Source organism: Manihot esculenta, chromosome 1 (assembly GCF_001659605.2).
Source record: "Manihot esculenta cultivar AM560-2 chromosome 1, M.esculenta_v8, whole genome shotgun sequence".
NCBI lineage: Eukaryota > Viridiplantae > Streptophyta > Magnoliopsida > Malpighiales > Euphorbiaceae > Manihot > Manihot esculenta.
The window spans coordinates 23398436-23542614 of record NC_035161.2 but is presented as its reverse complement, the minus strand read 5'-3'; the positions used below and the strand labels follow the sequence as shown (position 1 = coordinate 23542614).

Here is a 144179-nt window from a genome sequence, read left to right as displayed (position 1 = left end):
GTGTTAGTCCAAGTAGATGAATCTAATACCCGGCTAGACTCCGGTATCGAAATTTCTACCGTCCGGCGAAATCTCAGATGTCGAAGACTTCTAGAAGGGTAAAAAAAAATAATAATAATAATAAAAAACCATGTTTTCATAAAAGGTTTTAATGTGTTTTGATGATTTTAAGTAAAGAGGAAATGAGTTTTGAATGAAAACAACCTTGGAGGAAAACTCAGGTTCGGCCGCCGAAACTCAAAGTTCGGCTGCCGAACATGCATGCTTTTCGACTAAGCCTTAGGCCCCCGAAGGCATAAGTGAGGGAAGCCCAGGTTCGGCCGCCGAACCTCAAGTTCGGCCGCCGAACATGGCATGCATGCGGAGGCACGTTCGGCCCCCGAACGTGGCCTGGCCAGTCACTATAAAAGGGTCCCTTAGCCGAAAACGGGCGAGCTTTTCACTCCATTGTCGGCCAAGGTGAGCTCTCCGCCGTTCCTCACCAATCTTTGAGCGTTTCCTTCAAATCTTTCACGATTTTCACAAGTTTTCATCTTGTTTTGAAGATTTTCAAGTTTTGAGCAAGTTTTGGAGCTTTGAGGTTCAAGAACTCAAATCTCTCCTATCTCCGAGTTTAGGTCATCTCTCTCTCGATCTTCAAGAGGTAAGAGCCGATCTTAAGCTCGATGCATGTTTTAAGTAAGTTTTATGTAAGATCTATGAGGTAGAATGCATGTTTAGCTTATGGTTAGGTTTATGAGCTTATGTGGTGTTTTTGAGCAATGTGTTGTTGTTGTGTGTTGTAGTTGGGGTTTATGATAGTTTGAAGCCCCTAGGATCCAATGTATGTATATTTGCATGATTTGAATGAGTTATATGCATGTTGGAATGAGAAGGAGAGGTTTTTGTGCAAAGGGAACCAAGTTTCTGCCCTTTGGCAGAAACCAGGTTCGGCAGCCGAAGGACTTTCGGCCCCCGAACCTGCCTGGGAGGCAGCCTTTCGGCTGCCGAAGTTGCCCCGGAAAAGAGACTTTCGTCTCTGTCTGGGACTTTCGACCGCCGAAGGTGCAGCCGAACCTGCATGGGTTTCGGCTCTGGAGGGACTTTCGGCCGCCGAAGGTGCAGCCGAACCTGCCCTGTTCAGCCTTCCTTTGCATGTTTTGCATGATTGTTTTAAGATGTTTTAAGGGGTTTTTGGGGGATGTTTTCAGAGTCATGTTATAGTATGTTGGTCCCTCATCTGAGTCCACCTGTGTAGGTTCGGACCCGAGGAACCGAGGACCCTAGCAATGAGTCAGCTGCTTCTGTCAGTGTCAGAGCTAGCCAGAGGTGAGTAGAACTAAATTAAACCTTTTATCTTACGAAATCAAATGCTTAAAGCATATTCATGCATCATGTTTATATGTAATAGGTTGATTGCATTAGTTACACGAATATGTTGCATTGCATAAAATGTTGTTGATGCGGATGAATGTTGAATGATCCATTAGCCCTCATATGTTATGACGTGATGATATGATATGGAAGTCCAGGTGTGGCCTGCACTACGCCCCTGGCACTATGTAAGAGAAAGACCGGACATAGCCTGCACTACGCCCTCAGCACCATGGATTATGTATGTTATGTTATGTATAAGAGAAAGACCAGGTGTGGCCTGCACTACGCCCCTGGCATGATTGGAATATGTAGAGGGCTAAATGGTGACAAGTTCATCCTTGATATGATTAGTTGTGATGTGATGCATTTCATGTTATCATATGTTTAAATGTTTTATTATTTTGCTCACTGGGCTTTATAGCTCACCCCTTTCCCCTTAACCCCAGGTATGCAGGTACAGGGTAGACCAGGAGGTCCGCAAAAGTATTGAAGTTGTCTGTATGTAATAGATAGAATGTGGATATGATGAAATTGTAAAATTATGAATAGTTATGTAATGTAATGATAATGAGGATTAGAGGTTATGCTTGACCTATGTGTAAGGTATCCCTTTATATGCATGATCCTAAATCTTTTTATGATGTTTATGTAAACCAACTCAACATATATTGTTTCGCCCATTGGGGCATTGATGGGATCCCAAAGAGGGATCATGTTTATGATTATGTTCAGTGCATGCACAGGTTGAGTTTGGTGTATGAATGAAAGAAAAGTTTTAATTTTTACGTATGTCCTTGATCATGTATGGGATTGCACAGGTTTACAGGTTGCATGTTAGGCTTGCTACGGGTCCCGGCGGCCTTAAGCCGACCTGGATCCTAGCGCCGATAGCGGTCTGATTTTCGGGTCGTTACAGAATGGTATCAGAGCCCTAGGTTCATATGGTTGGACCTAGAGTGTCGGGCTCATAGATGTTATAGAAGGTCAAGCACAATAGGAAGATCATGTCCACTAGGATAGGATGTGGAGTCCTGTCTTACATGATGATGTGAAATGCCATGATTATATGCATGTGCATTAATGCTATGATGTGAACGATATGTATGAGATGCGGGTTCATGTGTGCCCACATGAACCATATGATGCTAATGTTTATGTGATGTGTACTGTTTTTCAGAAAACAGGATGAGAGGAACTCGTCGATCCGCAAGATTGACTGGAGTACCACCTGAGGATGAGGGCACGAGCGCCCGTCCTCCAGCATTGCCTAGGGCAATGTCAAGCAAGTCTAGCAGGGAAAGAGCAGTAAGAGACCCTAGAAGGTCTTTGGATCTGGGTAGAAGTAGATCAGTAAGAGGAACAGTTCAGGGAGGAGTGTCAGAGGACATGGGGGATGATATGGATGTAGAGCAGAGGAGGGATGGCAGTTTGGGAGTTAGCATGTCAGAAGAAGGAATGGGAGAATCCCAAGGAGGCACCCAGGCCTCGGGATTTGTTCAGCCACCTTACTACCCACCCTTCTCACAAAACCCTGGGTATTCGATGGGAGGCACATCGGATTACCATAGCTTTAGCCCTTATCCCACACAGATGCCATACCCACCTTATTATCCACCATACCCACAGTATCCAATGTATCCACCTCCACCTTGCTATCCAAATCCAGCAAACCCTACCCCAGGGGATGCTGCACCTCCTCCTCCTCCAGCAAAACCAGCAACCCCTGCTACTCAACCTTCTAGACCTAGCTCAGCCAGTGGGAGCAAGGTCAAGATGACCGACTACATGAAGTTGGGTGCTCCTCAGTATGAAAAAGGGGATGACCCGTTTGTGTATCTTGAGAGGGTCAAGGTGATCACAGATGAGATTGGGGCTGATGATTGTAGAGCCATTCAGATGGCAGGGTTCACACTTAAGTGCAAGAAGGCACGAGAGTGGTTCAAGAATTATGTGAACCCGAGGGTGGACAGCATGTCTTGGGAAGAGTTTGCGAACGAGTTTGCAGGATGGGCTTTCCCTGACAGCTCAAGGGAATTAAAGATAATAGAGTTTGAACAGTTGAGGCAGACTGATGATATGAGTATTGATGAGTTCACGGACAGATTTTTGGAGCTGTTGCCATTTGCAGGGAAAAATCTTGACTCAGACCAGAAAAGGTCAAGGAGGTATATCATGAAACTCCACTCCAGATATTCCTCTTTGATCCAGTCAGCAGATAGGGAGAGCTTCCATGCCATTGTGGACATGGCCCAGAAAATGGAGGCCAGTGCCATCATTCAGGGGACAGTTAAGCAGTCAGTGGCACAGCCTTCTGGTTCTAAGACCCCAGGCTCTTCTTCAATGAGTGCAGCAGCTTCAGGTAGCAAAAAGTGGGACAAAGGTCCCAGGAAGTCTAAGAAGAACAAGTTCTGGAACAAGGTTAAGTCCAGTCTGGGACTAGGGAGTGGCTCAAGCTCTGGCGCAGATAATGCAGTTTGTGCAAGGTGTGGAAAGCCACACAAGGGAGTATGTCGGTTCGGGACGATAGCCTGTTTCAGATGTGGTCAGGAGGGGCATATGGCTCGAGAATGTCCAAGAGCAGTCTCGATGGCTCAGTCTCAGCAGACAGCTTCTGGCAGTGTGGCTCAGCCAGCGGCTCCAGCTGTGACTCAGGCCAGTGGTAGAGGTAAAGGGAGAGGGGCAGCCTCTTCTTCAGCGGGTTTCAGAGGTGAATGTCCATCAGCTCCAGCACGGATCTTCACGATGACTCAACAGGAGGCAGATGCATCTAACACCGTGGTGGCAGGTAACTTAGTCATTGGTTGTTCAGATGTGTATGCCTTGATGGACCCTGGTGCATCTCATTCTTTTATTGCTCCGAGAGCCGTAGAGAGGTTGGGTCTGATGATCTCTGGGTTAGAGTGTCCTCTCTGGGTCAGTGGACCCAAGTGTGATCCATCAGTGGCAGAGTCAGTCTGCCAGTGCAGTCCAGTTTTGTTGAGGGGAGATGCCTTTCCGCCGACCTTGTGGTTCTAGACTTGACAGATTTTGATGTCATTCTAGGGATGGACTGGTTATCTACCCATGGTGCTACCTTGGACTGCAGGGACAAGGTAGTCAGGTTCAAAGGTCAGGATGGGTCAGAGGTTGTCTTCAGGGGAGACAGGAGGGGTACACCTAGAGGTTTGATATCAGCTCTTCAGGCTCGTAGGTTGCTTAGGAAGGGATGTCAGGGGTATTTGGCTCATGTGAGGGAGCTTAGCAGTCAGGTTAGAGAGCCCGCCTCGGTGCCAGTGGTTAGAGAGTTTCTAGACGTCTTCCCAGACGAGCTGCCAGGTTTACCACCTGCTAAGGAGATAGAGTTCGAGATAGAACTGATGCCTGGAACCCGACCGATCTCTATCCCTCCCTACAGGATGGCTCCAGCCGAGTTGAAAGAATTGAAGGAACAGTTGCAAGAACTGGTAGAAAAGGGCTTCATACGACCGAGCACCTCACCTTGGGGTGCACCAGTTTTGTTTGTGAGAAAGAAGGATGGATCCCTTAGGCTTTGTATCTACTACAGGCAGTTGAACAAAGTCACTACCAAGAATAAGTACCCATTGCCAAGGATCGACGATCTATTCGACCAGCTATCAGGAGCAGGTTGTTTCTCCAAAATAGATCTGAGATCAGGGTACCATCAGCTGAGGATCCGAGAAGATGATGTGCCAAAGATAGCTTTTAGGACCAGATATGGACATTTTGAGTTCCTTGTAATGCCGTTCGGGTTAACCAACGCCCCTGCAGCATTTATGGATCTCATGAACAGAGTGTTTAACCAATACCTGGATCACTTTGTTATTGTCTTCATAGATGATATCTTAGTGTATTCCAGGAATGCAGAGGAGCATGCCCATCATCTGAGGTTGGTTCTGCAAACCTTGAGGGAGCATGGCTTGTATGCCAAGTTCTCCAAGTGTGAGTTCTGGCTGAGGAGCATTTCATTCTAGGGGCATGTTGTGTTAGAAAATGGAATAGAGGTGGACCCCAAGAAGGTAGAAGCTGTGGCTAACTGGCCTAGACCCACTTCAGTGACAGAAATCAGGAGTTTCTTGGGTTTGGCAGGTTACTACAGGAGGTTCGTTCAGGACTTCTCGAAAATTGCAGCTCCTCTGACCAGGTTAACCAGGAAGAATCAGAAGTTTGGGTGGACCGACCAGTGCAAAGAGAGTTTTGAAGAGCTTAAGAATAGGTTGACTTCAGCACCAGTGTTAGCTTTGCCAGCTAGCAGTGAGGACTTCACGGTCTTTTGTGATGCATCCCGAGTAGGTTTGGGTTGTGTGTTAATGCAGAACGAAAGGGTAATTGCTTATGCTTCTAGACAGCTGAAGAAGCATGAGTTGAATTACCCCACACATGACCTGGAGATGGCAGCAGTAATCTTTGCACTCAAGATGTGGAGGCACTACCTCTATGGGGTTAAATGTGAGATCTTTACAGATCATAAGAGCCTGCAGTACATCCTGAGTCAAAGAGATTTGAACTTGAGACAGAGAAGATGGGTGGAGCTGCTGAGTGATTATGATTGCAAGATTCAGTACCATCTGGGTAAGGCGAATGTTGTGGCAGACGCCCTAAGCCGGAAGTCACTAGGCAGCCTATCCCACATCATGGCAGAGAGGAGACCAGTGGTGAAGGAGTTTTACAAGCTCATTGAGGAAGGTCTACAGTTGGAGTTGTCTGGTACAGATGCATTGATTGCTCAGATGAGAATGGCACCCGTGTTTCTGGAGCAGGTGGCTCAGAAACAGCACGAGGACCCAGAGTTAGTGAAGATTGCCAGGACTGTTCAGTCAGGCAAGGACAGTGAGTTCAGATTTGACAGCAAAGGGATCCTCCGCTATGGGAGCCGATTGTGTGTACCAGATGATGTAGGGCTGAAAGGAGACATTATGAGAGAGGCTCATAATGCAAGATACAGCGTTCACCCCGGGGCCACCAAGATGTATCAAGATCTGAACAAAGTTTATTGGTGGCCAGCTATGAAGAGAGAAGTGGCACAGTTTGTATCAGCCTGCGAAATATGTCAGAAGGTGAAGCTGGAACATCAGAAGCCGGCTGGAATGCTTAACCCGCTACCTATTCCAGAGTGGAAATGGGAGAATATAGCTATGGACTTCGTAGTGGGGTTACCGGCGGCGTCCAACAGATTGGACTCCATATGGGTGATTGTAGACAGACTCACCAAATCTGCTCACTTCATCCCTGTCAGGAGTGGCTATTCTGTGGACAAGTTGGCGCAGGTGTATGTTGATGAGATCGTCAAGCTGCATGGGGTTCCTGTTTCTATAGTGTCCGATAGAGGACCCCAGTTCACCTCCAGATTTTGGCGGAGTCTGCAGAATGCCATGGGTACCAGGTTGGATTTCAGTACTGCCTTCCATCCACAGACAGACGGACAATCAGAAAGGACCATCCAGACGATAGAGGATATGCTTAGAATGTGTGTGCTGGATTTTGGCGGTTCTTGGAGGTAGCATCTACCCTTGGTGGAGTTTGCCTACAATAATAGCCATCATGCTAGCATCGGGATGGCTCCATACGAGGCTTTATATGGAAGGAAGTGCAGATCACCCGTTTGCTGGGAGGAAGTTGGAGAGAAGGCCTTGGCAGGGCCTGAGTTAGTAGAAATCACCAGCAGGGTGGTACCCATAATCAGAGAGAGAATCAAGACTGCTACAAGCAGACAGAAGAGTTATGCAGACATCCGTAGAAGGCAGGTAGAGTTTCAGGAGGGGGATCTGGTATTGCTTAAGGTGTCTCCAATGAAAGGAGTGGTTCGCTTTGGGAAGAAAGGTAAACTAGCCCCACGATATATCGGACCCTTTGAAGTCTTGCAAAAGATTGGGAATGTGTCGTACAAGCTGGATTTACCTGCTTCGATGGAAAGAATCCATCTAGTTTTCCATGTTTCCATGTTGAGAAAGTTCGTGTCAGATCCGGGCAAGGTTCTTAGTGAGCCTGATGTGGAGATCCAAGAGGATCTCACCTATGTTGAGCAGCCAGTGCGGATCATAGACACCCAGATCAGGAAGCTAAGAAATAAGGAAATCCCGATGGTGAAAGTCTTGTGGAACCACCACAATATGGAAGAATACACTTGGGAGACACGGGAGTCCATGCTCCAGCAGTACCCTTATCTTTTCTGAGGTTTGTCCCTTGTGAGTTCTATGCGTTTTGTATGTATGTTATGTGTATGCCATGCTATGTGCTAGTTGAGGAACATTCGGGGACGAATGTTCTTAAGGGGGGGAGAATGTAATACCCGGCTAGACTCCGGTATCGGAATTCCTACTGTCCGGCGGAATCTCGGATGTCGGAGACTTCTAGAAGGGTAAAAAAAAAAAATAATAATAATAATAAAAAAACCATGTTTTCATAAAAGGTTTTAATGTGTTTTGATGATTTTAAGTAAAGAGGAAATGAGTTTTGAATGAAAACAACCTTAGAGGAAAACTCAGGTTTGGCCGCCGAAACTCAAAGTTCGGCCGCCGAACATGCATGCTTTTCGGCTGAGCCTTAGGCCCCCGAAGGCATAAGTGAGGGAAGCCCAGGTTCGGCCGCCGAACATGGCATGCATGAGGAGGCACGTTCGGCCCCCGAACGTGGCCTGGCCAGTCACTATAAAAGGGTCCCTTAGCCGAAAACGGGCGAGCTTTTCTCCCCATTGTCGGCCAAGGTGAGCTCTCCGCCATTCCTCACCAATCTTTGAGCTTTTCCTTCAAATCTTTCACGATTTTCACAAGTTTTCATCTTGTTTTGAAGATTTTCAAGTTTTGAGCAAGTTTTGGAGCTTTGAGGTTCAAGAACTCAAATCTCTCCCATCTCCGAGTTTAGGTCGTCTCTCTCTCGATCTTCAAGAGGTAAGAGCCGATCTTAAGCTCGATGCATGTTTTAAGTAAGTTTTATGTAAGATCTATGAGGTAGAATGCATGTTTAGCTTATGGTTAGGTTTATGAGCTTATGTGGTGTTTTTGAGCAATGTGTTGTTGTTGTGTGTTGTAGTTGGGGTTTAAGATAGTTTGAAGCCCCTAGGAGCCAATGTATGTATATTTGCATGATTTGAATGAGTTATATGCATGTTGGAATGAGAAGGAGAGGTTTTTGTGCAAAGGGAACCAAGTTTTTGCCCTTTGGCAGAAACCAGGTTCGGCAGCCGAAGGACTTTCGGCCGCCGAACCTGCCTGGGAGGCAGGCCTTTCGGCTGCCGAAGTTGCCCCCGAAAAGAGACTTTCGTCTCTGTCTGGGACTTTCGGCCACCGAAGGTGCCGCCGAACCTGCCTGGGTTTCGGCTCTGGAGGGACTTTTGGCCGCCGAAGGTGCCGCCGAACCTGCCCTGTTCAGCCTTCCTTTGCATGTTTTGCATGATTGTTTTAAGGTGTTTTAAGGGGTTTTTGGGGGATGTTTTCAGAGTCATGTTATAGTATGTTGGTCCCTCATCTGAGTCCACCTGTGTAGGTTCGGACCCGAGGAACCGAGGACCCTAGCAGTGAGTCAGCTGCTTCTGTCAGTGTTAGAGCTAGCCAGAGGTGAGTAGAACTAAATTAAACCTTTTATCTTACGAAATCAAATGCTTAAAGCATATTCATGCATCATGTTTATATGTAATAGGTTGATTGCATTAGTTACACGAATATGTTGCATTGTATAAAATGTTGTTGATGCGGATGAATGTTGAATGATCCATTAGCCCTCATATGTTATGACGTGATGAGATGATATGGAAGTCCAGGTGTGGCCTGCACTACGCCCCTGGCACTATGTAAGAGAAAGACCGGACGTAGCCTGCACTACGCCCCCGGCACCATGGATTATGTATGTTATGTTATGTATAAGAGAAAGACCAGGTGTGGCCTGCACTACGCCCCTGGCATGATTGGAATATGTAGAGGGCTAAATGGTGACAAGTTCATCCTTGATATGATTAGTTGTGATGTGATGCATTTCATGTTATCATATGTTTAAATGTTTTATTATTCTGCTCACTGGGCTTTATAGCTCACCCCTTTCCCCTTAACCCCAGGTATGCAGGTACAGGGTAGACCAGGAGGTCCGCAAAAGTATTGAAGTTGTCTGTATGTAATAGATAGAATGTGGACATGATGAAATTGTAAAATTATGAATAGTTATGTAATGTAATGATAATGAGGATTAGAGGTTGTGCTTGACCTATGTGTAAGGTATCCCTTTATATGCATGATCCTAAATCTTTTTATGATGTTTATGTAAACCAACTCAACATATATTGTATCGCCCATTCGGGCATTGATGGGATCCCAAAGAGGGATCATGTTTATGATTATGTTCAGTGCATGCACAGGTTGAGTTTGGTGTATGAATGAAAGAAAAGTTTTAATTTTTACGTATGTCCTTGATCATGTATGGGATTGCACAGGTTTACAGGTTGCATGTTAGGCTTGCTACGAGTCCCGGCGGCCTTAAGCCGACCTGGATCCTAGCGCCGGTAGCAGTCTGATTTTCGGGTCGTTACAATGAACTTGTCTTTTCTGCTGATTTTTATATGATTGATACTAAGGAAGATAGTTGCAATGCTAGTTCTGATATCCTTCTTGGACGTCCTTTCTTGAGTACTGCTAGAACAAAAATTGATGTGCATGATGGCACTTTAACCATGGAGTTTGAAGGAGAAGTGATTAAATACAATGTCTATGATGCCATGAAATATCCACATGATATGTCCCCTGTTTATGGTCTTGATATTGTTGACTGTTTGAGCCATGAAATTTTTGATGAAAATCAAGACGATATTCTTAACAATGATTTCTGCCAAGAAACTGATCAGGTACAAATTGAGAGGCAGAAAGAGACTGTCTGTAGCATCCAGCAAATTGATGTTGCGCAAGCTGAAGCCAACTTTCAGCGGCCGAATCCAGTCCACTTTTGGCCGCCGAATCCTACCGACTTGCAAACACCAAATTTTGCTTCGCAAACTAAGACCGATGCACTGACTAAAGACACTTTTCGACTGCCGAACAAGGCAATCTTCGGCCACTGAATCCGACTACCTTTCAGACGCCGAATTTTTCCTCTCCACCTGCAGCGCAGATTGAAGCCATGAGTTCTCGGCATCCGAACTCAACTGACCTTCGGCCGCTGAATACAGACATTCTTCGGCCGCCGAAACTTGTTCCACAGCTTCCCGATCAGATCTGAAACCCCTCTCAGACCATCTAAAATACATGTACTTGGGAGCTGACAAAACACTACCAGTAATAGTGTCCAATCAGTTAAGCCAACATGAAGAAGCAAGCCTCTTGAAAGAGCTACAGAAGCATAAAGGAGCCATAGGGTGGACCATAGATGACATCAAAGGTATTTCTCCTTCCACATGCATGCATAGAATACACATGGAAGATGAATGCAAGCCAGTCAGAGACGCTCAAAGAAGACAAAATCCACCCATGATGGAAGTAGTAAAGAAAGAAATAGTCAAGCTCCTTGATGCCGGTATCATATACCCAATCTCTGATAGCAAATGGGTGAGTACTGTGCATGTAGTCCCAAAGAAAACTGGGATTACCATTGTGCCAAATGCTGAAGGAGAACTTGTTCCCACAAGAGTGTAGAATGGATGGAGAGTTTGCATGGACCATAGGAAACTCAACGCTGCCACAAGGAAGGACCACTTCCCACTACCTTTCATTGATCAGATGCTAGAAAGACTCGCAAGTAAGTCTCACTACTGTTGTCTTGATGGTTATTCAGGTTTTTATCAAATTCCAGTTGCTCCAGAAGACCAAGAGAAGACTACCTTCACTTGTCCTTTTGGCACTTTTGCCTTTAGGAGAATGCTATTTGGACTATGCAATGCGCCTGCCACCTTTCAGCGATGCATGATGAGCATATTCTCTGACTATGTGGGTAAGACAATTGAAGTGTTCATGGATGATTTCACAGTGCATGGCAACTCTTTTAAGGAATGCCTTGCCAACTTGGAAAAGATCTTACAAAGATGCATTGAGTCTAACCTTGTGCTTAATTATGAAAAATGTCATTTTATGGTTAATCAAGGTATGGTCTTAGGTCATGTTGTTTCAGCAAAGGGCATTGAAGTGGACAAAGCTAAGGTGGATACCATCAAAAATCTACCTTACCCCACAAATGTTAGAGATATCCAGTCATTCCTTGGCCATGCAGGATTCTATAGAAGATTCATCAAAGATTTCTCAAAAATTACTTTGCCATTATGCAGATTGCTCCAACAGGATGTAACATTTGAATTTGATGCAGATTGCAAAAAGGCATTTGATTTGATTAAAGAATTGCTTGTGACCGCCCCAATTATTCAAGGACCTGACTGGAACTTGCCATTTGAAATCATGTGTGATGTAAGCAATTATGCAGTAGGAGCAGTCTTGGGGCAACGTGTGGGAAACTCACCCCATGTCATTCACTATGCCTCTCGCACACTGGATGCTACACAAAGCAACTACACAACAACTAAAAAAGAGCTCTTGGCAGTTGTGTTTGCTTTGGAGAAATTCAGACCTTACCTCTTGGGAACTAAAGTCATTGTCTATTCTGACCACGCAGCTTTGCGATATCTGATCAAGAAAAAGGAAGCAAAACCAAGACTCATTAGATGGATTCTTCTCCTACAAGAATTTGATCTAGAAATAAGAGACAAAAAGGGCAAAGAAAATCTTGTAGCCGACCATCTCAGCCGGCTTCCATCTAGCTCTACGCCCTGTCCAGTCAAGGAAGACTTTCCAGACGAACATCTGTTCATCACTCACTCTGCCTAAGTAATCATGCCATGCACGCCACACCCCAGGGGAGTATTCAGATTCCTTTGTTCTCTTCTTTTCTTTTACATTGAGGACAATGCATGATTTAAGTGTGGGGGTGCATACTTCTTCTTCTTCTCCTCTTCTCTTCTTCTTCTTCTCCCTTCTTCCTTTCAGATTTCTACGAATGCTTTCAGATGCAAAAATTTTTTTTTTCTTTTCCCTCTCAGTTCTGCGTTTTGCTTAGTTCTGAATAGCAACAGTTTAATTTCTTTTCAATTTCATTCTTTTTTCATTTATGCTTTCAATAATACACACACAACCACAACCTTCTTCTTCTTTTTGTTTTGCTCTACTCAAACTAATAAACTATGTTAGATGAGTTTTTCTTTCCATGACCCCATTGATGTGATAACTCTTTAAACTTATGTTGAATCAATTGCAGTGAGTTGTATTCATGTTTGAGAATTGCCTTTTGAATTGAATCTTTGAGCTTGCCATGGTGAAAAATATATTGATGACTGACAGGAGCGGTTGTCGAAGCCGGTCAAAAATAACCTTCTTGGTTACCTACAATTTACAACTGCAGATAGTGGTGAAGGATCGTATCCACAGAGAATTGATTACCTATTTATTTATCTCAATCAAGACCAATAGAACTAATTGAAAGCACAAGTGAAAGCAAGTTATTGAAAGCAGAACAAAGATAAAGTGCAAGAAAAGTAAAAAGGGGGGTTTTCAGATGATTTGATTAACAACTATGGAAAGCAATTAAAACAGCAAGTAATTAAAATAAAAAGGGGGAAATTAATATGAGAAAAGGTCTAGTTGAAGATATGGATCCACTTTGGTTGTTTGGGTTGATCATTGAAACATGGTTATCTTGATTGATTCAATAGGTTGGTTATGGGGGTGGAAGACGCTTCTCACCACCATGTCTTTCCTTATGAACAAATTGATTAGGGAACGTCCTCTAACCAATTACTAATCAACAAATTGCCAAGGAACGTCCTTGGGCCATAGGCATCAAAACAATTGCCAATTGCATGAAGAACAAGAAAGATCCAAACCCTAACTACTCAAACGCATGAGATGATGTTAGATCATACAATTCCTTGGGTTTTTACACCAAGTGTTCTATGGACAGAATATTCCAGCAATTACGGACTAACAAATATCCTATTCCAACAATCAATTAACTTTGCAATCAAGAATCAAGTGGCCAATTTAATCAAAACAACAAAGCAATCTTGGAATCAAAGCACAATTGCATGAATATTGAAAAAAATCAAAGACAAAAGTTTATGTTCAGATCTCACAACCCTTTAAACAACTTTAGTTTCAACCAAACTTCAACTAGAAAGAAGGGTTTCAGCCACTCATGGCTGAACCAAAACAGAAAATAAAAGAAAAGAAGAAGAAAAGATGAAGAACTAAAGTGTGGAGAGAGGCCTTGGAGCCTTGCCGAATTTGTGGAGAAGTGGTGGAACCAAATCTGTCTTCTTGTCTTCTTGAAGCCTTTAAATAGATCTTGAAAGGCTCCTTAGGGTTTGGTGGCAGTCCATGAGTCTTTTAGAGGCTGTCCAAAGTGCCCTTGGTCCCATATGTGCCTTCTTTGTGCATGGTAGAAGGCAAAAACGAGATGCATGTGAATGGAGGCAAGTGGAGGCTCTTTGGTCTTTTCAATTGCTGCCCAAGGTCTTCAAGATGTTGCCTAAAGAGTTAAGAGGCTGCCCATGCACTAATAAGGAAGGTGGAGCCTCCTTTTGAATTTTGAATGTGCATGATACTAAGTGGGAAACATGTGATCTTTGGATTTGGCTTCCTGAATAAGCTTGATCTTGAAATCCAATATTTGAATGTGAATCTTGAAGATTTGGATCTCAAAATACTTCCCTTGTTTGGCTCCTCAAATATGGCAACTTGAGATATGGCTTCTTGAATAAGGAAAGTGTGCATTGGAGTGCATTTTCGGCTGCCTAAAGTGAGTTTCGGAGGCTGGACTTTCGGCTCTGGACACAAGGTTCGATGGCCGAAGGTGCCGCCGAAGGTGGTCGACTTTCGTCTCTGGAGTCCTCTTTCGGCCGCCGAAGGTGACTGATTTTTGGCTTCCGAAAGTTGCCTCCGAAGGTTGCTTCTCTAGTTTTGGCTTCTTTTGGCATTTTTAAGAACATTTTCTCCAAATTGTTTCTTCACACCTAATACTCGCAAAACATGATTAAAACCACAATATTAGGTAGAATAGGTGCAAATAAACATCAATAAGATCATGAAAATATGGGCTAAAATATGCTCTATCAAGTACCCCCACACTTAAGCTTTTGCTTGTCCTCAAGCAAACAAACATAGTCAAATAAGTTCTCTTTAGCTAGATCCTTATTACCACTTAAGCTCATACTCTAGACACTTATTTTGAAGCATTGCAGTGAAGAATATATGCATGAAGATTACTTACCCCCTTTCCTTGTTTCCCTTTGCTTACCATGGCTAGGATTTGTTTTCCTCAAGAGAGACATGCACATTAATTTGTTAAGACTTTTTCTAGCTTTTGGATTGACTTGCCCTTACCTTGAAGTACTTTTATTCAGGCTTTTGCACTTTAGATCTTTCTTGGAAAGGTCACCAACCTATTTTTGATGTCATGGTTTATATTTTTCAGTTGGTCACCTATCCAAGTGGCTAGTAGCTCTTATTTTTGTGCTTTTGAGGTCTATGCCTTTGCTGAATTTTCTTTCTCTCAATGATTTGGGCAAATCAACACCAATTGCTAAATCAAGTCATGTTAAGTTCATTCATACAACTTTAATTTTTTCTCAATCAATTGAGGGTCATCAATACATTTTTCACCATGGCAAACTCAAAGATTCAATTCAAGAGGCAATTCTCAAACATGAATATAACCCACTGCAAGTGATTCAACACAAGTTTAAAGAGTTTTCACATCAATGGGGTCATGGAAAGAAAAACTCATTCAACATAGTTCATCAGTTTGAGTAGAGCAAAACAAAAAGAAGAAGAAGGTTGTGGTTGTGTGTGTTTTATTGAAAGCATAAACAAATTAAAATTTAACTGTGGCTAATTAACTTGAAAGAAATGCAAAACTAAAAGGAAAAAGAAAAAATTTTGCAATCTGAAAGCATGAAGATTTCGTAGAAGAAGAGAAGGGGAGAAGAAGAAGGGAGGAAGAAGAAGAGAAATATGAAAGCACGAAGATTTCATAGAAGAAGAGAAGGGGAGAAGAAGAAGGGAGGAAGAAGAAGAGAAATATGCACCCTCACACTTAAATTATGCATTGTCCTCAATGTAAAAGAAGAGAGAAGAGGAGAAGAGAAGAGAACAAAAGAAACTGAGTACTTCCCTGGGGTGTGGTGTGCTTGGCATGATCACTTTAGGCAGAAGGATGTTGTAGTGGAATTTCTTCCACCACTTGTACTGCGAACCCTTCAAAGTATGGTTTCAGACGATGTCCATTCACCTTGAAGGTTTTTCTAGTTTCTATGCTTCGGATGTCTACAGCTCCATGTGGGTATGCATGTTCTACAATGAATGGTCCAATCCACCTAGACCGTAGCTTTCCTGGGAACAGTTTCAGACGAGAGTCAAAGAGTAAGACTTTATCACCAACCTCAAATTGTTTTCTTGAAAGATGATTGTCATGGGAGGCTTTGGTCTTTGTTTTATAGTTCTAAGAGTTCTCATATGCATCTCGTCTTATTTCCTCAAGCTCTTGCAGTTGTAACTTGCGATGGTATCCGGCTTCTTTGAGGTCCATGTTGCAATTCTTTACGGCCCAATATGCCTTGTGCTCAAGCTCAACTGGGAGGTGACAAGCTTTCCCATAGACAAGTCTATAAGGAGACATACCTATGGGAGTCTTGTAGGCTGTTCTGTAGGCCCATAAGGCATCCTCTAATCTTAAGCTCCAATCCTTTCGGTTGGGAGAAACTGTCTTTTCAAGGATGGCTTTGATTTCTCTGTTGGATACTTCAGCTTGTCCATTCGTCTGAGGGTGGTAGGCTGTGGATGTTCTGTGGATGACATTGTGTTTTCTGAGAAGGCTTTCCACTATCCTATTGCAAAAATGGGTCCCTCTATCACTGATGATTGCTTTTGGTACTCCATGTCTGGCAAAGATGTTGGTCTTCACAAAGTCTACCACTGCCTTGGCATCATCAGTTTTAGTTGCTCTAGCCTCCACCCATTTGGATACATAATCCACTACAAGAATGATATAAGTGTATCCAAAGGAGGGTGGAAATGGTCCCATGAAGTCTATGCCCTAAACATCAAATACCTCACAGACCATGATAGGGTTCTGTGCCATTTGATTTCTTTTGCTCAGATTTTCGGTCTGTTGACACCTGGCACATGTCCTGCAAAACAGAAAGCATATCGAAACATGGTGGGCCAAAACAGGCCACTTTCAAGTATCTTATGAGCAGTTTTCCTTGGACCAAAGTGTCCTCCACAGCTATATGAATGACAAAAAGTAAGTACAGAGGCTATTTCTTGATCAGGAATGCATCTCCTTATCATTTGGTCAGCACAATATTTCCACAAATAAGGTTCATCCCAAACATAGTATTTGGCATCTTTTTTTATTTTATCTTTAGTGTGCTTAGGCATGTCAGAAGGTAAGTTACCTGTGGCCAAGTAGTTTACCATATCGGCGTACCATGGCTCGTCAGACTGAGCAAGGAAGATTTGTTCAAGGAGGTCTTCCTTGGATTCTTCAGATTTAGGAAGGTAATGTTCTGAGCTTGACTGCAGAGAAGCTGGCATGGAAGAGCTTGCTTGTGTTGGATTCTGCTGGGAGAGGTTCGGCGGCCAAAAAGTGTCTGAGTTCGGCGGCCAAAAATTGTCTGAGTTCAGCGGCCGAATTTCTTCAGTTTGCGGAATGAGCTTTGGCGATGGATTCGGCTTCCGCAAGTCAGTGGGGTTCGGCGGCCGGAGGGTGTTCGGCGGCCGAAGGATTTCTTTTTTTTGCGCAATGTGTTGCAAAAGCGGTGCAACAGAAGGTGGTGTTTGAACGGCAGTGGGATTCGGCGGCCGAAGGTGGGCTATGTTCGGTGGCCGAATGTCTTCTGTCTATGCTACCTCAACTTGCTGAATGCTGCAGATTGTTTCTTTCAGTTTTAGGTTTTCAATCCTGCAAAGATCATCATCTAAAACAGAATCTTGATTTTCATTAAACACATCTTGGCTCAAACAATCAATAATATCAAGACCATAAACAGGGGACATATCATGAGGATATTTCATGGCATCATAGACATTGTACTTAATTACTTCCCCTTCAAATTCCATGGTAAGAGTACCATCATGCACATCAATTTTAGTTCTAGCAGTACTCAAGAAAGGACGTCCAAGAAGAATGTCAGAACTAGCATTGCAACTATCTTCCTTAGTATCAATCACATAAAAATCAGCAGGAAAGACAAGTTCATCTACTTGGACTAAGACATCTTCAAGAACACCTATGGGGTATACCACAGATCTATCAGCCAATTGTATCACAACTCTTGTTTCTTTTAGTGCACATGCATTAAGAGATTTATAGATGGAGAGAGGCATGACATTAATAGATGCACTAAGATCACACATGGCTTTCTTGATACCAACATTCCCAATTTTGCAAGAGATAGCAAACATACCTTTGTCCTTGCATTTGGTAGGGAGTTCTCTTTTAATAACAGCAGTAACAACCTCACCTACACTTACTTTTTCTCTTTTAGCAAGCTTCCTTCTATTGGTGCAAAGCTCCTTCAGAAATTTGGCATACCTAGGAATTTGGTTGACAGCGTCTAGTAGTGGTATGTTGATCTCCACTTTTCTGAAAGTCTCAAGAATCTCCTTTTCCTCTTTTTCTTTTTGCGTTCTTTCAAACCTTTTAGGAAAAGGAGGTGGGATGTGAAAGCTTACCTTTGGATCAGTCTTGTGCGCATGAGGTGGTTCTGATTGAGATGGAGAGGCTTCAGGTGGCCTTGGTTCTTCCTCTTTTTCTTGCTCATGATTAGTGTCTTGAAGCTTTTTGCCACTTCTAAAAGTGATAGCGCTAACATTCTGTCTGGAGTTGCTTTCAGTTTGAGAAGGGAGCTTACCTTGGGATTCAGTTCTGCCGATGGATGCAGCCAGTTGGCCTATCTCTTGTCGCATGCCTTGCATGGTGTTGACCATTGTTTCCATCATTGTTTGCATAATCTTTTCAAGGTTCTGATTTGGATTTGAAGGTGCTGGTTGGGCTTGATTTCTTTGGTAATTTTGGTAATTCTGATCATTGTTGCTCTTTCCATAGCTAAAATTGGGGTGGTCTCTCCAACCTGGATTGTATGTATTGAAATATGGATCATATCTAGGTTGGTTGTTGTACCTCCCAATTGCATTGACTTTCTTATTGTCTTCTTGGAGGGTAGGACATTGATCAGTGGGGTGTCCTACGTATGAGCAGATCCCACACGGCCTAGGAGGCTGGGGTGCTTGAATCTGTTGCACAACATCTACCACAATATTTTTCATAACAGATGTTAGTTCAGACATGGTGGGAAAACTTACCTCATTGGCCCTTTGTAGTTGCCTTTCTTCTCCATACTGCCTAGATGAGGCTGCAAGAGTAGATATCAACTCTTTCATCTCCCTTGGTGACTTGTCTAGGATAGATCCTCCACAGGCTACATTTATGAGTTTCCTTTCTGATGGGATCAATCCTCCATAGAAGAATTGAATGAGGGCTTTGTCTGACATGTCATGTTGTGGACAACCTGTACATAGTCTTTCAAACCTTTCCCAATAATCATATAAGTCCTCAGTTGGTCTTTGCCTTATGCTAGTGATTTCTCTTATTATGCCAATTGATTTAGATGGTGGAAAGTATTTGTCCAAAAAGGCTTGGACCATATCATCCCAAGAAGTTATAGATCCAGGTGGCAAATAAAATAACCAATCCTTAGCATGGTCATCAAATGAAAAAGGGAAGGCTCTTAGTTTAACATGATCTTCAGAGATCCCTTGAGGTCTCATGGATGAGCAAATAATTTTAAATTCTTTTAAGTGCTTATGTGGATTTTCATTCTCTCTACCTCTAAACTTAGATAGAATATTTATCAAACCTGTCTTGAGTTCAAAGGGAACTGTAAGAGGTGGATAGGTGATGCAAAGTGGAGCATAATCACCTATGGGAGTTGCTAACTCCCTCATGGTTCTTTCTCTTTGTTCTTGTAGCCTATTTGCTGGATTTTCTTGAATTATCTGGCCTTGGACAGCATGTCCATTATGGGCAGCAGCTGGTGCTTGAGGTTCTGCCATTGGCGCGCAACTTGGTTGCTGGACTGTAGGACTTTCGGCGGCCGAATGTTGGGATGGTTCGGCGGCCGAAGGTTGGGCAGAATGTTCTTCAAGCGTAGAAACTTGCTTTCCAAGCCTTCTGAGAGTGCGTTCAATTTCTGGACCAAAGGGCAGAGTGTCCCTACTTTCAGATCTGGTCATGAAAGAAGAATAAACAAACAAGTGAAATCAAATTCCCGGCAACGGCGCCAATTTTTGACAGGAGCGGTTGTCGAAGCCGGTCAAAAATAACCTTCTTGGTTACCTACAATTTACAACTGCAGATAGTGGTGAAGGATCGTATCCACAGAGAATTGATTACCTATTTATTTATCTCAATCAAGACCAATAGAACTAATTGAAAGCACAAGTGAAAGCAGAATAAAGATAAAGTGCAAGAAAAGTAAAAAGGGGGGTTTTGAGATGATTTGATTAACAAATATAGAAAGCAATTAAAACAGCAAGTAATTAAAATAAAAAGGGGGAAATTAATATGAGAAAAGGTCTAGTTGAAGATATGGATCCACTTTGGTTGTTTGGGTTGATCATTGAAACATGGTTATCTTGATTGATTCAATAGGTTGGTTATGGGGGTGGAAGACGCTTCTCACCACCATGTCTTTCCTTATGAACAAATTGATTAGGGAACGTCCTCTAACCAATTACTAATCAACAAATTGCCAAGGAACGTCCTTGGGCCATAGGCATCGAAACATTTGCCAATTGCATGAAGAACAAGAAAGATCCAAACCCTAACTACTCAAACGCATGAGATGATGTTAGATCATACAATTCCATGGGTTTTTACACCAAGTGTTCTATGGACAGAATATTTCCAGCAATTACGGACTAACAAATATCCTATTCCAACAATCAATTAACTTTGCAATCAAGAATCAAGTGGCCAATTTGATCAAAACAACAAAGCAATCTTGGAATCAAAGCACAATTGCATGAATATTGAATAAAATCAAAGACAAAAGTTTATGTTCAGATCTCACAACCCTTTAAACAACCTTAGTTTCAACCAAACTTCAACTAGAAAGAAGGGTTTCAGCCACTCATGGCTGAACCAAAACAGAAAATAAAAGAAAAGAAGAAGAAAAGATGAAGAACTAAAATGTGGAGAGAGGCCTTGGAGCCTTGCCGAATTTGTGGAGAAGTGGTGGAACCAAATCTGTCTTCTTGTCTTCTTGAAGCCTTTAAATAGATCTTGAGAGGCTCCTTAGGGTTTGGTGGCAGTCCATGAGTCTTTTAGAGGCTGTGCAAAGTGCCCTTGGTCCCATATGTGCCTTCTTTGTGCATGGATGAAGGCAAAAACGAGATGCATGTGAATGGCGGCAAGTGGGGGCTCTTTGGTCTTTTCAATTGCTGCCCAAGGTCTTCAAGATGTTGCCTAAAGAGTTAAGAGGCTGCCCATGCACTAATAAGGAAGGTGGAGCCTCCTTTTGAATTTTGAATGTGCATTATACTAAGTGGGAAACATGTGATCTTTGGATTTGGCTTCCTTAATAAGCTTGATCTTGAAATCCAATATTTGAATGTGAATCTTGAAGATTTGGATCTCAAAATACTTCCCTTGTTTGGCTCCTCAAATATGGCAACTTGAGATATGGCTTCTTGAATAAGGAAAGTGTGCATTGGAGTGCATTTTTGGCTGCCTAAAGTGAGTTTCGGAGGCTGGACTTTTGGCACTGGACACAAGGTTCGGCGGCCGAAGGTGCCGCCGAAGGTGGTCAACTTTCGTCTCTGGAGTCCTCTTTCGGTCGCCGAAGGTTGCCGCCGAAGGTGACTGATTTTTGGCTTCCGAAAGTTTCCTCCGAAGGTTGCTTCTCTAGTTTTGGCTTCTTTTGGCATTTTTAAGAACATTTTCTCCAAATTGTTTCTTCACACCTAATACTTGCAAAACATGATTAAAACCACAATATTAGGTAGAATAGGTGCAAATAAACATCAATAAGATCATGAAAATATGGGCTAAAATATGCTCTATCAATGACCCTCAATTGATGAGAATAAATTGAAAGTTGTGTGAATGAACTTAATGTGACTTGATTTAGCAACTGGTGTTGATTTGCCCAAATCATTGAGAGAAAGAAAATTCAGCAAAGGCAAAGACCTCAAAAGCACAAAACCAAAAACTGTTCCAATGGTCAAAAGACTAAGAACAGAGCTAGTAGCCACTTGAAAAGGTGACCAACTGAGTAACTGGGGGTGGGTATCACAAATATGTACCTTCATGTCAAAGGGTTGGTGACTTTTTCAAGGAAAATCTAAGTGCAAAAGCCTGAATAAAGTACTTCAAGGTAAGGGCAAGTCACTCTGAAAGCTAGAAAAAGTCATAACAAATTAATATGCATGTATGGTCTCTCTTGAGGAAAACAAATCCTAGCCATGGTAAGCAAAGGGAAACAAGGAAAGGAGGTAAGTAATCTTCATGCATATATTCTTCACTGCAATGATTCAAAATAGGGGTCTAGAGTAAGAGCTTAAGTGATAATAAGGATCTAGAGCAAAAAAAGCTTATTTGACTATGTTTATTTGCTTGAGGACAAGCAAAAAGCTAAGTGTGGGGGTATTTGATAGAGCATATTTTAGTCCATATTATCATGATCTTATTGATGTTTATTTACACCTTTTCTACCTAATTTTGTGGTTTAAATCATGTTTTGCAGATATTAGGTGTAAAGGAACAATTTGGAGAAAATGCTCTTAAAAATACCAAAAAGTGCCAAAACTGGAAAAGCACCTTTGGAAGCACTTTCGGAAGCCAAAAATCAATCATTTTCAGAAGCACCTTCGGCGGCCGAAAGTCTGGTCCAGAGCTGAAAGTGACCCATCTTTGGCGGCACCTTCGGCCGCCGAACCTTCACTCCAGAGCCGAAAGTCCAGCCCCCGAAACTAGACTTAGGCGGCCGAAAGTCCCTCCGAACAGCCTCTTGTCCAATAAGCCAAATCTTGGAGATCACATGTTTTCCACTTTATGCCATGCACATTCAAAATTCAAATCAAGGCTCCACCTTCCTCTTTAGTGCATGAATAATGTGAAGAAGGCTTCTTGGATACACCTTGGGCAACAACAAAGACCAAAAAGGGCTTGCAACTCCTTTACATGCACATATTGGACCAAAGGCACTTTGGGAAGCCTCCAAAAGATGCATGGACATCCAAGAAATCCTAGGCAGCCTCCCAAGACCTATTTAAAGGCCTCAAGAAGACATGAAGAGGCAGATTTTGGATCCCCCATCTTCTCCAAGGGTTCGGCAGCCCCTTCCTTCCCTCTCCACTTTTGGTTCTTCATCTTCTTGCTTTATTTTCTTTTATTTTCTGTTTTGATTCAGCCATGAGTGGCTGAAACCCTTATTCTAGTTGAAGTTTGGCTGAAAGTAAGGTTGTTTAAAGGGTTGTGAGATCTGAACATAAAGTGTTTGCTTTTGATTTGTTTAATATTCATGCAATTGTGTGATTAAATCTAAGATTGCTTTGTTGTTTTGATCAAATTGGCCATTTGATTCTTGATTGCAAGGTTAATTGATTGTTAGTTGGGATATTTTTTTGTCCGTAATTGCTGAAAATATTCTGACCTAAGAGCACTTGGTGTAAAAACTAAGGAATTGTATGATCTAGCAACATCTCATGCGTTTGAGTAGCTAGGGTTGGATCTCTCTCATTCTTCATGCAATTGACAATTGTTTTGATGCCTAAGGCCCAAGGACGTTCCTTGGCAATTTGTTAATTAGTAATTGATTAGAGGACGTTCCCTAATTGATTTAATCATAAGGAGAGACATGGTGGTGAGAAGCGTTTTCCATCCCCATAACTAATCTATTGAACCAATTAAGAGAACATAAGTTTCAATGATCAACCCAAACAACCAAAGTGGATCCATATCTTCAACTAGACTTTTCTCATATTGATTTCCTCTTTTATTTTAATTACTTGCTGTTTTAATTGCTTTCAATAGTTTTTAGTCAAATCAATCTCAAAACCCCCTTTTGTACTTTATTGCACTTTACTTTTGATCTACTTGCTTTCGTGCTTTCAGTTGATTCTAATTGATCTTGTTTGGGAAAAATAGATAAGTACTCAATTCTCTGTGGATTCGATCCTTTACCACTATCTGCAGTTGTACGATTGTTGATAACCGTAGAGGTTATTTTTGACCGGCTTCGACAACCGCGAATCAGAGATTGATAGTGTATTTGCCCTAGGCCATTATCTTGGACCTTTTTGTATGTCGTTTTGGTTATTAATAAAAGAGATTTTTACTATCATTATAATTTGTTTGCATGTTAATAATGATTAACATCCCTAGTTACTTATTATTATGTTGATAATAATAAAATATAACTAGTATAGTTATTGATTGATAATCATGAGATTATTATGTATATGTTGATATAATTCAATAATCATAGATACTTGTTAGAGAATAAAGTATTGGATGGACCCGCACTGAGATCACTACATGGGTTATTGTCATAAGTGAATCTCAAAATAGTTATGTCTTAATCCTTTGACTTGAGATTGTCATAGTTTCCAACATAATGACTGTTATGTTTTGACATAACCAAACATTGTCTTTAATCGGACAATCATAAAGGTTATGATTGAGCATAATAGAAATTATGTAGAGGATATTGAACAATCAAAATAGAATTTTTCCCTCTCTTTGAGAGAGATATCTTCTGGACCCCTCGATAAGTGAGACTGAGAAATGAATGGTCGTGCTCAAATAAATTGATAGTGTGATCAATATCATTTGAATTTATTAGTCTCCTTAGAGATCGAGAAATCATAAGTTTGAATATTATAAGTTTGATATTGACCTTGACTTATGTTCAAACTAGATATCATGTGAGAAAGGGATTAATACATGTTCTATTTATTAGGCTTTATCGGACTATCGATCATCATATTAATTGGGTAGTCATAATGTCTTGCTAGATGCCGCTTATGATTTATGGGCCTTATGGGACTGGGCCTATTGCCAATTAATATGAACCTATTGGGTCACACACAAAAGAACTGTAATACCCGGCTAGACTCCAGTATCAGAATTCCTACCGTCCGGTGGGATCTCAGATATCGGAGACCTCTAGAGGGGTAAAATCATGTTTTCATTAAATGTTTTAATGTGTTTTATGATTTTAAGTAAGAAAGAAATTGAAATTTGAATGAAAAAGACCATGGAGGCATTTCCAGGTTCGGCCGCCGAACCTCAAGTTCGGCCGCCGAACATGGGATAGTTTAGGGGGGCAAGTTAGGCTTCCGAAAGTGGCTCAGGTTCGGCCGCCGAACCCCATGTTCGGCCGCCGAACTTGTATGAGTTTTGGAGGCACTTTAGGCTACCGAAGGTGGTCTGGCCAGCCCCTATATAAGGGCTCCATGGCCGAAACGGGCGAGCTTTCTCTCCATTTTCGGCCAAAGGTGAGTCCATGCTCTCCCATGGTTGATTTTTGATGTCTTTCCTCAAATCTTTCAAGTTTTAACGAGTTCTAACTTGGTTTTGAAGAGATTTGAAGCTTAGAGCAAGTTTTGGAGCTTGGAGGTTCAAAGAGCTAAATCTCTCCCATCTCCGAGTTGGATCGCCTTTCCTCTCGATCTTCAAGAGGTAAGAGTAGATCCTTAGCTCATTCCATGTTTTAAACAAGTTTTATAAGATTTATGGGGTAGAAATGCATGTTTAGGTTAATGTTGAGTTTTTGAGCAATGTGTGTTATTTATGTATGTTTGATGTGTTTTAGTTGGGGTTTAAGATAGTTTGAGGCCCCTATGAGCTTATGTATATGTGTATGCATGTTGTGGAAGTGTTGGTTTTGAGTTGAATGGTTTGGGAGGCTAAATGTGCATTGTGGAGGCTGAGTTCTGCCTTTGGAAGAACTCAGGTTCGGCAGCCGAAGGCACTTTCGGCCGCCGAACCTGCCTGTGGAGGCAAGCCTTTGGCTGCCGAACCCTGCGCCCGAAAGTGGACTTTCGGCTCTGGAAGTTAGTTTCGGCCGCCGAAGGTGCCGCCGAACATGCATGAGTTTCGTCTCTGGAAGGAACCTTCGGCCGCCGAAAGTGCCGCCGAAGGTGCCTGACTTTTGTCTCTGGAGGGACTTTCGGCCGCCGAACCTGCCGCTGAAAATGCCCTGTTCAGCCTTCCTTTGCATGTTTTCTATGATTGTTTTAAGCTGTTTTAGAGGGCTTTTGGGGAGTATTTTAGAGTCATGTTCATGTATGTTTGGTCCCTCATTTGAGTCCACCTGTGTAGGTTCGGACCCGAGGAACCGAGGACCCCAGCAGTGAGATAGCTGCTTCAGTGTCTTGTCAGAGCTAGCCTGAGGTGAGTAGAATGACTCTTTATATTTCAAAGTAAATAATGAAAGCTTTAGCATGAATCACGCATCATGATTGCCCTGAGATATATTAGGTTGTTTGCATTAGAATTCACGAATATGTTGCATTGCATATTATGTTGTTGATGTGGATGAACATTGAATGATCCATTAGCCCTTGTATGGTATGATATGATATGATGATGATACGGTATGGAAGTCCAGGAAGACCCATTCTACGTCCCTGGCACTATGTAAGAGAAAGTCCAGGAAGACCCATTCTACGTCCCTGGCACCTTGGAATGTTATGATATGTTATGTAAGAGAAAGACCAGGACCCATTCTACGTTCTGGCACTATGGAATATGTAGAGGGCTATTGGTGACAAGTTCATCCTTGATGTGATTTGTCTGTGATGTGATACATTCCATGATAGCATGTGTTTTAAATGTTTTATTATTTTGCTCACTGAGCTCTAGTAGCTCACCCCATTCCCTTAATCCCCCAGGTTTGCAGGTACGGGCTAGATCAGAATGTCAGCAAGAGTAAAGTCAAGTTTTATGTAATAGCTAGATGTGGACATGAAAATAATGTAATGTGATGTATAATTCAGTAATGTAATGAAATGATGTTTATTGAGGTTTAGAGTTGTGCTTGACCCTAGTATGTTGTTAATCCCCTTTTGAGTACATGACCTTTTAATGAAATGAGTTAATGACATTTATGTAAACCAAACTTATCACTTATTATGTCAACCCATTGGAGTATTTGATGAGGGCTCAAGTGTGGGGTTTAATGTTGATGCTTGAGTTGTGCATGCACAGGTTAAGTTTGGTAAATGAATGAGAAAGTTCAAAATTTTTATGTATATGTTGATCATGTATGGGATTAAACAGGTGTACAGGTTGTATGTTAGGCTTGCTACGGGTTCCGGAAGCCTTAAGCCGATCTGGATCCTAGCGCCGGTAGCAGTCCGATTTTCGGGTCGTTACAGATTGGTATTAGAGCCCTAGGTTCATATGGTCGGACCTAGAGTGTCGGGCTCATAGATGTTCTAGAAGGTCAAGCACAATAGGAAAATCATGTCCACTAGGATAGGATGTAGAGTCCTGTCTTGAATGATGATGTGAAATGTCATGATTTTATGCATGTGCATTGATGATATGCTATGTATGTAATGGATGTATGCGGGTTCATGTGTTTGCACATGAACCATTTGATGCTAATGTCTTATGTGATGTGTGCTGTTTTTCAGTAAGCAAGATGAGAGGAACTCGTCGATCTGCACGATTGACTGGAGTACCACCTCAGGATGAGGACACGGATGCCCGTCCTCCTGCATTGCCTAGGGCAATGTCCTATAGGTCTAGCAGGGAGAGAACATCAAGGGACCCTAGAAGGTCTTTTGATGTGAGCAGAAGAGGAACAGTGCAAGGTGGAATGTCGGAAGATGTAGGGGATGAGATGGATGTGGATCAGAGGAGGGATGGCAGTCTTGGAGTGACTATGTCTGAAGAGGGCATGGGAGAGTCTCAGGGAGGCACTCAGGCCTCGGGATTTGTTCAGCCACCCCAGTACCCACCCTTTTCACAAAATCCCGGGTATTCGATGGGAGGTACATCGGATTACCCCAGCTTTAACCCTTATCACTCTCACATGCCGTATCCACCTTTCTACCCACCATACCCACAGTACCCTATGTACCCACCCCCATCTTTCTACCCAGGTACAGCAAACCCTAACCCAGGGGATGTTGCACCTCCTCCACCACCAGCAGAACCTACTGTCCCAGAAACCCAAATACCTAAACCTAGCTCATCTGGAAGGAGCAAGGTCAAGATGACCGACTACATGAAGCTGGGTACTCTCCAGTATGAAACCAGTGATGACCCGTTTGAATATCTTGGGAGGGTCAAGATGATCACAGATGAGATAGGAGCTGATGATAGTAGAGCCATTCAGATGGCTGGGTTCACACTGAAATGCAAGAAGCCCGAGAGTGGTTTAAAAACTATGTGAACCCGATATTGGATAGCCTACCATGGGAAGAGTTTGCTAATGAGTTTGCAGGATGGGCTTTCCCTGATAGTTCAAGGGAGTTAAAGATGATCGAGTTTGAGCAGTTAAGGCAGACGGAGTGTAACGACCCCAAAAAGGACCGTCACCGGCGCTAGGATTCAGGTCGGCTTAAGGCCGCCAGAACCCGTAGCAAGCCTGCTATACTCTCTGTGTACCTGTAAACCTCATACATGATCATACATTTTCAGTGAAAATAAAACTCTTTTCTGAAGCAAGGCTTAACCTGTGCATGCACTATCTCTGTACTCTGTACTCTGTACTCTGTACTCTGTATCCCTGACTAGAGCTTGCTCTAGATGGGTTAATTCATACCTGTTAAGCCTGGTTTTCACATACAGGAAAACATATATACATAGACAGATCATGTACAAAACATACATCACTAGGTCAAGCAACAACTATTACATCTTTTTCATATTACATGTCCACTCTACGCTATTACAGATCTCTTTACTTTTTCTGCACTCTGCTGGACTGTCCCTGTACACTGTACACTGAACCTGCAAAACTGGGGTTAAGGGAGTGGGATGAGCTCTACAGCCCAGTGAGTAGAACAGTAAAACATCTCAGTAAAATATGATCTCATGGAATGCACCATATCACAGACAAGCCACATCAAGAGTAAACCTGTCACCACATAGTCCCAGTAACTCTGTGCCAGGGCGTAGAATCGAGCACCTGGTCTTCCTGTCATATATGTATATGTGTATATAACACCTGTGAACTTACCATTGCCAGGGCGTAGTCAAAGGCTCCTGGACTTTGCTATATACCTGCCAGGGCGTAGTCAAAGGCTCCTGGTCTTTGCTATATGTGCCAGGGCGTAGTCAAAGGCTCCTGGACTTCCTGTCTGAGACTATTGGATCATTCAGCATTCACTCACATCACCAAATAACAATGCAATGCAACATAGTCGTGAATACTAATGCAATCAACCTATGGCATAAACATGATGCATGAGATATGCTAAAAACAGGTTGTGGTTCAATTAAAGGTCATAAGTTTAGTTCCACTCACCTCTGGCTATCTGGACTGACTGACTGACTTTGCAGGTTTACCTCTGGAGCAGTACTCATTGCTGCTCTCTCTGGTTCCTCTGGTCTGTAACACATAAAGATTCAAATGAGGGACTAAACTAACTTATCAATACCTCTATTACACTCCCCAAGAATCCCCTAAAACTCACTTACCTAGCCATGCAAAGCATGCAAAAGAAAAGCTGAACAGAACACTTTCGGCGGCATGTTCGGCGGCCGAATGTCCTCTCCAGAGACGAAACTCAAGCACCTTCGGCGGCACCTTCGGCGGCCGAATCCCCCAAACAGAGCCGAACATGCAAAACTTGAGGGGGCAAGCTGTGGCAGCCTAAGCTACCATGCAGGAGGTTCGGCGGCCGAATGAACTTTCGGCTGCCGAACCTGAGTTCATCCAGAACTCAGTTTCACCGGCAAACCATTTCCTCCTTCCCCTCAAGCTCTCAAAACATGCATATCTCATCTACGCAACATACATATACTCATGTATATGAGCACAGGGGTCTAAAACTATCTAATACCCCAAACAACAAATCAAACATAACACAGAAACATATATTCATGCATATATCCGCAAACCTCCCATTGAAAACCTAAACATGCATCTCTCTCTTCACAACTCCCATAAAACCTTCAGAAAACATATAAAACATAGGCAACACATCACTTACCTTCTGGTGAGTGATCTCAACAAAGGAAAACGGATCAACTCTCTTCACCCTCACTAACTCTTCAAAGCTCACTTTTCTTCAAACCCTTCAAAACTTGGTAAATGAGCAAACTCCTGCATGAGCTGCTCAAAACACTTGCAGATGAGTCATAGAAGACGTGGCTCATTCATGGCAAGAATCTGAGGCCAACATCTGTCAAAAGCCATGACTCAGCTCACTAGCCAACTCATCGTCGGCTGCCCAATCACAGGCAAGACCATGCAACATTCGGAGGCCGAACTTCCCTTCGGAAGCCAAACACTTTCGGCGGCCGAACTTACTTTCGGCGGCCGAACTTGGCTCAACTGCCTTAGGTCATTTCAACTCAAAACTCACTTCCCTTAACCTTAAAACATCTCATAACCCTTAGACAAACACAACTCCTACCCTTATATAGAATCCCAACTCCCCGGATTCCACCAGACATTAGGAATTCCGGTGCCGGATTCTAGCCGGGTGTTACATTCTCCCCTCCTTAAGAACATTCGTCCTCGAATGTTCCTAAAACACACAAAAACAAAACACAAGGAGGAAACGAACCTCAAAACAAATATGGATACTGCTGGAGCATAGATTCCCGCGTCTCCCATGTGCACTCTTCTAGATTATGGTGGTTCCATAACACTTTCACCATCGGAATCTCCTTGTTCCTTAGCTGTCTGATCTGCGTGTCCAGAATCCGCACTGGCTGCTCTATATAGGTGAGATCTGTATGAATCTCCACCTCAGGCTCACTCAGAACCTGATTCGGATCTGACACAAACTGTCGTAGCATAGAAACATGAAATACCGGGTGAATCCTCTCCATAGAAGCAGGTAAATCCAGCTTATACGACACATTTCCGATCCTTTGCAACACCTCAAAGGGTCCAATGTACCGTGGAGCTAATTTACCTTTCTTCCCAAAACGAACCACTCCTTTCATTGGAGACACTTTCAGCAATACCCAATTACCCTCTTGAAACTCTAACTGCTTTCTGCGAACGTCTGCATAACTTTTCTGTCTACTTTGAGCTGTTCTGATTCTCTCTCTGATTATGGGCACCATTCTACTGGTAATGTCTACTAACTCTGGCCCTGCAAGAGCCTTCTCTCCTACCTCTTCCCAGCAAACAGGGGATCTGCACTTCCTCCCATATAATGCTTCATAAGGAGCCATCCCAATGCTAGCATGATGACTGTTATTGTAGGCAAATTCCACCAAAGGTAGATGCTGCCTCCAAGAACCGCCAAAGTCTAACACACAAAGGCGAAGCATATCCTCTATGGTCTGGATGGTCCTTTCTGACTGTCCATCAGTCTGTGGGTGGAAAGCAGTACTAAAATCCAATCTCGTGCCCATCGCACTTTGCAGACTCCGCCAAAAGCGAGAGGTAAACTGAGGTCCTCTATCTGAAACTATAGATACTGGAACTCCATGTAATCTCACTATCTCATCCAGATAGACCTGTGCCAACTTATCCACAGAATAGTTACTCCGTACTGGAAGAAAATGAGCAGATTTCGTGAGTCTGTCCACAATCACCCATATAGAGTCGATCCTGTTGGACGCTACTGGTAAACCCACTACAAAATCCATGGCTATGTTCTCCCATTTCCACTCTGGAATCGGTAATGGGTTAAGCATTCCGGCTGGTTTCTGATGCTCTAATTTCACCCTCTGACAAACCTCACAGGCGGTCACGAACTGCGCCGCTTCTTTCTTCATGGCTGGCCACCAATAAACCCTTTTCAGATCCTGATACATCTTGGTAGCTCCTGGGTGAACACTATATCTTACATTATGAGCTTCCCTCATAATGTCTTCTTTCACACTGCCCCTATCTGGTACACAAAGTCGACTCCCATAACGAAGGATCCCTTTGCTATCAAATCTGAACTCTGCACTATTGCCTGACTGAACAGTCCTGGCAATTTTCATCAACTCAGGGTCCTCATGCTGTCTCTGAGCTATCTGCTCCAGAAACACAGGTGTCACCCTCATCTGTGCTATCAACGCACCTGTACTAGACAACTCTAGCTGTAATCCCTCGTCAAAGAGCTTATAAAGCTCCATCACAACTGGTCTCCGCTCTGCTGCTATATGGGATAAACTGCCTAGTGACTTCCGGCTTAAGGCGTCTGCGACAACATTCGCCTTACCCGGATGATACTGGATCTTACAATCATAATCACTGAGCAATTCGACCCACCTTCTCTGCCGCAAATTCAGCTCTCTCTGACTTAAGATGTACTGTAAACTCTTGTGATCAGTGAAGATCTCGCATTTAACCCCGTAAAGGTAATGCCGCCACATCTTAAGTGCAAAGATAACTGCTGCCATCTCGAGGTCATGGGTAGGGTAATTCAACTCGTGCTTCTTCAACTGTCTCGAAGCATAAGCGATTACTCTATCACTCTGCATCAATACACAACCCAATCCCACTCGAGATGCATCGCAGAACACTGTGAAATCCTCATGACTGACAGGCAGAGCTAACACTGGTGCTGTTGTCAATCTCCTCTTGAGCTCTTCAAAGCTCTCTTCACACTGATCTGACCAGATAAACTTCTGGTTCTTTTGAGTCAATTTGGTCATAGGAGCTGCTATCTTTGAGAAGTTCTGAACGAACCTCCTGTAGTAACCTGCCAGTCCCAGAAAGCTTTTAATCTCAGTCACTGCAGTGGGTCTGGGCCAGTTAGCTACAGCCTCTATCTTCTTGGGGTCTACCTCAATACCCTCTGCTGATACCACATGTCCCAAGAAGGCAATGTTCCGTAACCAAAACTCACACTTTGAGAACTTGGCATATAAACCATGCTCTCTCAGTGTCTGCAACACGATCCTCAGATGCTGGGCATGCTCCTCTGCATCTCTGGAATACACTAAGATATCATCGATAAACACAATGACAAAGTGATCCAGAAACTCACTAAATACCCTGTTCATGAGATCCATAAATGCTGCAGGGGCGTTAGTCAACCCGAACGGCATCACTAAGAACTCATAATGCCCATATCTGGTTCGAAAAGCTGTCTTAGGCACATCTGCCTCTCTGACTCTCAACTGATGATACCCAGATCTCAGATCTATTTTCGAGAAACAACCTGCTCCAGCTAGCTGGTCAAATAGATCATCAATCCTAGGTAGAGGATACCTATTCTTGATAGTGACCTTGTTCAACTGTCTGTAGTCGATACAAAGTCTAAGGGATCCATCCTTCTTTCTGACAAAAAGTACTGGAGCACCCCAAGGTGAGGTACTAGGGCGGATGAAACCCTTATCTACCAAGTCCTGCAACTGTTCTTTCAACTCTGTTAACTCAGCTGGCGCCATCCTGTAGGGAGGAATAGAGATAGGTCTAGTACCTGGCAGTAATTCAATTTCAAACCCTATCTCCCTATCAGGTGGTAGTCCTGGCAAATCGTCTGGGAACACATCGAGAAACTCTCGGACTACTGGGACTGTGGCTGGTTCCCTCACCTGACTGTCTAGCTCTCTCACATGAGCTAGAAACCCCTGACAACCCCTCCTAAGCAAACGACGAGCCTGAAGGGCTGAAATCATACCTCTGGGTGTACCTCTCTTGTCTCCTCTGAAGACACACTCTGACCCATCCTGGTCTCTGAGACTCACTAACTTCTCTCGACAGTCCAACGTAGCACCATATGCAGATAGCCAATCCATCCCTAGAATGACATCAAAATCTGTCAAGTCTAGAACCACAAGGTCAGCTGGAAGGCATCTACCCTCTATGAATACTGGACTGAAACGACAGACTGACACTGCCACTGATGGGTCACATCTAGGTCCACTGACCCAGAGAGGATACTCTAACTCAGAACTGATCAAACCCAATCGCTCTATGGCTCTCGAAGCAATAAAGGAATGAGAAGCACCGGGGTCCATCAAAGCATACACATCTGAACACCCAATGATGAGATTACCTGACACCACTGTGTTCGACGTGTTAGCCTCCTCCTGTGTCACTGTGAAAATCCGTGCTGGGGCTACCGGATTTCCACCTCGGGAACCTGCTGCTGAAGTAGAGGCTACCCCTCTCCCTCTACCTCTGCCACTAGTCTGAGGCATGACTGGGGCTGCTGGCCGTACAACTGGCTGTACCACACTGCCAGAACTCATCTGCTGGGATGGTGCAAAAGTCATCTGCGGACAATCCCGAGCAATATGCCCTTCCTGTCCACAGCGAAAACAAGCTGAAGATCCCAACCGACAAACTCCTCCATGTGGTTTTCCGCATCGTCTGCAGACTGGAGCTGTGCCAGAGCTTAAGCCACTACCTATTCCCAGACCTGACTTTACTTTACTCCAGAACCCTTTCCTTGTTCCTCTCGCTCTATCCCATCTCTTACTGCCTGTTGAACCTGAACTGGGGGCCTTAGAACCCGAAGCCTGTGCCTGTGACTGTTTCTGACTCTTAGCACTAGCTTCCATCTTCCTAGCTGCATCTATAATAGAGTGAAAACTCTCCTTTTCTGCTGGAAGGATCAAAGAAGAATACCTGGGATGAAGTCTCATGGTATATCTCCTCGCCTTCTTCTGATCAGTATCATAGGCCTGACCCACGTACTGAAGCAAATCTAAGAACTTATCTGTGAACTCATCAACAGTCATCTCATCTGTTTGTCTCAACTGTTCAAACTCAATTATCTTCATCTCTCGAGAACTGTCAGGAAAAGCCCACCCTGCAAACTCATTGGCGAACTCTCCCCATGACATGCTGTCCATTCTAGGCTCCACATAATTCTTAAACCATTCTCTGGCTTTCCTGCATTTTAATGTGAAACCTGCCATCTCAATGGCTCTCCTATCATCTGCTCCCAATTCGCTAGTGATCATCCTAACTGCTCTGAGGTAATCAAATGGATCATCTCCCGTGTTATATTTCGGAGCATCCAATTTCAAGTACTCCGTCATTTGGACTTTACCTCCAGATGAGCTAGGTTCATTTCTGTCAACCACAGGGACTACTGGTTCTGGTGGTAGTACTGGGTCATTTGGCTCTAGGTGTGCTGCACTTGGATGGGTAGGGGAAGATGGATACATAGGATATGGTGGATATGATGGGTAATAATGAGGATATGGCATATATGGCATGTATGTAGGATATGGGTCAAATCGAGAGTACTCCGACATCCCCTCCATCGGATACTCTGGCTCCTGAAACAAGGATGGATAACCAAACCCTGAGGCCTGAGCACCTCCCTGCGACTCTCCCATACCTTCCTCAAAACTGCCTATACCCATGCTATCATCTCGAGACTGATCACTCTCCATAGCTTCCCTCCTTTCCTCTGATCTTCCTCCCCTCACTGTTCCTCTTCTGCTCTCGTCGACAGACCTTCTAGGGTCTATTGACGTACCTTCCCTGCTAGATCTCTGAGACCTTGCCCTTGGCAATGCAGGAGGACGAGCAGCTGGTCTCTCATTCTCTGGTGGGACTCCAGTCAATCGAGCTGATCGACGAGTTCCTCGCATCTTTATTCTGGAAACACAACATATAACATACCACTTTAGCACATAAACATCACATATCAATCATACACATACAATACTCATGGCATATCATAGCAGATAGGACTCAAGACCCTATCCTAGTGGACATGAGTTCCTATTGTGCTTGACCACTTCTAACCTGTCTGAGCCCAACACTGTCTCTATAGGTCCGATCATGTGAACCTAGGGCTCTGATACCAATCTGTAACGACCCCAAAAAGGACCGTCACCGGCGCTAGGATTCAGGTCGGCTTAAGGCCGCCAGAACCCGTAGCAAGCCTGCTATACTCTCTGTGTACCTGTAAACCTCATACATGATCATACATTTTCAGTGAAAATAAAACTCTTTTCTGAACCAAGGCTTAACCTGTGCATGCACTATCTCTGTACTCTGTACTCTGTACTCTGTACTCTGTATCCCTGACTAGAGCTTGCTCTAGATGGGTTAATTCATACCTGTTAAGCCTGGTTTTCACATACAGGAAAACATATATACATAGACAGATCATGTACAAAACATACATCACTAGGTCAAGCAACAACTATTACATCTTTTTCATATTACATGTCCACTCTACGCTATTACAGATCTCTTTACTTTTTCTGCACTCTGCTGGACTGTCCCTGTACACTGTACACTGAACCTGCAAAACTGGGGTTAAGGGAGTGGGATGAGCTCTACAGCCCAGTGAGTAGAACAGTAAAACATCTCAGTAAAATATGATCTCATGGAATGCACCATATCACAGACAAGCCACATCAAGAGTAAACCTGTCACCACATAGTCCCAGTAACTCTGTGCCAGGGCGTAGAATCGAGCACCTGGTCTTCCTGTCATATATGTATATGTGTATATAACACCTGTGAACTTACCATTGCCAGGGCGTAGTCAAAGGCTCCTGGACTTTGCTATATACCTGCCAGGGCGTAGTCAAAGGCTCCTGGTCTTTGCTATATGTGCCAGGGCGTAGTCAAAGGCTCCTGGACTTCCTGTCTGAGACTATTGGATCATTCAGCATTCACTCACATCACCAAATAACAATGCAATGCAACATAGTCGTGAATACTAATGCAATCAACCTATGGCATAAACATGATGCATGAGATATGCTAAAAACAGGTTGTGGTTCAATTAAAGGTCATAAGTTTAGTTCCACTCACCTCTGGCTATCTGGACTGACTGACTGACTTTGCAGGTTTACCTCTGGAGCAGTACTCATTGCTGCTCTCTCTGGTTCCTCTGGTCTGTAACACATAAAGATTCAAATGAGGGACTAAACTAACTTATCAATACCTCTATTACACTCCCCAAGAATCCCCTAAAACTCACTTACCTAGCCATGCAAAGCATGCAAAAGAAAAGCTGAACAGAACACTTTCGGCGGCATGTTCGGCGGCCGAATGTCCTCTCCAGAGACGAAACTCAAGCACCTTCGGCGGCACCTTCGGCGGCCGAATCCCCCAAACAGAGCCGAACATGCAAAACTTGCGGGGGCAAGCTGTGGCAGCCTAAGCTACCATACAGGAGGTTCGGCGGCCGAATGAACTTTCGGCTGCCGAACCTGAGTTCATCCAGAACTCAGTTTCACCGGCAAACCATTTCCTCCTTCCCCTCAAGCTCTCAAAACATGCATATCTCATCTACGCAACATACATATACTCATGTATATGAGCACAGGGGTCTAAAACTATCTAATACCCCAAACAACAAATCAAACATAACACAGAAACATATATTCATGCATATATCCGCAAACCTCCCATTGAAAACCTAAACATGCATCTCTCTCTTCACAACTCCCATAAAACCTTCAGAAAACATATAAAACATAGGCAACACATCACTTACCTTCTGGTGAGTGATCTCAACAAAGGAAAACGGATCAACTCTCTTCACCCTCACTAACTCTTCAAAGCTCACTTTTCTTCAAACCCTTCAAAACTTGGTAAATGAGCAAACTCCTGCATGAGCTGCTCAAAACACTTGCAGATGAGTCATAGAAGACGTGGCTCATTCATGGCAAGAATCTGAGGCCAACATCTGTCAAAAGCCATGACTCAGCTCACTAGCCAACTCATCGTCGGCTGCCCAATCACAGGCAAGACCATGCAACATTCGGAGGCCGAACTTCCCTTCGGAAGCCAAACACTTTCGGCGGCCGAACTTACTTTCGGCGGCCGAACTTGGCTCAACTGCCTTAGGTCATTTCAACTCAAAACTCACTTCCCTTAACCTTAAAACATCTCATAACCCTTAGACAAACACAACTCCTACCCTTATATAGAATCCCAACTCCCCGGATTCCACCAGACATTAGGAATTCCGGTGCCGGATTCTAGCCGGGTGTTACACGGAGGAGATGAGTGTAGATGAGTACACAGACAGGTTCTTGGAGCTGTTGCCGTTTGCTAGGCAAAATCTTGACACAGACCAAAAGAAGTCAAGGAGGTATATCATGAGGCTTCATTCCAGGTATTCCTCCTTGATCTAGTCAGCAGAGAGGGAGAGTTTCCATGCCATAGTGGATATGGCCCGGAGGATGGAGGCTAGTGCAATAATCGAAGGAAAAGTCAAGCAGTCAGTGGCACAGCCTTCTAGTTCCAAGACCCCAGGTGGGGGGAAGTTAGACCCTTCTTCTTTGAGTGCAACAGCTTCAGGCAGTAAGAGGTGGGGTAATACCACCAAGAAGTCAAAGAAGAACAAGTTCTGGAACAAGATCAAGTCAGGTCTGGGATTAGGAAGTGGCTTGAGCTCAGGTGCGGACAATGCAGTATGTATGAAGTGTGGGAAGCCACATAAGGGAGTGTCCTGCTTCAGATGTGGGTAGGAGGGACACATGGCACGGGAGTGTCCTAGAGCAGCTTTTGTGGCACAGTCTCAGCAGACAGCTTCTGGTAGTATGGCTCAGCTAGTAGCTCCAGCCGCGACTCAGGCCAGTGGCAGAGGCAGAGGGAGAGGGGCAGCCTCTTCTTCAGCGGGTTTCAGGGGTGAAGGTCCATCAGCTCCAACATAGATCTTCACCATGACACAGCAGGAGGCAAATGCATCAAACACCGTGGTGTCAGGTAATCTCATCATTGGTTGTTCAGATGTTTATGCCTTAATGGACCCTGGTGCATCTCATTCTTTTATTGCTCCAAGAGCCGTCGAGAGATTGGGTTTGATGGTCTCTGGGTTAGAGTGCCCCCTATGGGTCAGTGGACCCAAGTGTGACCCGTCAGTGGCAGAGTCAGTCTGCCAGTGTAGTCCAGTTTTTGTTGAGGGGAGATGCCTTTCAGCCGACCTTGTGGTTCTAGATTTGACAGATTTTGACGTCATTCTAGGGATGGATTGGCTATCTACCCATGGTGCTACCTTGGACTGCAGAGACAAGGTAGTCAGGTTCAGATGTCAGGATGGGTCAGAGGTTGTCTTCAGAGGAGACAGGAGGGGTACACCTAGAGTTTTGATATCAGCCCTACAGGCTCGTAGGCTACTCAGGAGGGGTTGTCAGGGTTTTCTAGCTCATGTGAGAGAGCTAGATAGTCATGTCAGAGAGCCCGCCTCAGTGCCCATGGTCAGTGAGTTTCTAGATGTCTTCCTAGATGAGCTGCCAGGTTTACCACCTGCTAGGGAGATAGAGTTTGAAATTGAATTGATGCCTGAAACCAGACCGATCTCTATCCCTCCCTACAGGATGGCACTAGCTGAATTGAAGGAGCTTAAAGAGCAGTTGCAAGAGTTGGTAGATAAGGGCTTCATTCGACTGAGTACCTCACCTTGGGATGCTCCAGTGCTGTTTGTGAGAAAGAAGGATGGATCCCTCAGACTTTGTATCGACTACAGGCAGTTGAACAAGGTCACTACCAAGAATAAGTACCCGTTGCCAAGGATCGACGATCTATTCGACCAGCTAGCAGGAGCCGGTTGTTTCTCCAAGATAGATCTGAGATCCGGGTACCATCAGCTGAGGATAAGAGAAGAGGATGTGCCGAAGACGGCGTTCAGAACCAGATATGGGCACTATGAGTTCCTTGTGATGCCGTTCGGGTTAACCAATGCCCCTGCAGCATTCATGGATCTCATGAACAGAGTTTTCAGTCAGTATCTGGATCACTTTGTTATTGTCTTCATAGATGATATCTCAGTGTACTCCAGGAATGCAGAGGAGCATGCCCATCATCTGAGGATAGTTTTGCAGACCTTGAGGGAACACGGCTTGTATGCCAAGTTCTCCAAGTGTGAGTTCTGGCTGAGGAGCATCTCTTTCTTGGGGCATGTTGTGTCAGAAAATGGAATCGAGGTGGACCCCAAGAAAGTGGAAGCGGTAGCTAACTGGTCTTGACCCACTACAGTGACAGAAATCAAGAGCTTCTTGGGTTTGGCAGGTTACTATAAGAGGTTCGTTCAGGACTTCTGTTACATACATAAGCTCTGTGCTCGGCCCTCGGTGGAGCGGTGGAGCTCGTCAAGAATTCTGTTACATACATAAGCTCTGTGCCCGGCCCTCGGTGGGGCTCCTCAGGACTTCTGTTACATAGCATAAAATCTAAAGGGCTAATGGGTCGTCCTGTTGTCCATCCACACCCATAATGAATAATGCAATGAGTCATATTCGTGAATTCTAATGCCAACAACCTATTATATATCATGATGCATGAACATGCTTAAAACATTTGCTTTCTTGAAATAAAGGATTAGTTTAGTTCTACTCACCTCTGGCTAACTCTGAACTAACTCTGAAGTAGCTATCTCACTGCTGATCACCTCGGTTTCTCAGGTCCGATCCTACATAGGTGGACTCAAATGAGGGACCAAACATACTCTAACACGACTCTAAACATCTCCCCAAAACCCCCTAAAACATCATAAAACATGCATGCAAAACAGGCAAAGGAAGGCTGGACAGGGGACTTTCGGCGGCAGGTTCAGCGGCCGAAGGTCCCTCCAGAGCCAAAAGTCATGCACTTTCGGGGGCAGGGTTCGGCGGCCGAAAGTCCTTCCAGAGCCGAAACTCAGGCACTTTCGAGGGCAAGTTCGGCGGCTGAAACTCCCCTCCAGAGCCAAAAGTCCAAACTTTTGGGGGCGAGTTTAGGCGGCCTAAAGTTGCCTCCAGGCAGGTTCGGTGGTCGAAACTGGCTTCGGCGGCCGAACCTGGGCTCTTCCAAAGGGCAGAACCCAAGCCTCACAAGCACATCCAGCCACCCCAAAACCTCTCAACTCACACCAACACACACAAAAGCATGTGTTGAACTTAAATGTTTTAATCCTTATTTTGATGATTAATAAACAATTGGTGTGCTACTAATTATCTTCAAAGGTGTTTGTGTTGAGCTTGTAGGTCCCTTACCAACAAGAATAAAATTGCTTCAATCTCAAAAGAGAAAAGTGCCTATTTTGGAAGCATATCACAAGAAAGGGATAAGAAAGTATTTTTATTTATACTTTATTTAATTCTATTCATTGTGAATTTCAATTAATTAGTTGTGATGGCTCAAGGTTTCTTTCATTTCTAAAAGTTTTTTTAGATATGGCCAAATCTTTAAATACTCGACTTTCGGGGACTAAAATGATATTTTTCAAAAGAAGTGTTTTTGTAATTATTCTTTATCAAAATCAAAGGTCTAAAAATATGGGTTACAAAAATTCAAACGGATTGAAAAATAGATTTTTATAGCTTAAGTTATGATTTTTCAAAGAATTTAATGAAATATTTTTTGCCCCCTAAAACCAACTTTCGGCTTCCGAAAGTCAGGGACAGAGATGAAAGTCTCACATGTTCGGCCGCCGAACATTGACTTTCGGCCGCCGAAAGTGTGTTTTCATCTTGCAGCCTAAAGTGCAACCTTCGGCCTCCGAAAGCAAGGGACAGAGACGAAAGTCCTGTATGTTCGGCCACCGAACATTGGCTTTCGGCCGCCGAAGGTGTAATGCTCTCTATGCTAAATGTTTGGTTTCCGAAAGTGGAGGACAGAGGCAAAAGTCACCTATGTTCGGCCGCCGAACATTACCTTCGGCCGCCAAAAGTGTGCTTTTAAGTCAGCCTCCAAAGCCTAAAGTTCGGCTTCCGAAAGAGAGGGACAGAGACGAAAGTCCCACATGTTCGGCCGCCGAACTTGGACTTTAGGCCGCCGAAAGTCCTTTTTCAAAGGAAGATGTTCTTCACCTCAAGAGGTTCGGCCGCCGAACTTTAGCTTAGGCCGCCGAACCTGAATTTTTCTGAGAACGATATAACCGTTATTTATGAACAAAAACGGCTCTATTTGCATTTAATGCATTCCCAACGGCCATATTTATGACTGAACTATAAATACAATGAGTTTTTGATGTGAAGAGGTAACAACAACCATCTAAGCAAATATTTATTGAGATTACAGCATTTTTCATTCTCTCTCTCTCAAAACCTTGAGGCAAAGCATTAATTTCTTGAAAGCCTGTTTTGAGTTGTAATTGGTTGGCTTTTCAGAGTGAGTAAAGGTTGTTGAGAGATTCTGTTGTTGTGAGTGTGGCATTGAGCAAAGAATTGCTCTTGAGTGAAAAAGAGATTTGTAAAGAGCAAAGGCTTGCTCTAAGATTGTAAGGGTTTTATTCTTCTCCCAAAGAAGATTTGATAGTGGAGTTGAACTCTCAAGGTGGACCTTGAGGAGAGGATGTAGGCTTGGGATAGCTGAACCTCTATAAATTCTTGTGTTGATTATCTTCTTCTTTATTGCCTTCTAATTTGTGCTTTTCCCTTTAAATTTTTTATAAACCCAATTCACCCCCCCTCTTGGGTTGCTTCAAGGGACAACAAGTGGTATTAGAGCTAAGTCTCCCTATCTTGAAGATTTAATTATCTTGGAGTAAAGATCAAATGGCAGCCCTCAATTCTCAAGAAGGTCAATCGGTTGTGAGACCACCTTTCTTTGATGGAAATGACTTTCTATATTGGAAAAATAGAATGTATTATTTCCTCAAATCGGAAGGAGTTGATTTGTGGGATATTGTAGAGAATGGTCCCTTCTTTCCCACAAGAGTGATAGATGGAAACCAAGAGCAAAAACCTAAGAGTGAATGGAGTGAACTAGAGAAGAGAAGGGTAGCCCTTAATGACAAAGCCATTCACATCTTATTTTGTGCTCTTAGTAGAAGTGAGTACAACAAAGTGTGCATGAAGTCTACCGCAAAGGAAATTTGGGATGCTTTGGTTGTCACTCATGAAGGAACTAATCAAGTTAAAGAAAACAAGATGGAATCCCTCATTTACCAATATGAGTTGTTCAAAATGAAATCCGATGAAACTATTAGTCAAATGTATGATAGGTTCATTGAGATCATTGGAGGGATGAAATCTCTTGGGAAGACATTCACAAATGAAGAGTTGGTGAAGAAAATCCTTAGATGTCTACCTAAAGAATGGCTACCAAAGGTAACTTCTTTAAAGGATGCCAAAGACTTGAGCAAAGTGCAATTGGATGAACTCTTGGGGAATCTCATTGACTATGAAATGACTCTAAAGAGAGAGCAAGTGGAGGAACCTAGCAAGATGAAAAAGAACATTGCTCTAAGGGTAGCCTCCGAAGATACTAGTGAGGAAGAAGAAGAGATAAGTGAGGAAGAACTAGCCTTGGTAACTAGGAGAATAAGGAAGTTGCTTCTTCAAAATAAAAAGTTCATCCCAAGGAAGAATTTTAGAAAGGAAAAAGGGTGAATCAAGCAAAAAGGAAGTTGTCATTTGCTATGAGTGCAATAAGCCGGGTCACTACAAAGTGGATTGTCCCAAGTTGAAGAAGCCTATCAAGAAGTTCAAGAAGAAGGCCTTCAAAGCAACATGGGATGAGTCAAGTGATACCGAAGAGGAGGAGGTTGGTGATGAAATTGCCAACATGTACTTCATGGCTCTAGAGGAAAGCTCCGATGAGGTAACTATACTTGATGACTCTACTTTATGTGATGATGTTGTTGAGTTTTCATATGATGAACTTGTAGGTGCTTTAAAATTGATGAATGATGAGCTTGAAAAGAGTCATAAGAAAAACAAGTTTTTGAAATGTGAGTTAGCTAGCTTGAAAAAGGAAAGTGAGAACTCATCTAAGGAACCTTTACCCTTAAATGATCCTTTACAAAAATCCTTAGATGAGCTCTCATTAGAAAATAAAAAGTTGAAAAATGAAGTCCTTGAGTTGAAAAATTCTCTTTCAAAATTTTTAAAAGGCAAGGACAAACTTGATGAAATTTTAGACTCTCAAAGGTCTCCTAGCATCAAGTATGGCCTTGGCTATGATAAATCAACTCAAGCAAACTTTTCTAAAACCGTTTTTGTTAAAGCTACTAACTCACATGAACCTAAGGTTTCTAGCTCAAATGGAAATGTGCCTAAAGCCTCTACTAGTAATATGTCTATGAGAAATGCACATGTACACCAATCCACTAGTTACAACACTCACATAAGACACACACCTAGGCAATTTGCAAATAAGAGAAATGATCATTATAGAACACACACTTCTAGTTCACAAAATCACCACTCTAATCATATCTCTTGCTCACATGCTTTTAATAAACAAAGGAGAAATGGTCACATGAGAACTCAAACACACTCACTCACCTATGGACCTAGAATAAGAAGGTTCAATGGTCATTGTCACTATTGTGGCAAGTTTGGTCATACCAATTATAAGTGTACTATTAGAAAGTTGCATCTTGGATATGGTAGCATATGGAAATTGGATAGTGGAATGACTAACCCCCAAGGACCCAAGTATATTTGGGTACCTAAAAGTGTTTGAATTCTTTTTTTAGGTGTGCTTGAAATCCTTAAAAATTGAAAGCAAATGGTATCTAGATAGTGGATGTTCAAGGCACATGACCGGAAATTCAAGTCACTTCATCTCTCTTGAAAACAAAGATGGAAGTGGACAAGTAACATTTGGGGACAATGGAAAAGGTAAAATTGTTGGCATAGGTAAAGTCAGTAAGGAAAACTCTCCTATTCTTGATAAAGTTCTCTTAGTTGATGGTTTGAAGCATAATTTATTAAGTGTAAGTCAATTATGTGATAAAGGTTGTAGAGTTATCTTTGAACCAAAATCATGTTTTGTTTCTAGAATGTCGGATAACAAAATATTGTTTGTTGGTGAAAGAGTTGAAAATATTTATCTTATTGACTTACAAGCTATGACTAACCTAGATATGAAGTGCTTTGTGTCTATTAGTGATAACTCTTGGATTTGGCATAGAAGGCTTTCTCATGCTAGCATGGATCTCCTAAAAAATTTGAGCAAAGATGAGCTAGTTGATGGCCTTCTAAAGATCAAATATGAAAAGGACAAAGTATGTGATGCATGTCAAATGGGTAAGCAAGTTAAGAGTTCTTTTAAAGCTATTAATAAGGTAATCTCTTCTAGACCTTTGCAACTCTTGCATATGGATTTATTTGGTCCAACTAGAGTAGCTAGTCTTGGTGGCATGCATTATGGGTTTGTTATAGTTGATGACTACTCTAGGTATACTTGGGTTGTGTTCCTTGCTCATAAGGATGATTGTTTTAATGCTTTTAAAAGTTTTACAAAGAAAGTTCAAAATGAAAAGGGTTTTCAAATTTCTTCAATAAGGAGTGATCATGGTAGAGAATTTGAAAATGAAAAATTTGAAGCCTTTTGTAATAAGTTAGGGATCACTCATAATTTTTCATCTCCTAGGACTCCCCAACAAAATGGTGTTGTTGAAAGAAAAAATAGAACTCTTTTAGATATGGGGAGGACTATGTTAAGAGAGTATAATTTACCTACTTATTTTTGGGCGGAAGCCATAAATACGGCTTGTTATGTTTCAAATAGAGTTTTAATTAGACCTCTCTTAAATAAGACTCCTTATGAGCTTTGGAATGGAAGGAAACCTAGAGTTAGTTATTTTAGAGTTTTTGGTTGTAAATGCTTCATATTAAACAATAAGGATAATCTAGGCAAATTTGACTCCAAAACCGATGAAGGTATCTTCTTAGGATACTCTATATCTAGTAAATCATATAGAGTATTCAATAAAAGAACCTTGATAGTTGAAGAGTCAATGCATGTTGTTTTTGATGAATCTAATCCCTTTGCTCCTAGAAAGGAGGTATCTTGTGATGATGATCTTGTAGGTAACCTTGATGAGTTGACCATTAAAGATCCTCAACCTCATGGAGATCAAAGTCAACCCAAGGAGGATTCAATAGAGGCAATGGAAGATGAAGTTGGACTTCAAGAGCAACAAATGCAAATTACACAAAATCAAGGAGTCCAACATGACTTGCCAAAGGATTGGACCTACAAGAAGGATCACCCCAAGGATCAAATAATTGGTGATGCATCACAAGGGGTAACAACTAGATCCTCTATTAGACATGTATGTAATAATATTGCATTCATATCTCATATAGAACCTAAATCTATAGATGAGGCTATTAGTGATGAGAGTTGGGTTCTTGCTATGCAAGAAGAACTCAACCAATTTGAAAGAAACAAGGTTTGGACCTTAGTTTCTAGACCAAAACATCACCCCACCATAGGCACCAAATGGGTGTTTAGAAATAAGCTTGATGAAGATGGCAATATCATTAGAAACAAAGCTAGGTTGGTAGCTAAAGGCTATAACCAAGAGGAGGGCATAGACTATGATGAAACATTTGCCCCCGTAGCTAGATTAGAAGCCATTAGAATCTTGCTTGCATATGCATCATACATGAATTTTAATCTCTTTCAAATGGATATGAAAAGTGCTTTTTTAAATGGTTTTATTGAGGAGGAGGTTTATGTTGAGCAACCTCCGGGGTTTGAAAATCATGACCTTCCAAATCATGTTTTTAAATTGTCTAAAGCTTTATATGGTTTAAAACAAGCTCCAAGAGCTTGGTATGAAAGACTAAGCAATTTTCTTTTGCAAAATGGTTTTTCAAAAGGCAAAGTGGATACAACACTCTTTGTAAAAAATCATGAAAATGACATCCTTGTAGTACAAATATATGTTGATGATATTATATTTGGTGCTACTAATGTGTGTTTGTGTGAAGAGTTCTCAAAAGTTATGAAAAGTGAGTTTGAGATGAGCATGATGGGAGAACTCAAATTCTTCCTTGGGCTTCAAATCAAACAAGCTAAGGATGGCATCTTCATCAACCAAGCCAAATACACAAAGGAGCTAATCAAAAGGTTTGGAATGGAGAATAGCAAGCCAAGTAGAACTCCAATGAGCACAAACACCAAGCTTGACAAGGATGAAAAGGGTAAGCCAATTGATGAAAAGCTCTATAGAGGTATGATCGGAAGCCTTTTATATCTCACCGCATCTAGACCGGATATCATGTTTTCCGTATGCTTATGTGCACGTTTTCAATCATGTCCTAAAGAGTCTCATTTGCATGCCGTTAAACGCATTCTTAGATATTTAAATGGTTCATTGCATTTGGGGTTATGGTATCCTAGAAGTACATCCTTTAGTTTATGTTCCTACTCGGATGCCGACTTTGCCGGAAGCATTCTTGATAGGAAAAGTACTTCGGGTACTTGTCAACTTCTAGGACAATCTCTTGTTTCTTGGTGTAGCAAGAAACAAAATTTGGTTGCACTTTCAACCGCCGAAGCCGAATATGTGGCGGCGGGTCTTTGTTGTAGTCAAATCCTTTGGATTAAGCAACAATTAAGAGACTTTGAAGTATCTCTTGATCACATTCCTATTAAATGTGATAATACAAGTGCAATCAATTTAACCAAGAACCCCATTCAACATTCTAGAACTAAGCATATTGACATTAGACATCATTTCATTCGTGATCATGTGTTAAATGGTGATGTTGTTCTTGAATTTGTGGATACAAACAACCAATTAGCTGATATTTTCACAAAACCCTTAAATGAAGAAAGATTTAACTTCATTAAAAGGGAATTGGGAATGCTAGATGGTGTTGCTTGTTGAGTGGTTTTTTTTTTTTTATGTGTGTTTATCTCTTTGAAAGTTTGTCAGATTGTTTGATATAGTTTTAATTATTTATTTTTAAAATTAAAAAAAAAAGGGAGGAAGCCCAAAAATTCCAGGTTCGGAGGCACATTCGGCCCCTTAACCTTCAATTTCAAGGGCAATATGAAAAGCAGGAAATTTTTTTGTCTTTTTCTTTTCTCTTTTTCGGCCGCCTAACATTTTATTCGGCCGCCGAACCTTGTTAATTTTCGGCCGCCGAAGATTAAGTTCGGCCTCCTAAAATTGCCCATTTTCGGCCGCCGAAACTGCGCGCTCCTTAAAAGCCCCCGCGACAGCTCATCGTCTTCGTCGCGCGACTCTCTCTCTCCCCCGAAGCTTTCTCTCTCTCCCCGAAGCTCCCTTCGTTCTCCCTCTCAAAAATCTGCTATTTCTGAGCCTTTTTCCCTCAAAAACCTCCATTTTTCTTCTTTCCTTCACTCAAACGCCTCAAAAACACTTTCTTTTCTTCTCAGGGAACCCATTTCGAGCTTTTTCCATTTGGGTAAGTTTTCTGTTTTCTCTCTCTTTTTATGCGTTTTTGATTTATTTTCTGTTGATTTGATCTTGTTTTTAGCTCCTAATCTGATTAGGGTTGTGTTTTTGATGAGTTTTGTTGATATGGGTACATAAAATCTGCTGGATTTTTTTTGTGTTGCTCTCTGTTAGCTGGGTATATATATATATATATATATAATCTTTTTTGTTTGTTTTATTAGCTCTCTTTATAATACATGTTGTTAGCTGGGTATATATATATATATAAATTTTTTTTTGTTTGTTTTATTAGCTCTCTTTATAATACATGTTGTTAGCTGGGTTATCTTATTGCTATGATTAGCTGGGTTATCTTATTGCTATGATTAGCTGGGTTATCTTATTGTTGTGATTAGCTGGGAATTTAGATATCAATGCCTGGTTTTGAATATAAGTCTGTGATGCTTATTAGTTGGCTTTTGTGTTGTTTTTGGGCTGAGTTTTGTGGTAATGCTGCTTATGGTTAGTTCTTTTATTTTTTTTTCTTTTCTTTTTTCATTTGCCTCTGTAGCTGTTGTTTGGGTAACATGGGTAGAAAATCTACAGCCCATAGACATCCATATTTTAGAGGTCAATCCAGTAGACAGTCTGAGGCTCCTAGGTCCCCCTCCCAAGACCCTCCTGCCTCTCCCCCCTTTGAGTTTCCTGTAGTTAGAGAGGAGGATCCAGCTTTTGAACCTTTTTCTCTCAGGTTTGTTCATCCTGGGAGAACAGTTCATGCTAATAGTGTTCAGCTCTTTCGCTCTCAGGGATTCCTTCAGCCCTTCAGAGTCCAGGGTTGGGAGCACCTTCTTATCACTCCTTCAGACACCCATCCTAGGATTGTTAGGGAGTTCTATGCAAACCTACACACCTTCACCCGTCACACTCCCCCCCACCTGGTCAGTTTTGTAAATGGTCAGAGAGTTTTCCTCACTCCTGACATCATTGCTCGGCATCTAGGTGTCTCCAACTCTGGGGCTGTTGTCTCTACCACTCATAAGTGGATCACTGGTGAGGTCTCTTCCCTTCACCAGACTAGGATTATTTCAGGCGACGTAGATCGTGAGGAGCCCTCTAGGCTTAAGGCCTGTGACCTCAACACTCTCCCTAAAGTTGTTCACCACATAGTCACCTATGAGATTCTCCCTAGATCGGGTCATAGGACTGCACTCTCCTACTCTGACATGTTTGTAGTGTCTTGTCTGCTAGAGGGTCAAGCCCTTAACCTGCCACATATTATGATTCACTCTATAGCAGACTCCCTTAGGCTGAGTCGAGGTTGTCTCCCCTTTGGCCGTCATCTCACTCTTCTTCTTCGAGCTCTAGGGGTTGACCCAGGTACCGAGTCTGCTTTACCCTTGTCTAGTGAGTATACCCCCTACACTGAGGCTAACCTCCACCACATGGGTTTGACTAGGAGAGGCAATGTTTTTTATAATTCTAGGAGAGATTTTGCAGCCCGCAGAGCAGCACATGCAGCAGCACAGGCACATGATGGTTCTAATGAGGAGTCAGATGATGCGTCTCCTGCTGATCTTGAGACAGAGCGAGCTCCCAGAGGCGATGCTAGTACCGGGCGGTCCACCGAGCAGGGTACATCTTCACGGACTGCATCTGATCTGTATGATGCCATGGGTCGTCTGGAGCTGCAGGTTGCTCAGATGTCTGATCGCCAGACTCAGATGTTTGAGCGCCAGACTCAGTTGGAGCAGCAGGTGGGACGACTCACAGACCAGCAGCAGACCCTGATCGAGCAGCAGAGACAGATTTTGCACTTCCTTCAGCAGTCATCTGGAGTGCCACCTCCCCAGCCTCCTCAGTGATCATTTTGTTTATATAGTTGCTCTTATTTTTTTTTTCTCTCCTCTTTTGGTATTGTGATTTTTTTTTTTTTGATGATGTCAAAAGGGGGAGAATGGTATAATGGTATCATATATATATTTGATGTTTTGGATATTGGCTATACTAGTTTAACTCTTTTGGTTTTATGGATGTTGATACATTGATATCTATTTGACTCATGATTATTGTGCATAACTATAGCTCTTCTTGAGATGCAATTTTTTGTTGGAACTCATTCATTCATATAGGATCCATTGCATCTCATTGCATTGAGTCAAAACCTCCCTTATGTGTCTTCTCACATTTTAAATATGGCACAAAGTATTTTTGACAGGGGGAGCACATTAAGGGGGAGTATTTTTTTAAAAAATTCACACACTACACTTATGGTTATTATCTTTTTATTTACCAATTGTTTGTCATCATCAAAAAGGGGGAGATTGTTGAACTTAAATGTTTTAATCCTTATTTTGATGATTAATAAACAATTGGTGTGCTACTAATTATCTTCAAAGGTGTTTGTGTTGAGCTTGTAGGTCCCTTACCAACAAGAATAAAATTGCTTCAATCTCAAAAGAGAAACGTGCCTATTTTGGAAGCATATCACAAGAAAGGGATAAGAAAGTATTTTTATTTATACTTTATTTAATTCTATTCATTGTGAATTTCAATTAATTAATTGTGATGGCTCAAGGTTTCTTTCATTTCTAAAAGTTTTTTTAGATATGGCCAAATCTTTAAATACTTGACTTTCGGGGACTAAAATGATATTTTCCAAAAGAAGTGTTTTTGTAATTATTCTTTATCAAAATCAAAGGTCTAAAAATATGGGTTACAAAAATTCAAACGGATTGAAAAATGGATTTTTATAGCTTAAGTTATGATTTTTCAAAGAATTTAATGAAATATTTTTTGCCCCCTAAAACCAACTTTCGGCTTCCGAAAGTCAGGGACAGAGACGAAAGTCTCACATGTTCGGCCGCCGAACATTGACTTTCGGCCGCCGAAAGTGTGTTTTCATCTTACAGCGCCGAAAGTGTGTTTTCATCTTACAGCCTAAAGTGCAACCTTCGGCCTCCGAAAGCAAGGGACAGAGACGAAAGTCCTGTATGTTCGGCCGCCGAACATTGGCTTTCGGCCGCCGAAGGTGTAATGCTCTCTAAGCTAAATGTTTGGCTTCCGAAAGTGGAGGACAGAGGCAAAAGTCACCTATGTTCGGCCGCCGAACATTACCTTCGGCCGCCGAAAGTGTGCTTTTAAGTCAGCCTCCGAAGCCTAAAGTTCGGCTTCCGAAAGAGAGGGACAGAGACGAAAGTCCCACATGTTCGGCCGCCGAACTTGGACTTTAGGCCGCCGAAAGTCCTTTTTCAAAGGAAGATATTCTTCACCTCAAGAGGTTCGGCCGCCGAACTTTAGCTTAGGCCGCCGAACCTGAATTTTTCTGAGAACGATATAACCGTTATTTATGAACAAAAACGGCTCTATTTGCATTTAATGCATTCCCAACGGCCATATTTATGACTGAACTATAAATACAATGAGTTTTTGATGTGAAGAGGTAACAACAACCATCTAAGCAAATATTTATTGAGATTACAGCATTTTTCATTCTCTCTCTCTCAAAACCTTGAGCCAAAGCATTAATTTCTTGAAAGTCTGTTTTGAGTTGTAATTGGTTGGCTTTTCAGAGTGAGTAAAGGTTGTTGAGAGATTCTGTTGTTGTGAGTGTGGCATTGAGCAAAGAATTGCTCTTGAGTGAAAAAGAGATTTGTAAAGAGCAAAGGCTTGCTCTAAGATTGTAAGGGTTTTATTCTTCACCCAAAGAAGATTTGATAGTGGAGTTGAACTCTCAAGGTGGACCTTGAGGAGAGGACGTAGGCTTGGGATAGCTGAACCTCTATAAATTCTTGTGTTGATTATCTTCTTCTTTATTGCCTTCTAATTTGTGCTTTTCCCTTTAAATTTTTTATAAACCCAATTCACCCCCCTCTTGGGTTGCTTCAAGGGACAACAGCATGCATAAACATATTTTCAAGCATATAAGGGCATAAAACTAGCCTATACCCCAACAAGCATCACATAGCATACATTTGAGCATAGAACTAATATAAACCCTAACATTCTACATCTACTCTAAAGCATGCATCAAAACCCTTAACCCCTTCTTAAAACTTACTTAAAACATGAAAGAAGAGAAGGATCTACACTTACCTCTTGAAGATCGAGAGAAGATGTGATCCCAAACTTAGAGATGTGGAGGAACGAGCTCCGGGGGTCTCCAAGCTTCAAAACTTGATCTTGAGCTCAAAAATCTTCAAAACCAAGTAAAAATTCATTAAAAATTGAATGGATTGAAGGAAAACAACAAATCGACCATGGAAGGGTGAAATCTCACCTATGCCCGAAAATAGAGAGAGAAAACTCGTCCATTTTCGAACAAAGGGCCTTTTATAGGTGGCTGGCCAGACCACCTTCGGGGGTTAAAGGTGCCTCCATAAGAGGCCAATGTTCGGCGGCCGAACCTAGCTTTTTCCTTCCTTGGTCTTTTCTTTCAAAACTCAATTTCTTTCTTCGTAAAACCCATAAAACATGTAAAAACATTTTAGAAAACCTTTATTTTACCCTTCTAGAAGGCTCCGACATCCGAGAAATTCCGGATTCCAACGGAGATTCCGCTGGAAGGTAGGAATTCTGGTGCCGGGGTCTAGCCGGGTATTACATTCTTCCCCCCTTAAGAACATTCATCCCCGAATGTTCAACAAACAAGCATAGCATAAACACAAACACATAAACACATACAAACACTAACCTTAAAAGAGATAAGGGTATTGCTGGAGCATAGACTCCCGTGTCTCCCAGGTACATTCTTCTATGTTGTGGTGATTCCAAAGGACTTTCACCATCGGGATTTCCTTGTTCCTTAGCTTTCTGATCTGCGTGTCTAGGATCTGCACTGGCTGCTCTATATAGGTGAGATCTCCTAGGATCTCTACATCAGGCTCATTAAGAACCTTGCCCGGATCTAACACGAACTTTCGTAACATGAAAACATGGAAAACCGGATGGACTCTCTCCATTGTAGCAGGTAGGTCTAGCTTGTACGATACATTCCCAATCTTCTGCAAGATTTCAAAGGGTCCGATGTACCGTGGAGCTAGCTTACCTTTCTTCCCAAAACGAATCACCCCTTTCATAGGAGACACCTTGAGCAACACCATATCTCCCTCCTGAAACTCTACATGCTTCCTGCAGACGTCTGCAAAACTTTTCTGCCGACTCACAGCAGTCTTGATCCTTTCTCTGATAATGGGCACTACTCTGCTGGTGATCTCTACTAGCTCAGGCCCTGCTAAGGCCCTTTCTCCAACTTCTTCCCAGCAAACAGGTGACCTGTACTTCCTCCCATAAAGAGCTTCATAAGGAGCCATCCCGATGCTAGCATGATAGTTGTTATTGTAGGCAAACTCCACCAAAGGTAGACGTTGCCTCCAAGAACTGCCAAAATCTAGCACACACATTCTGAGCATAGCTTTTATGGTCTGGATGGTCCTCTCTGACTGTCCATCAGTCTGTGGATGGAAAGCAGTGCTAAAGTCTAGCCTGGTACCCATAGCGTTCTGCAGACTCCGCCAAAACCTGGAGGTGAACTGGGGTCCCCTATCTGACACTATTGAAACAGGAGCCCCATGCAACCTGACAACTTCTTTCACATACACCTGTGCCAACTTGTCCACAGAATAGTCACTCCTGATAGGGATGAAGTGAGCAGATTTGGTCAGTCTATCAACAATCACCCATATGGAGTCTAGTCTGTTCGGCGTTGCCGGTAACCCCACCACAAAATCCATAGCTATATTCTCCCATTTCCACTCTGGAATCGGTAGTGGATTGAGCATTCCAGCCGGCTTCTGATGTTCCAGCTTCACCCTCTGACATACTTCGCAGGCGGACAGAAACTGTGCCACTTCTCTCTTCATAGCTGGCCACCAATAGACTCTTTTCAGATCTCGATACATTTTGGTGGCTCCAGGGTGAACGCTGTATCCAGCATTATGATCTTCTCTCGTAATGCCTCCCTTCAGACTCACGTAATCTGGTACACATAACCTGTTCCCATAGTGGAGGATCCCCTTGTTGTCAAATCTAAACTCATCATTCTTGCCTGACTGAACAGTCCTGGCAATTTTCACTAACTTTGGGTCCTCATGCTGTTTCTAAGCTACCAGCTCCAGAAACACGGGTGTCACTCTCATCTAAGCTATCAAAGCACTTGTACTAGACAACTCCAATTGCAGCCCTTCATCAATGAGCTTGTAGAATTCCCTCACCACCGGTCTTCTCTCTGCTGTAATATGGGATAGACTGCCAAGTGATTTCCGGCCTAGGGCATCTGCCACAACATTTGCCTTATGACTCGCGGTTGTCGAAGCCGGTCAAAAATAACCTTTTCGGTTATCAACAATTTTACAACTGCAGATAGTGGTAAAGGATCGAATCCACAGAGAATTGTAAACTTATCTATTTTTCTCAACAAGACCAAGAGATTAAACTGAATGAGAAACTGAAAGCAAGTAACTGAAAGCGGAACAAAAGTAAAGTGCAATAAAAGTAAAAAGGGGGGTTTTGAGATTGATTTGATTAGCAAACTACTGAAAGCAATTAAATCAGCAAGTAATTAAAATAAAAGAGAAATTCAATATGAGAAAGATCTAGTTGAAGAGATGGATCCACTTTGGTTGTTTGGATTGATCATTGAAACTTATGTTCTCTTGATCGATTCAATAGATTAGTTATGGAGGTGGAAAACGCTTCTCACCACCATGTCTCTCCTTATGATTAAATCAATTAGGGAACGTCCTCTAATCAATTACTAACTGTCTTATATGCTTCAATTCATCCCATGCCGAGCCTACAAACTGAAGAGAAAAACATGTAAGGTAGATATGTGATAAGCCTATAGAGGATAAAAACCAGGAAGAATGCTCAATGCTCACTTCTGAGGTTGCTTCATAGCACCACTGCTCTAATTCAGCCAAACCTGTTTTCACATATTCTCCATTACTGAATGAGCAACACTCACGCCGCAAAAGAAGACTGCAGAATGTATAAAAAGAGGAAACTTGGTAAATTGCACAAGAATGGTAACCCATTTGCAGTGTCACTTCATTAAATAAAAGAATGAACAAAGACAAGAAGAGACATGAGGAGATGGGTTTTGACTGCATGTACCTATTGAACAACTGAACATTGATGAATGAGAATATTTGAGTGAAAACTTTACGCATTAAGAAGGGAGGGACCTGCAAAATGGCGTATCAGAGTGACATTTCTTCAAGGAGTTGTTAGTTGTTGACACTCTATGAAGAATTAGAATATTATGTAAGTCATGACTCACATAGTTTGCCTTCATTATCATCAAACAACTGTTTAAGCTTTTCACAATGCTTTGCCAATGAGCAATTAAAGCTTGCTGAGCAACAGCGTTAGCCTGAGAGCGTCCTTTTACTAAGCTAGCCCGGGAAGTTCTTGGTGCCTGCACTCATGGTCACGAGATAATCAACAAATGTGAACCCCAGAACTCATACATTAACATGTGCATTGAGAAAAAAGGCACTATGGCTGTCCTAATCTCTAGTTCTTTCCTTTCCCCCTCCTCATCCTCTATAGCAGTAATTCCCCAACACCCCCACCCCCCCCCAAAAAAAAAAACAAAAAAAAACCCTCTAGAGCAGTAGTTAGAGCATGCGCATTTCCACAAAGTAAATAAGCAGCAACCTGAATGCATAAACCAAGCAATGGAGATATCTCTTTCTTCAAATTGTCCCTTATCATTCCATATATCTTTTCAAGGAAGGCAGTAAGCTGTTGCTTAAACAGTAATGCTGGATACTTGGCTTCAACCTGTCGTAAATCATCCAGTCTACTAAGTGTTCGACCATTAAGGAATGAGAGTCCAGCACTTTGAGGAGATGCCCGTAGCCCCTACAATCCATATAAACAATCAGAAGATGAAGAAAAAGGAGAAGGTACAATTTATATGATTAGGGAAAAGGAAAAGATAAAAACTTGAGACATCCTCCCAAAGAGAGAAGCTGATGCTGTTCTCCGCCGTTGTGGTGTCAAGCTAGCTGCCCCACTTGCTTTGAGTGTGTGTTGGAGCAGCAGCAACAATGTGGATGAATTTGATAACCAATAGGCTAAGATATCATTGTTATCTGGGACCTTCAACAAAATGCAAAAACATCCGTCATATATTCACAACTTGTTTGAGCTGACAACAAAATGCAAAGACAAGGAGTTTATCTGAATGTAGTTAAAAAAAAGGCAGACTAATCTCTGATGGGAACTTACCTCTATAGCTGAAGCTACTGTTTGAATAATACAGTCAAACACACTAGTCCTTTCAACTTCAAATGACCTCCAGTGAAGAAGACATTTGTAAATGATGCAAGCAGCAACTGGTTTGCCTCCTGAGAATCCCAAATTTTGTGATATACACTTGATCAGTAGATCCTGGTTCTCCTGGACCAGAAAAGCAGATTTCAGAAGACAAAATAGTAAAGAGATTAAGAACTTCAGAGGCACTCAAATTTAACACTTCAAATAAGGAAAAAACTATTACGCATTCTTCCATGCATATTCTTATTACCTTGATAGTTGACCAATCAATTAAATAAGTCATTTGCGAGCATATAAAAGCAACTAACCTGCTGCTTTTCATTGAGAGATTTCTGTGGTTTCTCCTCAGATTCAGGTTCGCGTACATTTGATACAGCAACCACCATATCCTGAAACGCATAATAGATGATAAAAGGTAATTTAAAATAATGTTAAGTGAAGAAAGAAAAAAGTTCCCTTACTGATGCTACCTTTGGTTCTCCATTTGCAACATTTCCATTCTCTGGGTTCCTCTGTAATAGTGTAATTTAATAAAAAAACATAAATTTCTAGAAGCTTTTATGTAAAAGGCATGGACAAGTAACCAACATCCTATTCAACCTGTAAAATTATTGATTTTGGCCGCCCATATAAAGATTTCCCTGTTGGTGAAATGGTAAGTGCTTGCTGGCGAAGCACTTGATTCTCTGACTCTGAGTTGGAAAGTTTATCCTCTAACCTGAAAATGAAATGCAAATGAACCTTCTTTTAGAACTTTGGATGTCTAATGCAAAAGAATGTATCTATGCAGAGACAGAGAGAACAAGCATATATTTACATGCAAAATGTGGATAAAATAAAAATCATAAGCTATAACATAAATGATGAGGAAATATGTACTTGCAGACACACAAGCTGCCATGACAATGGTGAAATTGTGTACAAACTCAAGTAACCAGACAGGATAGGAGAAGAATTGCATTGAATTAAATAGGCATGCCTGCATAAGTCAATCATCTAAGGTGCATCAAACATAAAAAGAAACAATAAAAAAAAAAATATACGGCAGGGTTTTAACATTCATTGTTCCATTTCACAAATCATTAACAAACCTCTGCACTGATTCCTGAAGTTGATCCACCTTTTGCTGTGAATCTATGAGTTTCTTGCTCAGTTCTGAGTTTCTGGCATCAGCATCTTTACAAGCTTTCCTTGCTTCTTCTGCTGCCTGTCTTTCTGATAGCAGTGAAGCCTGGACAGCAACAGAAATTCAACAAGAATAAAAAACAATATCAAGGAAAGTTACCATCAATAATTTTTGTGCCATATAAAATTTTGATGCAAAGCAAACTAGTTTATTCATAGGTTGACCCAGTACAAAAAGAAGCTAATGAACTTGGGTATTAACTCGCCTGATAATACATAAAAAAAAAGCTTGGAAATGGAATGCATTTTATGCAGTACTTTAAGCAGAAAAAGCAAAACAACTATTGAACTTCAGGAAATATGGAACAACAGTAAGTTTGAATTTTGTTTGAAACTTTGAAACTGCAGTCATCCGTTACTGAATTGATTACAGTTCAGTCATTGCCAATAATGAAGACTCGCCACTTAATAAAGTTTCTCATAAGATCCCTTCAGATTATATGATTTTGTTAAGAACATCAGTATGCTTGTATACAGAAATGATATTAGGTGGTAGACATTTGGGTAACACACCATGAACAGTGATAATCCACGTCTGAGTGCATACCTTCAAACTCTGTACCTCAGCCATTAACTGTTCGACCTTTAATGTGTCTTGGACAAGAACAGGGGTCTCCTTAATGACTGGAGGTGCCTCTTCAATAGCTTTCCGGGCTGCCTCTCGTTCTTTGATAACTCTAGCATTTGCTTCTTCTACTTGCATTTGCATTGCATGCAGAGCATCCTGTAACTTGGCAATTTCTTGGGCTTTTTCCTCTTCTAAATCAGTCTGTGATTCAAATCAAAACAAAATGAGATGATGGTGCACAAGAGTTTGTCATACTAGCATTTCCATAAAGTAAAATATACCCTCAATCTCTTCTCCAATTGCAACCTCCATGTCAGCTCTTCCACACGCTTCTCTAATTTGTCTTTTGCTTCTTTAAGAGCACCTGTTTCCCTTGCAGCCTGAAAAATAATCTAATCACTACCATGCGCAAAGATCTAATTGAAAAAGTCCCATTAAGGAATTTGGCCTACCATTTTAAGCTTTCTAAGCTCTCTCCGAGCAACCCTTCTCCTCCAGCCACATTGAGAAGTTAATGCAGCCCTTTGAAGCTTCTTATAATAAGAATAGGCTATATGGCGACGCAATTGTGCCTAAAGGTCACCAACAGAATTAATAAAAACAAGCAATAATTTATAAATTTCAAAATTGAAAAAGAAAATCAATTGAATTTCAATTATAGCAACTAAGTTTAGAAGTCCATAGCTTCTTTCTTAATCACAATCAAATATGACAACAGTTGTGTAGAAGACCTGTATAGCAATTGCAGCTTTAGTTTGTTTTCTGAATCTGAATTCATCACGAGCAGTCATTGCCCTTAAGCCTGTCTGCAATGTGACTGCAGACAAGTATAGAGTCAAGTAGGATTTCCTGGCAGTATATCGTTTGAAATTCCTCTGAATCTTCAAAGCTGCTGCTTCCCTTCGCAACTGCTCGAATATTTTGCGAGCCAATACACCTGATTGTAGTCATAAACAACAAAAAGGTTAAAATCTGGATCAGAATTTAAATGTATAAAAATAGCAAAGCAGTATTACAATATGAAATCATGAAACTGGTGTAGGAAAGGATGGGGGAATATTTGCAATATCTAGCATCACAGATATTGCATTTTGAAATTAATTGGACAAAGTTATAGTATTCATGAATTATTCAAAGTATATGAGTTTATTTTTGCATGGTTTATCCAACCCCTCCCCTCTTTCTCCCTCTTTCTATCTCCCTCACAAACACACACAAAGCCAATGTAAATGGCTCACTAAAGGCACAAATATATGCACATCAACATGGCTGGCTGCATATTCAAGACAACCTCACAGGCACATATGAAGATCTATAGTTTGCCATTGGAAGATAATGTAGATAACTATATGTCACAGCAGTGGTGAACGGCTGATACTATTGAAAAGTAAAAAGATACAAGACAAGAATGGTTTAAAATAAGTTCTTAAGAAAATACCCCGGCAATGAGATTGCAGGAAAATAGCAGTTTGCCGTAATGCAATAAATTCCTTGCGTGCGATATATGTGCGGATTTGTCTTTGAATTGTTCTAGCTGCATTTCCAAGCACCTCTGCTCTTCTTGCATCCAGTTCAGCCATCTGACCAGCTCTGAGGAAAACCTTTGTCTTGCCTATCTGTGAGACCAGCAATTTTGTGAATGGTTGATATTGGAGAATAAAAAATTCCATTGGCAAGATACAACAGACATGAGAAATTTATAGATGAACAACATATTAGACATGTTGTGAAAAACATAGGATTAGGGAATGGCAGGCTAGCCCCTATAAGTAGCTCTAGCCAATGGGTTTCCAATAGAAAAGCCCACAGTTAGTGAAATAGTGATAGGTGACACACACACACAGAATTTGACAGCAGTTACATCATAAGCATTGAGTGAGCATGAAAAAATTACTGAGGAGACCTATTTGGATCGGTGGGTGTGATCAGCTATTGATGGTTGCAGTTACCCAAACGCATGGAGATGTTGCTAGATCATACAATTCCTTAGTTTTTACCAAGTGTTCTTATATTAGAATAATTCCAGCAATTATGGACTAAAAATTATTCCAACTAACAATCAATTACCTTGCAATCAAGAATCAAGTGACCAATTTGATCAAAACAACAAAGTAATCAAAGATTCAAGCACCAAATTGTATGAATATTGAACAAATCAAAGACAAATAGTTTATGTTCAGATCTCACAATCCATAAAATAACTTTAGTTTCAATCAATCTTCAACTAGAATAAAAGGTTTCAGCCACTCATGGCTGAACCAAAACAGAAAATAAAAGAAAAGAAAGCAAGAAGATGAAGAACCGAAGTGGAGAAGCCTTGGAGAGCCTTGGCCGAATGGTGTGTTGATGAGTTGCTGTCCCAATCTGCCTTGGATGGCCTCTTTGAGATCTTTAAATATGTTCTAAGGTTCTGTCTTAGGGTTTCAAGAGGCTGCCCACATTTTTAGAGGCTTCCCAAAATGCCCTTGGTCCAAGATGTGCCATCCACGCACATGTGTGAAGGGAAAAACGTGGGGCATGTGTGGCTTGTGCAAGAGTGGGTCTTTTGGTCTTTGTTTGCTGCCCAATTATCTTCAAGATTCTGCCCAAGGTGCCCAAGACTTGGCTTCACACTCTCCTTGCCGCCCATGCACAATTAAGGAAGGTGGAGCCTCCTTTGTAATTTGAATTTTGAATGTTCAAGGTATGAGGTGGCAAGCATGTGATCCTTAATAAGCTGGATTTTGAAATTCAAAATTTGAATATGAATCTCGAAGATTTGAATTTCAAAATACTTTTCTTATTTGGCTCTTCATATATGGCAACTTGAGACTTGGCTTCTTGAATAAGGAAGAGGCTACTTGGAGATTTGAAATTTGAATTTCAAATTGCTTTGGCTAAATGTTCTTTCCTTCTTTGCCACTTTCCTTATTTAGAACTTTCCTTATTTAGCTTCACTTGAATTCAACTTGGCAGGCTTGCACTCCTTTGCTCCAATTAAGGCAGTTTTAGGGGGATTTTCTCCAAAATGTCCTTTTACACCATTTTCTGCAAAATAATGTCAAGAGCACTAAATTAAGCAGAAATCATGTAAATAATCATCAATAATATCAAGATAAAATGGACTAAAATATGTTCTATCACCTTACCCGGATGGTACTGAATTTTGCAATCATAGTCACTAAGCAGTTCCACCCATCTCCTCTGCCTCAGATTCAACTCTCTCTGACTCAAGATGTACTGCAAGCCCTTATGATCTGTGAAGATCTCACATCTTACCCCATAAAGGTAATGCCTCCACATCTTGAGTGCAAAGATCACAGCTGCCATCTCTAGATCATATGTAGGATAATTCAACCTATGCTTCTTCAGCTGCCTAGAAGCATAAGCAATTACCCTCTCATTCTGCATCAACACACAACCTAGTCCCACACGGGATGCATTACAAAACACTGTGAAGTCTTCATTACTGGTAGGCAGAGCTAACACCGGTGCTGACGTTAACCTTTTCTTCAGCTCTTCAAAGCTTTCCTCGCACTGATCAGACCACACAAACCTCTGATTCTTCTGGGTCAACCTGGTCATAGGAGCGGCAATTCTAGAGAAGTCATGAACGAACCTCCTGTAGTAACCTGCCAAACCCAGAAAGCTCTTAATCTCTATCACTTAAGTGGGTCTAGGCTAGTTGGCTATAGCCTCTACCTTCTTGGGATCCACTTTAATTCCCTTTTCTGACACGACATGTCCTAAGAAGGAAATGCTCCTCAACCAGAACTCACACTTGGAGAACTTGGCATACAAGTCGTGCTCCCTCAGGGTCTGCAAAACTATCCTCAGATGATGGGTGTAATACCCGGCTAGATTCCGGCATCGGAATCCCTACCTTCCGGCGGAATCTCCGTTGGAATCTAGAATTCTGAAGATGCCAGAGGCTTCTAGAGGGGTAAAATGTGTTTTCTAAAATGTTTTCACATGATTTCATGGTTTTAAATGAAAATGAATTGAGTTTTGAAGAGAAAAGGCCAAGGAGAAAGAACCCAGGATCGGCCGCCGAAGGTGATGTTCGGCCGCCGAACATGAGATGGTTTCGGATGGACTTTTGGCTTCCGAAAGTTGAGTTGGGCAGAAACCAGGTTCGGCTGCCGAACCTCAAGTTCGGCCGCCGAACATGGGGGACTTTAGGGTGCTGGTTTGGCCGCCGAATGTGGCTCAGCCGGTCGCCTATAAAAGGCCTCAGACCGAAAATGGGCGAGTTTTCTCCCCATTCTCGTGCTCAGGTGTGTTCATGTCCTCCTTAAGTCGTTTTCATGCTTTTTCTTCAATCCTTCACGTTTTTATGAGTTTATGTTGGTTTTGAAGAGCTTTAAAGCTTAAAAAGTTGTTTTGGGAGTTTTGGAGGCTTTTGGAGCTTGGATTCTCCACACCTCCGAGTTAGGGATCACACCACCCTCGATCTCCAAGAGGTAAATGTAGATCCTTACTTCTCTAGTGTTTTTATGAAGTTTTATGAAGGTTTTAATGGTAGAAATGGGTGGATATGCATGTTAGGATTTATGTGGGTTTTGTGCCAATGTATGCTTTTAGGATGTATTATTGGGGTTTTAAGTTAGTTTATGCCCCTTTATGCATGTGGGAGTGTGTATGCATGCTTGGGAGAGAGTATGTGAGGTTTGGGGTTGTTTTGTGTGGTTTGGGAGGCTGGTATGCACGAAGGCTGAGTTCTGGATGAACTCAGGTTCGGCCGCCGAAGGTGGTTTCGGCCGCCGAACATGCCTATGGATGCATGGTTTGGCCGTCTAACCTTGCCCCCGAAAGCTGAGTTTTGGCTTGAAAGCAGACTTTCGGCCGCCGAAGGAAGGATTCGGCCGCCGAAAGTGCCTGACTTTCGTCTCTGGAGAGGGACTTTCGGCCACCGAAGGTGCCGCCGAAGGTGCCCGAGTTTCGTCTCTGGAGGGAGGGTTCGGCCGCCGAAGGTGCCGCCGAAAGTGCCCTGTCCAGCCGTTTCTTGGGTGTTTCCTATGCATGTTTTAGTGATGTTTAGGGGGGTTTTTGGGGGTATGTTTATGAGTTGTTTAGAGTGTGTTTGACACCTCATTCGAGTCCACCTGTGTAGGATCGGACCCGAGAGACCGAGGAGGCCAGTAGTGCTAGCAGTTGCAGAGTCAGTCAGCGTCTGCCAAGAGGTGAGTAGAACTAAACCTAATCTTTTATGTACGAAATATAATGCCTAAAGCATGTTCATGCATCATGATTATATGTAGTAGGTTGTTTGCACTAGTTCACGAATGTGGCGCATTGCATTATTTGATGTTGTTTTCAGGAGGTTTGGACCAAGGCGACTTCAATAGCCCATATCTGTCATTGAGTCTTGGGTAAGTCTTTCGAGAGCCGGACAAGTACATGTAGGAAAGTCCTTGTGAGCTCTCTGTGGACTGGGCACCCTGTCATGTATGTTACAGGCCTATGCGAGCTCCTTTGGGGGAGCCGGGCACCGACAGAGGGATTTTTGAAGTCATGTCCGATCCTTGAGAGTAAAGGATGCTAGCAAAAAGGAACTCTCTAAAAACATTCCGTGGGGAATAGCATGAGCCCCGAGACGGACCAGAGACAATTATGTGATTTCTTTGTGTTATGACGCATTTCATGAGAGCATGTAATTAATGAACTGTTTTCTATGTTTCTACTCACTGGGCTTTTTAGCTCACCCCTCTCCCCTAACCCCAGTGTTGCAGGTTTGAAGTTGATCGGGAAGTCTCAAGAGTTAAGGCTTTGTTTATGTTTCAGTTTAGTAGTTTTAGAAGTGGACATGTAATATAAGATGATGTAATGTAATAGAAGATAATGTATGTAACTGAAAGGAGAGTAAATGTTTTTGGATTAGAGTGTGCTTGGCCCTATAGATTGGTTAATCCCTGTTGATGCATGGTTATGTAATGTTTTTATGTTGAGATGAGAACCAGGCTTGATGTCTGTAATGTTGACCCAGTCAGAGCATTTGATGAGGGCTCTAGCATGGGAAGGTTTATGTTCATAGTTACGTTGTAGCATACGGATCAAGCTTGGTGTATGTTCAGATTTTAGGTTTTATGTTTCAGTTTTTATGTTAAAGTTTTGTTCATGTATGGGATTTGACCAGGTGATAGGAGGTATGTTTGGCTTGCTACGGGTCCCGGCGGCCTTAAGCCGATCTGGATCCTAGCGCCGGTGGCGGTTCGGGCCGTTACAGAGGGGTATCGGTTTCCGGGCTGTTGCAGAATGGTATCAGAGCTTTGGGCCTCGAGAGTACGGTGTGTTGCACATCGAAAAGAGGTTAGCTTAGAGGTCATAGAAGGGCAAGCACAATAGGAGAAATCATGTCCACTAGGATAGGATGTAGAGTCATGTCTTGTATGCTGACGTGGAATGCCATGATTTTATGCATGAGCATTACTGTTATGTATGATATGCTATATGTGTTGCAGGTTCATGTGTTTTCATATGAACCGTATGATGCTAATGATTGTTTGATTGCTTGTGTGTTGTTCTTCAGAGGAGCCAGAATGCGAGGTGCTCGTCGATCTGTGGAATCGACTGGAGTTCCATCTGAGAGGGAAGGTATGGACACCTTTCCCCCTGCTCTGCCAAGAGCGCAGTCGTGGGGAGTCAGCAGATGGGGAACATCAAGGGACCCTGGAAGGTCTTTTGATGCAAGCAGAGAAGGAATGGCTCCAAGAAGGATGTCAGCTAGTATGAGGGAAGTAGAGTTAGAGGTTCAGAGAAGGGATGTTAGTTTGGGAATCAGAGTGCCAGAAGAAGGTATGGGAGATTCTCAGGAGGATGCTCAGACTCAGGATTCCAGGATCTCAGGTTCAGGAGGGATTGATCCCTCCACTCTGAGTATAGCCTCCACAAAAAGCAAGAAGTGGGGCAGAACCCTGAGGGGGAAGAAGAAGAAGTTGTGGAGACGGTTGAAGTCTAGTCTGGGATTAGGTGGTGGTTCGAGCTCTGGCTCAGGCAGTTCAAGATGCTTGAGATGCGGAAGGCCGCACAAAGGAGTCTGTCGGGTTGGAACGACAGCTTGTTTTAGGTGTGGACAGGAAGGACACATAGCACGTGAGTGTCCTACTGTGCCCCGGTTAGTACAGTCTCAGCCAGTAGCTCCAGCCGTGTTTCAGGATAGTAGTCGAGGCAGAGGAAGAGGGTCAGCCCCTCATTCCTCAGGTTTCCGTGGAGAAGGTCCGTCAGCTCCAGCTCGGATCTTCACCCAAGCTCAGCAAGAGGCAGACACATCGAACATGGTGGTGCCAGGTATGCTCACTTTTGAATGTTCTGATGTGTATGTTTTGTGAACCCTGGTGTTTTTCTCTTTCTTTAGTTGCTCTAGGAGCCGTCGAGAGGTTGAGTTGATAGCTTTTGGGCTAGAGTGTTCTCTTTGGGTCAGTAGACTCACGTGTGATCCATCTGGGGCAGAGTCAGTCTGCCGGTCTAGTTCTGTGTCAGTTGAGGGTAGATGCCTTCCACCCGACTTTGAGGTCTTAAACTTGACTGTCTGGACGTCAGTTTAGGGTTGGATTGGTTTTCTACTTGTGGTGCTACCGAGTCTGCAGAGACAAGGTAGTCCAGCTCAAAGGACAGGATGGGTCAGAGGTAGTCTTCTGAGAGGACACAGTGTAGGGATGCCTAGAGGTTTGATGTCAGCCTATCAGGTTCGTAGGGTACGTAGGAGGAATTGTCAGAGGGTTCTAGCTCTTGTGTGAGAGTTTAGCAGTCGGGTCGGGAAACCAGCCTCAGTGCCAGTTGTTAGAGAGAGTTCTTAGATGTTTTCCTCGGCTAGTTGACAGGTTCACCATCTGTTAGGGAAATGGAGTTGGGTATAGGAGTGGTGTCTGGACGCAGAACCATTTCTGTCCTTCCCTATAGGATGGCATCTATAGTTGAGAGTTGTCAGAATAGAGGTGAGGCTTGGTAGACAAGGGTCTTATCCGACCTAGTACCTTGCCCTGGAGTGTTCCAGTGTTGTTGTGGGAAACGAAGGATGAATCCTTGAGACCTTGTAACAACTGTAAGTAGTTGACCAAGGTCACTACCAAGGGCAGGTATTCCCATGAAGGAGGGATGATCTATGGGGACAGCTAGTAGGAGCTGTTTGTTTTCCAAGATAGGTCGGAAATCCGGGCACTACCTGTGAGAGTTAGACTTAGATTGGGTTAGCAGTGAGAAGAAGCCAGTTAGGTTAGATGAGAAGAGAAAAGAAGAGTAAGGATCAGAGTAGCGCAGCGGAAGCTAGTGGAGTTCAGGAGTAGGTTGGGTACTGCTAAGGTGTTTCTTTTGGAGACCCTGGAGTTTTACTCTAGCAGTGTCTGTGTCTCTCTTTTAGGAGAGAGAGTTTTAGGTTTTGCTTGCTGGTTTGCTTGCATGTTTAAGTATGATTGATGTTATGATTTGAGATGCCTGTTTGTTGTGGAACATTCGGGGACGAATGTTCTTAAAGGGGGGAAGAATGTAATACCCGGCTAGATTCCGGCATCGGAATCCCTACCTTCCGGCGGAATCTCCGTTGGAATCTAGAATTCTGAAGATGCCAGAGGCTTCTAGAGGGGTAAAATGTGTTTTCTAAAATGTTTTCACATGATTTCATGGTTTTAAATGAAAATGAATTGAGTTTTGAAGAGAAAAGGCCAAGGAGAAAGAACCCAGGATCGGCCGCCGAAGGTGATGTTCGGCCGCCGAACATGAGATGGTTTCGGATGGACTTTTGGCTTCCGAAAGTTGAGTTGGGCAGAAACCAGGTTCGGCTGCCGAACCTCAAGTTCGGCCGCCGAACATGGGGGACTTTAGGGTGCTGGTTTGGCCGCCGAATGTGGCTCAGCCGGTCGCCTATAAAAGGCCTCAGACCGAAAATGGGCGAGTTTTCTCCCCATTCTCGTGCTCAGGTGTGTTCATGTCCTCCTTAAGTCATTTTCATGCTTTTTCTTCAATCCTTCACGTTTTTATGAGTTTATGTTGGTTTTGAAGAGCTTTAAAGCTTAAAAAGGAGTTTTGGGAGTTTTGGAGGCTTTTGGAGCTTGGATTCTCCACACCTCCGAGTTAGGGATCACACCACCCTCGATCTCCAAGAGGTAAATGTAGATCCTTACTTCTCTAGTGTTTTTATGAAGTTTTATGAAGGTTTTAATGGTAGAAATGGGTGGATATGCATGTTAGGATTTATGTGGGTTTTGTGCCAATGTATGCTTTTAGGATGTATTGTTGGGGTTTTAAGTTAGTTTATGCCCCTTTATGCATGTGGGAGTGTGTATGCATGCTTGGGAGAGAGTATGTGAGGTTTGGGGTTGTTTTGTGTGGTTTGGGAGGCTGGTATGCACGAAGGCTGAGTAAAGGATGCTAGCAAAAAGGAACTCTCTAAAAACATTCCGTGGGGAATAGCATGAGCCCCGAGACGGACCAGAGACAGTTATGTGATTTCTTTGTGTTATGACGCATTTCATGAGAGCATGTAATTAATGAACTGTTTTCTATGTTTCTACTCACTGGGCTTTTTAGCTCACCCCTCTCCCCTAACCCCAGTGTTGCAGGTTTGAAGTTGATCGGGAAGTCTCAAGAGTTAAGGCTTTGTTTATGTTTCAGTTTAGTAGTTTTAGAAGTGGACATGTAATATAAGATGATGTAATGTAATAGAAGATAATGTATGTAACTGAAAGGAGAGTAAATGTTTTTGGATTAGAGTGTGCTTGGCCCTATAGATTGGTTAATCCCTGTTGATGCATGGTTATGTAATGTTTTTATGTTGAGATGAGAACCAGGCTTGATGTCTGTAATGTTGACCCAGTCAGAGCATTTGATGAGGGCTCTAGCATGGGAAGGTTTATGTTCATAGTTACGTTGTAGCATACGGATCAAGCTTGGTGTATGTTCAGATTTTAGGTTTTATGTTTCAGTTTTTATGTTAAAGTTTTGTTCATGTATGGGATTTGACCAGGTGATAGGAGGTATGTTTGGCTTGCTACGGGTCCCGGCGGCCTTAAGCCGATCTGGATCCTAGCGCCGGTGGCGGTTCGGGCCGTTACAGAGGGGTATCGGTTTCTGGGCTGTTGCAGAAAATGGAACAACTGGTACTCACTCTCACCAGACTATTCCCTTAAAGTGGGAGGTCAAGGGTTCGAGCAGTGGGGGAGGCGACCTAATTTCCTAAGGGAAATTTGGGCCAAATCCACTTGGGGAAGGATGCGTTTGACGAGAACCCAAGGGGACAAATCCTGCCTGGAACCCGTGAGGGTGAAGGGATGTTAAGAGCTGCTCACAGTGGCTGGGCTCAGAGGAAGGTCACGGGCTGTGAGCGGTAACAGTGCCGTGCGAAAAGGGCCGGGCTGTTACAATGGGCATGCTCCTCTGCGTCTCTGGAATACACTAAGATATCATCAATGAAGACAATAACAAAGTGATCCAGATACTGGTTGAAAGCTCTATTCATGAGGTCCATGAATGCTGCAGGGGCATTGGTTAGCCCGAACGACATCACTAGGAACTCATAATGCCCATATCTGGTCCTGAACACCGTCTTCAGCACATCTTTCTCTTTGATTCTTAGCTGGTGGTACCCCGATCTCAGATCTATCTTGGAAAAACAACTTGCTCCTGCTAGCTAGTCAAATAGATTGTCGATCCTAGGTAGAGGGTACTTATTCTTGGTAGTGACTTTGTTCAACTGCCTGTAGTCGATGCAAAGTCTTAAGGATCCATCCTTTTTCTTTACAAACAGCACTGGAGCACCCCAAGGTGAGGTACTCGGTCGGATGAAACCCTTGTCTACTAACTCTTGCAACTGCTCCTTTAGCTCTTTCAACTCTGCTGGTGCCATCCTGTAGGGAAGGATAGAGATGGGTCTAGTTCCAGGCATCACTTCTATTTCAAACTCTATCTCCCTAGTAGGTGGAAGTCCTGGAAGCTCATCTGGGAAGACATCTGGAAACTCTTTGACTACGGGCACTGAGGCGGGCTCCCTAACCTAACTATCCAGCTCTCTCACATGAGCTAGAAACCCCTGACAACCTCTCCTGAGCAACCTACGAGCCTGTAGGGGTGATATCAAACCTCTAGGTGTACCCCTCCTGTCTCCTCTGAAGACAACCTCTGACACATCCTGATCTCTGAACCTAACTACCTTGTCTCTGCAGTCCAAGGTAGCACCATGAGCAGATAGCCAATCTATCCCTAGAATGACATCAAAATCAGTCAAATCTAGAACCACAAGGTCGGCTAAAAGGCATCTACCCTCAACAAACACTGGGCTATACCGGCAGACTGACTCTGCCACTGATGGATCACACTTGGGTCCACTGACCCAAAGGGGACACTCTAACCCAGAGACTATCAAACCCACTCTATCTACGGCTCTCGGAGCAACAAAAAAATGAGATGCACCAGGGTCCATTAAAGCATACACATTTGAACAACCAATGATGAAATTACCTGACACCATGGTGTTTGACGTGTTTGCCTCCTACTGTGTCATAGTGAAGATCCGAGCTGGAGCTGATGGACCTTCACCCCGGGAACCTGCTGAAGAAGAGGCTGCCCCTCTCTCTCTGCCTCTGCTACTGCTCTGAGTCATGGCTGGAGCTACTGGCCGAGCCACACTACCAGAAGCTGTCTGCTGAGACGGTGCCATAAAAGCTGCTCTAGGACACTCCCGTGCTATGTGTCCCTCTGACCACATCTGTAATATGCTGTTGTCCCAAACCGACAAATTCCCTTGTGCGGTTTACCGCACCTCAAGCACTCTGAACCATCTGATCCTGAGCTCGAGCCACCACCTAATCCCAGACCGAACTTCAACCGGTTCCAGAACTTATTCTTCTTCGGCTTTTTAGAGCCTCTGACCCACTTTTTGCTATCCGAAGCTGCTGCACTCAAAGAAGAGAGGTTGAACTTCTCTGAACCTGGGGTCTTGGAACCCGAGGGTTGTGCCACTTGCTGTTTAACTGTCCCCTGAATAATGGCACTAGCCTCCATTTTTCGTGCTACATCCACTATGGTGTGGAAGTCCTCTTTCTCCGCTGTCAGGATTAAGGACGAATACCTCGGGTGGAGCCTCATGGTATACCTTCTCGCCTTCTTCTGATCTGTGTCATATGCCTGGCCCACATATTGCAGCAACTCTAGAAACCTGTCAGTGTACTCATCTACACTCATATCCTCTGTTTGCCTCAACTGCTCAAACTCTACAACCTTCAGCTCTCTGGAACTATCAGGAAAAGCCCATCCTGTGAATTCATTAGCAAACTGCTCCCAGGATAAGCTTCCCAACCTCGGGTCAACATAGTTTTTAAACCACTCTCGTGCTTTCTTGCACTTCAAAGTGAACCCCGCCATCTGAATGGCTCTACTATCATCTGCCCCCAACTCATCTGTAATCATCTTTACCTTGCTCCCCACAAATGAGCTAGGCTTAGGTGTTTGGATATCAGGGACCATGGGTTTGCTGGTGGTGGAGGAGGTGCAGCATTCCCTGGGTTAGGGTTTGCTGGATTTGGGTAGAAGGGTGAGGGTGGATACATGAGGTACTGTGGATAAGGTGGGTAAAAGGGAGGATAAGGCATGAAGGTAGGATATGGGTTAAAGCTAGAGTAATCTGATGTACCCCCCATCGGATACCCTGGACCCTGTGGAAAGGGCTGATACTGTGGTGGGTGAGCATACCCCGAGGCCTGAGCGCGTCCTTGAGACTCTTCCATACCCTCATCAGACATACTCATGCCCAAACTACCATCTCTTCTCTGATCATCCTCCTCTACCTCCCTCACATCAGCTGACATTCTACCCAGATCTGTCCTCCTCCTGTTCACATCAAAAGACCTTCTAGGGCCTCTTGATATCCCTTCCCTGCTGGACCTGCTAGACTTTGCCCTAGGCAAAGCAGGGGGACGGGCATCCATGCCCTCATTCTCTGGTGGGACTCCAGTCAATCGTGCAGATCGACGAGTACCTCGCATTCTGTTTTCTGAAACATAGCATAAAACACATAAACATTAACATCATATGGTTCATGTGGAAACACATGAACCCACATCATGCATAGCATATCATTAATGCACATGCATATAGTCATGGCATTTCACATTATCATCAAGACATGACTCTATATCCTATCCTAGTGGACATGATTTTTCCTATTGTGCTTGCCCTTCTATGACATCTATGAGCCCGACACACTCTAGGTCCGACCATATGAACCTAGGGCTCTGATACCACTCTATAACGACCCGGAAACCGGACCGCTACCGGCGCTAGGATCCAGATCGACTTAAGATCGCCGGGACCCGTAGCAAGCCTACTATACATCCTGTCATACCTGATAAATCCCATACATGATCATACATTTGCATAAAAACTTTAAACTTTCACATATACCAAGCTTGACCTGTGCATGCACCATACTGTAAACATAAAACCCCATACTAGAGCCCTCATCAAATGCTCTAGTGGGTCAACATAACATACATCAAGCTTGGTTCAACATTTCTTATCATTAAAACATTTCATATAGATCATGTACAAAAAGGGATTTCTATACATTAGGGCCAAGCACAATACTAATCCTCAATACATTTCTTTACATTACAATACATTACATTACATTACATGTCCACTATAACTCTATTACATAACATAGCCATAACTCTGCTGGCTTTCCCATAGCTACCTGAGCTCCTGCAAACCTAGCGGCTAAGGGAGAAGGGTGAGCTACAACAGCCCAGTGAGCAGAACTATAAAAACATAAAAATAAACATATGCTTTTATGAATGTGTCACAACACAAACAATTCACATCATGGATGGACTGACCCAAAAATCCCTCTACTCTGTGCCCGACCCTCGGTGCAGCTCCTCAAGACTTCTGTTACATACATAAGCTTTATGCTCGGCCCACGGTGGGACTCCTCAGGACTTCTGTTACATAGCATAAAATCTAGAGGGCTAATGGGTCGTCTTTTTGTCCATCCACACCCATAATGAATAATGCAATGTGTCATATTCGTGAATTCTAATGCCAATAACCTATTATATATCATGATGCATGAACATGCTTAAAACATTTGCTTTCTTGAAATAAAGGATTAGTTTAGTTCCACTCACCTCTAGCTGACTCTGAACTAACTCTAAAGCAGCTATCTCACTGCTGATCACCTCGGTTCCTCAAGTCCGATCCTACACAGGTGGACTCAAATGAGGGACCAAATATACTCTAACACAACTCTAAACATCTCCCCAAAAACCCCCTAAAACATCATAAAACATGCATGCAAAACAGGCAAAGGAAGGCTGGATAGGGGACTTTCGGTGGCAGGTTCGGCGGCCGAAGGTCCCTCTAGAGCCGAAAGTCATGCACTTTCGGGGGCAGGATTCGGCGGCTGAAAGTCCTTCCAGATCCGAAACTCAGGCACTTTCGGGGGCAGGCTCGGCGGCTGAAACTCCCCTCCAGAGCCGAAAGTCCAAACTTTTGGGGGCGAGTTTAGGTGGCCTAAAGCTGCCTCCAGGCAGGTTCGACGGCCGAAACTGGCTTCAGCGGCCGAACCTGGGCTCTTCCAAAGGGTAGAACCCAAGCCTCACAAGCACATCCAGCCACCCCAAAACCTCTCAACTCACACCAACACACACAAAAGTATGCATAAACATATTTTCAAGCATATAGGGGCATAAAACTAGCCTATACCCCAACAAGCATCACATAGCATACATTTGAGCATATAACTAACATAAACCCTAACATTCTACACCTACTCTAAAGCATGCATCAAAACCCTTAACCCATTCTTAAAACTTACTTAAAACATGAAAGAAGAGAAGGATCTACACTTACCTCTTGAAGATCGAGAGGAGATGTGATCCCAAACTTGGAGATGTGGAGGAACGAGCTCCGGGGGTCTCCAAGCTTGAAAAATCTTCAAAACCAAGTAAAAACTCATTAAAACTTGAAGGGATTGAAGGAAAACAACAAATCGACCATGGAAGGGCGAAATCTCACCTATGCCCGAAAATAGAGAGAAAAAACTCGTCCATTTTTGGAAAAGGGGCCTTTTATAGGTGGCTGGCCAGACCACCTTCGGGGGCCAAATATGCCTCCGCAAGAGGCCAATGTTCGGCGGCCGAACATGAGGTTCGGCGGCCAAACCTTGCTTTTTCCTTCCTTGGTCTTTTCTTTCAAAACTCAATTTCTTTCTTCGTAAAACCCATAAAACATGTATAAATATTTTAGAAAACCTTTATTTTACCCTTCTAGAAGGCTCCGACATCCGAGAAATTCTGGATTCCAATAGAGATTCTGCTGGAAGGTAGGAATGAAACAGCCGAGCCCGAACTGGCCCAAATAACTTTTAGGCCCACTTTCCACTTGGCCCAAAATGGTTAACCCAAATTATTTAGTAGTTTCATGCTAGCTATTATATACAATTCAATTTCTTTCAAATCTACCGATGTGGGACGGTTCGGCTGCTGCAATTCCGTAAGCAGGCAGCTGACCGTTACATTCGGTCCCGCTAAATTTTGCGACGTCCTCGTGGCAACTGAATCCAGTAAAATTGCTAACCAGGACCGGGCCCTCAGGTATTGTGGTGCGCTAGTACCTCGGGCGGCTCCACCTTGTCTCACACGGGTAGCCCTTTCCTCGCAGGCCCACTAGCTCCGCACAATTTGTCTAACCTAGGGTGGCTCTGATACCAATTAAAATAGCCGAGCCCGAACTGGCCCAAATAACTTTTAGGCCCACTTTCCACTTGGCCCAAAATGGTTAACCCAAATTATTTTGTAGTTTGATGCTAGCTATTATATACAATTCAATTTCTTTCAAATCTACCAATGTGGGACGGTTCAGCTGCTGCAATTCCGCAAGCAGGCAGCTGACCGTTATAAGGAATTCTGGTGCCGGGGTCTAGTCGGGTATTACAGCCTCAATGGGCTCTGAATTCCTAGCGCACTTAGCAGCCCGACCCTCCATAGAATAGCCCTCATAGCTCTGATGGGGGAAACATCCAAGGGAGGAGACCTGGTGCCCTCCTCCAAACTACTATCTGCCGACTCACTAACCATGATAGGCTCCTTGGGGACTTCTTTTGGAGCAGATATAGCCTTAGAAGAGGCTGGCGCCTTGGGAGGGACCGATGTCCTGGAGGCCGCAGAACAAGAGCCCCCTAACACCGACACCAAAGCTAAAGAATGTGTTAGTCCAAGTAGATGAACTTGTCTTTTCTGCTGATTTTTATGGGATTGATACTAAGGAAGATAGTTGCAATGCTAGTTCTGATATCCTTCTTGGACGTCCTTTCTTGATTACTGCTAGAACAAAAATTGATGTGCATGATGGTACTTTAACCATGGAGTTTGAAGGAGAAGTGATTAAATACAATGTCTATGATGCCATGAAATATCCACATGATATGTCCCCTGTTTATGGTCTTGATATTGTTGATTGTTTGAGCCATGAAATTTTTGATGAAAATCAAGACGATATTCTTAACAATGATTTCTGCCAAGAAATTGATCAGGTACAAATTGAGAGGCAGAAAGAGACTGTCTGTAGCATCCAGCAAATTGATGTTGCGCAAGCTGAAGCCAACTTTCAGCCGCCGAATCCAGTCCCCTTTTGGCCGCCGAATCCTACCGACTTGCAAACACCAAATTCTGCTTCGCAAACTAAGACCGACGCACTGACTAAAGACACTTTTCGGCTGCCGAACAAGGCAATCTTCGGCCGCCGAATCCGACTACCTTTCAGACACCGAATTTTTCCTCTCCACCTGCAGCGCAGATTGAAGCCATGAGTTCTCGGCATCCGAACTCAACTGACCTTCGGTCGCTGAATACAGACATTCTTCGGCCGCCGAAACTTGTTCCACAGCTTCCCGATCAGATCTGAAACCCCTCTCAGACCATCTAAAATACATGTACTTGGGAGCTGACAAAACACTACCAGTAATAGTGTCCAATCAGTTAAGCCAACATGAAGAAGCAAGCCTTTTGAAAGTGCTACATAAGCATAAAGGAGCCATAGGGTGGACCATAGATGACATCAAAGGTATTTCTCCTTCCACATGCATGCATAGAATACACATGGAAGATGAATGCAAGCCAGTCAGAGACGCTCAAAGAAGACAAAATCCATCCATGATGGAAGTAGTAAAGAAAGAAATAGTCAAGCTCCTTGATGCCGGTATCATATACCCAATCTCTGATAGAAAATGGGTGAGTACTGTGCATGTAGTCCCAAAGAAAACTGGGATTACCATTGTGCCAAATGCTGAAGGAGAACTTGTTCCCACAAGAGTGTAGAATGGATGGAGAGTTTGCATGGACCATAGGAAACTCAACGCTGCCACAAGGAAGGACCACTTCCCACTACCTTTCATTGATCAGATGCTAGAAAGACTCGCAAGTAAGTCTCACTACTGTTGTCTTGATGGTTATTCAGGTTTTTATCAAATTCCAGTTGCTCCAGAAGACCAAGAGAAGACTACCTTCACTTGTCCTTTTGGCACTTTTGCCTTTAGGAGAATGATATTTGGACTATGCAATGCGCCTGCCACCTTTTAGCGATGCATGATGAGCATATTCTCTGACTATGTGGGTAAGACAATTGAAGTGTTCATGGATGATTTCACAGTGCATGGCAACTCTTTTAAGGAATGCCTTGCCAACTTGGAAAAGATCTTACAAAGATGCATTGAGTCTAACCTTGTGCTTAATTATGAAAAATGCCATTTTATGGTTAATCAAGGTATGGTCTTAGGTCATGTTGTTTCAGCAAAGGGCATTGAAGTGGACAAAGCTAAGGTGGATACCATAAAAAATCTACCTTACCCCACAAATGTTAGAGATATCCGGTCATTCCTTGGCCATGCAGGATTCTATAGAAGATTCATCAAAGATTTCTCAAAAATTACTTTGCCATTATGCAGATTGCTCCAACAGGATGTAACATTTGAATTTGATGCAGATTGCAAAAAGGCATTTGATTTGATTAAAGAATTGCTTGTGACCGCCCCAATTATTCAAGGACCTGACTGGAACTTGCCATTTGAAATCATGTGTGATGCAAGCAATTATGCAGTAGGAGCAGTCTTGGGGCAACGTGTGGGAAACTCACCCCATGTCATTCACTATGCCTCTCGCACACTGGATGCTGCACAAAGCAACTACACAACAACTAAAAAAGAGCTCTTGGCAGTTGTGTTTGCTTTGGAGAAATTCAGACCTTACCTCTTGGGAACTAAAGTCATTGTCTATTCTGACCACACAGCTTTGCGATATCTGATCAAGAAAAAGGAAGCAAAACCAAGACTCATTAGATGGATTCTTCTCCTACAAGAATTTGATCTAGAAATAAGAGACAAAAAGGGCAAAAAAAATCTTGTAGCCGGCTTCCATCTAGCTCTACGCCCTGTCTAGTCAAGGAAGACTTTCCAGACGAACATCTGTTCATCACTCACTCTGCCTAAGTAATCATGCCATGCACGCCACACCCCAGGGGAGTATTCAGATTCCTTTGTTCTCTTCTTTTCTTTTACATTGAGGACAATGCATGATTTAAGTGTGGGGGTGCATACTTCTTCTTCTTCTCCTCTTCTCTTCTTCTTCTTCTCCCTTCTTCCTTTCAGATTTCTACGAATGCTTTCAGATGCAAAATTTTTTTTTTCTTTTCCCTCTCAGTTCTGCGTTTTGCTTAGTTCTGAATAGCAACAGTTTAATTTCTTTTCAATTTCATTCTTTTTTCATTTATGCTTTCAATAATACACACACAACCACAACCTTCTTCTTCTTTTTGTTTTGCTCTACTCAAACTAATAAACTATGTTAGATGAGTTTTTCTTTCCATGACCCCATTGATGTGATAACTCTTTAAACTTATGTTGAATCAATTGCAGTGAGTTGTATTCATGTTTGAGAATTGCCTTTTGAATTGAATCTTTGAGCTTGCCATGGTGAAAAATATATTGATGACTAACAGGAGCGGTTGTCGAAGCCGGTCAAAAATAACCTTCTTGGTTACCTACAATTTACAACTGCAGATAGTGGTGAAGGATCGTATCCACAGAGAATTGATTACCTATTTATTTATCTCAATCAAGACCAATAGAACTAATTGAAAGCACAAGTGAAAGCAAGTTATTGAAAGCAGAACAAAGATAAAGTGCAAGAAAAGTAAAAAGGGGGGTTTTGAGATGATTTGATTAACAACTATGGAAAGCAATTAAAACAGTAAGTAATTAAAATAAAAAGGAGGAAATTAATATGACAAAAGGTCTAGTTGAAGATATGGATCCACTTTGGTTGTTTGGGTTGATCATTGAAACATGGTTATCTTGATTGATTCAATAGGTTGGTTATGGGGGTGGAAGACGCTTCTCACCACCATGTCTTTCCTTATGAACAAATTGATTAGGGAACGTCCTCTAACCAATTACTAATCAACAAATTGCCAAGGAACGTCCTTGGGCCATAGGCATCAAAACAATTGCCAATTGCATGAAGAACAAGAAAGATCCAAACCCTAACTACTCAAACGCATGAGATGATGTTAGATCATACAATTCCTTGGGTTTTTACACCAAGTGTTCTATGGACAGAATATTTCCAGCAATTACAGACTAACAAATATCCTATTCCAACAATCAATTAACTTTGCAATCAAGAATCAAGTGGCCAATTTAATCAAAACAACAAAGCAATCTTGGAATCAAAGCACAATTGCATGAATATTGAATAAAATCAAAGACAAAAGTTTCTGTTCAGATCTCACAACCCTTTAAACAACTTTAGTTTCAACCAAACTTCAACTAGAAAGAAGGGTTTCAGCCACTCATGGCTGAACCAAAACAGAAAATAAAAGAAAAGAAGAAGAAAAGATGAAGAACTAAAGTGTGGAGAGAGGCCTTGGAGCCTTGCCGAATTTGTGGAGAAGTGGTGAAACCAAATCTGTCCTCTTGTCTTCTTGAAGCCTTTAAATAGATCTTGAAAGGCTCCTTAGGGTTTGGTGGCAGTCCATGAGTCTTTTAGAGGCTGTCCAAAGTGCCCTTGGTCCCATATGTGCCTTCTTTGTGCATGGATGAAGGCAAAAACGAGATGCATGTGAATGGAGGCAAGTGGGGGCTCTTTGGTCTTTTCAATTGCTGCCCAAGGTCTTCAAGATGTTGCCTAAAGAGTTAAGAGGCTACCCATGCACTAATAAGGAAGGTGGAGCCTCCTTTTGAATTTTGAATGTGCATGATACTAAGTGGGAAACATGTGATCTTTGGATTTGGCTTCCTTAATAAGCTTGATCTTGAAATCCAATATTTGAATGTGAATCTTGAAGATTTGGATCTCAAAATACTTCCCTTGTTTGGCTCCTCAAATAGGGCAACTTGAGATATGGCTTCTTGAATAAGGAAAGTGTGCATTGGAGTGCATTTTCGGCTGCCTAAAGTGAGTTTCGGAGGCTGGACTTTCGGCTCTGGACACAAGATTTGGTGGCCGAAGGTGCCACCGAAGGTGGTCGACTTTCGTCTCTGGAGTCCTCTTTCGGCCGCCGAAGGTTGCCGCCGAAGGTGACTGATTTTTGGCTTCCGAAAGTTGCCTCCGAAGGTTGCTTCTCTAGTTTTGGCTTCTTTTGGCATTTTTAAGAACATTTTCTCCAAATTATTTCTTCACACCTAATACTTGCAAAACATGATTAAAACCACAATATTAGGTAGAATAGGTGCAAATAAACATCAATAAGATCATGAAAATATGGGCTAAAATATGCTCTATCAAATACCCCCACACTTAAGCTTTTGCTTGTCCTCAAGCAAACAAACATAGTCAAATAAGTTCTCTTTTGCTAGATCCTTATTACCACTTAAGCTCATACTCTAGACACTTATTTTGAAGCATTGCAGTGAAGAATATATGCATGAAGATTACTTACCCCCTTTCCTTGTTTCCCTTTGCTTACCATGGCTAGGATTTGTTTTCCTCAAGAGAGACATGCACATTAATTTTTTAAGACTTTTTCTAGCTTTTGGATTGACTTGCCCTTACCTTGAAGTACTTTTATTCAGGCTTTTGCACTTTAGATCTTGCTTGGAAAGGTCACCAACCTATTTTTGATGTCATGGTTTATATTTTTCAGTTGGTCATCTATCCAAGTGGCTAGTAGCTCTTATTTTTGTGCTTTTGAGGTCTATGCCTTTGCTGAATTTTCTTTCTCTCAATGATTTGGGCAAATCAACACCAATTGCTAAATCAAGTCATGTTAAGTTCATTCACACAACTTTAATTTATTCTCAATCAATTGAGGGTCATCAATACATTTTTCACCATGGCAAACTCAAAGATTCAATTCAAGAGGCAATTCTCAAACATGAATATAACCCACTGCAAGTGATTCAACACAAGTTTAAAGAGTTTTCACATCAATGGGGTCATGGAAAGAAAAACTCATTCAACATAGTTCATCAGTTTGAGTAGAGCAAAACAAAAAGAAGAAGAAGGTTGTGGTTGTGTGTGTTTTATTGAAAGCATAAACAAATTAAAATTTAACTGTGGCTAATTAACTTGAAAGAAATGCAAAACTGAAAGGAAAAAGAAAAAATTTTGCAATCTGAAAGCATGAAGATTTCGTAGAAGAAGAGAAGGGGAGAAGAAGAAGGGAGGAAGAAGAAGAGAAATATGAAAGCATGAAGATTTCGTAGAAGAAGAGAAGGGAAGAAGAAGAAGGGAGGAAGAAGAAGAGAAATATGCACCCCCACACTTAAATTATGCATTGTCCTCAATGTAAAAGAAGAGAGAAGAGAAGAAGAGAAGAGAACAAAAGAAACTGAGTACTTCCCTGGGGTGTGGTGTGCTTGGCATGATCACTTTAGGCAGAAGGATGTTGTAGTGGAATTTCTTCCACCACTTGTACTGCGAACCCTTCAAAGTATGGTTTCAGACGATGTCCATTCACCTTGAAGGTTTTTCCAGTTTCTATGCTTCGGATGTCTACAGCTCCATGTGGGTATGCATGTTCTACAATGAATGGTCCAATCCACCTAGACCGTAGCTTTCCTGGGAACAGTTTCAGACGAGAGTCAAAGAGTAAGACTTTATCACCAACCTCAAATTGTTTTCTTGAAAGATGATTGTCATGGGAGGCTTTGGTCTTTGTTTTATAGTTCTAAGAGTTCTCATATGCATCTCGTCTTATTTCCTCAAGCTCTTGCAGTTGTAACTTGCGATGGTATCCGGCTTCTTTGAGGTCCATGTTGCAATTCTTTACGGCCCAATATGCCTTATGCTCAAGCTCAACTGGGAGGTGACAAGCTTTCCCATAGACAAGTCTATAAGGAGACATACCTATGGGAGTCTTGTAGGCTATTCTGTAGGCCCATAAGGCATCCTCTAATCTTAAGCTCCAATCCTTTCGGTTGGGAGAAACTGTCTTTTCAAGGATGGCTTTGATTTCTCTGTTGGACACTTCAGCTTGTCCATTCGTCTGAGGGTGGTAGGCTGTGGATGTTCTGTGGATGACATTGTGTTTTTTGAGAAGGCTTTCCACTATCCTATTGCAAAAATGGGTCCCTCTATCACTGATGATTGCTTTTGGTACTCCATGTCTGGCAAAGATGTTGGTCTTCACAAAGTCTACCACTGCCTTGGCATCATCAGTTTTAGTTGCTCTAGCCTCCACCCATTTGGATACATAATCCACTGCAAGAATGATATAAGTGTATCCAAAGGAAGGTGGGAATGGTCCCATGAAGTCTATGCCCCAAACATCAAATACCTCACAGACCATGATGGGGTTCTGTGGCATTTGATTTCTTTTGCTCAGATTTCCGGTCTGTTGACACCTGGCACATGTCCTGCAAAACAGAAAGCATCTCGAAACATGGTGGGCCAAAACAGGCCACTTTCAAGTATCTTATGAGCTGTTTTCCTTGGACCAAAGTGTCCTCCACAGCCATATGAATGACAAAAAGTAAGTACAGAGGCTATTTCTTGATCAGGAATGCATCTCCTTATCATTTGGTCAGCACAATGTTTCCACAAATAAGGTTCATCCCAAACATCGTATTTGGCATCGTTTTTTATTTTATCTTTAGTGTGCTTAGGCATGTCAGAAGGTAAGTTACCTGTGGCCAAGTAGTTTACCATATCGGCGTACCATGGCTGGTCAGACTGAGCAAGGAAGATTTGTTCAAGGAGGTCTTCCTTGGATTCTTCAGATTTAGGAAGGTAATGTTCTAAGCTTGACTGCAGAGAAGCTGGGATGGAAGAGCTTGCTTGTGTTGGATTCTGCTGGGAGAGGTTCGGTGGCCAAAAAGTGTCTGAGTTCAGCGGCCGAATTTCTTCAGTTTGCTGAATGAGCTTTGGCGATGGATTTGGCTTCCGCAAGTCAGTGGGGTTCGGCGGCCGGAGGGTGTTCGGCGGCCGAAGGATTTCTTCTTTTTGCGCAATGGGTTGCAAAAGCGGTGCAACAGAAGGTGGTGTCTGAATGGCAGTGGGATTTGGCCGCCGAAGGTGGGCTATGTTCGGCGGCCGAATGTCTTCTGTCTATGCTACCTCAACTTGCTGAATGCTGCAGATTGTTTCTTTCAGTTTCGGGTTTTCAATCCTGCAAAGATCATCATCTAAAACAGAATCTTGATTTTCATTAAACACATCTTGGCTCAAACAATCAATAATATCAAGACCATAAACAGGGGACATATCATGAGGATATTTCATGGCATCATAGACATTGTACTTAATTACTTCCCCTTCAAATTCCATGGTAAGAGTACCATCATGCACATCAATTTTAGTTCTAGCAGTACTCAAGAAAGGACGTCCAAGAAGAATGTCAGAACTAGCATTACAACTATCTTCCTTAGTATCAATCACATAAAAATCAGCAGGAAAGACAAGTTCATCTACTTGGACTAAGACATCTTCAAGAACACCTATGGGGTATACCACAGATCTATCAGCCAATTGTATCACAACTCTTATTTCTTTTAGTGCACATGCATTAAGAGATTTATAGATGGAGAGAGGCATGACATTAATAGATGCACCAAGATCACACATGGCTTTCTTGATACCAACATTCCCAATTTTGCAAGAGATAGCAAACATACCTTTGTCCTTGCATTTGGTAGGGAGTTCTCTTTTAATAACAGCAGTAACTACCTCACCTACACTTACTTTTTCTCTTTCAGCAAGCTTCCTTCTATTGGTGCAAAGCTCCTTCAGAAATTTGGCATACCTAGGAATTTGGTTGACAGCGTCTAGTAGTGGTATGTTGATCTCCACTTTTCTGAAAGTCTCAAGAATCTCCTTTTCCTCTTTTTCTTTTTGCGTTCTTTCAAACCTTTTAGGAAAAGGAGGTGGGATGTGAAAGCTTACCTTTGGATCAGTCTTGTGCGCATGAGGTGGTTCTGATTGAGATGGAGAGGCTTCAGGTGGCCTTGGTTCTTCCTCTTTTTCTTGCTCATGATTAGTGTCTTGAAGCTTTTTGCCACTTCTCAAAGTGATAGCGCTAACATTCTGTCTGGGGTTGGTTTCAGTTTGAGAAGGGAGCTTACCTTGGGATTCAGTTCTGCCGATGGATGCAGCCAGTTGGCCTATCTCTTGTCGCATGCCTTGCATGGTGTTGACCATTGTTTCCATCATTGTTTGCATAATCTTTTCAAGGTTCTGATTTGGATTTGAAGGTGCTGGTTGGGCTTGATTTCTTTGGTAATTTTAGTAATTCTGATCATTGTTGCTCTTTCCATAGCTAAAATTGGGGTGGTCTCTCAACCCTGGATTGTATGTATTGGAATATGGATCATATCTAGGTTGGTTGTTGTACCTCCCAATTGCATTGACTTTCTGATTGTCTTCTTGGAGGGTAGGACATTGATCAGTGGGGTGTCCTACGTATGAGTAGATCCCACACGGCCTAGGAGGCTGGGGTGCTTGAATCTGTTGCACAACATCTACCACAATATTTTTCATAACAGATGTTAGTTCAGACATGGTGGGAAAACTTACCTCATTGGCCCTTTGCAGTTGCCTTTCTTCTCCATACTGCCTAGATGAGGCTGCAAGAGTAGATATCAACTCTTTCATCTCCCTTAGTGACTTGTCTAGGATAGATCCTCCACAGGCTATATTTATGAGTTTCCTTTCTGATGGGATCAATCCTCCATAGAAGAACTGAATGAGGGCTTTGTCTGACATGTCATGTTGTGGACAACCTGTACATAGTCTTTCAAACCTTTCCCAATAATCATATAAGTCCTCAGTTGGTCTTTGCCTTATGCTAGTGATTTCTCTTATTATGCCAATTGATTTAGATGGTGGGAAGTATTTGTCCAAAAAGGCTTGGACCATATCATCCCAAGAAGTTATAGATCCAGGTGGCAAATAAAATAACCAATCCTTAGCATGGTCATCTAATGAAAAAGGGAAGGCTCTTAGTTTAACATGATCTTCAGAGATCCCTTGAGGTCTCATGGATGAGCAAATAATTTTAAATTCTTTTAAGTGCTTATGTGGATTTTCATTCTCTCTACCTCTAAACTTAGGAAGAATATTTATCAAACCTGTCTTGAGTTCAAAGGGAACTGTAAGAGGTGGATAGGTGATGCAAAGTGGAGCATAATCACCTATGGGAGTTGCTAACTCCCTCATGGTTCTTTCTCTTTCTGCTTGTAGCCTATTTGCTGGATTTTCTTGAATTATCTGGCCTTGGACAGCATGTCCATTATGGGCAGCAGCTGGTGCTTGAGGTTCTGCCATTGGCGCGCAACTTGGTTGCTGGAGTGTAGGACTTTCGGCGGCCGAATGTTGGGATGGTTCGGCGGCCGAAGGTTGGGCAGAATGTGCTTCAGGCGCAGAAACTTGCTTTCCAAGCCTTCTGAGAGTGCGTTCAATTTCTGGATCAAAGGGCAGAGTGTCCCTACTTTCAGATCTGGTCATGAAAGAAGAATAAACAAACAAGTGAAATCAAATCCCCGGCAACGGCGCCAATTTTTGACAGGAGCGGTTGTCGAAGCCGGTTAAAAATAACCTTCTTGGTTACCTACAATTTACAACTGCAGATAGTGGTGAAGGATCGTATCCACAGAGAATTGATTACCTATTTATTTATCTCAATCAAGACCAATAGAACTAATTGAAAGTACAAGTGAAAGCAAGTTATTGAAAGCAGAACAAAGATAAAGTGCAAGAAAAGTAAAAAGGGGGGTTTTGAGATGATTTGATTAACAAATATGGAAAGCAATTAAAACAGCAAGTAATTAAAATAAAAAGGGGGAAATTAATATGAGAAAAGGTCTAGTTGAAGATATGGATCCACTTTGGTTGTTTGGGTTGATCATTGAAACATGGTTATCTTGATTGATTCAATAGGTTGGTTATGGGGGTGGAAGACGCTTCTCACCACCATGTCTTTCCTTATGAACAAATTGATTAGGGAATGTCCTCTAACCAATTACTAATCAACAAATTGCCAAGGAACGTCCTTGGGCCATAGGCATCAAAACATTTGCCAATTGCATGAAGAACAAGAAAGATCCAAACCCTAACTACTCAAACACATGAGATGATGTTAGATCATAAAATTCCATGGGTTTTTACACCAGGTGTTCTATGGACAGAATATTTCCAGCAATTACGGACTAACAAATATCCTATTCCAACAATCAATTAACTTTGTAATCAAGAATCAAGTGGCCAATTTGATAAAAATAACAAAGCAATCTTAGAATCAAAGCACAATTGCATGAATATTGAATAAAATCAAAGACAAAAGTTTCTGTTCAGATCTCACAACCCTTTAAACAACCTTAGTTTCAACCAAACTTCAACTAGAAAGAAGGGTTTCAGCCACTCATGGCTGAACCAAAACAGAAAATAAAAGAAAAGAAGAAGAAAAGATGAAGAACTAAAATGTGGAGAGAGGCCTTGGAGCCTTCCCGAATTTGTGGAGAAGTGGTGGAACCAAATCTGTCTTCTTGTCTTCTTGAAGCCTTTAAATAGATCTTGAGAGGCTCCTTAGGGTTTGGTGGCAGTCCATGAGTCTTTTAGAGGCTGTCCAAAGTGCCCTTGGTCCCATATGTGCCTTCTTTGTGCATGGATGAAGGCAAAAACGAGATGCATGTGAATGGCGGCAAGTGGGGGCTCTTTGGTCTTTTCAATTGCTGCCCAAGGTCTTCAAGATGTTGCCTAAAGAGTTAAGAGGCTGCCCATGCACTAATAAGGAAGGTGGAGCCTTCTTTTGAATTTTGAATGTGCATGATACTAAGTGGGAAACATGTGATCTTTGGATTTGGCTTCCTTAATAAGCTTGATCTTGAAATCCAATATTTGAATGTGAATCTTGAAGATTTGGATCTCAAAATACTTCCCTTGTTTGGCTCCTCAAATATGGCAACTTGAGATATGGCTTCTTGAATAAGGAAAGTGTGCATTGGAGTGCATTTTCGGCTGCCTAAAGTGAGTTTCGGAGGCTGGACTTTTGGCTCTGGACACAAGGCTCGGCGGCCGAAGGTGCCGCCGAAGGTGGTCGACTTTCGTCTCTGGAGTCCTCTTTCGGCCGCCGAAGGTTACCGCCGAAGGTGACTGATTTTTGGCTTCCGAAAGTTTCCTCCGAAGGTTGCTTCTCTAGTTTTGGCTTCTTTTGGCATTTTTAAAAACATTTTCTCCAAATTGTTTCTTCACACCTAATACTTGCAAAACATGATTAAAACCACAATATTAGGTAGAATAGGTGCAAATAAACATCAATAAGATCATGAAAATATGGGCTAAAATATGCTCTATCAATGACCCTCAATTGATGAGAATAAATTGAAAGTTGTGTGAATGAACTTAATGTGACTTGATTTAGCAATTGGTGTTGATTTGCCCAAATCATTGAGAGAAAGAAAATTCAGCAAAGGCAAAGACCTCAAAAGCACAAAACCAAAAACTGTTCCAATGGTCAAAAGACTAAGAACAGAGCTAGTAGCCACTTGAAAAGGTGACCAACTGAGTAACTGGGGGTGGGTATCACAAATATGTACCTTCACGTCAAAAGGTTGGTGACTTTTTCAAGGAAAATCTAAGTGCAAAAGCCTGAATAAAGTACTTCAAGGTAAGGGCAAGTCACTCTGAAAGCTAGAAAAAGTCTTAACAAATTAATATGCATGTATGGTCTCTCTTGAGGAAAACAAATCCTAGCCATGGTAAGCAAAGGGAAACAAGGAAAGGAGGTAAGTAATCTTCATGCATATATTCTTCACTGCAATGATTCAAAATAGGGGTCTAGAGTAAGAGTTTAAGTGATAATAAGGATCTAGAGCAAAGAAAGCTTATTTGACTATGTTTATTTGCTTGAGGACAAGCAAAAAGCTAAGTCTGGGGGTATTTGATAAAGCATATTTTAGTCCATATTATCATGATCTTATTGATGTTTATTTACACCTTTTCTACCTAATTTTGTGGTTTAAATCATGTTTTGCAGATATTAGGTGTAAAGGAACAATTTGGAGAAAATGCTCTTAAAAATACCAAAAAGTGCCAAAACTGGAAAAGCACCTTTGGAAGCACTTTCGGAAGCCAAAAATCAGTCATTTTCGGAAGCACCTTCGGCGGCCGAAAGTCTGGTCCAGAGCCGAAAGTGACCCATCTTTGGCGGCACCTTCGGCCGCCGAACCTTCACTCCAAAGCCGAAAGTCCAGCCCCCGAAACTAGACTTAGGCAGCCGAAAGTCCCTCCGAACAGCCTCCTCCTTGTCCAATAAGCCAAATCTTGGAGATCACATGTTTTCCACTTTATGCCATGCACATTCAAAATTCAAATCAAGGCTCCACCTTCCTCTTTAGTGCATGAATAATGTGAAGAAGGCTTCTTGGATACACCTTGGGCAACAACAAAGACCAAAAAGGGCTTGCAACTCCTTTACATGCACATCTTGGACCAAAGGCACTTTGGGAAGCCTCCAAAAGATGCATGGACATCCAAGAAATCCTAGACAGCCTCCCAAGACCTATTTAAAGGCCTCAAGAAGACATGAAGAGGCAGATTTTGGATCCCCCATCTTCTCCAAGGGTTCGGCAGCCCCTTCCTTCCCTCTCCACTTTTGGTTCTTCATCTTCTTGCTTTCTTTTCTTTTATTTTCTGTTTTGATTCAGCCATGAGTGGCTGAAACCCTTATTCTAGTTCAAGTTTGGCTGAAAGTAAGGTTGTTTAAAGGGTTGTGAGATCTGAATATAAAGTGTTTGCTTTTGATTTGTTTAATATTCATGCAATTATGTGATTAAATCTAAGATTGCTTTGTTGTTTTGATCAAATTGGCCATTTGATTCTTGATTGCAAGGTTAATTGATTGTTAGTTGGGATATTTTTTTGTCCGTAATTGCTGAAAATATTCTGACCTAAGAACACTTGGTGTAAAAACTAAGGAATTGTATGATCTAGCAACATCTCATGCGTTTGAGTAGCTAGGGTTGGATCTCTCTCATTCTTCATGCAATTGACAATTGTTTTGATGCCTAAGGCCCAAGGACGTTCCTTGGCAATTTGTTAATTAGTAATTGATTAGAGGACGTTCCCTAATTGATTTAATCATAAGGAGAGACATGGTGGTGAGAAGCGTTTTCCATCCCCATAACTAATCTATTGAACCAATTAAGAGAACATAAGTTTCAATGATCAACCCAAACAACCAAAGTGGATCCATATCTTCAACTAGACTTTTCTCATATTGATTTCCTCTTTTATTTTAATTACTTGTTGTTTTAATTGCTTTCAATAGTTGTTAGTCAAATCAATCTCAAAACCCCCTTTTTTACTTTATTGCACTTTACTTTTGATCTACTTGCTTTCAATTGTGCTTTCAGTTGATTCTAATTGATCTTGTTTGGGAAAAATAGATAAGTACTCAATTCTCTGTGGATTCGATCCTTTACCACTATCTGCAGTTGTACGATTGTTGATAACCGTAGAGGTTATTTTTGACCGGCTTCGACAACCGCGAGTCAGAGATTGATAGTGTATTTGCCCTAGGCCATTATCTTGGACCTTTTTGTATGTCGTTTTGGTTATTAATAAAAGAGATTTTTACTATCATTATAATTTGTTTGCATGTTAATAATGATTAACATCCCTAGTTACTTATTATTATGTTGATAATAATAAAATATAACTAGTATAGTTATTGATTGATAATCATGAGATTATTATGTATATGTTGATATAATTCAATAATCATAGATACTTGTTAGAGAATAAAGTATTGGATGGACCCGCACTGAGATCACTACATGGGTTATTGTCATAAGTGAATCTCAAAGTAGTTATGTCTTAATCCTTTGACTTGAGATTGTCATAGTTTCCAACATAATGACTGTTATGTTTTGACATAACCAAACATTGTCTTTAATCGGACAATCATAAAGGTTATGATTGAGCATAATAGAAATTATATAGAGGATATTGAACAATCAAAATAGAATTTTTCTCTCTCTTTGAGAGAGATATCTTCTGGACCCCTCGATAAGTGAGACTGAGAAATGAATGGTCGTGCTCAAATAAATTGATAGTGTGATCAATATCATTTGAATTTATTAGTCTCCTTAGAGATCGAGAAATCATAAGTTTGAATATTATAAGTTTGATATTGACCTTGACTTATGTTCAAACTAGATATCGTGTGAGAAAGGGATTAATACATGTTCTATTTATTAGGCTTTATCGGACTATCGATCATCATATTAATTGGGTAGTCATAATGTCTTGCTAGATGCCGCTTATGATTTATGGGCCTTATGGGACTGGGCCTATTGCCAATTAATATGAACCTATTGGGTCACACACAAAAGAACTGTAATACCCGGCTAGACTCCAGTATCAGAATTCCTACCGTCCGGTGGGATCTCGGATATCGGAGACCTCTAGAGGGGTAAAATCATGTTTTCATTAAATGTTTTAATGTGTTTTATGATTTTAAGTAAGAAAGAAATTGAAATTTGAATGAAAAAGACCATGGAGGCATTTCCAGGTTCGGCCGTCGAACCTCAAGTTCAGCCGCCGAACATGGGATAGTTTAGGGGGGCAAGTTAGGCTTCCGAAAGTGGCTCAGGTTCGGCCGCCGAACCCCATGTTCGGCAGCCGAACTTGCATGAGTTTTGGAGGCACTTTAGGCTACCGAAGGTGGTCTGGCCAGCCCCTATATAAGGGCTCCATGGCCGAAACGGGCGAGCTTTCTCTCCATTTTCGGCCAAAGGTGAGTCCATGCTCTCCCATGGTTGATTTTTGATGTCTTTCCTCAAATCTTTCAAGTTTTAACGAGTTCTAACTTGGTTTTGAAGAGATTTGAAGCTTAGAGCAAGTTTTGGAGCTTGGAAGTTCAAAGAGCTAGATCTCTCCCATCTCCGAGTTGAATCGCCTTTCCTCTCGATCTTCAAGAGGTAAGAGTAGATCCTTAGCTCATTCCATGTTTTAAACAAGTTTTATAAGATTTGTGGGGTAGAAATGCATGTTTAGGTTAATGTTGAGTTTTTGAGCAATGTGTGTTATTTATGTATGTTTGATGTGTTTTAGTTGGGGTTTAAGATAGTTTGAGGCCCCTATGAGCTTATGTATGTGTGTATGCATGTTGTGGAAGTGTTGGTTTTGAGTTGAATGGTTTGGGAGGCTAAATGTGCATTGTGGAGGCTGAGTTCTGCCTTTGGAAGAACTCAGGTTCGGCAGCCGAAGGCACTTTCGGCCGCCGAACCTGCCTGTGGAGGCAAGCCTTTGGCTGCCGAACCTTGCCCCCGAAAGTGGACTTTTGGCTCTGGAAGTTAGTTTCGGCCGCCGAAGGTGCCGCCGAACATGCATGAGTTTCGTCTCTGGAAGGAACCTTCGGCCGCCGAAAGTGCCGCCGAAGGTGCCTGACTTTTGTCTCTGGAGGGACTTTCGGCCGCCGAACCTGCCGCCGAAAATGCCCTGTTCAGCCTTCCTTTGCATGTTTTCTATGATTGTTTTAAGGTGTTTTAGGGGGCTTTTGGGGAGTATTTTAGAGTCATGTTCATGTATGTTTAGTCCCTCATTTGAGTCCACCTGTGTAGGTTCGGACCCGAGGAACCGAGGACCCCAGCAGTGAGATAGCTGCTTCAGTGTCTTGTCAGAGCTAGCCTGAGGTGAGTAGAATGACTCTTTATATTTCAAAGTAAATAATGAAAGCTTTAGCATGAATCACACATCATGATTGCCCTGAGATATATTAGGTTGTTTGCATTAGAATTCACGAATATGTTGCATTGCATATGATGTTGTTGATGTGGATGAACATTGAATGATCCATTAGCCCTTGTATGGTATGATATGATATGATGATGATACGGTATGGAAGTCCAGGAAGACCCATTCTACGTCCCTGGCACCTTGGAATGTTATGATATGTTATGTAAGAGAAAGACCAGGACCCATTCTATGTTCTGGCACTATGGAATATGTAGAGGGCTATTGGTGACAAGTTCATCCTTGATGTGATTGGTCTGTGATGTGATACATTCCATGATAGCATGTGTTTTAAATGTTTTATTATTCTGCTCACTGAGCTCTAGTAGCTCACCCCATTCCCTTAATCCCCCAGGTTTGCAGGTACGGGCTAGATCAGAATGTCAGCAAGAGTAAAGTCAAGTTTTATGTAATAGCTAGATGTGGACATGAAAATAATGTAATGTGATGTATAATTCAGTAATGTAATGAAATGATGTTTATTGAGGTTTAGAGTTGTGCTTGACCCTAGTATGTTGTTAATCCCCTTTTGAGTACATGACCTTTTAATGAAATGAGTTAATGACATTTATGTAAACCAAACTTATCACTTATTATGTCACCCCATTGGAGTATTTGATGAGGGCTCGAGTGTGGGGTTTAATGTTGATGCTTGAGTTGTGCATGCACAGGTTAAGTTTGGTAAATGAATGAGAAAGTTCAAAATTTTTATGTATATGTTGATCATGTATGGGATTAAACAGGTGTACAGGTTGTATGTTAGGCTTGCTACAGGTTCCGGCGGCCTTAAGCCGATCTGGATCCTAGCGCCGGTAGCAGTCCGATTTTCGGGTCGTTACAGATTGGTATTAGAGCCCTAGGTTCATATGGTCGGACCTAGAGTGTCGGGCTCATAGATGTTCTAGAAGGTCAAGCACAATAGGAAAATCATGTCCACTAGGATAGGATGTAGAGTCCTGTCTTGAATGATGATGTGAAATGCCATGATTTTATGCATGTGCATTGATGATATGCTATGTATGTAATGGATGTATGCGGGTTCATGTGTTTGCACATGAACCATTTGATGCTAATGTCTTATGTGATGTGTGCTGTTTTTCAGTAAGCAAGATGAGAGGAACTCGTCGATCTGCACGATTGACTAGAGTACCACCTCAGGATGAGGACACGGATGCCCGTCCTCCTGCATTGCCTAGGGCAATGTCCTATAGGTCTAGCAGGGAGAGAACATCAAGGGACCCTAAAAGGTCTTTTAATGTGAGCAGAAGAGGAACAGTGCAAGGTGGAATGTCGGAAGATGTAGGGGATGAGATGGATGTGGATCAGAGGAGGGATGGTAGTCTTGGAGTGAGTATGTCTAAAGAGGGCATGGGAGAGTCTCAGGGAGGCACTCAGGCCTCGGGATTTGTTCAGCCACCCCAGTACCCACCCTTTTCACAGAATCCCGGGTATTCGATGGGAGGTACATCGGATTACCCCAGCTTTAACCCTTATCACTCTCACATGTCGTACCCACCTTTCTACCCACCATACCCACAGTACCCTATGTACCCACCCCCATCTTTCTACCCAGGTACAGCAAACCCTAACCCAGGGGATGTTGCACCTCCTCCACCACCAGCAGAACCTACTGTCCCAGAAACCCAAATACCTAAACCTAGCTCATCTGGAAGGAGCAAGATCAAGATGACCGACTACATGAAGCTGGGTGCTCTCTAGTATGAAACCAGTGATGACCCGTTTGAATATCTTGGGAGGGTCAAGATGATCACAGATGAGATAGGAGTTGATGATAGTAGAGCCATTCAGATGGCTGGGTTCACACTGAAATGCAAGAAGGCCCGAGAGTGGTTTAAAAACTATGTGAACCCGAGATTGGATAGCCTATCATGGGAAGAATTTGCTAATGAGTTTGCAGGATGGGCTTTCCCTGATAGTTCAAGGGAGTTAAAGATGATCGAGTTTGAGCAGTTAAGGCAGACGGAGGAGATGAGTGTAGATGAGTACACAGACAGGTTCTTGGAGTTGTTGCCGTTTGCTAGGCAAAATCTTGACACAGACCAGAAGAAGTCAAGGAGGTATATCATGAGGCTTCATTCTAGGTATTCCTCCTTGATCTAGTCAACAGAGAGGGAGAGTTTCCATGCCATAGTGGATATGGCCCGGAGGATGGAGGCTAGTGCAATAATCGAAGGAAAAGTCAAGCAGTCAGTGGCACAGCCTTCTGGTTCCAAGACCCCAGGTGGGGGAAAGTTAGACCCTTCTTCTTTGAGTGCAACAGCTTCAGGCAGTAAGAGGTGGGGTAATACCACCAAGAAGTCAAAGAAGAACAAGTTCTGGAACAAGATCAAGTCAGGTCTGGGATTAGGAAGTGGCTCGAGCTCAGGTGCGGACAATGCAGTATGTATGAAGTGTGGGAAGCCACATAAGGGAGTATGTCGGTTTGGGACGACAGCCTGCTTCAGATGTGGGCAGAAGGGACACATGGCACGGGAGTGTCCTAGAGCAGCTTTTGTGGCACAGTCTCAGCAGACAGCTTCTGGTAGTGTGGCTCAGCTAGTAGCTCCAGCCGCGACTCAGGCCAGTGGCAGAGGCAGAGGGAGAGGGGCAGCCTCTTCTTCAGCGGGTTTCAGGGGTGAAGGTCCATCAGCTCCAACATAGATCTTCACCATGACACAGCAGAAGGCAAATGCATCAAACACCGTGGTGTCAGGTAATCTCATCATTGGTTGTTCAGATGTTTATGCCTTAATGGACCCTGGTGCATCTCATTCTTTTATTGCTCCAAGAGCCGTCGAGAGATTGGGTTTGATGGTCTCTGGGTTAGAGTGCCCCCTATGGGTCAGTGGACCCAAGTATGACCCGTCAGTGGCAGAGTCAGTCTGCCAGTGTAGTCCAGTTTTTGTTGAGGGGAGATGCCTTTCAGCCGACCTTGTGGTTCTAGATTTGACAGATTTTGACGTCATTCTAGGGATGGATTGGCTATCTACCCATGGTGCTACCTTGGACTGCAGAGACAAGGTAGTCAGGTTCAGATGTCAGGATGGGTCAGAGGTTGTCTTCAGAGGAGACAGGAGGGGTACACCTAGAGGTTTGATATCAGCCCTACAGGCTCGTAGGCTGCTCAGGAGGGGTTGTCAGGGTTTTCTAGCTCATGTGAGAGAGCTAGATAGTCATGTCAGAGAGCCCGCCTCAGTGCCCGTGGTCAGTGAGTTTCTAGATGTCTTCCTAGACGAGCTGCCAGGTTTACCACCTGCTAGGGAGATAGAGTTTGAAATTGAATTGATGCCTGAAACCAGACCGATCTCTATCCCTCCCTACAGGATGGCACTAGCTGAATTGAAGGAGCTTAAAGAGCAGTTGCAAGAGTTGGTAGATAAGGGCTTCATTCGACCGAGTACCTCACCTTGGGGTGCTCCAGTGCTGTTTGTGAGAAAGAAGGATGGATCCCTCAGACTTTGTATCGACTACAGGCAGTTGAACAAGGTCACTACCAAGAATAAGTACCCATTGCCAAGGATCGACGATCTATTCGACCAGCTAGCAGGAACAGGTTGTTTCTCCAAGATAGATCTGAGATTCGGGTACCATCAGCTGAGGATAAGAGAAGAGGATGTGCCGAAGACGGCGTTCAGAACCAGATATGGGCACTATGAGTTCCTTGTGATGCCGTTCGGGTTAATCAATGCCCCTGCAGCATTCATGGATCTTATAAACAGAGTTTTCAGTCAGTATCTGGATCACTTTGTTATTGTCTTCATAGATGATATCTTAGTGTACTCCAGGAATGCAGAGGAGCATGCCCATCATTTGAGGATAGTTTTGCAGACCTTGAGGGAACACGGCTTGTATGCCAAGTTCTCCAAGTGTGAGTTCTGGCTGAGGAGCATCTCTTTCTTGGGGCATGTTGTGTCAGAAAATGGAATCGAGGTGAACCCCAAGAAAGTGGAAGCGGTAGCTAACTGGCCTAGACCCACTACAGTGACAGAAATCAAGAGCTTCTTGGGTTTGGCAGGTTACTACAAGAGGTTCGTTCAGGACTTCTCCAAGATTGCAGCTCCCATGACCAGATTGACTAAGAAAAACCAAAAGTTTGTGTGGACCGACCAGTGTGAAGAGAGCTTTGAAGAGCTAAAGAAGAGGTTGACGTCGGCACCGGTATTAGCTCTGCCAACTAGTAATGAAGACTTCACAGTGTTTTGTGATGCGTCCCGTGTGGGACTGGGTTGTGTGTTGATGCAGAATGAAAGGGTGATTGCTTATGCTTCTAGGCAGCTGAAGAAGCACGAGTTGAATTACCCTACACATGACCTAGAGATAGCCGCTGTGATCTTTGCACTCAAGATGTGGAGGCATTACCTTTATGGGGTAAAATGTGAGATCTTCACAGATCATAAGAGCCTGCAGTACATCTTGAGTCAGAGAGAATTGAATTTGAGGCAGAGAAGATGGGTAGAGCTGCTTAGTGACTACGATTGTAAGATTCAGTACCATCCGGGTAAGGCGAATGTTGTGGCAGATGCCTTAAGCCGGAAATCACTTGGCAGTTTGTCCCATATTTCGGCAGAGAGAAGACCAGTGGTGAGGCAGTTCTTCGAGCTCATTAATGAAGGTTTGCAGTTGGAGTTGTCTAGTACAGGTGCTTTGATAGCTCAGATGAGAGTAACACCTGTGTTTTTGGAGCAGGTGGCTCAGAAACAGCATGAGGACCCAGAGTTAGTGAAAATTGCCAGGACTGTTCAGTCAGGCAAAAATGATGAGTTCAGATTTGACAGCAAGGGGATCCTCTGCTATGGGAATAGATTGCGTGTACCAGATGACGTGGGTCTAAAGGGAGACATTATGAGAGAGGCTCATAATGCCAGATACAGTGTTCACCCTGGAGTCACCAAAATGTATCAAGATCTAAAGAGAGTTTATTGGTGGCCAGCTATGAAAAGAGAAGTGGCACAGTTCGTGTCGGCCTGTGAAGTATGTCAGAGGGTGAAGCTGAAACATCAGAAGCCGGCTGGAATGCTCAACCCGCTACCTATTCCAGAGTGGAAATGGGAGAATATAGCTATGGACTTCGTAGTGGGGTTACCGGCAACGTCCAACAGATTGGACTCTATATGGGTGATTGTGGACAGACTGACCAAATCTGCTCACTTCATTCCTGTTAGGAGTAACTACTCTGTGGACAAGTTGGCGCAGGTGTATGTTGATGAGGTTGTCAGGTTGCATGGGGTTCCTGTTTCAATAGTGTCTGACAGAGGACCCCAGTTCACCTCCAGGTTTTGGCGGAGTCTGCAGAATTGTAATACCCAGCTAGACTCCGGTATCGGAATTCCTACCGTTCAGTGGAATCTCGGGTGTCAGAAGCCTCTAGTAGGGTAGAATCATGTTTTCATAAAATGTTTTAAGGTATTTCATGGTTTTAAGTAAAATGGAGATGAGTTTTTGCATAAAAACAACCTTGAAGGAAAACTCAGGTTCGGCCGTCGAACATGCATGCCTTCGGGAGCGCCTTTAGGCCCCCGAAAGCATAAGTAAGGAAAGTCCAGGTTCGGCCGCCGAACCTCAAGTTCGGCCGCCGAACATGGCATGCATGCGGAGGCACGTTCGGCCCCCGAATGTGGCCTGGCCAGCCACTATAAAAGGGTCCCTTAGCCGAAAAATGGGTGAGCTTTCTCCCCATTTCCGGCCAAGGTGAGCTCTCCGCCGCCCCTCACCGATCTTGAGTTCTTTCCTTCCCATATTACTCGATTTTCATGAGTTTTTAACTTGTTTTGAAGATTTTCAAGCTTTGAACAAAGTTTTGGAGCTTTGAGGTTCAAGAACTCAAAACCTCCCACCTCCGAGTTTAGGACGTCTCTCCCTCGATCTACAAGAGGTAAGAGCCGATCTTAAGCTCATTTTATGTTTAAAGTAAGTTTTATGCAAGATCTATGGGGTAAAATGCATGTTTAGCTCATGGTTAGGTTTATGGGTTTTATATGTGTTTATGAACAATGTGAGTTGCTTGTGTGTTGTAGTTGGGGTTTTTGATGGTTTGATGCCCCTAGGAACTTGTATGCTTGTGTATGAGTGTTGTAGAATAGGTTTATGCATGTTTGGATGAGATTGGAGGCATAAATGCATAGGGGAGCTGAGTTTCTGCCATTCTGGGCGAAACCAGGTACGGCAGCCGAAGGAACTTTCGACCGCCGAACATGCTTGTGGAGGCAGCCTTCGGCTGCCGAAGCTTGCCCCTGAAAGGAGACTTTCGTCTCTGTCTGGCACTTTCGGCCGCCGAACATGCATGAGTTTCGCCTCTGTCTGGGAGTTTCGGCCGCCGAAGGTGCCGCCGAACCTGCCTGACTTTCGGCTCTGGAGGGACTTTCGGCCGCCGAACCTGCCGCCGAAAGTGCCCTGTCCAGCCCTTTCTTGCATGTTTTTCTATGATTATTCCATGATGTTTTAGGGGGTTTTTGGAGAATAGTTTAGAGTTATGTTCATGTATGTTTGGTCCCTCATTTGAGTCCACCTGTGTAGGTTCGGACCCGAGGAACCGAGGACCCCAGCAGTGAGTCTGTTGCCCCAGTGTCTGGTCAGAGCTATCCAAAGGTGAGTGGGATAAACCTTTATGTTTTTAAGCAAATTAATAGTATAGTTTTGAGCATGTTCATGCATCATGAATGCCATGTGATATTTTAGGTTGTCAGCATTAGAATCCACGAATATGTTGCATTGCACATTTTAATGTTGATGTGGATGAACGTTGGATGATCCATAGCCCTCGATCTATGATATGACGATGTGATATGTACGGTACGGAAAGTAAGACCAGTGGGACCCATTCTACGTTCGCTGGCACTATGTAAGAGAAAGACCAGGACCCATTCTACGTTCTGGCACAGTTGGACACTGTTATGTTATGATATGTAAGGGAAAGACCAGGACCCATTCTACGTTCTGGCACAGTTGGACTATGTAGAGGGCTATTGGTGACAAGTTCATCCTTGATGTGATTTAGCTGTGATGTGATGCATTCCATGATCCATATGATTTAAATGTTTTTATTATTCTGCTCACTGGGCTCTAGTAGCTCACCCCTCTCCCATTTTCCCCAGGATTGCAGGTACAGGGTAGACCAGGAGGTTTACAAGAGTAATGAAGTCTGATGTATGTAATAGATAGCGTGGACATGATAAATGTATTAATGTTATGTAAAAGTACGGTTTCAGTCATGTAATGATATTGAGGTTTAGAGATTGTGCTTGACATTATGTATGAGGTATCCCTTTTTATACATGATCTTAGATGTTTTATAATGTTCATGTAAGCCAACTCATCTCATGATGTATCGCCCATTGGGGCATTGTTGAGATCCCACAGAGGGGTCATGATTATGATTATGAGTATGTTCAGTGCATGCACAGGTTGAGTTTGGCTTATGAATGAAGGAAAAGTTTTAAATTTTTATGTATGTTGTTGATCATGTATGGGATTAAACAGGTTTTCAGGTTGCATGTCAGGCTTGCTACGGGTCTTGGCGGCCTTAAGCCGACCCGGATCCTAGCGCCGGTAGCGGTCCGATTTTCGGGTCGTTACAGAATGGTATCAGAGCCCTAGGTTCATAGGATCGGACCTAGAGTGTCGGGCTCATAGATGTTCTAGAAGGTCAAGCACAATAGGAAAGATCATGTCCACTAGGATAGGATGTGGAGTCCTGTCTTGTATGATGATGTGAAATGCCATGATTATATACATGTGCATTGATGCTATGATATGATTGATGTGTATGCGATGAGGGTTCATGTTTGCCCACATGAACCATATGATGCTAATGTTTGTGTAATGTGTACTGTTTTTCAGAAAACAGGATGAGAGGAACTCGTCGATCTGCACGATTGACTGGAGTGCCACCTGAGGATGAGGGCACGAGCGCCCATCCTCCTACATTGCCTAGGGCAATGTCTTGTAGAGCAAACAGAGAAAGAGTGTCAAGGGACCCTAGAAGGTCTTTTGATGCTAGCAGAAGGGGGACTGATAGAGGAGGAAATTCTTCAGATGTGAGGGAGGCTATGGAAGAGGAGCAGAGGAGGGATGGGAATCTGGATGTTAGCATGGAGGAAGAGGGGAAAGGGGAGTCTCAGTGAGGCGTTCAGGCCTCGGGGTATGGTTTTCCACCCCATTATCCACCCTTCCCACAGGGTTCAGGGTATCCGATGGGAGGCACATCGGATTATTCCAGCTTTAACCCCTATCCTACCTACATGCCTTATCCACCTTTCTATCCACCTTACACACAGTACCCAGCTTATCCACCCTCACCCTTCTATCCAAACCCGGCAAACCCCACCTCGGGGAATGCTGCACCCCCACCTCCACCACCTATAGAACCAGCAGCCCCAGTTACTCAACCTTCCAGACCTAGCTCAGCCGGGGGGAGCAAAGTAAAGATGACAGATTACCTCAAGCTGGATGCTCCCAAGTACAAGTCAGGGGATGACCCCTTTGAGTATCTGAGAGTAGTGAAGACAATAACTGATGAGCTAGGGGCGGATGATAGCAGGGCCATTCAGATGGCAGGGTTCACCTTAAAGTGCAAGAAGGCACGGGAATGGTTCAAGTGTTATGTGGACCCGAGACTAGACGGCATGTCATGGGAAGAATTTGCGAATGAGGTCGCTGGATGGGCTTTTCCAGACAGTTCCAGAGAACTGAAAATGATCGAGTTTGAGCAACTGAGGCAGTCAGAGCACATGAGTGTAGAGGAGTTCACAGATAAATTCTTGGAGCTATTGCCTTTCTCAGGGCAAGCTCTAGATACAGATTCGAAGAAGGCCAAGAGATATGTTATGAAGCTGCATTCTAGGTACTCCTCGTTGATTCAGTCAGTAGAGAGGGAAAGTTTCCACACTGTGGTGGATATGGCTCGAAGGATGGAGGCGAGTGCTATAGTTGAGGGGTCAGTGAAGCAGTCAGTGACCCAGTCTTCAGGGGTTAAGACCCCAGGCAGAGGAGGGCCAGGTCTCTCTTCTCAGAGCTCAAGTAAGAAGAGGTGGGATAACACCACCAAGAAGCCGAAGAAGAATAAGTTTTGGAATAAGTTGAAATCCGGTCTGGGATTTGGCGGTGGCTCGAGCTCAGGCTCAGATGGTACAGAATGCCAGAGATGTGGAAGGCCGCACAGGGGAGTGTGTCGAGCTGGGACTAATACATGTTTCAGATGTGGACAGGAGGGACACATAGCTCGGGAGTGTCCTAGAGCACCTTTTATGGGCCAGCCCCAGCAGACAGCTTCTGGTAGTGTGGCACAGCCATCAGCTCCAGCCACAACTCAGAGCAGTGGTAGAGGTAGAGGGAGAGGAGCAGCCTCTTCTTCTGGTTCCCGAGGTGAAGGCCCATCAGCTCCAGCCAGGATCTTCACCATGACTCAGCAGGAGGCTAACACATCCAACACCGTGGTGTGAGGTAATCTCATCATTGGGTGTTCTGATGTGTATGCTTTAATGGACCCGGGTGCATCTCATTCATTTATTGCTCCGAGAGCCGTTGAGAGGTTGGGTCTGATAGTCTCTGGGTTAGAGTGTCCCCTATGGGTCAGTGGACCCAAGTGTGACCCGTCAGTGGCAGTGTCAGTCTGCCAGTACAGTCCGGTTTTTATTGAGGGAAGTTGCCTCTCCGCCGACCTTGTGGTTCTAGATTTGACAGACTTTGACGTCATTCTAGGGATGGATTGGCTATCTACCCATGGTGCTACCTTGGACTGCAGGGACAAGGTAGTCAGGTTCAGAGATCAGAACGGGTCAGAGGTCGTCTTCAGAGGAGACAAGAGGGGCACACCTAGAGGTCTGATATCAGCTCTTCAGGCTCGTAGGTTGCTTAGGAAGGGATGTCAGGGGTACTTAGCTCATGTGAGAGAGCTAGACAGTCAGGTCAGGGAGCCAGTCTCGGTGCCAGTTGTCAGAGAGTTTCAGGATGTTTTTCCAGACGAGCTTCCAGGTTTACCACCTGCTAGGGAGATAGAGTTCGAGATAGAGTTGGTGCCTTGAACTAGGCCGATCTCTATCCCTCCCTACAGGATGGCCCCAGCTGAGTTGAAGGAGTTGAAGGAGCAATTGCAAGAGCTGGTAGAAAAGGGCTTTATCCGACAGAGTACCTCACCTTGGGGTGCTCCGGTCTTGTTTGTGAGAAAGAAGGATGGGTCCCTTAGACTTTGTATCGACTACAGGCAGTTGAACAAAGTCACTACCAAAAATAGGTACCCTTTGCCAAGGATCGACGATCTATTCGACCAGCTAGCCGGAGCGGGTTGTTTCTCCAAAATAGATCTAAGATCGGGGTACCATCAGCTAAGGATAAGGGATGAAGATGTGCCGAAGACAGCTTTCAGGACCAGATATGGGCATTTTGAGTTCCTTGTGATGCCGTTCGGGTTAACAAACGCCCCTGCAGCATTCATGGATCTCATGAACAGAGTATTTAGCCAGTACCTGGATCACTTCGTTATTGTCTTCATAGATGATATCTTGGTGTATTCTAGGAATGCAGAGGAGCATACCCATCATCTGCGGTTGGTCTTGCAGACCTTGAGGGAACATGGCTTGTATGCCAAGTTCTCTAAGTGTGAGTTCTGGCTGAGGAGCATTTCATTCTTGGGGCATGTTGTGTCAGAGAATGGTATAGAGGTAGACCCCAAGAAGACACAAACTGTGGCTAACTAGCCTAGACCCACTTCAGTGACGGAGATCAGGAGTTTCTTGGGTTTGGCAGGTTACTACAGGAGGTTCGTTCAGGACTTCTCAAAGATTGCAGCTCCTCTGACCAGATTAACCAGGAAGAATCAGAAGTTTGTGTGGACCGACCAGTGCGAAGAGAGTTTTGAAGAGCTTAAGAAGAGGTTGACTTCAGCACCAGTGTTAGCTCTGCCATCTAGTGATGAGGACTTTACAGTCTTTTGTGATGCGTCCCGTGTGGGACTAGGTTGTGTACTGATGCAAAATGAGAGGGTGATTGCTTATGCTTCTAGGCAGCTGAAGAAGCATGAGTTGAATTACCCCACGCATGACCTTGAGATGGCAGCAGTAATCTTTGCACTCAAGATGTGGAGGCACTACCTCTATGGGGTAAAATGTGAGATCTTCACAGATCATAAAAGCCTGCAGTACATCCTGAGTCAAAGAGATTTGAACTTGAGACAGAGAAGATGGGTGGAGCTGCTGAGTGACTATGATTGCAAGATTCAGTACCATCCGGGTAAGGTGAATGTTGTAGCGGACGCCTTAAGCCGGAAATCACTCGGCAGTTTATCCCACATATCGGCAAAGAGGAGGCCAGTGGTGAAGGAGTTTTACAAGCTCATTGAGGAAGGTCTTCAGATGGAGTTGTCTGGTACAGGTGCCTTAGTGGCCCAGATGAGAGTGGCACCCGTGTTTCTAGAGCAGGTGGCTCAGAAACAGCATGAGGACCCGGAGTTAGTGAAGATTGCCAGGACTGTTCAGTCAGGCAACGATAGTGAGTTCAGATTCGACAGCAAGGGGATCCTCCGCTATGGGAGCAAACTATGTGTACCAGATGACATAGGGCTAAAAGGAGACATTATGAGAGAGGCTCATAATGCAAGATACAGCGTTCACCCCGGAGCCACCAAGATGTATCAAGATTTAAAGAAAGTTTATTGGTGGCCAGCTATGAAGAAAGAAGTGCCACAGTTTGTGTCAGCCTGCGAAGTGTGTCAGAGGGTGAAGCTGGAACATCAGAAGCCGGCTGGAATGCTTAACCCGCTACCTATTCCAGAATGGAAATGGGAAAGTATAGCTATGGACTTCGTAGTGGGGTTACCGGCGGCGTCCAACAGAGTGGACTCCATATGGGTGATTGTGGACAGACTCACCAAATCTGCTCACTTCATCCCTGTCAGGAGTGGCTATTCTGTGGACAAGTTGGCGCAGGTGTATGTTGATGAGATCGTCAAGCTGCATGGGGTTCCTGTTTCAATAGTGTCGGATAGAGGGCCCCAGTTCACCTCCAGGTTTTGGCGGAGTCTGCAGAGTGCCATGGGTACCAGGTTAGATTTCAGTACTGCCTTCCACCCACAGACGGACGGACAATCAGAAAGGACCATCCAGACCATAGAGGATATGCTGAGGATGTGTGTGCTGGATTTTGGCGGTTCTTGGAGGCAGCATCTACCTTTGGTGGAGTTTGCCTACAATAACAGCCATCATGCTAGCATCGGGATGGCTCCATATGAAGCTTTGTATGGAAGGAAGTGCAGATCACCTGTTTGCTGGGAAGAGGTTGGAGAAAAGGCCTTGGCAGGGCCTGAGCTAGTAGAGATTACCAGCAGAGTAGTACCCATAATCAGAGAAAGGATCAAGACTGCTGCAAGCAGACAGAAGAGTTACGCAGACGTCCGCAGAAGACAGTTAGAGTTTCAGGAGGGGGATTTGGTATTGCTCAAGGTGTCTCCTATGAAAGGAGTGGTTTGCTTCGGAAAGAAAGGTAAACTAGCCCCACGATACATTGGACCCTTTGAAATCTTGCAAAAGATTGGGAATGTGTCGTACAAGCTGGATTTACCTGCTTCAATGGAAAGAATCCATCCGGTTTTCCATGTTTCAATGTTGAGGAAGTTTGTGTCAGATCCGAGCAAGGTTCTTAGTGAGCCTGATGTGGAGGTCCAAGAGGATCTCACCTATGTTGAACAGCCAGTACGGATCATAGACACCCAGATCAGAAAGCTAAGAAACAAGGAAATCCCGATGGTGAAAGTCCTGTGGAACCACCACAATTTGGAAGAATGCACTTGGGAGACACGGGAGTCTATGCTCCAGCAGTACCCTCATCTCTTTTAAGATTAGATCTCTATGTGTTTATGTGCTATGTATGTATGTTATGTTTTATGCCATGCTATGTGCTAGTTGAGGAACATTCGGGGACGAATGTTCTTAAGGGGGGGAGAATGTAATACCCGGCTAGACTCCGGTATCGGAATTCCTACCGTCCGGTGGAATCTCGAGTGTCGGAAGCCTCTAGTAGGGTAGAATCATGTTTTCATAAAATGTTTTAAGGTATTTCATGGTTTTAAGTAAAATGGAGATGAGTTTTTGCATAAAAACAACCTTGAAGGAAAACTCAGATTCGGCCGCCGAACCTCAAGTTCGGCCGCCGGACATGCATGCCTTCGGGAGCGCCTTTAGGCCCCCGAAAGCATAAGTGAGGAAAGTCCAGGTTCGGCCGCCGAACCTCAAGTTCGGCCGCCGAACATGGCATGTATGCGGAGGCACGTTCGGCCCCCGAACGTGGCCTGGCCAGCCACTATAAAAGGGTCCCTTAGCCGAAAAATGGGCGAGCTCTCTCCCCATTTCCGGCCAAGGTGAGCTCTCCGCCGCCCCTCACCGATCTTGAGTTCTTTCCTTCCCATATTACTCGATTTTCATGAGTTTTTAACTTGTTTTGAAGATTTTCAAGCTTTGAACAAAGTTTTGGAGCTTTGAGGTTCAAGAACTCAAAACCTCCCACCTCCGAGTTTAGGACGTCTCTCCCTCGATCTACAAGAGGTAAGAGCCGATCTTAAGCTCATTTTATGTTTAAAGTAAGTTTTATGCAAGATCTATGGGGTAAAATGCATGTTTAGCTCATGGTTAGGTTTATGGGTTTTATATGTGTTTATGAACAATGTGAGTTGCTTGTGTGTTGTAGTTAGGGTTTTTGATGGTTTGATGCCCCTAGGAACTTGTATGCTTGTGTATGAGTGTTGTAGAATAGGTTTATGCATGTTTGGATGAGATTGGAGGCATAAATGCATAGGGGAGCTGAGTTTCTGCCATTCTGGGCGAAACCAGGTTCGGCAGCCGAAGGAACTTTCGGCTGCCGAACATGCTTGTGGAGGCAGCCTTCGGCTGCCGAAGCTTGCCCCCAAAAGGAGACTTTCGTCTCTGTCTGGCACTTTCGGCCGCCGAAGGTGCCGCCGAACATGCATGAGTTTCGCCTCTGTCTGGGAGTTTCGGCCGCCGAAGGTGCCGCCGAACTTGCCTGACTTTCGGCTCTAGAGGGACTTTCGGCCGCCGAACCTGCCGCCGAAAGTGCCCTGTCCAGCCCTTTCTTGCATGTTTTTCTATGATTATTCCATGATGTTTTAGGGGGTTTTTGGGGAATAGTTTAGAGTTATGTTCATGTATGTTTGGTCCCTCATTTGAGTCCACCTGTGTAGGTTCGGACCCGAGGAACCGAGGACCCCAGCAGTGAGTCTGTTGCCCCAGTGTCTGGTCAGAGCTATCCAGAGGTGAGTGGGATAAACCTTTATGTTTTTAAGCAAATTAATAGTATAGTTTTGAGCATGTTCATGCATCATGAATGCCATGTGATATTTTAGGTTGTCAGCATTAGAATCCACGAATATGTTGCATTGCACATTTTAATGTTGATGTGGATGAACGTTGGATGATCCATAGCCCTCGATCTATGATATGACGATGTGATATGTACGGTACGGAAAGTAAGACCAGTGGGACCCATTCTACGTTCGCTGGCACTATGTAAGAGAAAGACCAGGACCCATTCTACGTTCTGGCACAGTTGGACACTGTTATGTTATGATATGTAAGGGAAAGACCAGGACCCATTCTACGTTCTGGCACAGTTGGACTATGTAGAGGGCTATTAGTGACAAGTTCATCCTTGATGTGATTTAGCTGTGATGTGATGCATTCCATGATCCATATGATTTAAATGTTTTTATTATTCTGCTCACTGGGCTCTAGTAGCTCACCCCTCTCCCATTTTCCCCAGGATTGCAGGTACAGGGTAGACCAGGAGGTTTACAAGAGTAATGAAGTCTGATGTATGTAATAGATAGCGTGGACATGATAAATGTATTAATGTTATGTAAAAGTACGGTTTCAGTCATGTAATGATATTGAGGTTTAGAGATTGTGCTTGACATTATGTATGAGGTATCCCTTTTTATACATGATCTTAGATGTTTTATAATGTTCATGTAAGCCAACTCATCTCATGATGTATCGCCCATTGGGGCATTGTTGAGATCCCACAGAGGGGTCATGATTATGATTATGAGTATGTTCAGTGCATGCACAGGTTGAGTTTGGCTTATGAATGAAGGAAAAGTTTTAAATTTTTATGTATGTTGTTGATCATGTATGGGATTAAATAGGTTTTCAGGTTGCATGTCAGGCTTGCTACGGGTCTTGGCGGCCTTAAGCCGACCCGGATCCTAGCGCTGGTAGCGGTCCGATTTTCGGGTCGTTACAAGAATGCTATGGGTACCAGGTTGGATTTTAGCACTGCTTTCCATCCACAGACAGACGGACAATCAGAGAGGACCATCCAGACAATAGAGGATATGCTCAGAATGTGTGTGCTAGACTTTGACGATTCTTGGAGGCAGCATCTACCTTTGGTGGAGTTTGCTTACAATAACAGTCATCATGCTAGCATAGGGATGGCTCCATATGAAGCTTTGTATGGAAGGAAGTGCAGGTCGCTTGTCTGTTGGGAGGAAGTTGGAGAAAGGGCCTTGGCAGGAACTGAGCTAGTAGAGATCACTAGCAGAGTAGTGCCCATAATCAGAGAAAGGATCAAGACTGCTGCGAGCAGGCAAAAGAGTTATGCAGATATCCGCAGAAGGCAAGTGGAATTTTAGGAGGGGGATTTGGTGTTGCTTAAGGTGTCTCCTATGAAAGGGGTGATTCGGTTCGGGAAGAAAGATAAGCTAGCTCCACGATACATCGAACCCTTTGAAATCCTGCAAAAGATCGGGAATGTATCGTATAAGCTAGATTTACCTGCTTCAATGGAGAGAATCCATCAGGTTTTCCATGTTTCCATGTTAAGAAAGTTCGTGTCAAATCCGGGCAAGGTTCTTACTGAACCTGATGTGGAGATCCAAGAAGATCTCACCTATGTTGAGCAGCCAGTACGAATCCTAGACACCCAGATCAGAAAGTTGAGAACACAAGGAGATCCCGATGGTGAAAGTCCTTTGGAATCACCACAACATCGAAGAATGTACCTGGGAGACACAGGAGTCCATGCTCCAGCAATATCCTCATCTCTTCTAAGGTTAGTTTTATGTGTATGATATATTGTATACTATGCATGAGTTGTTTGGTGAACATTCGGGGACGAATGTTCTTAAGGGGGGAGAATGTAATACCCGGCTAGACTCCGGTATCGAAATTCCTACCGTCCGATGGGATCTCGGATATCGGAGACCTCTAGAGGGGTAAAATCATGTTTTCATTAAATGTTTTAATGTGTTTTATGATTTTAAGTAAGAAAGAAATTGAAATTTGAATGAAAAAGTCCATGGAGGCATTTCCAGGTTCAACCGCCGAACCTCAAGTTCGGCTGCCGAACATGGGATAGTTTAGGGAGGCAAGTTAGGCTTCCGAAGTGGCTCAGGTTCGGCCGCCGAACCCCATGTTCGGCCACCGAACTTGCATGAGTTTTGGAGGCACTTTAGGCTGCCGAAGGTGGTCTAGCCAACCCCTATATAAGGGCTCCATGGCCGAAACGAGCGAGCTTTATCCCCATTTTCGGCCAACGGTGAGTCCATGCTCTCCCATTGTAACGACCCCAAAATGGACCGTCACCGGCGCTAGGATTCAGGTCGGCTTAAGGCCGCCAGAACCCATAGCAAGCCTGCTATACTCTCTGTGTACCTGTAAATCTCATACATGATCATATATTTTCTGTGAAAATAAAAACTTTTCTCTGGACCAAGGCTTAACCTGTGCATGCCCTTTCTCTGTACTCTGTACCCCTGACTAGAGCTTGCTCTAGATGGGTTAACTCATACCTGTTAAGCCTGATAGATAGGACTCAATATCCTATCCTAGTGGACATGATTTCCTATTGTGCTTGACCACCTCTAGCCTCTATGAGCCCAACACTCTCTCTATAGGTCCGATCATGTGAACCTAGGGCTCTGATACCAATCTGTAACGACCCCAAAATGGACCGTCACCGGCGCTAGGATTCAGGTCGGCTTAAGGCCGCCAGAACCCGTAGCAAGCCTGCTATACTCTCTGTGTACCTGTAAATCTCATACATGATCATATATTTTCTGTGAAAATAAAAACTTTTCTCTGGACCAAGGCTTAACCTGTGCATGCCCTTTCTCTGTACTCTGTACCCCTGACTAGAGCTTGCTCTAGATGGGTTAACTCATACCTGTTAAGCCTGTTTTTTTCACATACAGTAAAGCATATATCCATATACAGATCATGTACATAACAAACATCACTAAGTCAAGCACATTTCTAACTTTATACACAACTATTACATCTCTTTAATATTACAAGTCCACTCTAAGCTATTACAAATCTCTTTACTCTTTCTGTACTCTGCTGGACTGTCCCTGTACACTGTACACTGAACCTGCAAAACTGGGGTTAAGGGAGTGGGATGAGCTCTATAGCCCAGTGAGTAGAACAGTAAAATAGTCATTAACACATGCTCTTATGAAATGCATCATATCACAGACAATTCACATCTCGGGTAAACCTGTCACCACATAGTCCCGGTAACTCTGCCGTGCCAGGGCGTAGAATCGAGCACCTGGTCTTCATGTCATATATGTATATGTGTATATAACACCTTTGTACTTACCATTGCCAGGGCGTAGTCAAAGGCTCCTGGACTTTACTATACCTGCCAGGGCGTAGTCAAAGGCTCCTGGACTTCTCTATACCTGCCAGGGCGTAGTCAAAGGCTCCTGGACTTCTCTCAGAGACTATTGGATCATTCAGCATTCACCCACATCAACAAATAACTATGCAATGCAATATATTCGTGGATTCTAATGCAATCAACCTCCTATATACTCATGATGCATGAATTATGCTAAAAACATTTCATTTCTCAATTAAAAGCATTAAGTTTAGTTCCACTCACCTCTGACTAGCTGGACTGACTCTGCAGGCTCTGAAAACTCTGGAGCAGTACTCACTGCTGCTCTCTCTGGTTCCTCTGGTCTGTGTAGGCACAGATAAACTCAAATGAGGGACCAAACTAGCTTATGAACAACTCTATGAAACTCCCCAAGAATCCCCTTAAACTCACTCTAACATCCATGCAAAGCATGCAAAGGAAAGCTGGACAGGACACTTTCGGCGGCATGTTCGGTGGCCGAAAGTCCTCTCCAGAGACGAAGCTCATGCACCTTCGGGGGCCGAATCTCTACTTTCGGCAGCCGAACCTTTTCGGGGGCAAGTTTCGGAGGCTGAAAGGCACTCCAGAGACGAAAGTCTCTAACCTTCGACGGCACCTTTGGCGGCCGAACTCCCCTCCGGAGCCGAAAGTCCAAAAGCTCGGGGGCAAGCTTGGGCAACAGAAGCCACCTCCTCATGGGTTCGGCGGCCAAATGTACCTTCAGCGGCCGAACCTGAGTTCATCCGCAAGGCAGAAACTTGCTCTGCCTCTCGCCAAAAGCTCAAAACTCTCCTAAACTCAAACACCTCAAATCCTCAACTTGCATACACCCAAGTATATGCTCAAAGGGGTCAAAAACTACCTAAAAACCCCAACAACACAATCACATAACACATAAACAAGCTTTTCTCACTAAAATAACCAAAAACTCTCCTTTAACCCTATTCATGCAACTCTCCCCCAAAACCTCAAAAATCTTTCATAAATCATGAAAACAAGCTCAGGATCTTCACTTACCTCTTGAAACCAAGAAGATGAACGATCCTAACGTGGAGTTTTGGAGCAACTCTCCTTCAAACTCTCCAAACTTCAAAATTCAAGTTTCTAATTCAAAACCTTCAAATAAACATGAAAATCAATCAAATCTTTGCATGATTTAATGAAAACATGAAGAAAACTCTAAAAAAGATAGGGTCTCACCTCAGCAAGTCCATGAAATGGTGATCTTATCGTTTCAACCAACTGAGGGCCTTTTATAGGTGGCTGGCCAGACCACCTTCGGCGGCCACACGTGAAACCGAAAGCCATGCATGTTCGGCGGCCGAACCTGGCTTTTCTGCCTTGGTTCATTCCACTCAAAAACTCATTTCCTTATGCTTTAAAACTTATGAACATATCAAAACATGGTAAAAAAACATAACTCTAACCCGTCTAGAGACTTTCGGCATCTTGGACTCCACCGGAAAGTAGAATTCCGATGCCGGACTCCAGCTGGGTATTACACCCATGGTTGATTTTTGATGTCTTTCCTCAAATCTTTCAAGTTTTAACGAGTTCTAACTTGGTTTTGAAGAGATTTGAAGCTTAGAGCAAGTTTTGGAGCTTGGAGGTTCAAAGAGCTAGATCTCTCCCATCTCCGAGTTGGATCGCCTTTCCTCTCGATCTTCAAGAGGTAAGAGTAGATCCTTAGCTCATTCCATGTTTTAAACAAGTTTTATAAGATTTGTGGGGTAGAAATGCATGTTTAGGATAATGTTGAGTTTTTTAGCAATGTGTGTTGTTTATGTATGTTTGATGTGTTTTAGTTGGGGTTTAAGATAGTTTGAGGCCCCTATGAGCTTATGTATGTGTGTATGCATGTTGTGGAAGTGTTGGTTTTGAGTTGAATGGTTTGGGAGGCTAAATGTGCATTGTGGAGGCTGAGTTCTGCCTTTGGAAGAACTCAGGTTCGGCAGCCAAAGGCACTTTCGGCTGCCGAACTTGCCTGTGGAGGCAAGCCTTTGGCTGCCGAACCTTGCCCCCGAAAGTGGACTTTCGGCTCTGGAAGGGAGTTTCGGCCGCCAAAGGTGCCGCCGAACATGCATGAGTTTCGTCTCTGGAAGGAACCTTTGGCCGCCAAAGGTGCCTGACTTTCGTCTCTGGAGGGACTTTCGGCTGCCGAACCTGCTGCCAAAAGTGCCCTGTTCAGCCTTCCTTTGCATGTTTTCTATGATTGTTTTAAGGTATTTTAGGGGGTTTTTGGGGAGTATTTTAGAGTCATGTTCATGTATGTTTGGTCCCTCATTTGAGTCCATCTGTGTAGGTTCGGACCCGAGGAACTGAGGACCCCAGCAGTGAGATAGCTGCTTCAGTGTCTTGTCAGAGCTAGCCTGAGGTGAGTAGAATGACTCTTTATGTTTCAAAGTAAATAATGAAAGTTTTAGCATGAATCACGCATCATGATTGCCATGAGATATATTAGGTTGTCTGCATTAGAATTCACGAATATGTTGCATTGCATATTATGTTGTTGATGTGGATGAACATTGAATGATCCATTAGCCCTTGTATGGTATGATATGATATGATGATGATACGGTATGGAAGTCCAGGAAGACCCATTCTACGTCCCTGGCACTATGTAAGAGAAAGTCCATGAAGACCCATTCTACGTCCCTGGCACCTTGGAATGTTATGATATGTTATGTAAGAGAAAGACCAGGACCCATTCTACGTTCTGGCACTATGGAATATGTAGAGGGCTATTGGTGATAAGTTCATCCTTGATGTGATTTGTCTGTGATGTGATACATTCCATGATAGCATGTGTTTTAAATGTTTTATTATTCTGCTCACTGGGCTCTAGTAGCTCACCCCATTCCCTTAATCCCCCAGGTTTGCAGGTACGGGCTTAGATCAGAATGTCAGCAAGAGTAAAGTCAAGTTTTATGTAATAGCTAGATATGGACATGAAAATAATGTAATGTGATGTATAATTCAGTAATGTAATGAAATGATGTTTATTGAGGTTTAGAGTTGTGCTTGACCCTAATATGTTGTTAATCCCCTTTTGAGTACATGACCTTTTAATGAAATGAGTTAATGACATTTATGTAAACCAAACTTATCACTTATTATGTCACCCCATTGGAGTATTTGATGAGGGTTCCAGTGTGGGGTTTAATGTTGATGCTTGAGTTGTGCATGCACAGGTTAAGTTTGGTAAATGAATGAGAAAGTGCAAAATTTTTATGTATATGTTGATCATGTATGGGATTAAACAGGTGTACAGGTTGTATGTTAGGCTTGCTACGGTTCCCGGTAGCCTTAAGCCGATCTGGATCCTAGCGCCGGTAGCGGTCCGATTTTCGGGTCGTTACAAGAACGTTGTTGATGTGTTATATTAATGAGTTAAAAGCCATTAGTATAATTAATAATAATAAAGATGTTATTATTATTAATTATTTATTATTATAAGATAATAATATTTAAAAGGATCTGCAGTCTATCTGTAACTGTTACAGATAAAGGACTCTATCATATAAGATATTTGAGTATCTGCAGGATTGTGATAGTTGATTATGAACACAACTCTATCACATAAGATATTTGAGTATCTGCGAGATCGTGATAGTGGGTTATGAACACAACTCTTTCACGAAAAGAGTCGTGGGAAAACAAAAGACTAAAAAACGAATAAAAACCGCTTATGCGATGTGGAAGTAACATTTTTTGAGAATTCGTTTTTGAGTTGCAGATCTGGAGCACATAGCTTATCCATCAGAGAGAGCTAGCACTCTAGAAGGATAAGAGACATTCGTGTGGATACTATAGCGGGTGTTCATTGAAAAAGCAACACCTTGAGTCTGGGATTATATCTTCTCGTCGAGTCTAACAAGTTAGTAGCTTATCCTTCCTTTCAAATTAAACGAAGCACACGGATCCCGGAAAGGAAATCAGAGATTTTTAATTTTTCCGCTGCGTGTTTGGGTTGCAGTAATCTCTGGATTTTCTAATAGAAAGAACCGTTTAGGGTCTCGAAGGTCATTCGGCCAGGGTCCTATAAGCTGGCCAAGTTAGATGATCGAATCATTTTCTACTCCTAGAATATTTGTAATCTGAGGAAATTTTATCAATAACAGTTAACGAGGTATTTTTTCATATGTTGTGCTCTTCAGTGACAAGGAACGATGGAACTGCCTTCTTAAAAAAAAAGATTAAGGAGCGCTCATTGAGGGCCACAAGGTGAGTTCCGCCAGGCCACAAATTAGGCATTGGTCCCACCAATCAAGGCATCATGCCAGGCCACAAAGTGGGTTCTACCAGGCCATAATTCGGGCGTTGGTCCCAGTAAAAAAGGCATTTATGTCAGGCCACAAGGTGAGTTCCACCAGGCCACAATTTGAGCATTGGTCCCACTGATCAAGGCATTCATGTCAGGTTATAAGGTGGATTCTACCAGGCAATAATCCGAGCATTGATCCCACTACAAAAGGCATTTATGCCAGGCCATAAGGTGAGTTCTGCTAGGCCACAATCCGAGCATTGGTCCCACTAAAAAAGGCATTCATGCCAGGCCATAAGGTGAGTTCCACCATGTCTCCTGCATACTCCGCCATGTCTCCTGCCACAATGCTCACATAGTGGTGGCAACCCTCTACCTAGTCCTTCTCTACTAGATACCAAAGTGGTCTGCTATCCAGACCTCATTACTGAACTCTGCCCAAGTCTCTAACTCTGCCTAGGTGGCCTTCTTTGCCCTGTCTACTAAAAATCCCTCTGTCTCTTGCTAGTTGTCTGAGATGCAGAGGATTGTCCCTAATACTGGCTCTAGCCCCTCTTCTGCTACCCTTTTTGCTTTCTACTTTGCTCTTCTTCTTTAATTCACTCCAAGCTATGGGCCATCTCCACTAAAACTGAAAATTCCCTAATGTGCATAGCTACAAGATACATCCTGATATCAACATGTAATCTTTGCTCAAAGCATTTACATCTTTCTTCCTCTATAGGAACTATTTGTATGGCATACTTACTAAGTCTAACAAATTCTCGCTCATACTCAGTTACTGTAAGCTTGCATAGGAACTCCTTCCTTCTCTCCTCCATGTATAAGGCCCTGACATACTTCTTCTTAAACTTTGCCAAAAAGAATTCTCAAGTCTATCGCTTTAGTCAAACTGCCTGTATTAATGTTGTCCACCATCTATAGGCTTCATCTTTTAGTAGTGATACACATTAAACTCTCTATTGGTAACATTGTAGTTGTTGTAAAACCCTTTATGTACTTTCTAACTAGAATTCTGCAGCTGAAGGATTATCTTTCTTTTTACCACTAAACTCTGTAGCACCATACTTCCTGAGTTTTTCTATTGGGAGCCTAGATTGTGCCTGTGCTACAACAGGTGGGGGGGACCTAGACTGCTACAGGTGGTGGTGGTGGTGGTACCTCTGGCACATTTTATGTAACCCTCCTAAGCAACTTAGCTATTTGCTGAAATAGTGCATCCTACCTTGGTCTACCAACAGTAGCAGGTGGAGGAGCAGCAGCCTTAGAGGGAGCATGACTCTCTACCTCTTCATCTACAGCTCTTTGTGACTCAGATTGTAACGACCCGGAAACCGGACCGCTACCGGCGCTAGGGTCCAGATCGACTTAAGGTCACCAGGACCCGTAGCAAGCCTAACATACATCCTGAACATCTGATAAAATCCCATACATGATCATACTTTTGCATAAAAATTTAAACTTTTTCATACACCAAGCTTGACCTGTGCATGCACCATAACTCTATACATACAAACCCCATACTAGAGCCCTCATCAAATGCTCTAGTTAGGTCAACATTACATACATCAAGCTTGGTTCATCATTCATTATCATAAAACTTTTACATTAGATCATGTACAAAAAGGGATTAACCATACATTAGGGCCAAGCACAATACTAATCCTCATTACATCACTGAACAATGCCTTACATTACATTACATTATTTTACATATCTTGTCCACTACTAATCTATTACAAATACATAACCATAGCCATTACCCTTGCTGACTTCCTGAGCTACCTCTGACCTGCAAACCTGGGGGTTAGGGGAGAGGGGTGAGCTACTAAAGCCCAGTGAGTAGAGCAGTAAAAATAGCTTATACACATATGCCATCATGAAATGCATCACAACACAAGTAAGTCACCTCAAGATGGTATTGTCACCAATAGCCCTCCACAGATCCAATAAATGCCCGGCCCTCGACGGAGCTCCTCAGGACTTCCTCTTAACATAACATAACATGTCCAATTGTGACAGGGGCGTAGAATGGGCAACCCTGGTCTTTCCCTTACTCTGTGCCAGGGGCGTAGAATGGGCAACCCTGGTCTTTCCGTATCATATCATCACATATCGAGAGCTAATGGATCATCCAATAACCATCCACATCAGCAATCATATTATGCAATGCATCATATTCGTGAATTCTAATGCAAAACAACCTAATACATATCATGGCATTCGTGATGCATGGACCATGCTAAAAAGATTTCATTGCGTTGAAAATAAAAGAAGTTCTATTCTACTCACCTCTGGTTGACTCTAAACTAACTCTGAAGCAGCTAACACTGCTGGCCTCCTCGATTCCTCGGGTCCGATCCTACATAGGTGAACTCAAATGAGGGACCAAACAAACTCTAACATGACTCTAAGCAACTCCCCAAAAACCCCCCTAAAACATCACCAAAACATGCATAGAAAACATGCAAAGGAAGGCTGGACAGGGCACTTTCGGCGGCAGGTTCGGTGGCCGAAAGTCCCTTCAGAGCCGAAAGTCAGGCACTTTCGGGGGCAGGGTTCGGCGGCCAAAAGTTCTTCCAGAGCCGAAAGTCGCCCACTTTCGGGGGCAGGCTCAGCGGCCGAAACTCCCCTCTAGAGCCGAAAGTCCAAAATTTCAGGGGCGAGTTTAGGCAGCCTAAACTACCTTCCCTGGCAGGTTCGGCGGCCGAACACGGCTTCGGCAGCTGAACCTAGATTCTCCAGAATGGCAAAACCCAATTCTGCCTCATGCATTCAGCTATCCAAAAACCTCACAACATGCATTTAACTATTCTAAAACATGCATAAACACTTATTCAAGCATATAGAGGTATAAAACTAGCCTATACCCCAACAAACATCACATTTAACATACGTTTATCATTTACCTAACATAAACCCTAACATTTTACACCTAGCCTAATCATGCATCAAAACCCTTAACCCTTTCTTAAAACTTACTTAAAACATGAAGGAAGAGAAGGATCTACACTTACCTCTTGAAGATCGAGAGGAGGGTGATCCAAACTTGGAGATTGGGAGAAATCGAGCTCCGAGGGTCTCCAAGCTTCAAAAACTTGATCTTAGCTTAAAAATCTTCAAGACAAAGTAAAAACTCATAAAAAACATGAAGGGATTGAAGAAAAACAACAAATCGACCATAGAAGGGCGAAATCTCATCTATGCCCGAAAATAGAGAGAGAAAACTCGTCCATTTTCGGACAAGGGGCCTTTTATAGGTGGCTGGCCAGACCACCTTCGGGGGCCAAAGGTGCCTCCGCAAGAGGCCAATGTTCGGTGGCCGAACATGAGGTTCGGCGGCCAAACCTGGCTTTTTCCTTCCTTGGTCTTTTCTTTCAAAACTCAATTTTCTTTCTTCAATAAAACCATAAAAACATGTAAAAACATTTTAGAAAACCTTTGTTTTACCCTTCTAGAAGGCTCGACATCCGAGAATTCCAGATTCCAATAGAGATTCCGCCGGAAGATAGGAATTTCGATGCCGCGGTCTAGCCGGGTATTATATTCTTCCCCCCTTAAGAACATTTGTCCCTGAATGTTCAACACATAAGCATAGCATGGCATAAATATAAGCATACATATCAACAAGGAAGCACATAACAACAAAAACACTAACCTTAAAAGAGATAGGGGTATTGCTGGAGCATGGACTCCCGTGTCTCCCAAGACTTTCACCATCGGGATTTCCTTGTTCATCAGCTTTATGATCTGCGTGTCTAAGATTCGCATCGGCTGCTCAACATAGGTGAGATCTCCTAGGATCTCCACATCAGGCTCATTAAGAACCTTGCTCGGATCTGAACAAACTTCCGTAGCATGGAAACATGGAAAACCAGATGGATTCACTCCATTGAAGCCGGCAAATCCAGCTTGTAGGATACATTCCCAATCTTCTGCAAGATCTCAAAGGGTCCGATGTACCGTGGAGCTAGCTTACCTTTCTTCCCAAAACGAATCACCTCTTTCATAGGAGACACCTTGAGCAACACCATATCTCCCTCCTGAAACTCTACAAGCTTCCTGCGGACATCTGCATAACTCTTCTGCCGACTCACAGCAGTCTTGATCCTTTCTCTGATAACGGGCACTACTCTGCTGGTGATCTCTACTAGCTCAGGCCCTGCTAAGGCCCTTTCTCCAACTTCTTCCCAGCAAACAGGTGACCTGCACTTCCTTCCATACAAAGCTTCATATGGAGCCATCCCTATGCTAGCATGATAGTTGTTATTGTAGGCAAACTCCACCAAGGGTAGATGCTGCCTCCAAGAACCGCCAAAATCTAGCACACACATTCTGAGTATATCTTCTATAGTCTGGATGGTCCTCTTTGACTGTCCATCAGTCTGTGGATGGAAAGCAGTGCTAAAATCTAGCCTGGTACCCATAGCGTTCTGCAGACTCCGCCAAAACCTGAAGGTGAACTGGGGTCCCCTATCTGACACTATTGAAACGGGAGCCCCATGCAACCTGACCACTTCATCAACATACACCTGCGCCAACCTGTCCACAGAATAGCCACTCCTGACAGGGATGAAGTGAGCAGATTTGGTCAGTCTGTCCACAATCACCCATATGGAGTCCAATTTGTTGGATGTTGCCAGTAACTCCACCATAAAATCCATAGCTATATTCTCCCATTTCCACTCTGGAATCGGCAGTGGGTTAAAAATTTCAGCCGGCGTCTGATGTAACAACCCCAAAACGGACCGTCACCGGCGCTAGGATTCAGGTCGGCTTAAGGCCGCCAGAACCCATAGCAAGCCTGCTATACTCTCTGTGTACCTGTAAAACTCATACATGATACATTTTCTGTGAAATAAAAACTCTTTGCTGAACCAAGGCTTAACCTGTGCATGCACTATCTCTGTACTCTGTACTCTGTACCCCTGACTAGAGCTTGCTCTAGATGGGTTCCTGTTAAGCCTGGTTATAACACATATATACATATACAGATCATGTATGTAACAAAAGCTTTACAACACAATACAACTAAGGCAAGCACAACTCTAACGTTATACACAACTATAACATCTCTTTACAATTTACATGTCCACTCTATACTATTACAAGCTCTTTTACTTTTTCTGTACTCTGCTGAACTGTCCCTGTAGACGGACCACTAGACCTGCAAAACTGGGGTTAAGGGAGTGGGATGAGCTCTATAGCCCAGTGAGTAGAACAGTAAAACATCTCAGTAAAACATGATCTAATGGAATGCGTCAAAACACAAACAAGCCACATCAAGAGTAAACCTGTCACCACATAATCCCAGTAAACCGTGCCAGGCCGTAGACTGGGGTCCTGGACTTCCTGTACCATATATGTATATGTGTATATAACACCTGTACTTACCCTTTGCCAGTATAGACCACTTGCCTATACCCGCCAGGCCGTAGAATGGGGTCCTGGTCTTTCTTTACCTGCCAGGCCGTAGAATGGGGTCCTGGTCTTCCTGTCTGGAACTACTGGATCATTCAGCATTTACCCACACCAACAATGAAGCTATGCAATGCAACATCTTTGTGCATTCTAATGCAATCACCCTATGACATAAATATGATGCATGAAATATGCTAAAAGCAGTGATTGTCTGAATTAACTCAAGTAATCAGTTTAGTTCCACTCACCTCTGGCTCTAGACTGACTCTGCAGGTTCTGTACACTCTGGAGCAGTACTCACTGCTGCTCTCTCTGGTTCCTTTGGTCTGTATAAGCACATAAAGACTCAATAGGAGGGACCAAACTATCATAAGCATAACTCTATAAAATCTCCTTAACCTTACTTTAAAACTCAAGCAAAACATGCAAAAGAAAAGCTGGATAGGACACTTTCGGCGGCAGGTTCGGCGGCCGAAAGTCTTCTCCAGAGATGAAACTCATGCACCTTCGGCGACCGAATCTTTTCTTTCGGCGGCCGAACCCTTTCGGGGGCAAGTTTCGGGGGCCAAAACATACTCCAGAGACGAAAGTCTCTACCCTTCGGCGGCACCTTCGGCGGCCGAACCCCCTAAACAGAGCCGAACATGCAAAACTCTCGGGGGCAAGCTGTGGCAGCCAAAGCCACCATGCAAGAGGTTCGGCGGCCGAATGAACCTTCGGCTGCCGAACCTGAGTTCATCCAGAACTCAGCCCGACGGCAAACCAAGCTTCTCCTTCCCTTCAACATCTCCAAACATGCATACTTCAACTATTCCACACACATATACGTCCGTATATGTTCACAGGGGTCCACAACTGTAATACCCGGCTAGAAGTCGGCATCAGAATTCCTGTCGTCCGGTGGAATCCGGGGTGTCGGACTTCTAGAGGAGGATAGGATTTATGTTTGACTAAGGGTTATGATGTGTTTTCCTGTTTTACTTCAGTTTTGAGCTGAAATGACCTAAGGCAGATGAGCCAAGTTCGGTCGCCGAAGGTAAGTTCGGCCGCCGAAAGTACCCAATGTTCGGCTTCCGAATTCAGGATTCGGCCCCCGAATGTTGCATGGTTTTGCATGCGATTCGGCAGCCGAAGCTGAGTTACTGAGCCAGTAGTTTTGTATCCCTTAGTCAGCATTTTGGACAGGTGTTATCACCAGATCCTGTCCAGAAGATTAGCCACGTCTCCCCTGAGTTATTAGCAGCTCATGCACGTTTGTTAGGTTACACAAGGTTTTGGAAGTTTGAAGCCAGTTTGTGAGAGTTTGCGAGTGTGAGGAGAGTTGGTCCGTTTTCCTTCGTTCAGAGTGTTCATCTTCTTGGTACAGGAGGTAAGTAATGCTCTTGCACCTGTTTATGTGGTTTCTGAAGGTTTTATGGAAGTTAAGGGAGAGAGATGCATGTTTAAGTGAGAAGTAGTGGTTTTGATGATTTATGCATGTATATATGTTTATGTGTTATGTTTGATTTGTTGTTTGGGGTTATTAGATAGTTTTGGACCCCTGTGCACATATACTTGCATATATGTGTGTGGAATAGTTGAAGTATGCATGTTTGGAGCTGTTGAAGGGAAGGAGGAGCTTGGTTTGCCGACGGGCTGAGTTCTGGATGAACTCAGGTTCGGCAGCCGAAGGTTCTTTCGGCCGCCGAACCTCTTGCATGGTGGCTTAGGCTGCCACAGCTTGCCCCCGCGAGTTTTGTATGTTCGGCTCTGTTTGGAGACTTCGGCCGCCGAAGGTGCCGCCGAAGGTGCTTGAGTTTCGTCTCTGGAGAAGACATTCGGCCGCCGAACCTGCCGCCGAAGGTGTTCTGTCCAGCCTTCTTTTGCATGCTTTGTATGGATAGTTGAGTGTATTTAAGGGGAGTCTTGGGAAGTTTAATAGAGTTGGTCAGCAGTTAGTTTGGTCCCTCATTTGCATTTATCTGTATCTGTACAGACCAGAGGAACTAGAGAGAGCAGCAGTGAGTACTGCTCCAGAGTTTTCAGAGCCTGCTCGGTCAGTCAGTCCAGTTAGCCAGAGGTGAGTGGAACTAAACTTACTCTTTTAATTGGAACATGAAATGCTTTTAGCATCAGTCATGCATCATGAGTATACCATAGGTTGATTGCATTAGTATCCACGAATATGTTGCATTGCATAGTTCTCTGTTGATGTGAGTAAATGCTGAATGATCCAATAGTCACAGACAGGAAGTCCAGGAGCCTTTGACTACGCCCTGGCAGGTATAGCGAAGTCCAGGAGCCTTTGACTACGCCCTGGCAGGTTTATAGTAAAGACCAGGAGCCTTTGACTACGCCCTGGCAATGGTAAGTACAGAGGTGTTATATACACATATACATATATGACAGGAAGACCAGGTGCTCGATTCTACGCCCTGGCAAAGAGCTACTGGGACTATGTGGTGACAGGTTTACTCTTGATGTGGGTTATTTGTGTTATGACGCATTCCATGAGAGCATGTTTTACTGAGATGTTTTACTGTTCTACTCACTGGGCTATAGAGCTCATCCCACTCCCTTAACCCCAGTTTTGCAGGTTCAGTGTTCAATGTATAGGGACAGTTCAGCAGAGTACAGAAAGAGTAAAAGAGCTTGTAATAGTATAGAGTGGACATGTAAATTGTAAAGAGATGTTATAGTTGTGTAATGTTAGAGTTGTGATTGACGTAGATGTATTGTGTTGTAAAGCTTTTATTACATACATGATCTGTATATGTATCTATGTTTATAACCAGGCTTAATAGGTATGAGTTAACCCATCTAGAGCACGCTCTAGTCAGGGGTACAGCGTACAGAGTACAGAGTACAGAGTACAGAGTACAGAGATAGTGCATGCACAGGTTAAGCCTTGGTTCAGTAAAGAGTTTTATTTTCACAGAAAATGTATCATGTATGAGTTTTACAGGTACACAGAGAGTATTGCAGGCTTGCTACGGGTTCTGGCGGCCTTAAGCCGACCTGAATCCTAGCGCCGGTGACGGTCCATTTTGGGGTCGTTACAGATTGGTATCAAAGCCCTAGGTTCATATGATCGGACCTATAGAGACAGTGTCGGGCTCATAGAGAGTGGTCAAGCACAATAGGAAATCATGTCCACTAGGATAGGATGTTGCGTCCTATCTGTGATATGCCATGAGTTTTGCATGTGCCTTATTGTTATGTGTTGTTTATGTGCTAAAGTGCTATGTTATGTGTTGTTTTCCAGAGAGGAAAGATGAGAGGAACTCGTCGATCAGCTCGATTGACTGGAGTCCCACCAGAAAGTGAGAGACCAGCTGCTCGTCCTCCTGCATTGCCAAGGGCAAGGTCTCAGAGATCTAGCAGGGAAGGTATGTCAATAGACCCTAGAAGGTCTGTGGACGAGAGCAGAAGAGGAACAGTTAGAGGAGAAAGATCAGAGGAAAGGATGGAAGCTATGGAGTTTGATCAGTCTAGAGATGACAGCATGGGTATAGGCAGTTTTGAGGAAGGTATGGGAGAGTCACAGGGAGGTGCTCAGACCTCAGGTTTTGACTATCCAGAGTATCCGATGGGAGGTATGTCGGAGTACTCTAGTTTTGTCCCATATCCTCCGTACATGCCATATATGCCTTATCCTTATTACCCACCATATTCTATGTATCCATCTTCCCCTACCCATCCAAGTGCAGCACACCCAGAGCCAAATGAACCAGTACCACCACCAGAACCAGTAGCCCCTGTTGGTGACAGACAGCAACCTAGCTCCTCTGGAGGTAAGGTACACATGACGGAGTATTTGAAATTGGATGCTCCTAAATACAACACGGGAGATGATCCATTTGATTACCTCAGAGCAGTTAGGATGATAACTAGTGAGTTGGGAGCTGATGATAGTAGAGCCATTGAGATGGCAGGTTTCACATTAAAATGCAAGAAAGCCAGAGAATGGTTCAAGAACTATGTGGAACCTAGAATGGACAGCATGTCATGGGGAGAGTTCGCCAATGAGTTTGCAGGGTGGGCTTTTCCTGACAGTTCTCGGGAGATGAAAATAATAGAATTCGAACAGTTGCGCCAAACAGATGAGATGAGTGTTGATGAATTTACAGATAAGTTCCTGGATTTACTTCAGTATGTGGGTCAAGCCTATGATACTGATCAGAAGAAGGCAAGGAGATATACTATGCGATTGCATCCCAAGTATGCTTCCTTGATTCTTCCAGCAGAAAAGGAGAGTTTCCACACCATAGTGGACGTAGCCAGGAAAATGGAAGCTAGTGCTAATATTCAGAAACAATCAAAGGCACAGGCTTTGGGTTCTAAGGCCCCCAGTGCAGGCACGTCAGGCAGCAAGAGATGGGATAGAGCAAAAGGAACAAGGAGTAAGTTCTGGAATAAAGTCAAGTCAGGTCTGGGAATAGGTAGTGGCTCTAGCTCTGGCACAGCTCCAGTCTGCAGACGATGCGGAAAACCACATGGCGGAGTTTGTCGGTTGGGATCTACAGCTTGTTTTCGATGTGGACAGGAAGGGCATATTGCTCGGGATTGTCCGCAGGTGACTTTTGCACCATCCCAGCAGATGAGTTCAGGCAGTGTGGTACAGCCAGTTGTACAGCCAGCAGCTCCAGTCATGCCTCAGAGTAGTGGCAGAGGTAGAGGGAGAGGGGCAGCCTCTACTTCAGCAGCAGGTTCCCGAGGTGGAAATCCGGTAGCCCCAGCACGGATTTTCACAGTGACACAGGAGGAGGCTAACATGTCGAACACAGTGGTGTCAGGTAATCTCATCATTGGGTGTTCAGATGTGTATGCTTTGATGGACCCCGGTGCTTCTCATTCTTTTATTGCTTCGAGAGCCATAGAGAGATTGGGTTTGATCAGTTCTGAGTTAGAGTATCCTCTCTGGGTCAGTGGACCTAAATGTGACCCATCAGTGGCAGTGTCAGTCTGTCGTTTCAGTCCAGTGTTTATAGAGGGTAGATACCTTCCAGCTGACCTTGTGGTTCTAGAGTTGACAGATTTTGATGTCATTCTAGGGATGGATTGGTTATCTACATATAGTGCTACTTTGGACTGTAGAGAGAAGGTAGTGAGTCTCAGAGACCAGGATGGGTCAGAGTGTGTCTTCAGAGGAGACAGGAGAGGTACACCCAGAGGTATGATTTCAGCCCTTCAGGCTCGTCGTTTGCTTAGGAGGGGTTGTCAGGGGTTTCTAGCTCATGTGAGAGAGCTAGACAGTCAGGTGAGGGAACCAGCCACAGTCCCAGTAGTCCGAGAGTTTCTCGATGTGTTTCCAGACGATTTACCAGGACTCCCACCTGATAGGGAGATAGGGTTTGAAATTGAATTGCTGCCAGGTACCAGACCTATCTCTATTCCTCCCTACAGGATGGCACCAGCAGAGTTAAAAGAGTTGAAAGAACAGTTGCAGGACTTGGTAGATAAGGGTTTCATCCGCCCTAGTACCTCCCCTTGGGGTGCTCCGGTGCTTTTTGTCAGAAAGAAGGATGGATCCCTTAGACTTTGTATCGACTATAGACAGTTGAACAAGGTCACTATCAAGAATCGATATCCGCTACCTCGGATTGATGATCTCTTTGACCAGCTAGCTGGAGCAGGTTGTTTCTCGAAAATAGATCTGAGATCCGGGTATCATCAGTTGAGAGTCAGAGAGGCAGATGTGCCTACAACAGCTTTCAGGACTAGATATGGGCATTATGAGTTCTTAGTGATGCCGTTCGGGTTGACTAACGCCCCTGCAGCATTCATGGATCTCATGAACAGAGTTTTCAGTGAGTTTCTGGATCACTTTGTCATTGTTTTCATCGATGATATTTTAGTGTATTCCAGAGATGCAGAGGAGCATGCCCAGCATCTGCGGATAGTTCTGCAGACACTGAGAGAGCATGGTTTGTATGCCAAATTCTCGAAGTGTGTGTAACGACCCGGAAACCGGTACCACTCAGTAACGGTCCGAACCATCACTGGCACTAGGATCCAGATCGGCTTAAGGCCGCCGGGACCCGTAGCAAGCCGACTATACTCTCTGTGTACCTGATAAATCCCATACATGATACAAAGATACTCAACAATCCTGTAAAACTTTGTAGGCTTAACTACTGCTACTCAAATATAGCAATCTGAAATGGCCCTCAGGGCCTATACCAGGGACTACTATCTGCTGTGGATCAAGGGATTGAAACCCTTTTACTCTGTAACACAATCCACTGGTATCACATCAAAGCCATACATTAAGCCTAACTCACACATTTCTCATCAAGAAAAGTAAAACAGGATTCATGTACAAGGGATTAATCATACATCACACTATAGCAAGGAGACTAGGAAAAGCACAAGTCTATCCAGTATACGACAGTACATATCTATACATTACATTACAACTAATCTTTTAATTACATCATGTCCACTATGCTATTACAAACATACATTCATGCATAACTTTCCTCTGTACTCTTGCTGACTTTAACTTCTCATAGCTATCTCAGAACCTGCAAAACTGGGGTTAAGGGAGTGGGATGAGCTACTACAGCCCAGTGAGGAGGAACAATAAAAACAGTTCATTCATTACATGCTTTCATGAAATGCATCACATCACAAACATATCATCTCAAGGATGAACTTGTCACCAATAGCCCTCAACTACATGTGATAATCTGACCAACTGTGCCAGGGAGACGATGTCATCACCTGGTCTACTCTTATCTCTGCTCTGATATCATAACGTGACCAACTGTGCCAGGGAGACGATGTCATCACCTGGTCTACTCTTAACTCTGATTTGACAGCCCAGCTGTCTCACTCATAGTACCAGGAGCGACCTGGACTATCCAGGGGCGACCTGGTATGGCTATCTCATGCCATAACTCTGTATCTGCTCTCTGTCAAGGGCTAAGGATCATCCAACATTCATCCACAGGAACAACAACATATGCAATGCATCATATTCGTGAATTCTAATGCAACACAACCTAAGATATAACATGGCAATGTATGATGCATGGAGCATGCTAGAATCGTGTCATTTCTCACAATAAAATAGTTAGTTTAGTTCCACTCACCTCTAGCCAATGCTGGCTAACTCTGGGCCAACTCTAACTCTGGAGCCTCCTCGGTTCCTCGGTCCAATCCTACACAGATGGACGTAAATGAGGTACCAAACATACTCTAACATAACTATGAACATCTCTCCAAAAACCCTCTAAAACATCACAAAACATGCATGCAAAACAAGCAAAGGAAGGCTGGACAGGGCACCTTCGGCAGCACCTTCGGCGGCCGAATGTCTCCTCCAGAGACGAAAGTCAGGCATGTTCGGCGGCCTAACTTGGACTTTCGGGGGCCGAACCTGAGTTTAGCCAGAACTCAGTTTCGTGCACAAGGACGCCTGCCAGTCCCTCCATCACCTGTTCAGACCTCAACACATGCATTTAACCCTTCTAAAACATGCATAAACACTTCAACAAGCCTCAGGGAGCTTCAAATAACTTTAAACTCCAACAAACAAGCTCACAAGACACACATCAAACATAGAGGATTCATAAACCCTATGATGCACATCTCATGCAAACTCATGCCTAGCTCCCTTTTCCCTTTACAAAACTCATAAAAACATCATAAGAACCATGGATCAACACTTACCTCTTGAAGAACAAAGGCTGAGATGATCCAAACTCAAAGATATGGAGAAACCAAGCTTCAAAAGCTTCAAACTCCAAAACCTTGTTTCAAGCTCACAACTCTTCAAAACAAGGGTAAAACTCATTAAAACCGTGAAAGATTTGAAGAAAAACCATGAAAATACTTTAAGGAGATCAAGACCTCACCTAGGTCAGAAGGAGAGAAGAAACCTCCTCCTTTTTCTGCCACTCGGTGCCCTTATAGATGAGCAACCGCCTCAGGTTCGGCTGCCGAATCGCATGCAAAACCATGCAACCTTCGGGGGCCGAACTTAACCTTAGGGGGCCGAAACTAGGGAACTTTAGGCGGCCGAACTTAACCTTAGGGGGCCGAACATGGCAAAATGCCTCCTTGGCCATATCTCTTCAAAACTCAATCCTTTGCTACACGAAACCTTTAAAACACTTGAAAATATTTTAGAAAACTTTCTCTTACCCTTCCAGAGACCTCTGACATCCTCGAACTCCCCCGGACGGTAGGAATTCCGATGTCTGAATCTAGCCGGGTATTACAGTGTGAGTTTTGGTTGAGGAGCATTTCCTTCTTGGGACACGTGGTATCAGCAGAGGGTATTGAGGTAGACCCCAAGAAGATAGAGGCTGTAGCTAACTGGCCCAGACCCACGACAGTGACTGAGATTAAAAGCTTTCTGGGACTGGCAGGTTACTATAGGAGGTTCGTTCAGAACTTCTCAAAGATAGCGGCTCCTATGACCAAACTGACTCAGAAGAACCAGAAGTTTCTCTGGTCAGACCAGTGTGAAGAGAGCTTTGAGGAGCTCAAGAGAAGATTGACTACAGCACCAGTGCTAGCTCTGCCTGTTAGTGACAAGGATTTCACAGTGTTCTGTGATGCCTCTCGAGTGGGATTGGGCTGTGTTTTGATGCAGAGTGATAGGGTGATAGCTTATGCGTCTAGACAGTTGAAGAAGCACGAGTTGAATTACCCTACCCATGACCTTGAGATGGCAGCAGTTATCTTTGCACTTAAGATGTGGCGGCATTACCTCTACGGGGTTAAATGCGAGATCTTCACTGATCACAAGAGTTTACAGTACATCTTGAGTCAGAGAGAGTTGAATTTAAGACAGAGGAGATGGGTAGAATTGCTCAGTGATTATGATTGTAAGATCCAGTATCATCCGGGTAAGGCGAATGTTGTGGCAGACGCCCTAAGCCGGAAGTCACTAGGCAGTTTATCCCATATAGCAGCAGAGCGGAGACCAGTTGTGATGGAGCTGTACAAGCTCTTAGAAGAGGGGTTACAGTTAGAGTTGTCTGGTACAGGTGCATTGATAGCACAGATGAGAGTGACACCTGTGTTTCTGGCGCAGATCGCTCAGAGACAGCATGAGGACCCTGAGTTGATGAAAATTGCCAGGACTGTTCAGTCAGGCAATAGTGCAGAGTTCAGATTTGATAGTAAAGGGATCCTTCGTTATGGGAGTCGACTTTGTGTACCAGATAGGGGCAATGTGAAGGAAGACATTATGAGGGAAGCTCATAATGCGAGGTATAGTGTTCACCCAAGAGCCACCAAGATGTATCAGGATCTGAAAAGGGTCTATTGGTGGCCAGCCATGAAGAAAGAAGTGGCGCAATTTGTGACAGCCTGTGAGGTTTGCCAGAGAGTGAAACTAGAGCATCAGAAACCAGCAGGAATGCTTAACCCGTTACCGATTCCAGAGTGGAAATGGGAGAACATAGCCATGGATTTTGTAGTGGGTTTACCAGCAGCGTCCAACAGAATAGACTCTATATGGGTGATTGTGGACAGACTCACAAAATCTGCTCATTTTCTTCCAGTTCGGAGTAACTATTCTGTGGATAAGTTGGCACAGGTCTATCTGGATGAGATAGTGAGATTGCATGGGGTTCCAGTGTCGATCGTTTCAGATAGAGGACCTCAGTTTACCTCTAGATTTTGGCGAAGTCTGCAGAGTGCGATGGGCACGAGATTAGAGTTTAGTACTGCTTTCCACCCACAGACTGATGGACAGTCAGAGAGGACCATCCAGACCATAGAGGATATGCTTCGCCTGTGTGTGTTAGACTTTGGCGGTTCTTGGAGGCAGCATCTACCTTTGGTGGAGTTTGCCTACAATAACAGCCATCATGCTAGCATTGGGATGGCTCCTTATGAAGCTTTATATGGTAGGAAGTGCAGATCCCCTGTGTGTTGGGACGAGATAGGAGAGAAGGCTCTTGCAGGGCCAGAGTTAGTAGAGATTACTAGTCGCGTAGTGCCCGTGATCAGAGATAGAATCAGGACAGCGCAGAGTAGACAGAAAAGTTATGCAGACGTTCGCAGGAAACAGTTAGAATTCCAAGAGGGTAGTATGGTATTGCTGAAAGTGTCTCCAATGAAAGGAGTGGTTCGTTTTGGGAAGAAGGGTAAGTTAGCTCCACGATACATTGGACCCTTTGAGATTTTGCAGAGGATCGGAAATGTGTCGTATAAGCTAGATTTACCGACTTCTATGGAGAGGATTCACCCGGTATTTCATGTTTCTATGCTACGGCAGTTTGTGTCAGATCCGAATCAGGTTCTGAGTGAGCCTGAAGTGGAGATTCATACAGATCTCACCTATATAGAGCAGCCAGTGCGGATTCTGGACACACAGATCAGACAGCTAAGGAACAAGGGGATTCCGATGGTGAAAGTTCTATGGAACCACCATAATCTAGAAGAGTGCACCTGGGAGACGCGGGAGTCTATGCTCCAGCAGTATCCATATTTGTTTTAAGGTTAGTTTCCTCCAATTTATGTCTTATTTGTTTTCGAATCATTCGAGGACGAATGTTTTTAAGGGGGGGAGAATGTAATACCCGGCTAGAAGTCGGCATCAGAATTCCTGTCGTCCGGTGGAATCCGGGGTGTCGGACTTCTAGAGGAGGATAGGATTTATGTTTGACTAAGGGTTATGATGTGTTTTCCTGTTTTACTTCAGTTTTGAGCTGAAATGACCTAAGGCAGATGAGCCAAGTTCGGCCGCCGAAGGTAAGTTCGGCCGCCGAAAGTACCCAATGTTCGGCTTCCAAATTCAGGATTCGGCCCCCGAATGTTGCATGGTTTTGCATGCGATTCGGCAGCCGAAGCTGAGTTGCTGAGCCAGCAGTTTTGTATCCCTTAGTCAGCATTTTGGACAGGTGTTATCACCAGATCCTGTCCAGAAGATTAGCCACGTCTCCCCTGAGTTATTAGCAGCTCATGCACGTTTGTTGGGTTACACAAGGTTTTGGAAGTTTGAAGCCAGTTTGTGAGAGTTTGCGAGTGTGAGGAGAGTTGGTCCGTTTTCCTTCGTTCAGAGTGTTCATCTTCTTGGTACAGGAGGTAAGTAATGCTCTTGCACCTGTTTATGTGGTTTCTGAAGGTTTTATGGAAGTTAAGGGAGAGAGATGCATGTTTAAGTGAGAAGTAGTGGTTTTGATGATTTATGCATGTATATATGTTTATGTGTTATGTTTGATTTGTTGTTTGGGGTTATTAGATAGTTTTGGACCCCTGTGCACATATACTTGCATATATGTGTGTGGAATAGTTGAAGTATGCATGTTTGGAGCTGTTGAAGGGAAGGAGGAGCTTGGTTTGCCGACGGGCTGAGTTCTGGATGAACTCAGGTTCGGCAGCCGAAGGTTCTTTCGGCCGCCGAACCTCTTGCATGGTGGCTTAGGCTGCCACAGCTTGCCCCCGCGAGTTTTGCATGTTCGGCTCTGTTTGGAGACTTCGGCCGCCGAAGGTGCCGCCGAAGGTGCTTGAGTTTCGTCTCTGGAGAAGACATTCGGCCGCCGAACCTGCCGCCGAAGGTGTTCTGTCCAGCCTTCTTTTGCATGCTTTGTATGGATAGTTGAGTGTATTTAAGGGGAGTCTTGGGAAGTTTAATAGAGTTGGTCAGCAGTTAGTTTGGTCCCTCATTTGCATTTATCTGTATCTGTACAGACCAGAGGAACCAGAGAGAGCAGCAGTGAGTACTGCTCCAGAGTTTTCAGAGCCTGCTCGGTCAGTCAGTCCAGTTAGCCAGAGGTGAGTGGAACTAAACTTACTCTTTTAATTGGAACATGAAATGCTTTTAGCATCAGTCATGCATCATGAGTATACCATAGGTTGATTGCATTAGTATCCACGAATATGTTGCATTGCATAGTTCTCTGTTGATGTGAGTAAATGCTGAATGATCCAATAGTCACAGACAGGAAGTCCAGGAGCCTTTGACTACGCCCTGGCAGGTATAGCGAAGTCCAGGAGCCTTTGACTACGCCCTGGCAGGTTTATAGTAAAGACCAGGAGCCTTTGACTACGCCCTGGCAATGGTAAGTACAGAGGTGTTATATACACATATACATATATGACAGGAAGACCAAGTGCTCGATTCTACGCCCTGGCAAAGAGCTACTGGGACTATGTGGTGACAGGTTTACTCTTGATGTGGGTTATTTGTGTTATGACGCATTCCATGAGAGCATGTTTTACTGAGATGTTTTACTGTTCTACTCACTGGGCTATAGAGCTCATCCCACTCCCTTAACCCCAGTTTTGCAGGTTCAGTGTTCAATGTACAGGGACAGTTCAGCAGAGTACAGAAAGAGTAAAAGAGCTTGTAATAGTATAGAGTGGACATGTAAATTGTAAAGAGATGTTATAGTTGTGTAATGTTAGAGTTGTGATTGACGTAGATGTATTGTGTTGTAAAGCTTTTATTACATACATGATCTGTATATGTATCTATGTTTATAACCAGGCTTAACAGGTATGAGTTAACCCATCTAGAGCACGCTCTAGTCAGGGGTACAGCGTACAGAGTACAGAGTACAGAGTACAGAGTACAGAGATAGTGCATGCACAGGTTAAGCCTTGGTTCATTAAAGAGTTTTATTTTCACAGAAAATGTATCATGTATGAGTTTTACAGGTACACAGAGAGTATTGCAGGCTTGCTACGGGTTCTGGCGGCCTTAAGCCGACCTGAATCCTAGCGCCGGTGACGGTCCATTTTGGGGTCGTTACAAAAACTATCTAATAACCCCAACAAAACACAACAAATATAACACATAAACATGTATACATGCATAAATCCTCAAACTACCATTAATAACCTAAGCATGCATCTCTGTCCTTAATCCCCATAACACCTTCAGAAAACATATAACAAGGTCCAGATCTTCCCTTACCACTATAAACAGGAAGATGAACGTTCTGAATCCAAGAGAAACAGATCAACTCTTCTTCAACTTTGCTAACTCTCAAAAGCTTAACTTTTGCTTCACCACTCTCACAAGCTCGTGAACACTAGCAACTCCTGCATGATCTGCTCAAACTGAGCAAATAAAGCATGGGAGACGTGGCCAATCTTCTGGACAGGGTTTGGAGCCAACACCTGTCCACAATGCTGACTAAGGATACCCAAACGCTGGCTGGCCGACTCAGCTTCGGCGGCCGAAGCGCATGCAAAACCATGCAACGGCAGCCGAACATTGGGCACTTTCGGCGGCCGAACTTCCCTTCGGCGGCCGAACTTGGAAAAAGTCTCCATAGACTTTTCTCTTCAAAACACATATCCTTTCAACTTGACCACTCAACTTGAACACCTTATATAACATGAAGAAAACATAATGCCTACCGTCCTAGAAGTCCAACACCCCGGATTCCACCAGACGACAGGAATTCCGGTGCCGAATTCTAGCCGGGTATTACATTCTCCCCCCCTTAAAAACATTCGTCCTCGAATGATTCGAAAACAAATAACACATGAACTGGAGGAAACTAACCTCAAAACAAATATGGATACTGCTGGAGCATAGACTCCCGCGTCTCCCAGGTGCACTCTTCTAGATTATGGTGGTTCCATAGAACTTTCACCATCGGAATCTCCTTGTTCCTTAGCTGTCTGATCTGTGTGTCCAGAATTCGCACTGGCTGCTCTATATAGGTGAGATCTGTATGAATCTCCACCTCAGGCTCACTCAGAACCTGATTCGGATCTGACACAAACTGCCGTAGCATAGAAACATGAAACACCGGGTGAATCCTCTCCATAGAAGCAGGCAAATCTAGCTTATACGACACATTTCCGATCCTCTGCAAAATCTCAAAGGGTCCAATGTACCGTGGAGCTAACTTACCCTTCTTTCCAAACCGAACCACTCCTTTCATTGGAGACACTTTCAGCAATACCATACTACCCTCTTGGAATTCTAACTGTTTTCTGCGAACGTCTGCATAACTTTTCTGCCTACTTTGTGCTGTTCTGATCCTCTCTTTGATCACGGGCACTGTTCTACTGGTAACCTCGACCAATTCTGGTCCTGCAAGCGCTTTCTCTCCTACCTCTTCCCAGCAAACAGGTGATCTGCATTTCCTCCCATATAACGCCTCATACGGAGCCATCCCAATGCTAGCATGATGACTGTTATTGTAGGCAAACTCCACCAAAGGTAGATGCTGCCTCCAAGAACCGCCAAAGTCTAACACACACATTCTGAGCATATCCTCGATGGTCTGGATGGTCCTCTCTGACTGTCCATCAGTCTGTGGGTGGAAAGCAGTGCTAAACTCTAATCTCGTGCCCATCGCACTCTGCAGACTTCGCCAAAATCTAGAGGTAAACTGAGGTCCTCTGTCTGAAACTATCGACACTGGAACACCATGTAATCTTACTATTTCATCCAGATAGACCTGTGCCAACTTATCCACAGAATAGTTACTCCGTACTGGAAGAAAATGAGCAGATTTCGTGAGTCTGTCCACAATCACCCATATAGAGTCTATCCTGTTGGACACTGCTGGTAAACCCACTACACAATCCATGGCTATGTTCTCCCATTTCCACTCTGGAATCGGCAATGGGTTAAGCATTCCTGCTGGTTTCTGATGCTCTAGTTTCACCCTCTGACAAACGTCACAAGCTGTCACAAACTGCGCCACTTCTTTCTTCATGGCTGGCCACCAATAGACCCTTTTCAGAGCCTGATACATCTTGGTGGCTCCTGGGTGAACACTATATCTCGCATTATGAGCTTCCCTCATAATGTGTTCCTTCACACTGCCCCTATCTGGTACACAAAGTCGACTCCCATAACGAAGGATCCCTTTGCTGTCAAATTTGAACTCTGCATTGTTGCCTGACTGAACAGTCCTGGCAATTTTCATCAACTCAGGGTCCTCATGCTGTCTCTGAGCTATCTGCTCCAGAAACATAGGTGTCACTCTCATCTGTGCTATCAATGCACCTGTCCCAGACAACTCTAACTGTAATCCCTCTTCTAAGAGCTTGTAAAGCTCCATTACTACTGGTCTCCGCTCTGCTGCTAGATGAGATAAACTGCCTAGTGATTTTCGACTTAGGGCGTCTGCCACAACATTCGCCTTACCCGGATGATACTGGATCTTACAATCATAATCACTAAGCAATTCGACCCATCTTCTCTGCCTTAAATTCAGTTCTCTTTGGCTCAAGATGTACTGTAAACTCTTGTGATCAGTAAAGATCTCGCATTTAACCCCATAGAGGTAATGCCGCCACATCTTAAGTGCAAAGATAACTGCTGCCATCTCTAGGTCATGGGTGGGGTAATGCACCTCGTGCTTCTTCAACTGTCTCGAAGCATAAGCAAAAACTCATTTCCTTTCAACTTAAAAACATCAAAAACATTAAAACATTTCATGAAAACATGGTTTTACCCTTCTAGAGGTCTCCGACATCCAAGATTCCACCGGACGGTAGGAATTCCGATACCAGAGTCTAGCCGAGTATTACATTCTCCCCCCCTTAAGAACATTCGTTCCCGAATGTTCCTCAACTAGCACATGCAAGGCATACAACATAACATACACATAAGAAACTAACCTTAGAAAAGATAAGGGTACTGCTGGAGCATGGACTCCCGTGTCTCCCAAGTGCACTCTTCCATATTGTGGTGGTTCCATAGGACTTTCACCATCGGGATTTCCTTGTTTCTCAGCTTTCTGGTCTGGGTGTCTATGATCCACACTGGCTGCTCAACATAGGTGAGATCCTCTTGGATCTCCATATCAGGCTCACTAAGAACCTTACTCGGATCTGACACGAACTTCCTTAACATTGAAACATGGAAAACCGGATGGATTCTTTCCATTGAAGCAGGTAAATCCAGCTTGTACGACACATTCCCAATCTTTTGCAAGATTTCAAAGGGTCCGATGTACCGTGGAGCCAGTTTACCTTTCTTCCCAAATCGAACCACTCCTTTCATTGGAGACACCTTGAGCAATACCAGATCCCCCTCCTGAAACTCTACTTGCCTCCTGCGGATGTCTGCATAACTCTTATGTCTGCTTGCAGCAGTCTTGATCCTCTCTCTGATAATGGGTACCACCCTGCTGGTAATCTCTACTTGCTCAGGCCCTGCCAAGGCCTTCTCTCCAACTTCCTCCCAGCACACAGGTGATCTGCACTTCCTTCCATATAAAGCTTCATATGGAGCCATCCTGATGCTAGCATGATGGCTGTTATTGTAGGCAAACTCCACCAAAGGTAGATGTTGCCTCCAAGAACCGCCAAAGTCCAGCACACACATTCTGAGCATATCCTCTATAGTCTGGATGGTCCTTTCGGACTGTCCGTCCGTCTGGGGGTGGAAGGCAGTACTGAAATCCAACCTGGTACCCATGGCGTTCTACAGACTCCGCCAAAACCTGGAGGTGAACTGGGGCCCTCTATCCGACACTATTGAAACAGGAACCCCATGCAGCCTGACGATCTCATCGACATACACCTGTGCCAACTTGTCCACAGAATAGCCACTCCTGACAGGGATGAAGTGAGCAGATTTGGTGAGTCTGTCCACAATCACCCATATGTAGTCCAATCTGTTGGACGTCGCCGATAACCCCACTACGAAGTCCATTGCTATATTTTCCCATTTCCACTCTGGAATAGGTAGCGGGTTAAGCATTCCAGCCGGCTTCTGATGTTCCAGCTTCACCCTCTGACACACTTCGCAGGCTGACACAAACTGTGCCACTTCTTTCTTTATCGTTGGCCACCAATAAACTTTCTTCAAGTCTTGGTACATCTTGGTGGCTCCGGGGTGAACGCTGTATCTTGCATTATGAGCCTCCCTCATAATGTCTCCTTTTAGCCCTATGTCATCTGGTACACACAATCGACTCCCATAGCGGAGGATTCCTTTACTGTCAAATCTGAACTCACTGTCTTTGCCTGACTGAACAGTCCTGGCAATCTTCACTAACTCTGGGTCCTCATGTTGTTTCTGAGCCACTTGCTCCAGAAACACGGGTGCCACTCTCATCTGGGCCACTAAAGCACCTGTACCAGACAACTCCAACTGTAGACCTTCATCAATGAGCTTGTAAAACTCCTTCACCACTGGTCTCCTCTCTGCCGTTATGTGGGATAGACTGCCTAGTGACTTCCGGCTTAGAGCGTCTGCTACCACATTCGCCTTACCCGGATGATACTGAATCTTGCAATCATAGTCACTCAGCAGCTCTACCCATCTCCTCTGTCTCAAGTTCAAATCTCTTTGACTCAAGATGTACTGCAGGCTTTTATGATCTGTAAAGATCTCACATTTTACCCCATAGAGGTAGTGCCTCCACATCTTGAGTGCAAAGATTACTGCTGCCATCTCAAGGTCATGTGTGGGGTAATTCAACTCATGCTTCTTTAGCTGCCTAGAAGCATAAGCGATCACCCTCTCATTCTGCATTAGCACACAACCCAGTCCCACCCGGGACGCATCACAAAAGACTGTAAAGTCCTCATCACTAGATGGCAGAGCTAAAACTGGTGCTGAAGTCAACCTCTTCTTAAGCTCTTCAAAACTCTCTTCGCACTGGTCGGTCCACACAAACTTCTGATTCTTCCTGGTTAACCTGGTCAGAGGAGCTGCAATCTTTGAGAAGTCCTGAACGAACCTCCTATAGTAACCTGCCAAACCCAAGAAACTCCTGATCTCCGTCACTGAAGTGGGTCTAGGCCAGTTAGCCACAGCTTCTACGTTCTTGGGGTCTACCTCGATCCCATTCTCTGACACTACATGCCCCAAGAATGAAATGCTCCTCAGCCAGAACTCACACTTGGAGAACTTGGCATACAAGCCATGCTCCCTCAAGGTTTGTAGAACCAACCTCAGATGATGGGCATGCTCCTCTGCATTCCTGGAATACACTAAGATGTCGTCTATGAAGACAATAACAAAGTGATCCAGGTACTGGCTAAACACTCTGTTCATGAGATCCATGAATGCTGCAGGGGCGTTGGTTAACCCGAACGGCATCACAAGGAACTCAAAATGCCCATATCTGGTCCTGAAGGCTGTCTTCGGCACATCCTCCTCCCTTATCCTTAGCTGATGGTACCCCGATCTCAGATCTATTTTGGAGAAACAACCTGCTCCAGCTAGCTGGGCGAATAGATCGTCGATCCTTGGCAAAGGGTACTTATTCTTGGTAGTGACTTTGTTCAACTGCCTGTAGTCGATACAAAGCCTAAGGGATCCATCCTTCTTTCTGACAAACAAGACTGGGGCACCCCATGGCGAGGTACTCGGTCGGATGAAGCCCTTGTCTACCAGCTTTTGCAACTGTTCTTTCAACTCTTTCAATTCTGCTGGAGCCATCCTGTAGGGAGGGATAGAGATCGGTCGGGTTCCAGGCATCAATTCTATCTCGAACTCTATCTCCCTATCAGGTGGTAAACCTGGCAACTCGTCTGGGAAGACGTCTAGAAACTCTCTAACCACTGGCACCGAGGCAGGCTCTTTAACCTGACTGCTAAGCTCTCTCACATGAGCCAAATACCCCTGACATCCCTTCCTAAGCAACCTACGAGCCTGAAGAGCTGATATCAGACCTCTAGGTGTACCCCTCCTGTCTCCCCTGAAGACAACCTCTGACCCATCCTGACCTCTGAACCTGACTACCTTGTCCCTGCAGTCCAAGGTAGCACTATGGGTAGATAACCAGTCCATCCCTAGAATGACGTCAAAATCTGTCAAATCTAGAACCACCAGGTCGGCGGACAAGCATCTTCCCTCAACAAACACAGGACTACACTGGCAGACTGACTCTGCCACTGATGGATCACACTTGGGTCCACTGACCCAGAGAGGACACTCTTACTCAGAGATCATCAACCCCAACCTCTATACGGCTCTCGGAGCAATAAAAGAATGAGATGCACCAGGGTCCATCAAGGCATACACATCTGAACAACCAATGACTAAATTACCTGCCACCACGGTGTTAGATGCATCTGCCTCCTGCTGAGTCATTGTGAATGTAACGACCCCAAAAAGGACCGTCACCGGCGCTAGGATTCAGGTCGGCTTAAGGCCGCCAGAACCCGTAGCAAGCCTGCTATACTCTCTGAGTACCTGTAAACCTCATACATGATCATACATTTTCAGTGAAAATAAAACTCTTTTCTGAACCAAGGCTTAACCTGTGCATGCACTATCTCTGTACTCTGTACTCATGTACTCTGTACTCTGTATCCCTGACTAGAGCTTGCTCTAGATGGGTTAATTCATACCTGTTAAGCCTGGTTTTCACATACAGGAAAACATATATACATATACAGATCATGTACAACACATACATCACTAGATCTAGGTCAAGCAACAACTATTACATCTCTTTAATATTACATGTCCACTCTAAGCTATTACAGATCTCTTCCCTTTCCTATACTCTGCTGGACTGTCCCTGTACACTGTACACTGAACCTGCAAAACTGGGGTTAAGGGAGTGGGATGAGCTCTATAGCCCAGTGAGTAGAACAGTAAAACATCTTAGTAAAATATGATCTCATGGAATGCGCCATAACACAGACAAGCCACATCAAGAGTAAACCTGTCACCACATAGTCCCAGTAACTCTGTGCCAGGGCGTAGAATCGAGCACCTGGTCTTCCTGTCATATATGTATATGTGTATATAACACCTGTGAACTTACCATTGCCAGGGCGTAGTCAAAGGCTCCTGGACTTTGCTATATACCTGCCAGGGCGTAGTCAAAGGCTCCTGGTCTTTGCTATACGTGCCAGGGCGTAGTCAAAGGCTCCTGGACTTCCTGTCTGAGACTATTGGATCATTCAGCATTCACTCACATTACCAAATATCAATGCAATGCAACATATTCGTGAATACTAATGCAATCAACCTATGGCATAAACATGATGCATGAGATATGCTAAAAACAGGTTGTGGTTCAATTAAAAATCATAAGTTTAGTTCCACTCACCTCTGGCTATTTGGACTGACTGACTCTGCAGGTTTACCTCTGGAGCAGTATTCACTGCTGCTCTCTCTGGTTCCTCTGGTCTGTAACACATAAAGATTCAAATGAGGGACCAGACTAACTTATCAATACCTCTATTACACTCCCCAATAATTCCCTGAAACGCACTTACCTAGCCATGCAAAAACATGCAAAAGAAAAGCTGGACAGAACACTTTCGGCGGCAGGTTCGGCGGCCGAATGTCCTCTCCAGAGACGAAACTCAAGCACCTTCGGCGGCCGAATCTCAAGCTTCGGCGGCCGAACCCTTTCGGGGGCAAGTTTCGGGGGCCAAAACATACTCCAGAGACGAAAGTCTCTAACCTTCGGCGGCACCTTCGGCGGCCGAAGTCCTCAAACAGAGCCGAACATGCATAACTCACGGGGCAAGCTGTGGCAGCCAAAGCCACCATGCAAGAGGTTCGGCGGCCGAATGAACCTTCGGCTGCCGAACCTGAGTTCATCCAGAACTCAGCCCGACGGCAAACCAAGCTCCTCCTTCTCTTCAACATCTCCAAACAGGCATAATCAACTCCTCAACACTCATATACATATACGTATATGGTCACAGGGGTCCAAAACTATCTAATAACCTACATAACACATAAACATGTATACATACATAAATCATCAAAAACTACCATGAATAACCTAAGCATGCTTCTCCTTCCTTTCACTCTTCACAACTCCCATAAAACCTTCAGAAAACATATATAACCATAGTCAACACATCACTTACCTCCTGGTGAGTGATCTCAACAAAGGAAAAACAGATCAACCTCTCTTCCACTCTCAAACTCTCAAAAGCGGAACGTTTATTTCTCTCAACTCTCAACACCTTTGCAAGCACCTCAAACTGCTGTAAGAACACTCAAAAACATGTACAGATGAGTCATAAGAGACATGGTCATTCCATGGCAAGAATCTGAGGCCAACACTTGTCAAAACAAACATGACTCAGCTCACTAGCCAACTCATCGTCGGCTGCCCAATCACAGGCAAGACCATGCAACCTTCGGAGGCCGAACTTCCCTTCGGAAGCCAAACACTTTCGGCGGCCGAACTTACTTTCGGCGGCCGAACTTGGCTCAACTGCCTTAGGTCATTTCAACTCAATACTCATTTCCCTTAACCTTAAAACATCTCATAAAAACACATAATAGCACGTAAGAACATCTAACACACTTCGACATCCTGGATTCCACCGGTAAACAGGAATGCCGACGCCGGACTCTAGCCGGGTATTACATTCTCCCCTCCTTAAGAACATTCGTCCTCGGATGTTCCTAAAACACACAATTAACACACGAAACAGAGAAAACTCACCTCAAAACAAATGTGGATACTGCTGGAGCATAGACTCCCGCGTCTCCCATGTGCACTCTTCTAGATTATGGTGGTTCCATAAAACTTTCACCATCGGAATCTCCTTGTTCCTTAGCTGCCTGATCTGCGTGTCCAGAATCCGCACTGGCTGCTCTATATAGGTGAGATCTGTATGAATCTCCACCTCAGGCTCACTCAGAACCTGATTCGGATCTGACACAAACTGTCGTAGCATAGAAACATGAAATACCGGGTGAATTCTCTCCATAGAAACAGGTAAATCCAGCTTATACGACACATTTCCGATCCTCTGTAACACCTCAAAGGGTCCAATGTACCGTGGAGCTAATTTACCTTTCTTCCCAAAACGAACCACTCCTTTCATTGGAGACACTTTCAGTAATACCCAATTACCCTCGTGAAACTCCAACTGCTTTCTGCGAACGTCTGCATAACTTTTCTGTCTACTCTGAGCTGTTCTGATTCTCTCTCTGATTATGGGCACCATTCTACTGGTAATGTCTACTAACTCTGGCCCTGCAAGAGCCTTCTCTCCTACCTCTTCCCAGCAAACAGGGGATCTGCACTTCCTCCCATACAAAGCTTCATAAGGAGCCATCCCAATGCTAGCATGATGACTGTTATTGTAGGCAAATTCCACCAAAGGTAGATGCTGCCTCCAAGAACCGCCAAAGTCTAACACACAAAGGCGAAGCATATCCTCTATGGTCTGGATGGTCCTTTCTGACTGTCCATCAGTCTGTGGGTGGAAAGCAGTACTAAAATCCAATCTCGTGCCCATTGCACTTTGCAGACTCCGCCAAAAGCGGGAGGTAAACTGAGGTCCTCTGTCTGAAACTATAGATACTGGAACTCCATGTAATCTCACTATCTCATCCAGATAGACCTGTGCCAACCTATCCACAGAATAGTTACTCCGTACTGGAAGAAAATGAGCAGATTTCGTGAGTCTGTCCACAATCACCCATATAGAGTCTATCCTGTTGGACGCTACTGGTAAACCCACTACAAAATCCATGGCTATGTTCTCCCATTTCCACTCTGGAATCGGTAATGGGTTAAGCATTCCGGCTGGTTTCTGATGCTCTAATTTCACCCTCTGACAAACCTCACAGGCTGTTACGAACTGCGCCACTTCCTTCTTCATGGCTGGCCACCAATAAACCCTTTTCAGATCCTGATACATCTTGGTAGCTCCTGGGTGAACACTATACCTCGCATTATGAGCTTCCCTCATAATGTCTTCCTTCATACTGCCCCTATCTGGTACACAAAGTCGACTCCCATAGCGAAGGATCCCTTTGCTGTCAAATCTGAACTCTACCCTATTGCCTGACTGAACAGTCCTGGCAATTTTCATCAACTCAGGGTCCTCATGCTGTCTCTGAGCTATCTGCTCCAGAAACACAGGTGTCACCCTCATCTGTGCTATCAACGCACTTGTACCAGACAACTCTAGCTGTAATCCCTCGTCAAAGAGCTTATAAAGCTCCATCACAACTGGTCTCCGCTCTACTGCTATATGGGATAAACTGCCTAGTGACTTCCGGCTTAGGGCGTCTGCAACAACATTCGCCTTACCCGGATGATACTGGATCTTACAATCATAATCACTGAGCAATTCGACCCACCTTCTCTGCCGCAAATTCAGCTCTCTCTGACTTAAGATGTACTGTAAACTCTTGTGATCAGTGAAGATCTCGCATTTAACCCCGTAGAGGTAATGCCGCCACATCTTAAGTGCAAAGATAACTGCTGCCATCTCGAGGTCATGGGTAGGGTAATTCAACTCGTGCTTCTTCAACTGTCTAGAAGCATAAGCGATTACTCTATCACTCTGCATCAATACACAACCCAATCCCACTCGAGATGCATCACAGAACACTGTGAAATCCTCATGACTGACAGGCAGAGCTAACACTGGTGCTGTTGTCAATCTCCTCTTGAGCTCCTCAAAGCTCTCTTCACACTGGTCTGACCAGATAAACTTCTGGTTCTTCTGAGTCAATTTGGTCATAGGAGCTGCTATCTTTGAGAAGTTCTGAACGAACCTCCTGTAGTAACCTGCCAGTCCCAGAAAGCTTTTAATCTCAGTCACTGTCGTGGGTCTGGGCCAGTTAGCTACAGCCTCTATCTTCTTGGGGTCTACCTCAATACCTTCTGCTGATACTACATGTCCCAAGAAGGCAATGCTCCGTAACCAAAACTCACACTTTGAGAACTTGGCATATAAACCATGCTCTCTCAGTGTCTGCAAAACTATCCTCAGATGCTGGGCATGCTCCTCTGCATCTCTGGAATACACTAAGATATCATCGATAAACACAATGACAAAGTGATCCAGAAACTCACTAAATACCCTGTTCATGAGATCCATAAATGCTGCAGGGGCGTTAGTCAACCCGAACGGCATCACTAAGAACTCATAATGCCCATATCTGGTCCGAAAAGCTGTCTTAGGCACATCTGCCTCTCTGACTCTCAACTGATGATACCCAGATCTCAGATCTATTTTCGAGAAACAACCTGCTCCAGCTAGCTGGTCAAATAGATCATCAATCCTAGGTAGAGGATACCTATTCTTGATAGTGACCTTGTTCAACTGTCTGTAGTCGATACAAAGTCTAAGGGATCCATCCTTCTTTCTGACAAAAAGCACTGGAGCACCCCAAGGTGAGGTACTAGGGCGGATGAAACCCTTATCTACCAAGTCCTGCAACTGTTCTTTCAACTCTGTTAACTCAGCTGGCGCCATCCTGTAGGGAGGAATAGAGATAGGTCTGGTACCTGGCAGTAATTCAATTTCAAACCCTATCTCCCTATCAGGTGGTAGTCCTGGCAAATCGTCTGGGAACACATCGAGAAACTCGCGGACTACTGGTACTGTGGCTGGTTCCCTCACCTGACTGTCTAGCTCTCTCACATGAGCTAGAAACCCCTGACAACCCCTCCTAAGCAAACGACGAGCCTGAAGGGCTGAAATCATACCTCTGGGTGTACCTCTCCTGTCTCCTCTGAAGACACACTCTGACCCATCCTGGTCTCTGAGACTCACTAACTTCTCTCGACAGTCCAACGTAGCACCATATGCAGATAGCCAATCCATCCCTAGAATGACATCAAAATCTGTCAAGTCTAGAACCACAAGGTCAGCTGGAAGGCATCTACCCTCTATGAATACTGGACTGAAACGACAGACTGACACTGCCACTGATGGGTCACATCTAGGTCCACTGACCCAGAGAGGATACTCTAACTCAGAACTGATCAAACCCAATCGCTCTATGGCTCTCGAAGCAATAAAGGAATGAGAAGCACCGGGGTCCATCAAAGCATACACATCTGAACACCCAATGATGAGATTACCTGACACCACTGTGTTCGACGTGTTAGCCTCCTCCTGTGTCACTGTGAAAATCCGTGCTGGGGCTATCGGATTTCCACCTCGGGAACCTGCTGCTGAAGTAGAGGCTACCCCTCTCCCTCTACCTCTGCCACTAGTTTGAGGCATGACTGGAGCTGCTGGCCGTACAACTGGCTGTACCACACTACCTGAACTCATCTGCTGGGATGGTGCAAAAGTCATCTGCGGACAATCCCGAGCAATATGCCCTTCCTGTCCACATCGAAAACAAGCTGAAGATCCCAACCGACAAACTCCTCCATGTGGTTTTCCGCATCGTCTGCAGACTGGAGCTGTGCCAGAGCTTGAGCCACTACCTATTCCCAGACCTGACTTGACTTTACTCCAGAACTTACTCTTTGTTCCTCTCGCTCTATCCCATCTCTTACTGCCTGTCGAACCTGAACTGGGGGCCTTAGAACCCAAAGCCTGTGCCTGTTTCTGACTCTTAGCACTAGCTTCCATCTTCCTAGCTGCATCTATAATAGAGTGAAAACTCTCCTTTTCTGCTGGAAGGATCAAAGAAGAATACCTGGGATGAAGTCTCATGGTATATCTCCTTGCTTTCTTCTGATCAGTATCATAGGCCTGACCCACGTACTGAAGCAGATCTAAGAACTTATCTGTAAACTCATCAACAGTCATCTCATCTGTTTGTCTCAACTGTTCAAACTCAATTATCTTCATCTCTCTGGAACTGTCAGGAAAAGCCCACCCTGCAAACTCATTGGCGAACTCTCCCCATGACATGCTGTCCATTCTAGGCTCCACATAATTCTTAAACCATTCTCTGGCCTTCCTGCATTTTAATGTGAAACCTGCCATCTCAATGGCTCTCCTATCATCTGCTCCCAATTCGCTAGTGATCATCCTAACTGCTCTGAGGTAATCAAATGGATCATCTCCTGTGTTATATTTCGGAGCATCCAATTTCAAGTATTCCGTCATTTGGACTTTACCTCCAGATGAGCTAGGTTCATGTCTGTCAACAACAGGGGCTACTGGTTCTGGTGGTAGTACTGGGTCATTTGGCTCTAGGTGTACTGCACTTGGATGGGTAGGGGAAGATGGATACATAGGATATGGTGGATATGATGGGTAATAGTGAGGATATGGCATATATGGCATGTATGTAGGATATGGGTCAAATCGAGAGTACTCCGACATCCCCTCCATCGGATACTCTGGCTCCTGAAACAAGGATGGATAACCAAAACCTGAGGCCTGAGCACCTCCCTGCGACTCTCCCATACCTTCCTCAAAACTGCCTATACCCATACTATCATCTCTAGACTGATCAAACTCCATAGCTTCCCTCCTTTCCTCTGATCTTCCTCCCCTCACTGTACCTCTTCTGCTCTCGTCGACAGACCTTCTAGGGTCTATTGACATACCTTCCCTGCTAGATCTCTGAGACCTTGCCCTTGGCAATGCAGGAGGACGAGCAGCTGGTCTCTCATTCTCTGGTGGGACTCCAGTCAATCGAGCTGATCGACGAGTTCCTCGCATCTTTACTCTGGAAACACAACATATAACATACCACTTTAGCACATAAACATCACATATCAATCATACACAGACAATACTCATGGCATAGCATTGCAGATAGGACTCAAGACCCTATCCTAGTGGACATGATTTCCTATTGTGCTTGACCACTGCTAACCTGTCTGAGCCCAACACTGTCTCTATAGGTCCGATCATGTGAACCTAGGGCTCTGATACCAAATCTGTAACGACCCCAAAAAGGACCGTCACCGGCGCTAGGATTCAGGTCGGCTTAAGGCCGCCAGAACCCGTAGCAAGCCTGCTATACTCTCTGAGTACCTGTAAACCTCATACATGATCATACATTTTCAGTGAAAATAAAACTCTTTTCTGAACCAAGGCTTAACCTGTGCATGCACTATCTCTGTACTCTGTACTCATGTACTCTGTACTCTGTATCCCTGACTAGAGCTTGCTCTAGATGGGTTAATTCATACCTGTTAAGCCTGGTTTTCACATACAGGAAAACATATATACATATACAGATCATGTACAACACATACATCACTAGATCTAGGTCAAGCAACAACTATTACATCTCTTTAATATTACATGTCCACTCTAAGCTATTACAGATCTCTTCCCTTTCCTATACTCTGCTGGACTGTCCCTGTACACTGTACACTGAACCTGCAAAACTGGGGTTAAGGGAGTGGGATGAGCTCTATAGCCCAGTGAGTAGAACAGTAAAACATCTTAGTAAAATATGATCTCATGGAATGCGCCATAACACAGACAAGCCACATCAAGAGTAAACCTGTCACCACATAGTCCCAGTAACTCTGTGCCAGGGCGTAGAATCGAGCACCTGGTCTTCCTGTCATATATGTATATGTGTAT

At 43.7% G+C, this 144179-nt stretch overlaps 1 protein-coding gene across 1 annotated transcript; it reads right to left on the bottom strand.

Moving 5' to 3' along the window:
* Positions 1–54154: 54154 nt before the first annotated feature.
* Positions 54155–112468, bottom strand: LOC110608954 (myosin-17-like). Its single transcript, XM_043957057.1, has 18 exons — positions 112307–112468; positions 59851–59979; positions 58987–59164; positions 58280–58485; positions 58001–58120; positions 57830–57928; positions 57528–57749; positions 56887–57026; positions 56396–56513; positions 56266–56307; positions 56104–56184; positions 55748–55918; positions 55463–55618; positions 55172–55378; positions 54792–54929; positions 54626–54696; positions 54391–54490; positions 54155–54312 (listed from the first exon to the last, which is right to left on the bottom strand). Exons 1-18 carry the CDS (start codon positions 112466–112468, stop codon positions 54256–54258), a joined length of 2397 nt encoding a protein of 798 aa, XP_043812992.1. The 3' UTR covers positions 54155–54255.
* Positions 112469–144179: the final 31711 nt, after the last annotated feature.

Excerpts from the sequence above, each read along its gene's own strand:
- LOC110608954 (XM_043957057.1), bottom strand. The coding sequence starts at position 112,468 with ATGGAGGAGAGAAGGAAGGAGTTCCTATGCAAGCTTACAGTAACTGAG. Across the intron at positions 56,185-56,265 it reads TTGCAAATGGAGAACCAAAG|GATATGGTGGTTGCTGTATC; the intron begins GTAGCATCAGTA and ends TATGCGTTTCAG. Across the intron at positions 55,379-55,462 it reads TCTTTGGGAGGATGTCTCAA|GGGCTACGGGCATCTCCTCA; the intron begins GTTTTTATCTTT and ends TATGGATTGTAG.